At 44.4% G+C, this 131,741-nt stretch overlaps 1 protein-coding gene across 1 annotated transcript; it reads right to left on the reverse strand.

Annotated features, from left to right (window-relative positions):
- Positions 1 to 6,573: 6,573 nt before the first annotated feature.
- KIF26A (kinesin family member 26A) lies at positions 6,574 to 109,086 on the reverse strand. The gene is made up of 15 exons (XM_055817841.1): positions 108,769 to 109,086; positions 108,417 to 108,659; positions 75,441 to 75,941; positions 59,232 to 59,398; positions 39,332 to 39,515; positions 23,915 to 24,124; positions 21,835 to 21,928; positions 21,096 to 21,358; positions 20,660 to 20,843; positions 20,202 to 20,361; positions 18,357 to 18,519; positions 14,403 to 17,793; positions 9,630 to 9,820; positions 8,587 to 8,737; positions 6,574 to 8,038 (listed from the first exon to the last, which is right to left on the reverse strand). Exons 1-15 carry the CDS (start codon positions 108,820 to 108,822, stop codon positions 7,863 to 7,865), a joined length of 6,132 nt encoding a protein of 2,043 aa, XP_055673816.1. The 5' UTR covers positions 108,823 to 109,086; the 3' UTR covers positions 6,574 to 7,862.
- Positions 109,087 to 131,741: the final 22,655 nt, after the last annotated feature.

Raw genomic sequence — 131,741 nt, forward strand, 5'->3', positions numbered from 1 at the left:
GAACATGTAAACCAAGAAAAATAGTTGGTTTCCACATTCAACATTACCTTAGCAGCCTACTGGTTATTTTATAGAGAAAAACCATGCAAATGGTTGCCCTCTTGCTGGAGGTCTTTGGAGTATGGATATGTGGTGCATATGCATTATTCCCGCAGTTGCCTAAAAAGCAATCTTAAAAAATCCTAGCAGTGTGAAGGTCTATCTTTTGAACTTGGATTTAGTAATCATCATAGCTTAATATCTATACCGAACAGTGTAATGCAAGTATTCCACAAAACTGAGCAGTTTAATTTCAATTACAGGCATAGCTCAATGAACTGCAGGCAGGAGAAATTCTGACCCGGTATATATGAAGCAGACTAACAAATGTCTCTGCTGCGCATATCGGTACTGCTGGTCCACTTCTAAACACAACCTCCCTGGCCCCAACACAGCTGAGTGTTTGAGTCCTAGATGGGAACTCCATTCCCAGTTTTTCTACCAGGCAGCTTTTCTTTACCAACCCTTCTCCTGTGCTGCCTCCTCTCCTAGCAGGGACCAGCTCTCCATTGCACAAGACCCAATGGCAAACTGTATTTACAAAATATGTAAATATTTTGATATCTGATAGTAAGAAGAGCTAGAAGAAAAGGTGGGGATACTTTTGACTTGCTCTTTGCTATCTGAGACCAAGCAAGGAATCCAAAGAGACAACAGCAAGAAGAATAGGCAATGCCCTACAGAACACTGGGAAAAGGAGAAACCCATGCATTTGCAAAAGTGTTCCAGAAAATTTCTACATCAAAGCTATACATAGGGGTTTTGCAGATTATTTGCTTGTGAGAGACTGAGCAAAAACAACACCAAAGATATAAAGCAGGGGGAAGGATGTGTCACAGCGCTCTCCAGACTATCAATCTGCAACAAGGTCACTGCCTCATACCAGCACACTTTTCATACCATCCCTCTGCTGCCCTCACCTCATCCAGGGCATGCTTTCTCACCTCTTGCTACCTCAGCTGCTCTCTCTTCATTGGCTCTCAAGCACTTCACTTAACCAGCCACAGCTGCACCTTATCTACATCGGCCAACCCACCGCCCCTGAAGCCAGCTCACAACTGTATATTGTCAATGATAATTAACACAGCTTCATTCTACTACACTTCCCCTTTTTTTTTTCTTTTTTATGTTTTTAACAGTCATTACAACCTTTTTTTCATACAGTCCTCTGTAACTCCTCTACAGGGGGGGGCAGAAGCACACACCTGCTTCTGATTTCTCCACCTCTTTGTGCCTGTCCAGAATGCACAGCTTTTGCAAAGAAGTGCGTGGGCTAGGCACTAGCACTTTCTTCAGTTATGGATGTATTTGTATACATTATTACATTTTCCTCCTTCTGTTTCTCTGCCCAAAAGCTGAAGGGAAAGTTTTGCTTTCCCTTATTTCCTGTCATACAAGTAAATAACATGTTTTCACTTTGAAAACTGAGTAGTTTGAAATTGGCATCCCACTGGAGCCTGTCTGCAGTGTTTCAGCTGCTGCAGCTGAAGGTTTTGCTCCATACTCAGCAAAGGACATTGCAAGAGCGAATTTTTAAGAAAGAGCTCGATTTGGAGGGAAGCACAGTAGTCCACTTTGTCCTTCCCCTTCCTACCCTGTCTGTTTAGGCTAAAAAATCCTGTCTGTACAGCACTTAACCCCATGAGACTGAAGCATTTAGGTACAAATGCAACTCCTTTAAATGGTAATGTACAACAAAATGAGCGGCATCCTTCAAAACAAGCAGCATCTGTAAGTCTGTCTGTGCCAGGTGCTGACAAATGGAGGGTCATTGTTACAGGCACAGGGAAAGGTCTCTGCAAGCCAGTATTTAAAAGTCAGTCTTTCCAGTCAAAGGCCAAACTCTGAAGCGTCTGCTTATTTCTCTATGGCCTGTGCCCTGGAGCGCTGTGCGGGCCTCCCAGAGAGCAGCACAGAAAGACTTCAGAGGTATTTCCCATACAAGGTCAGATCAATTAAAATGTGCTTTAAATACATTCACGTGAGCTGTGTCAGGAGCTCCGCAGCCCTGATTAGATCCCTGACACTCTGAAGGGCAGATCTAAAGCAATCCACTGACCTCGGGTAGGAGAGCCAGATAACAAGGAGGCATGAATCTGCTTTTTCACTACCCTGGGACTGAAGGCTTTTCTCCTTCTGGCCACTTAATATTGCTGTAATACCAGCAATGCCAGGAGTTAACTAATGACCTGGTTCTTCTCCTACTGAATCAACAGCAAAGCTCCACGAACAAGTCTTTCAAAAGTCGGGACAAGCTCTTTCAGCCGCTCCAGCGAGAGCAGGCAGCACAGCGTGCAATGCTGCCTTTCTTTGCCAGACCTGGTAAGAAGCTCCCACAGAAATGTTTACATTAAAGAAACAAATGAAGCAAAACCTTTGCAAAATGAAGCTCTACTGGCTCACACCATGACCTGGGCTGTCCACTTGGAAGATAAATCAGCCAAACAAAAGCTGTCTCAGAGAGACCTCCTTACCACCAGGATTTGAATAAGGTCTGAATCACTATAGAATATATTAATATAGAAGTACAGCAAGTGAATTATGCTACGGATTGTGATGATGCAGTGGAGAGAAGGCAGAAATGTTATTTGTACTTGCTGTAAGAGCATCTCTTTACTGTCCATCCCCCAGTGAAATGTAGCCAAGTGACAGCTGCCCTTCCCCCTAGTTCGGGAGCCACAGGAATATCCAGGAATGACCTGTCTCAAGCTGAATGCAATAGTCAGAAGCAAAAGCCATATAAAAAAGGTAAAACCAGGCCACTGAGGAAGCATGCATCATCACCTGCAGTCCCAGTGTGTGGCTTGCTCTGAAACATTGCCCTCCTTTTGCCACCATGCTCCAGCTGTCCCCCCTCAGCTTGGGAGAGTCTTGGGAAGGAAAACCTTCCCAAGTGGAGTAATGGCCTCCTATATAAGCTGTTGTATGGTTACTGTCGTGCCAAACTCACACCATCACCAGGCAGTTCCCCTGTAGGTCTGATAATAAACCTCTCTGAACATCTACACTGCCAAGACTTATGTCTTATTCCATGTGTACCACAAACAGATTTCTGCAAGTCAGATTCTGCATGAAGCCATGAGATGCTACATACAGGAGCAGCCCGGGAGGCAGTTTCTGCTTTCTAATTTGCGCTTGTGATATCATTGCACATTGACAGAATTATTCTTTCCTTTCTCCCAAATACCACTGATAAGTAAAACATTTTCAGCAGGATCTTCATCTGGTGAAAGTCAGCATAGCTCCATGGAACCACTGCTAAAGCAATTTACACCATCTGAAGCCCTGGAGCAAAAAAAATCCAAGTCAATGGGATATAAGCCAAAATTGGAGTGTTTTGCTGGATACAAACCAGATTTACTTGCTTGCTTAAACAGGTGCCTAAGTGCTCTAGTGAATTGGGGCCCAAATACAGCACCATATTTTATTTGTGTCCACTTCTGCCAGCTTTGACATCTGATACAGAGGTCATCTTATAGCTAACATTTTTGCCTTAAACCCTGCCTATAGCCACAATATAGAACAGCTGCCTGTGGAGTTATGTTCCACACAGAACTTTAAAAATAAAATGCAAGTGACTGGAAAACATGGGTTTATAACTAGAAACAGAATACATGGGTACCTTGAAATAGAAATAAATGAAACACTTTCTGCATGCTGAGAAAAGAACAAATAATCTCACATTGCTATTGCATTCTTTTTTAGTACTATTGTTTCAATACTGCAGTTAACAGTGTCCTAGAAATGCCTTAGCTGGAACTGGTTAGACCAGCAGCACTGTAAGGAAAAAGGTTTTACACATACATTAAATGAGTTTTTGCCTACACACAATCTGATGTCTCTATAGGGAATCTATGTTTGTAATAACTGCATTTCCAAACACTCCTGGCAATGTAGCAATGTCCCCATAGATGTACACTGCTTGGTACATGGGTAGCAACACCACAGCTTACAGGCATGGCTACTGACTCTTCTAGCTCACCCGTCCAACTTGCAAAGTCTGACAAGTGACTTGAAATCCCATCTCCCAGGAATAGTTTCATATATTTGACGATGACCATTGGATGGCAAAATGCAAAAGTAAGCCCAGCATGCAAGGTTCTCCTCACTTTCCTGAGCCCCTGGTCACCAAAGTCCCACTTTCTCGCTGGATTTCTGTTCCAGTCCATACTTCATGTCTCCTGAAAGATGCCTGCCCATGTGACTGAGGCAGTGGGGACCTCTCCCTGCCCGTCACACGCAGGCAAGCTCACCTCTGGCCTCCTGGTTAGTAAAACCTGGTGAGAGGTAGGGCTTGAGGAAAAGGGAATTTATGTCCTGCTTCCCAAAATTTAATCTTTAGGCTTTATGCGGAATCACCATTGCATTGCTTTAAGAAAACACCAGCTGTCAATTCATTTTTTCCTGTTGCTGGGAAATAAGCACGATGTGAGCTGCTTGGTAAACTGGGCCATCAAGGGACCCAGAAAGGGTTGTCGCAGCAAGGAAGAGCTGAGGGATTTCATGGGAAGATCTGCAACCAAGGGAGAAAGAATTCTAGTGTGAATTAGTCCTGCCAAAAGTAACTCAGGCAGTTCTCCAGCACCAGTGGGTTTCTAAAGTTTTATTTGATACCATAACAAACCCAATAAGATCGCGTCTTTAAGTGTGCCATTTAATGGCTATTTTAAACCATTAAATCTCAACAGAAAACTAATGAAACAAAGCATCCAGCTTGAATTTGCAATTATAATTTCTAACCTTATGTAATTAAGCCTTTTTCAAAATAGGCTTGAGTCATAAACTAAGCATGTATTTGTATAAATTTTCACTGGACAGAACTGCAAAAGTAACAAAGAAAAAGAACTATTACAGGCTCTGATGCCTTGATATATGAAAGATAATTTACTGTCCACAACCACCAATGAAGAACAGCACTTGCGTAGGGAAAAATCTGCTATTTCATCCATCTTATTTTGCATCTCAGGTTTGTTTTGTGTCACCAAGCCAGAGGCTAAATGCATTCCATATGCATGCTATTGCCATGTTGACACGGAACTAAGCATCCCTGAAATGTCTCTTTTGCTACTTTGTGGCAAACGTTACCACAGGTAGAAATTAAGGAGAAAGTATCAAAGGATGCAGTCCTGATCAGCAAACACTGTACAACATGCGTATTTAAACAAATTTTCAAGTTTATAAAAATTGGGATGGATCCTTGGCGGCTTGATCATTATTTCAGACTATTATAATTCTGCCAAAGCAGGGGAGAAACAATGAAGACCTCTGAGGAACGGATGAAGTGGCTAACAAATACAGGAAACAAAACTTCTTGTGTCCATTGAAGAGGGGGTTACAGGCTACCTTGAAAAGACTGTGAGCCCAGCCCTGCCATGTCCAGGGCTCAGAGACTACCACAGGTCAACGCGTCTTGCAGCAGCACCATCAAGATGTGCATCTCCAGAGGACAGTGTAATGGCACCAGCACAAAACCTAAAACCACAGTGCAGGGCTCCCCATGGCTATATTCTCCTCTGGCCTCTCATTTGGAGGCTTTTCCCTTAGCTAAGAAATACTTGTCCTCAGCATGCTGCTGCCTTTTTATTTTGGTTGTATTTATCTGTTCCTTGGTCTGAAAAAAACCCACAATGTATTGAATTGCTACATGGTTTTGATTTCATCTTTGGAAGAACTGTGACTTTCTGCACACACACAGAAAGTAAATATAGCAGGAATTTACAACTTAATAAACACATCTGGTATTCCAGGATATCAGCAAGGGGATCCTCTAGCAATTCTAGATGCCACATTCCCCTGCATACAACCTAACACAGTGCCAAATGTCAGTAAGCAAACACACTGCACCCTTTTCCAGGCATAAATCACAGAGAGGTAGGTAAAAGCAGGAGGAAAGAATTTACACCACTCTCACAGGCTGCTCCTGAGGGTTGGAGCTTGGTGCTTAGTTGCCATGCTGTTAGGTCTACGTAAGGAGAGAAAAAGAGGGAGGGGAAAATGTTACATATTACAGGTCATTTGGCCAAATAGCTGGAAAATATTCAAGATGTATCATCAGAAGCACCAGCTTTACATTCAACGTGCCTGGAGTTACTCCAGCCAGGATCGGTGGGAGATGAGGACTAGGCACCGCTGCTGTCTGTCCCGAGAGCAAACCCACCAGCGTCAGACAAATGTAGTCATTTGCTATGATGGACCTACAGGGACCAGGGCTTTAGTTCCTGAAGTTTTCTTGTGGTTTTAGACCCATTTTTAATTGACTTGTTCTCCCTGATGAGACAAAGATGTGAGCCGCAGGTCTTTGTTCTGTAAACTATGAAGTGCCAAGAGAATATAAGTATTATCATTGCTATTTATTTTACCCTTTGGTATTTTGTCTCTCTTTCCCGATTAGTTTATAATGACTAATATCAAAACTCTGTTCCCAGTTATATCTCTTGGGCAAAGAGATAATATAATATGACATTTAATACAGTGTACCATAGGCGTCTTCTCTCTTCCAAACATTAAAGTCGCATACATAGCAAGAAGCAATCATAACAATAGATGTATCTTTTATTCACAGATAAAAACTGAAGCAAGCTGTTATAATACATATTTGTACAAAGGATTTGAAAAAACCATAAAAAGGAAGATGATTAGAAAATATGATTCGTTATGAAATGTGGTATTACATACACTATTAAACCTTTTCAAAAGTATTTGTTTGGCAACAGTTTATCAATAGTTTCCACACTTAAGTGGCCTCCTTCAAAAAAGCACAAATCTCATGCAGCATGTATAAACTTGATCCTGAGGGTTTGCCTTCCTTAGAAAAACTGTAAAAAGATATACTATTTGTCTTAAAAGTTCAAAATGCAAATGCTATATTTATAGTTAAAACTATATAAAAATATGGACCTAACTTAACATTTACAAAAACTTTTTGTTCCTTTTTTTTGTTTTATGGTTTTGGTAATAAACATAATTCTCAATTCCTGCAGTCAGAGAAGAAAAAAGAAAACCAAAACAAACCACAGTGCCCTTTGTAGAATTCCTCACATTAAGTCTACGACTCCAAAAAGACCAGGTCCGTGATAAGTGAGGTTAGTAACCAAGGAAGTAGGTAAGCAGTTAATATATATCTATATAAGTATATATAAAATGGAAAACAAACATTTATTTTGATCTGAAAAAGTAATAATACAAAACCTGAAGGTAAAACAATCATCTCAAAATGCCATAATGCACCTTTTCAATAGATAAATGTTCATAAAAATATCTTGAACCCTAACCAAGAAAACAATTATAATACAATTTTAATTCTGCTACATAAAACAGCTTTTCTGTGAAACAAGAAGGCAAGTTCAGGTATGAAAACATAATTTACTTATTGCTTTTGCTACAATGTTGTTTGTTTTTTTACATATAGTCATAAATACACTATACAGTATAAAATATTTCGTAGGAATACATTTTGTGGTCTGCTTAGGTTTGCTGGCTTTAATTCTAGCACCAAATACAAAAATGAAAATCAAATGAACTTTAAAGGCACTTCCATTGTATGTTTGTTTGTTAATTAACATCTTGGTTTGTAGTACATTTCTTTGCTTCCCTCTGGTAGAAGCAATACTTGATCCTACTTTTATCTTTGTACAGTTCAGGTCACGTTGAGGCACCACATGATTTATGAACATTCCCATCCCTCAGCTGTTTCTTTCTCTTACAACATTCACTGTTGCTTTTTAGTCTTCACCTTTCCTCCTTCACTTCCCAGCTACTTTATCTCTTCACTTCATGTCAGACGATCCAGCTTCACTTCCTTCAGTCCCTTGGAAAACCTCCCTTCAGACCTCCACTTCCCTTACTCCATCTTGCGCATCTGTTATTCCAATATCAAAACACGTCACTATCATGATATGTGACTTGCACAGATTAACACACTGCTCCAGTTCCTCTGTCACTTGTTCCAGTGCCTCCAGGTACTCCTGTGACTCCTTATCGAGATCAGGATCCACTTCAACTGTCAGACAAAAAAAATTAGTGAATAAGAGAAACAGCTTGTAGCAAAACATTATTCTATCACAAGGGAGCCAATAATGTAGAGTACAATTCCATTTCTCTTAAACTAAGAAAATTTTTTCACTTTGTTCAGTAGATGCAAAACTCTACCCTGAGGCTCCAGTTAAGCACAAGCACTCAGTCTGTGAACAAGCCTCATGCCTCAGTTTCCCAGCTGTAACAATTCTTACGAAACATTTTTTTTCCTTCTTTGGAAAGAAGGATAATAAAAAGTTATATAAATATTTAACATTAACAAGTATCACAGCAAGTCTTTGCACTGTTTTGATGTTCTCTTCTGGTTGGTTTGGAGGCCTTTTTTTGTTCACTTCCCACACTACTCAGCACTGAGCAAATCCCATATCACAGAAATATGAATGGAGTCATAGAGTATTTTAGGGCTCAGTTCAGCACAATATCTTAGCAAGTGCTTAATTTTCCAGTAGGACGGCTCACACGCTGAAAATTGGTTACGTGCTGATCACACTGCTGCTTTTACAAAATACTTACAGTCTTCTTTCCACTTATTTGGATCCATCATCAGCCTGCACTTTGTCTCTTCCAACTCTTCCTTCAAAAACTCATGCTTTGCCTTTACTTCTCTGATTCGCTGCTGGCGCCTTTCTAGTATCTTCAGCTTGGTATGGAAATACATCAGACCCTTTTAAGACACAGAATGACCATTTCAGGAATTTGCCTGTTATGAGATGACCTCCAACAGTTTGACACACATTGCTCCCAGCTCATTGCTCAGAGTTAGAAGGTGGGTTGTTTTGTTTGGTTACTGGGTTGGTGGTTTTGGGGGGTTTGAGGTTTTGTAGGGTTTGGGGTTTTTTTTAAATTGAAGTTTACATTAATGGATTCTAAATCTAGAGAAACAGCATGCTACATCACTTGAGCATTTGTTGCACTTCTCTGAATTAGCAAACATCTCTTAATACATTCTGAAGTTACTACTGTTTGTAGAGGAACTTTTTTTCCAGCAGTACAAATGACGAACACAGCCCAATAATAACATTAGAATCATATTTAATCCAAAACCATATGAATTCTTATTTTCTAAAAAGCATTCCTACCTTTTCAACATCCTGGAAAGGCTATTATGAAAGAAATGGGAAAAAGGCATCAGAAGAACATAGAATTCTGGTCTCCAAAATAGAATTAGCTGAAGTGTTTTCCAATTACAAGTAAATTAAACTCAGTGTATCCCTGATTTAATAGAATCTAGTCATTTACATAAAGAGTTAATGACTCTATGGTTGTGGGAGCCTGTAAGGCTTCCTCAGCCAGGCTAAGATTATAAAGTCTTCTCATAATGTATTCATTGGTAACTTCCATTTACACCATCAGTCATGTTAGACACAATTAATTTTAGACAGTAATCATTTTCATTTTCTGTGTTAAGGGTACCCCAACATATGAATTGTAAAATTAATAATTATAGTGTTTTAATTGCAATCAATTTCCTGAACACCATTTCGGCATTCAAGCAAGGACTCTGACTGTATACTGTAATTTAAGTTGTCTACAGTTGTTGTAAAATATGTGCTGACCTCAGTTTCCTCTTGTCTGTGTCGCTGTAATCGTTCCACATCATCAATCTCATAAACTTTAATTTCAAATGGCTCTTTTAAAGTGCCTGGCAAAGGTGGCAGATCAACCCACTGGCCAGTGACACTGGGTTTTCTTCCTAGGGAGGCAGCATCTGGCAATGGAGCAGGAATCAGTCTGCGACGCTGAAGACCTAAGATATAGAAGACAAGTGTTCCTTGAACTCTAAGAGACTAACAAACTGCAGAACGTACTGCAGTGAATTAAAGATACAGGTTATCAGGATACTTAGGAAGAAATGCTTTCCTTGATCTTTTCCTTTTAGTAAAATACCCTCAGGCTGCTAATTGAGTTACTGCCTTGGCAATGTATGTTTCACTTGGTTCATGGATGGAAGTAACAGCAGGTCCTCTCCTAAAGCAGATGTCTGAGCATCAGTTCTTTATTCTCTCCTTGGAAAAATATTTTGCCTGGATTAATTTTTCTTTAGTGGGCCATAACGGTATTCATTATTTTGCAATGCCAATGAGATAGTAAGTAATTTCAAACCAATACCGATAATGGCATACAAATCTGGAAATCTGCTCCTCCAGTTAAAGCCAAACAAGGCTAAGATCCCTCTCATTGTATTACCTCTTTTCGAAGAGCAAACAGTTCCCTCCAGAACCTCTAGCAATGCTTTAAGATGCTAAATACCAGCAGTTTTCAATGACAGTGGGACTGGGAGGTGTTCAGAAGGCAGCAACCAACCAAGCTGCAACTTGAGCCACCTCTAATGTCGAGGTCTATCACCCACCCCATTTGCACCAGCACTCAGAAGCTCAGAGCATGACAAAACTCACCAATTCCTCAACAGGAGGGCTCCCACATTTACAAATACACACCATACTGCCACCTCAATGCATCTCCTAGGACTCAAGTTTCATGAAGCAGAGACTGACTTACGTCCTTCAAAAATGCTGGTACTTGTGTACCCAAGAGTTGGCACTTTGGTGTCCAGCATTTTTTTGCAATTGTAAGCCTCTCTTCATTCTCCAAAAGGCTGACCTTTACACTACATGTGTCAAGGATGAATACATGCACGGAGCTAGTCAGGCAATGTTAATAAGGCTGCAGTCTAATTCCTAAGTAAATAGGAGGGCTAAAGGCCACCAGAAACAAGCTGAAATGTCGCATAGTAGCAGCAAGTATAAGCAGCTTTTGGGTGACTGGTGACAATAAACGTAGTGCCTGATTTCCTCCTCTGAAAACCAACTCTGAAGTACAGAGTCTTACTTCTTCTGGTCTTCTTACAAAAGGGAGCACATCTAACAAACAGACGAGACAGGGCTGCCAAAATAACTTCTGGGATGAAACCTGTACAGAAAAGTTAAGTGCAAGTTAAGGCTGTCAGGTAAGCCCTGTCCCAAACTTCAAAATGAAATGGAGACAAATTCCCAGCAGGTACCCCCCAAAGCAACACACCTCTATAAATACCTGAAGAGTTATATGCTTTACACATCTGCAAAAAAAAACTTCCCTAATTCCTAAATGCATCCTTGCTAATTTCTAAGTAACAAGAACAATCACAATGGAATGTTTTGGAAAGAGGAAGACTTGATTCTACTTCTACAATACTTGTTCATCATTCTCACAATCCCAGCTCATTTAGCCTGAATCACCACTATAGTCTTGCTTGCTGAAATCACCTGCTGCAACTGATCCTGTAACCACATCGATGAACAGAATCCCTCCCAAGAGGACAACAAACAGATGCAGTCAAACACATATACTAAGCACACAAACTTCATACCCTTCCAGTGTAGCAGCCAGGATCAACATTTCTCCAAAGATAAATTTAAAGGATAAGGGAACAAGGTTTCCAGTGACATATACAGGAGTAGAATCTGTCATAAATCCAGGGACTGCATGATTCCAACATAGTTTGAAGCAACATAAGCTACTCCAAGAATTTCTAACACTTATGCAAAGATTACAATATATTTTAAACCAATAATAGGTCTGCACTACCCATTTCTTTTAAGAAGTTTTGACATTTGACACTGTCCCACATGACATCCTTGCCTCTAATCTGGAGAGACATGGGTCTGACAGAGGGACCACTCAGTGGATAAGGAATTAGCTAGGTGGTCACACAAAGAGTTGCAGTCAATGGCTCGATGTCCAAGTGGAGACCAGTGATGAGTGGTGTTCCTCAGGGGTCTGTAATGGGACCAGTGCTGTTTAACATCTTTGTTGGCAACATGGACAGTGGGATTGAGTGCACCCTCAGCAAGTTTGCTGATGACACCAAGCTGTGTGGTGCCATTGACACTCTGGAGGGAAGGGATGCCATCCAGAGGGACCTTGACAGGCTCGAGAGGTGGGCCTGTGTGAATCTCATGAAGTTCAACAAGACCAAGTGCAAGGTCCTGCACCCAAGTCAGGGCAATCCCAAGAACAAATACAGGCTGGGAAAAGAATGGATTGAGAGTGGCCTGGAGGAGAAAGACTTGGGGGTGTTGGTGGTCAAGCAGCTCAACATGACCCAGCAATACGTTCTTGCAGCCCAGAAAGCCAACCACATCCTAGGCTGCATCAAAAAAGGTGTGCCAAGCTCAAGGGAAGTGATTATCTCCCTGTACTCCACTCTTAGAAGAGCCCACTTGAGTACTGCATTCGGCTCTGGGGCCCCCAGCATGAGAAGGACATGGACCTGTTGAAGCAAGTCCAGAGAAGGGCCATGAGGATGGTCAGAGGGCTGAAGCACCTCTCCTATGAAGACAGGTTGAGATAATTGGGGTTGTTCAGCCTGGAGAAGTGAAAGCTCTGAGGAGACCTCACAGCAGCCTTCCAGTACCTAAAGAGGGCCTACAAGAAAGCTGGAGAGGGACTTTTTACAAGGGCATGTGATAGGACAAGTAGGAATGGCTTTAAGATTAAAGAAAGTCAATTTACATTAGATATCAGGAAGAATTTTTTTACTTTGAGACACTGGAACAGGTTAACCAGAGAAGCTGTGGATGCCCCATCCCTGGCAGTGCTCAAGGCCAGGCTGGATGGGGCTTTGAGCAACCTGGTCTAGTGGAAAGCGTCCCTGCCCATGGAAGGGGGTTGGAACTAGGTGATCTTCAAGGTCCCTTCCAACCCAAACTGTTCTATGATACTATGAAATATTTCATGAACTTCCTAAGAAACCTCATTTCATGTATAACACACACTGTCTTGAAGTCTACAGCACTCCAAAAAAGTAATACATAATTTACTGATATACTGCAATTTAAATTGGAAAAAGAAATAGTTCGTCATTTTTAAAGACTTTATAAGCATTTCCTGGGGTAAAAACAAATACAAATCCATCAGTGGGTAATGCCTTCTCAACATGTGTGCATTAAACAGCCGTTAATATTGATTTGTAGGAAAGGTTTAAGAGGTTGATAATGCTATAGAAAGAAGTGCAGCAAATGCTGCACTAAGTTTCCAAAATGATTTATCACCAGCTGAAGAAACTCAGTTGCTTTGACCAGAAAGCACCACGAGATCACCAGTTTCACTCATTTTGTTTTACTGCCAGAATTGAGCATCACAAGTGTCTATAGGGACTGCAGTAATTACTGCTTTCTAACCAAAAGCTCGGATTCAGCGCATTGCTGATATTAGTTCCTACCATGTTCCCGTCAATATGCTTAGGTTGCTGAATGAGGCTGCTGGTCATTAGCTACGTGACACTGATTGCCACTGATGCTTTATGATACTACAGGACTGCACCTAGATCAGTAAAAATGAATACGGTAACAGCAGTCATATGAGCCTGACTTTGAAGGTGGCTACAACTAGCAGCACTTACATGAGCACCGCCTGCAAAAGCAATAAGGAAAGGCACCAGAGAGCAGGGAAGGGGACCTGGCTCCCGTACGCCCATCTCTACAGAGCGTGGTCAGACATGCCTGCCCTGGCGCAGTATGTGAGCCAGAGCCGCCTCTTCTGAGCAGCTCCCACAGTCAGTCTCCTACTGCTTATAGTAGCCACATGTACACACCAAGATGTCTTTATAACAGCACCATTACAGTGTAATACAATAATTTTACAATTAGCTGGCAGCATTAACATAGGAGTCACTGTATCTTACGTACACATCCTGCTGCTCTGCCCCTAAGCCTTATTTTGGGTAATATAACGCACATCAAGCAATCCTCGTTACTTCACAAATACTCTTCTACCTTCCAGGCCCATTCCCTTGTTTCCAAACTACAGTCCCAGCCCATCTCACTGAAATTCCCTCATAGCTGCCTGGCAGCAGAGCTTCTTTCCTCACTGCCCTTCTCTCACTCATCTTCCCTGACACTCACTTGATCCTCACAAAAACTCATCAGTGCCCACCCTGGACTCTCACTCTTCCCAACCCACCCGTAACACCTACTTTGGGCCACACTGGTGCTGCGCCCACTGCTGACCCTGCTGAGGGAGGATGGAACAGCTCCCACCTGCCAGTGGCCATCCGCCATCTCCTCCTTCACAGGGAGGCTGTTGGTGCCCCAGGGCACCCAGCGCCTCTCCTGCCCTCTCTGCTGCAGCATCTGTGTCACACCTGCACCTTTGAAGTAAAATAAATAACAAGTAGCTGCTGTCGCAGCAATACGTGTGCACACACAAGTGCATGCCCCCAGTCGACCTCCATGGTTTGAGCCTCCCCAAAACCTCCCCTCCCTCTGTCACAGACGCCGTGAAAACCCCCATCCTCAGGGACACAGTGGAGCACCAGTGACCACCTGGCCACCTTCCCCTTCATTTCTTACCTGTTGATCGTTTCTTGGGGGACTTGAGGCTCCTCATCCGGCCCGGAGACGACATCCCGCTTTCGCTCATGGAGTCATGTGCCGAAGAGGCACTGCCAGTGGCCTCGCTGTCCCGAATCATGCTCTCATAGCCGCTGCTGCCACCACTGTGGTAAAACAGAGCCGTTCTCCCCATGGCTGGTGGCAGCTCCCCACTTAGGACACTGCTGTTGTCGCTGCCATGCCCGCTGCTGTACCGCTGAGGCCGCCGGGGTGCCGTTATCTTGCTGTATGGAGACGGCAGCACTGGGATCTGTGACTTCTCATCACTGAGGTTAATGCCACTGTCGTTGCCGCTGTCAGAGTCGGTGGAGCCTCGGAAGTTGCCCACCTTGGCAGAGCCCCCTGACACCAGCTCATTCACGCGGCTGTTGGCTGCCCTCATGGCCTGCTTGGTTCCCATGATGGTCCCTCGGCCGGGCTTGCCGCTGACGGGCTGCACGGAGCGGGGGGCCACCTTCCCACCAGGGGCCACACCAGAGCCCTTCCCCACAGGCTGTGCCAGGGACTTCACAGAGGAACTAAGAGACTTTGACCCACTGGTGGAGAGGCCCCGGGTTTTATTCCCATTTGCTTGCACCTTCTGGTTAGCTGTAGGTTTTGCCTGGCTGTTTTTAACAGGCGCAGGGGCAGTGAAGGGTGGTGGTAAACCCACACTGGAGACAACAGGAGGGACCCCCAGCCTGGGGACAGAGCGCCCTGCCCGGCTGTTGCTGGTGCTCCCGTTCTCCCTTGCCATGCTAGCTTTGGATCCAACCGATGTCAGGCTGTCGCACCTCTCCAGGGACATGTGGCTCCCATAACGGTGCACAGCTTCGCTCTTTGATGCTTTCACCTTCAAGCTGGACGTCATCTTGGGCAAAGAGTGGTCGCCCTTCAAGTTCATTTTGCTGCTGGCACTTTCGCTGAAGTAAGACCCAGCTTTCAACCGCAAATCTGCTTCGTCTTCAGCCTTTGGTGTGGCAGCTCTGGCAAAGTCCAGGCCAGAGGCTTTTCCCCCACCATTACCCAGACCAACAGGTTTCTGCTCCAGGCTCGATTTGCGTACGGGAGGTGTTGGAGGTGTTGGCCCGCCTGGCCTGGGCAGCATGGCTGACTTCTGTGGTGTAGTCTTCTTTCCCAGTGATGATTTCAAGCTGCCAGTGGCTAAGGGAACATCTGAATTCCCTCGGGTCACAGACTCCAATAAAGTACTGCTAGCATGCGACACTGGCATCACTCCCAGAGTGGTGGCTCCTCTCTTCAGCTGTGGCATCTTCATCGTAACTTCTGACTTCTTTGCAGCTCCACTAGAGGATTTGCAGGCCATTTCACAACCATCCACAATTCTCTGTGAACAGGCAAGCATAGTCTGCGACTTCGTTGGCCTGGATGCTGTGCCAAAACACTGGGCAGATTTTCCTGACTGCTTCTCAGTACCAAACGCATGAGATTTTGGAGACAGCAGTGAGTCTGCAGGTTTTGCTTCTACCTGATAATCGGTGCGCAACAGCCAGGGATCTTCAAATATACCATGTGGATTCTGCAGCTCTTTATAGCTGAGGACAGTATTATTGTTGATTGGAGACGAGGTAGTTTTTGTTTTCCTAGGAAGACTAGAATGTATTGTTTCTATCACAGGCATATCACGAGAATTACTAAATTTTATTTTTACGGGCTGATCAGTGACACAAAAAGCACTTTTTATCTGAGACGCTTTGGTAGTTTCAGAGGTTTGAGGGCTTTTGATGATGCCTGAGGACAGCTTGCTGGAACTCAAGCTCTCACTCTCCAGTTCAGAGAAGCAAAACCCACTGTCATTCAGAGCGCTTTTCAGGGGGACAGATAAATGACATGAATCCAAGTTGAAGGGTTCCTCAGACTTATTACAGCTGTAAGATGACTGTGCGACAAAACTGTCACTAGACCGGGCTCCATCACTTTCAATTGTACAGATGCTGACTTCACTAAGCCATGAACTGATGGAGGAACGTCTGCTGCTGGTAAAGGGATCCTTAACAAAGGGCACAACAATATCAATATTTACACCAGCAGAAGTCTCCTGTGAGGTATAAGCATCAAACTCATCATTTATGCTGCTGATAATACTGACTGGCCTCGAACCCGATGCAAGGGCCTGAAGGGAGCAGTCGCTGTTAAAGCTAATGATACTGGAAGGCCTTCCATTATCCATAATCCCACTAATGGATAGTTCTTCCACCACAGTGAAAACAAGTTCATCCTCTCCATTCAGCTCAACAGGCTGCTGCAAAGTCACCGTGGTGGTTAGTATGTCCCGATCAAAGCATTTCCCTCTAAACGCTGACCTGAAGCTGTGTACCTCTATCGCACCTGACTGATTCTGGGCATTACTACCAACCAAGAATGTGCTTCCTACAGGGTTTTGCTCAGCTTTGTTTCCCATCTGTTTGCTCATTCCCACAGGAGGAGTCCGAACTGCATTGCTATTTGCATGGCTATTGTCCAGCTCCAAATTCTCAGCTTTGGAGCTTGGCACGTGCTCTTTCTGCTGTGGAGGTGGAGGTGCTGGGCTTGGCAAAGGTTTCTTGACGTACAAGGACTTTTCCTTAATGAAACATTCAGCTGTGGCCTTATTCTGCTCTGGATTCCTTGAAGGGCTACACCTTGAGGACTGCAGGGAATCAGTGATTGTCTCTATCTCTCCCTCCAGTGCTGAGTCTATTATCCTGTTGTCAGCTCTGCTCTGCGGCTTGGAAAGCTCTGTTTTCAAGTGAGGTGTGCTCTTTTCATGACAACTGCCATTGCCACCCCTTGGGGCAACAGCCTGGAAGGGAAGGTTATGTCCTTTTTTGGGAGATGCAGTTTCTTGTGGTTTCTTAAATCCTCCAGAAGGAGAAGATATTTTTTCCTTTATCAGCTTACACTGTGCATTTTCTGTACCTCCAGGGACTGGACTACAATTGGACACGACAGATATTTCTCCACAAGCAAATTTGATGGGTTCCTCACTTCCATCAATGCACTCTAACCTTTCTTGCAATTCAGCAAAAGTGTTGCATTTAAAATGGTCCTTGTCAGAACTCCTACCAATAGCAGAATTGTCTTTACTTCTCTTCTTGTTTAGGGATGGGATTATGGGAACAAACTCTGGAGGACCTTCATTATCTGTCAATTCCCTGTCAGACAAAGCTGCACCATTGGGACCAACATAGATGACAGTATCACAAGACTGTTCACTGCTGGAGGAATAATCAGGATCACTAGATATACTCAGGACAGGAAGGTCAGGGTCAAGGGCAACAGTTCGTGGGTGGAATGGTCGCAAGTGGGGTGGCCTTCGGACATGTCCTTCTTCACATGAACTCTCTCCTCCAGACGAGCTGGATGCATACTGCAAATGATCAATAAGGGAAAATTTCTTGTTATTATTAATTTATATATATATATATATATGCACGTATAATTGACTAAAAGGTGAGGTTCGCTATATACTCTGCGCTTTGTGTGCACTATCACAACTACATCTAGTGGAAAAACGTTAAAAGCATGAATTAAAATAACAAGGTCATGCTACATAGATTTTACTGTATTATGAGTAATATAACAACCACAGCTTTTCAGATAATTTCCATTAAATATTATGTACTGTCTTTCTCCTCAACAGTTTTCTGTCCCTTATTTATTGGTTTTTAATTAATACAAATAGGAGCTTTTGAGATAGTTCCACATATAAGCTAAGAAAGAATACGCATTTGGAACAAAAAGAAGGGAATTTCAGGATTAAGGATTGGGGGCGGGATGATGGCTCAGTGCCAAGCCATTTGTCAGTTCCTCTCCTGAGCTTTTATGCATTTTCTATTACTTCTTACTGCCGAGAAATCCCATGTTCCCCCACCGAGAGGTTAGGAAAACTCATTTTCAAATGAATTAATTTCTGCTTGTTTGTGAACTAACCTTGGATTTCTTCTTTCTCATTCGGTGGATTCGCGATGCAAGCTGAACGGTGGTGAGGGTTTCTGCATAATTGGCTGGGGAGTCAGAAATATGTGCAATCATAGTAGTTCTGCAGTTGATGTTCCCAAGTGATTCCCTCAACAACATTGTCAACTTGTTGTCCCTGTGTAACAAATAAAAACACTAGGATGGTTTAAAGAAATCACAATCTTTTTTTAAGATTTTTACACCACAAGCCATGCTTTCACACTCCTAGGATATATGCATGTGCAGTACATGCAGATAAGAAATATGCTTCTATTATTTGACCACACTTAAAATGTGTCTAAATGTACACATACAAAGATAGCAATATTTTAATTATTTACCTGCCTGTGTATTTGCAGTATAAGTAATTTTATTTGCTACTTAGACAATTGTAAAACAATTGATTGATAACTAGTTTAGTTATCTCGTGTTTAGCTCTTATTATCCAAAAAGCTCATGAGTGCTGTATTTTTAGCTGAGCAGACTTAGTACCCGGATAGCTAAGCTCTGTGAGCTCTGTGCAAACAGTTTTGATAATAACAAAAAAATAAGTCAACAGAAAAGGTAAGAAATCGCTAAACAAATATAACAATGTTAGATAGCAGAACTATATTACCAATGCCACTGCAACTAACCTAGTTTCCATTCTGCCTGCTGTGCTCTGCTCTGACATAGCAAATGGGAAGCAGAATTGCTCTCTGAAGGCTTCCCTGGTGATGTGCATCCTGTGCCATGAGCAGCAAAGCTGACAAGACAGGTGACATTTTGTTCTCCACTGGTCTCCAAGAAATCTTTCTCTAGGACTCCTTGGAGGCTGCTTCCTATCACCCCCCTGAGCTGGCCCAACGTGGGAACTGCCATCATTGTCTACTCACTAAGCTATGGTAGGCAACAAGGTTGAGCATATGCCTTTCCCTGTTTTAACCCATCCATCCTCTACTCTACCCACAAACCTAGCAACTAGCCTGAGGAAATTATCTTTCTGCCTAATACAGAAAGAAAGAACACCTGTTTGAGATGCAGTGCTAGATAAATATGTGAAATGACATGATTGATAACAACAGCACAAAGTCATAATGCAGGAAGACAAGCAGCAATTAAATTTAAGGACTGAAGGCCAAGTTCAGGTAAAGGGTGTTTACAACGTGGCTGTTGTCTTTAAGCTGGGCTCCCCACAGGTGTGTTTGACATAATATTATTGTCAAGTACACTCCACCAAGGGACACACTAAATGTTTGCTTCTTCTAAACAAGTGTGCAACATGGGGGTCTTCTTTTTTTAATTTAAAAGGTGTGTCATTCCAAAAGGCATACAGAAATAACAAGCTTAGATGACCATACTTGATAAACCCTGCAGTATTTTCCAAAATTTCAATACAACTTTTAAATTTGGAAAAGGAGAGAAAATCCTTTGAAATTTTGATGAAATTGTTTACTAATGTCCAGCTGGCTGAGATCAGTTTAAAAGAGGAGACAGAGGGAAAGAAAACATTTTGGCCATTTTCCTCTGCTTTTTTCAAAATCAAACTCTCCCCAGCATTTCACCCCACAAGTATATACCAATGCGCATATAACTTTTGGCCATATAATTAAGAATTTCATGTTACTACGTGACATTTTAAAAGTTGTCTGTATGTATAGATACATACAGACATGTAGATGAATTTGTAACGCAGAAGTGACCTTAAAAGAAGACAGATCCCCTCTGACAGAACTTCCTTTAACTTCATCTTAAGTAAAGAGTAAATTGTTCATGTAATTCATTGCTAAGGTAACACCAGCCACAAATTTAAGACAGTGCAGACAATAATTCACTTACTTATATGGCACATGCTTAGCACCATTAATTAAGGCCAAAATTACATTGCCCAGGGCAGAGAGAGACAGACATAGAGAGCCTCCTCCATCTCGGCTCTTGCTCAGCACTTTTTCACAGCTCCCTAGATCAATGAGATGCAAACGGCTGCGTCCTCCAGACACTAAAACAAAAAGAGGGAAAACAGTTGTACATCACGTTCTTGCATGGACTCAAGCCAAATTTGGTATTCAAAATGTATTCAAATGAGGAAAATAATGAATACAGCATGGGATAATGACTAAATTAAATATTAATGGTAAGGAAAGCAGATATTAGCCACAGCAACCAAAGTTAAAGGTGACTCGACTGGCTTGAGGGTTCACTTCATTTTTTCTTTCAAAGTTTATTGAAAAGTATTGTTGAAACTAAACCAAACCCATGTCATTTAAAAATAAACAATATGGTAAGAAGATTCATACTTCCTCCTTTGCCACTCTTCTCCATGCGATACTGGTATATGTGAAGAGTAAAGAGCATATGTGAATTCCTCCTGTCTTCTTCCTCACATTCAGGTTTGCTGGTACTTCTGGCAGCAATTGCAGCATCAAGGAAAAAGGCAGCTTTCTCTGCTGTTGGGGCCCTTAGCTCACTTTGGTTTTGAAGCTTGAATACAAGCAAGAAAATTACTAATTAGCACAGGGGCAATTTTTTTTATTATTATTTTTTCTGAACTGGCTAAATCTCTAGGGCACTAAAAGAAACAAATATGTACACCATGGGAGAAGGGCTTATAAATTAAAAGTAATAGTTTTTTTTACTGTCTTAAAAGTTGTCGTAATTGTTGTCAGATAAAAGGAAATAAAAAGCAGAAGAAAGTCAGGCTCAGAAAAATCTATGTTGTGATATCCATTATACCTGGGTTCCACATATTGGATCTTCTCTCAGATATACCCCAGGAGACTGGCCGTCCTGAAGGCTGCCAGTGGCTACTTCAGCTAACAAATCCTTAAGGTTTTCATCTTTGCCACTGATCTCCACAGCAGATACTCTAATAGAGAAACGAGTCCCAGTTTTTTCTTTACGTTCATTGATTAATTTGAAGAGCCAAGAAATTGCACAGGGGATGATACCAAGGCTTTGCGTGGAATTATCTTTCCCAATCATAGTAAAAGATTTTCCTAGAATGAAAAGACAAACATGAACTTAATTTAATTTTCTTGTACAAGACAGTCTCTTCATATCACCACTGTACGTTACATGCAATGCCACGTGCTGCACAGATAATGGGAAAGAACATATGCAAAAATGCAAAGTATTTCATTATTAATCCATTACGATTTATTCAATTATTTTTGCAATTTTTGTAACTCAGACCCACAGCAAATTAATGTTAAAAACATCTCTGATCTTCTGATTTTCATCACAATGCACCTATATAAACTTGCTCTTGAATAAGCTAATCTGATGTTACGTTTTACCTTTTCAAATTAAAACTTACAATCACAGTGTAGAAATAAACCATGATAAGTTTGCAAAGCTAATTAAAAATAAATTCTAATCTATTCATATACTCTAGGTTTATTGTTCCAGGAGCTGACAGCATGTAATTACCAGACTGACATAGTAATTAACTGTAACAAATTTGGGAGCTCACCAAGCTTGACATGACCAAAGCAAAATATGCAACCATCTGCACCATTCACAACAGACTGGATTACTTCTGCTACTGTTCCAGAGCATACCTCAGCCTGAAAGAAAGGTTGGAGACAAATGAGTAAAAGAGCATATACTGCTTCGGTTTTTACTATTCTTCTGTAATCAAATGAATGACTCAATATTTTTGAGGCACAATATTCTCCCCATTTTTATGGCATCATTCCTATTATTTTAGTAACTATGCTATCTTAAAAAACAATAAAATATTCTACTACAGCCTAAAATAGTTTTCAGTTCTATTAAACCAATTCTCTTGGAATATTGATTCTATGACTAATGTAGCAAACTGAATGCTATCCAACCAGGCTTCCTGCTGGTATAATAGCTTAGCCAAGGCTATTCAGCAATAGTAGCAACTCCACAGAAATTAAGCTACTCAGGAGTGCTCACAGGAATTAAAAAGACATTCATACTGGAGAAAATGCATTAAGATCCCTGAATAAGACTTCATAGTATCCCATTTCGTTCTTCCAGGGGAAACATCATCATCAATGAAGAGAACTTGCTAAAATATTTAAGTGTACAAAAACCAGTTTATCCATGTCAGTGAAGGTTTCAAATATACAATAAGATGATCTATTAAGTACGGCAGGTGGGGGCAGGGGAGAGGGTTGCTGTAAATATGTAACTAGAGCAAAATGCTAAGGCTCTGTTTGCAGCTGCATGGCAGCAAGCTTTCCTCCAGCAACAACGCCTGTGCAGAAGTGGCTGCGTTGGCCAACAGTCACCCAGAGCCACCACAAACAGGCCACCCAACAGGCCCACCACAAGGACCTGAAAGAGCTTAGCCCAAACCAGGGGTCAACAACTTGGAGGACTGGTGCCAACGGCAGCAGAGAAGCAGACTGTGCACGGCCACCTTGCAGCAGGGATGGCAACACAAGTAAGAAAAAGCCATTTCCAGTTCTGACCAAATGCTGAGCTCACCGTTGCACGTTTCTGCACAAAGATGCCATTTAAGCTTGTGCAGGATCCTAAAAACAGCCTCCTGATGTGGTCACCGTTGCTTTAGATACTGACGTATGGGGGAGACTATTCTCCATTTGTAGTGCTTGGCTAGAACTTGGACCTAATAGATATTTTTGCATCTCTAGTTTGGGACCCAAAATATTAAACAAAATCCTAGGAGAAGATCTGAGGGTGGGATTCTGAATTAGATCTTGTCATGTTTTCTCAGCATTAATATACCATTTTCACCTTGGATGTTTTGTGGTGTACTTCTCACCCTAATTTCTTTCAGCAGTTCAAACTCAAAGTAGTTCTTCATATGCTGCTGAATTTGTTCTTTTTAAAGCTGGTCTAGGATTATTTTTTTCTAAACCAAAGATTCTTCCCAGAAGGATTATCCATGAGTACAAACTCACTGAATATACCGCAGCCCACAGTCCTTTCAGATACCAGACACCTCGTTTCTGTATGAGATTTCATGTCTGGGGCTACTGCTGTACAAATACACCCTTTTTCAGGCGAAAAGAAAGGCATGCACCATCATCAGCACAACCATCAAGATAAAATAATCAGTCAAACACACAGCATAAACAAACTGGAAAAGGTGAGGAAAATAAAAAAGTTCCCTCACAGTTTCAGTTCAGCAATCCCACAGGGTTAGCTGTATCTCTTCTCCTAACAACAGCATTTAGTATAACATTAAGCACATGTTCATTTCCCATTTAAATCAGTGGGGAAGGCCCTTATTTCAGTGACATCAAATGGGTTAAAAACTAACCGGATGGAAAAGTGAAATTCAAATTGGCTGTGTGTCTTTCTCTAACAAGAGAAAATGCAGGAAGATAATTGAGTCTGCAAATCCATCTCCCCAGCTATTCCTTAATTTTACATCTCAACCAAACTGAAAATGTAAGAATTTGCCCACTTGTCTATTCATTACCATGTTTTTTTTCCAGGCATTAAGGCAACTCATTCAAATAAAATTCCCCAGAAACAGAAATAACTCTTCAGGCAACCAAATGCATTGGCCATGAGAAGACTCAGGAGATTTATGCAAGTGACTCCAGTACCTGCGAAGCATCCTGGGGGAAAACCGCATCGAAGGCAAACATCTTTGGGACAGCAACAACACCTCTTCTGTGACCTGCATTGGACGGCCCACTTGCCACTGGATCGTAAAATGTGATTTGCTTTTTTCGCGGGTCCACCTTTAGGAAGGACATGGATTCAGATGTTTCATGTGCTCCTTGAGAGGGACAAATCCTTACCATCACTTTCACCTGCAAGAATTCAGAAGAAAGTGACAACTCGAGTTCCCAGCTACAGATAAATGCATGCAAAGAATTCCTCCCAAACACACTCCCCTTCCCATGACATGTTCATTTGTAATTTTTAGGTGTGTCAGAACAACCGTGGGACAAAACCAGAGCCAGATTTTCCAGCCTGATTTCCACCCTGGGGTCTTCACTGAATCAGCTTTTAAAGGTACACTTCGTCCCTTCAGTTGACTGTGTTCCAGTTTTATCATCTCAATTTATAAATGTCTGATCTGCAGGTATAATCTGCTGTAGGTGTAAAACCCCACCTAAAGAGAAAGAAATTCTAGTCTTCTACCTTTCAATTCTCAATGTGACTGAAAGCACAAGCCAACCCACTGTGAAAATCACTCTGAGTAATGCAAGGCTCAGACAGCTAGTACATTCAAACTGAACTAAATCTAGAAACTTTCAATTCCTTGTTCACATTCTTCTAATAGAAAGGTGCTTCTCTTACAGCTTTCCCAGGCAGGCGCCTTTATGCTGTCATTGCTAGGCTCTTCGGTGGTTAGTTGCAGATTTAATGAGAAAGAAAGGGAGAAAAGCATGTAAAGAAACCGCTCATGAAGTACCTTCCTGTAGCAGCATTGCAAATGCTGATTTCCTACACATGGCATTTTAAGGCAGCATTTTTAGAAAGCTCGGATGTGTTGGCTGTGATTTCCAAAGCAGCTTATGGGAGCCAAGTCACCGGGTCTCAAAAAGGTTCAGCAAAGGCTGCACACCTGGTCTTTCAAGCTTCCTGCAAATCATAGTCTGACTTTGAAAAACTGTTGAAATACAGCCTCACACCCACTTACGACCATTTATCCTTATGAAATGCTCCCAGGTCAGAACCAGGTTTTATACACCTCGCACTGAAGTAAATGACTATTACAGGTGCAACTTCAACTCTGCACTGCCCAGCAGATCAAACCTAAGAGAAAAAGCAATGCTCAGCCAGAGCGACTTTCCACGGCCAGGATGAAATAGTTCAATAACAAGCTGAACAACAGTATTATCTCCTTATCCAACTACCAGGCAAATTTCACAGCACCAGTGTTAACCACCTAGTTTCACTGGGTGAGAAGTCTCCATGGCTGTAATATATCACAGCCAGCACTGCTGGAACAATTTACACCCATACTCCCCAGAGCACCCATCAGGAGCTTCATCTTCTGGAATGCAACTACTAAACCACAAAACTACTACACCTTTTACAGCACTTGCACCTGATTTGGAAGGGAAGTGACAGATAGCAACCCCTCTGCTGCAAATCCACCAGGGGAACCCTCCAAACACAGAGCATGCAGTCACCTGCTGAGTCATCAGCACTTGGCACTGGTGGAGCTGCACCCCAAATCCTCTGGGCCCCTCACTACAAGAAAGACACTGAGGGGCTGGAGCGTGTCCAGAGATGGGCAGCAGAGCTGGGGGAGGGTCTGGAGCACAAGCCTTATGAGGAGTGGCTGAGGGAACTGGGGGGTTTAGCCTGGAGAAAAGGGGGCTAGGGGGGGGGACCTTATCGCTCCCTACAACTACTTGACAGGAGCTTGTAGTGAGGTGGGGGTCAGTCTCTTCTCCCAAGTAACAAGTGAGACAACAAGAGGAAACAGCCTGAAGCTGCGCCAGGGGAGGTTTAGATTGGATATTAGGAAAAATTTCTCCACCAAAAGGATTGTCAAGCACAGGCTGCCCAGGGAAGTGGTAAAATCACCATCCCTGGAGGTATTGAAAAGCTGTGAAAATGCAGTGCTTAGGGACATGGTTTAGTGTTAGACCTGGCAGTGCTGGGTTAACAGTTGGACTTGATGATTTAAGGTCCTTCCCAACCTAAAAAATTCTATACTATGACTCAGGACCACCTCTAGCCCTGAGCGAGATATTGCATGGGGAAGCTGGGTTGGAAAGCATGCAGCTCTGATACAGAATGATTCCCCTTTTCAGTAACTTTGTGTTGCTAAATTTAACCTTAAATCTGCCAGAAAAAAATTTTACTCCTACTTACTATGTTCCAAGAACATTCTGTCATTAAAATAGCATGCATTTACTATGCTGACACATTCTTTGTGTCTTTACAGAAAAAAAAAAAAAAAAAAAAAAAAAAAAGTGCTTTGCAGTCAAGACCCCCATCACTCCTGTATCCAGAGGAGTAATGGCAAAGGAAGAACCAAAGCTGAAAAACTACTTCAGCAAAGCACAACATGGGAAATGCAGACAATGAACAGAGGCCAGAGCAGGCTGAGCCACTCTCTAGGACTACCCTTCATACCAGAGAAGATGAAAAGGTGATGGCATACACACCTGCACCCAGTGGGTGCAACAAAATATAGTGCCCAAGCCAAGATGATCCACAGCAGATAGGTGGGTGCAGCAGTAAGCACCATGCTGAACTGTCCCTGCCTTTGTCAACGGGGGAGGGTGGGTAATTTGAAGATCTCATTTAGGTCCTCAACTGTTTCATTTTTCCAGCTCTTCCTTTCTATGGGGGCTAAGCTGCACACAGGCATCCCTGCACAATTAATCATGCAAGCATCCTCACAGAAAACATTTTGCACAAAATGGCTATAAAAGCTTTTTCACAACAATTTTTCCAAACAAAGAGGTTAAGAAACAACTGACCCCTCCAGTAAACACTGTAGGAGGCTCCACCAAAGGTAGCAGCAAATTCTTCCACCTATTGACTCAAGCAAGTCCCCTGATTTCAACATTTTCCTTTCTTTCCCCTTTCATAGTGATATGAATATGAAAATGCAGTCCCATAAAATAAGCGAAACCTAGAATAAATGAAACAGCTGCTTCAAAAGCAAAGTGCATCAGAGGTGATACACTCAAGGCTGTTTGCCCATAAAAGCTCCATGAAGCCAGCTTTGTGCATTAGCCTGCTAGCTCAACCTTGACATGCTACCAAGGTGCTCAGAAAAATAACCTCCCTCAGGAAAAAAAAAAATCTAAATAAATATATTAAGTACAAATGCCCACTTCAGGGTTGCTTGATTAAAATGAATTTTAAAATATATGCTGTTTTCAAAGCACTTCTCTAAACAGTCCCTTCTGTTCTCTCTTCCACCTATTATTAGATTATAGCAGCCAGAGCCTGGATAAGAGGAAAATTGGTTTGCTCCTGACCTAAAGCAAGTTACCTCCATCAGAGCATTGCTCCCCCTAACACAAAGATGGCTTCACCCCCAGAAAAACCTTGGTGTCAAATCAGCTTTTTGAGACCACGTCTCCGAAGCCGAAAGATACTAAAATAGCTTCCCATAATGCATCAGATCCCAAACTTAACAGGCCTCAAGGATCATCTTCATTTTAACAGTGGAAGTGAGCTTTCAAGACAAGTGGGAGGAGGAGGAGAAAAGCAGCTTGAGGGAGTTCCTCTTTTAGTATTTTGTGCATAAAAGCTGATTTGTGGAGTAGAAAAACACTGATTTCAAATTTTGTTTCTCTGCCCACTGAATCTAGCTCTAAGTGATGCCCACCAGAAACTGTAGGGTTATAACGTGTCCCGTTCATTCATGATGCTGAGCCAGACTCTGACTTTACCCAGAAATGAAGCAGAAATGCTCACGGAAGTACCAACAAGCACAAAGATTACTCAAGCATACGCCTTCGCAACAGCAAAACCTAAGTGCAGGCAGATCCCAAGTGAATGGACAAACTTCTAAGCACATAAAAGAAATGTTTGTTGTAATACTATTTATTCTTTTTACATTTCTTGCCCTTCTGTGTTTCAGAACCAATCTTAAGTGACAGGTTCATATTCTCAGCTCTGAAGTTCATCCCAGTACTCTTCTGGGATGAGTACTGCAGAATAAGCAGCATGCTATAGAGCCAGCGTGGTTCCTGCCTTAAGGATCAACTGAACTGCACCTTCTCCTGGGTCTCTTTATCTAGTACTCAGATAAAAGACATGTTCATCTGTAGAGACAGCAACACGCAGTGCAGGAAATCATCCAGGTACAAGGGGAGTACAAGTGAGTACAAGTGAGGGGAGGATTCAAGAAAACCCAGGAACCCATAAATCTTAAACTTTGGCCTGTAACTAGGTAGCAAAGCAGCAATACCTGCACTGCAGTCTAATGCTTTTCACAGAATCACAGAATGGTCGGGGTGGGAAGGGACCTCTGGACACCATCTAGTCCAACCCCCTGCTAAACCAGGGTCACCTGCAGCGGGTTGCACAGGGTCACATCCAGGCAGGTTCTGAATGTCTCCAGAGAAGGAGACCCCACAGCCTGTCCCAGTGCTCTGTCACTCTCAAAGTAAAGAAGTTCCTCCGCATATTTAGGTGGAACTGCCTGGGTTTCAGTCTGTGCCTGTTGCCCCTTGTCCTGTGACTTGGCACCAGAGAAAAGAGCCCGGCCCCATCCTCTTGGCACCCGCCCTTAAGATACTTGTATGCATTGATAAGGTCCCCTCTCAGTCTTCTCCAGGCTAAACAGCCCCAGCTCCCCCAGACTTTCCTCACAAGGGAGATGCTCCAGTCCCCTCATCATCTGTGTAGCCTCCACTGGATCCCCTCCAGTAGCAGCCTGTTTCTCTTGAACTGGGGAGCCCAGCACTGCACGCAGCACTCCAGGTGGCCTCACCAGGGCAGAGTGGAGGGGGACGATCACCTTCCTCAGACTGCTGGCCACACTCCTCCTCCAGGATCCCATTGGCCTTCTTGGCCACCCTGGCACACTGCTGGTTCATGGGCAACTTGCTGCCCACCAGGACACTGAGGTCCTTCTCCGCAGAGCTGCCTTCCAGCTGCTCAGCCCCAGCCTGTACTGGTGCCTGGGGTTGCTCCTCCCCAAGTGCAGGACCCTACACTTTGTTGAACTTCAGTAGGTTTCTCCCTGCCCAACTCTCTAGGCTGTCCAGGTGTTCACTTATAGAAACAAATTAATAGAATTAAGTGCAATAGCGTTAATTTCAGGCCCATTAAGGATCACACCTCCTGTGGGCAGTTATTCAACAATACAGCCAGCTTTCTGGTGGCCAGTTCCAACTGCAGTGGTACCAGCTTGACTGGTAACAATTGTACAAAGCAAAGAAACACATGATAAGGAATGTCGAGGAGAATGAATGAAGAAATGAAAAAATAAGATAGGTCTGAAAGAATAAGAACAGGTCAGGGTGGGGCAGGGTGGGAACAGAACTAAAAGGATTGGCAATGGGGGCAGGGGGAAAGGGGAAGAAAGAGAAAGACTACAAAAAAAAGGAAAGACAATACAAATATGGCAATTCCAGAAAAGTCATCTCAGGCTCAGGGCATTTCTGCACAGAGTCATTCCCTAGATAGTTTTTCTTCTGCCTAAAATAACTGGAAATGTACTTAAGGAGAACTAGGTTGTCACATCCATCGTGTGATGGGGGTGACCCTTCCTGCTAGAATGGGGGATTTTTAGTAACTCCTTTTTTTCCCCTCTTGTGTATTTCTTCTTCAATGTCACAGAAAGATGTGCAGTAAGAAAAAGCGTTACCAGTGGAAGTTTATCATTATCAAGGATACAAGGATTTGTACATAGCTATTCATACGGACATTGAATATTAGATAGAGGCTCCATTTTAATGAGGCTGTTGATAGAAAAAGAGGATAGGTTTATACTTTAGTTCAAGCTCTGCAAATAGAAGTAAAAGAAACACAAACATCACAATACTTGAACATTATTAACATATTTCACAGTGCCTGAAGACAGCCTAAATCATGCAGTATCTCATTAATTAACTGACTTTAATCTGGTGGGTTTTGTACACTGGGGTTTAACATTCTACTGCTGAGCTCTCCAAATTCATGTTTCTGTGGGAACCAGGAGGTCAGCAGAATTGCTGAAGGAAATCCTACTGAAATCAAAAGTGTTTAGGAAAAGAAGATGGCAAATACATCCTGAATATGCCATTAAAAGATAAAGAATTTTCAAACTAAACAAACAAGCACATAATTTGGAAAAACCCTAGAAATGGGTGGCATAAGGTCAGAGGCCCACCCACCCAGCACAACAATGAGTGTAATTTTAACCTTCACTAGCAAGGCTAGAAGAGAGATTCATAGCAATCAAGGATTTTTTTTTATATATGTATTTTTCAAAAAACTTTGTCTATCAGCCTACAGTGGAAATCACAGAAAAGAAAGCCTAGAGAAGTAAATATCTGCAAGCTAGAATTCATTTGCTTCAGCTGTGTAAGTGGATGGATGCTGAAGCATAAAAACAAAGATCATACCACAGTTTTATGCATGCATAAAGAATTTTAAGGGAGACAAACTCACAAAGGGCAAATATCTGAAAGAAAGGAAAGGAAAAAAAAAAATCTTCTATGTGGAGGACTCTGGGGCTAAACATCTGATGAGACCACTAGAGAACCATATAGTACACTCAAATATCAGTAATTTGTTGGAGTACTGAGCCAAAATTCTAGACCTTCAAGTCTTTGACCCTTATGAAAGTCAAATTTAGATGCATATTTAACAATTCTGACCTAAACACTGAAATATCTCAGAAACTGAGAAGTGTACATCCTGGCTGGTACCAGCCATTCCTCTTTTGGCAGCCCTCCTCCTCCATCACTACTGTAGGCACTGTTTCACACCTAAGGGTCACAAGGAGAGACCTTCTGCCCCAGTGCCATGTGATAGTCACTGTTCCCATGCTGTGACCATTTCCAGTAGTGCCAGCCCCACGTGTCCCCTTTGTGCGGACTCATCATTTCCATGCCTCCCTCCACATACTGAACCAGTTGGAGTTGAGAAGAACAGGACAGAGGAGTCACAGCAACCAAAATAATGGGCTGGCTTGAGGACTGATCATGATGGTGGAGAATATCAAGCATATGTTAGTGCCAGAAAGCAGACTTGGAAAAATCAAGAGACCAAAAAGCCGTGAAACTCAAATTTCAAAGCAATTCTGACAGCAAGACATGAATGTGAGACTGATGGCTAGAGGCCAGCTACAGTTTTGTCTATACAGCCATGTATATTGGCTATGCTGAATCAAATGGAGCCATGGCAAAGCCATGTACCAGTAAACACAAAACTCCCCCAAGACCATTGAGGCATGCATTGTCCCAGAAGAAATCACATCCAAGGCTGAATTTGTAGAGAAAAGAGCCAGTGATAACAGAGAGAATGACACAATCCTACACCATTTTAGACAGAAACAGCCATGAGACTGAGACAGTTAGGTTCACATTGATTATTACCCCATAATCAAAAGAGATGGAAGGGCTATCAACTCTGAGACCAGGGAAAGGGGAAGGACCATCTCACACTTAAAGAACCAGATGATTTGAATTCTGTTCCTAAGACTATCACGAACTTCTACTACATGTTTTAGACAATGAATACAAAAAAATTCTCTCTCTCTCTCTCTATATATATATACACACCCCTCAGAAAGTCAGTCATTCATCTTTCAGAGGAGCAAAGGGTGCCAAATACTCTATAGGGTTTAATTTGAGGCAGACATGTAGACAGAGAAGACTCCGCTAATTCACTAAGTAGCAACTAGACTCCCTGGCTGCTGAGGAAATTAAGACCCTGACCCAGCCAAATATGTTAGCGCAGGCATAACTGTAACATATGGTACCTCCTTTGAAATAAATGAATGTTTGTGTTCATAGTGATGCTTTGTTAGCATTTGATGCTTATATAGTTGTCATGTTTTAAATTAGACAGTATGAGAAGGAAAAAAATAGAAGAAATTAATTAAAAAGCATGTAAAATTTTAAAATACATGTGCTCAAACCTTTTTTACTAAAATAAACTCTGACTTTATCTGTCTGTATTTTGGGAAAGTGCTGGCACTATGCTGGAATCCATTCTAAAAATGCTGGTTATATTCTGTGTTACAGCAGTATCATAATCCCTAAATGAACCAGCAATTTGGTCTTTAGCAGTAAATGTCATTATATCAAATCTGAACAGACACTAAATATTCCCTGGAAACACACATCCTTGACAGGCATCGTGCAGCCAGGACGTTAATTTTGTCCAATGTTCACAAAATGGTGTATTACAGCAGGTTAATTAAATAACTATGTTTAGACATCCACCATTCTGAATTAAGATTTCTCAGCAAGAAATTACAAAGAATTTACATTCAGTTGAATAAAGACCATTTTCCAATGAAATCACTTGTTTTCCAACTACAGTGTAAATCAAATTACAAAAGTCCTAGTTCAGAGCCAATATTTTTCATGGATTTAATTGTAACTGACAGATATATAACCCTTGCTAAATTGGTTTACTGTGGGTAGTTCTTACAAGCCTTTCATATACTGCCACTACCAATGGATGGCAAATTTATATGCAAAATTGCTATGCTAGCATAGACCATCTAGCTCCCCTGGGAGAACCTAAAAAAAAAAAAAATTAAAAAAAAAAATCACTCTGTATTGTACTCTATTAAAGAAGAATTGATTCTCTACTCCCAGAAGACATGAAGAAAACTATTTCATTTTTCAAGGTGAAAACAAAGTAGAAGAATTTATGTACTTTATCTAATTTTGCCACATTTTTGTTTGAGCAGTTCAAGGCATCTCAGCAGGAATGTATGTACCTTGAATGATACAGGACTACATTCATCAATAGAAGAGTACTTCGTGTGATACATGATTTATATCAGAAATAACACTCTAGTCATTAGGAAACAAGCAGCAATAAACATGACAAAATTAAGTACCTATTTGTTATCCGTCATCAAACCATCGTAAGAACTAGTGAATGGGGGACACAGCACACTTAAAACCCTGGACAATCAGTAAATCATATTAGTAGTACCTTAGCTATGGCTTGGTAAAACATAAATGAAAGTAAATGTCTAAAACACATAAATGGAGACCAGTATGTATATACCTGTCCAAGAAACATGTCTGACAATTCAGGTTCTCTTTAAATGCTCCACTTCAATTGTCTCACATAGGAGGATTCTGTCATTCGAACATAAAAAATTGACAGGTTCCTTGGAAGAGACAAGCACTTACAACTGCAACTTTAAGTGATGCCGTATTATAAAGAATGAGCTGAATAGAAACCCAGAAAAAAAAAAAAAAAAACCATTTTGCATGAAAAAGGCTTCCTACTATGCCAAAGAAAAATAGGAAATTAGAATGCTACACAGCAGCCACTGTAAAAAGGATGTCTTTTTTAATACCACAATATGATAAATTATCTTAAGTAGCACATTAATGTCAGAAATTGAGCATAATCTAACTTCTTTCCAGTGACAATATTAAATGGCTTTCAGACGTCTTTCCTACTATTCTGACATTAAATTTAATAACACCCAGCGAGACCACAAAAATGATTCAGTTACAAGAATCATACTATACTGGATCATTTCCTTTTAAGTAGAATTCAGCTAAATTATTTGGACTTTGATGTTTTTGGCACATTCAAGAGAAAGGTATGAAATTTTCTGCGTAACATTTATCAGTAGTGAGCAAAATTCCTTTCAGTATCCAGTTTGCATTGGTAGTGGGATTTTCCTTTGCGCATAAGCTTTCAATTATTGTTGGTTACATGAAACACCGGTCCCAGATAGACCTACAGTTCTAATTTTTTATTCTTTCTTTTTAAAAAAAACCCCAAACTTTCCCCTGCTTGGTATTTCTAATATTGACAAATCCTGCAAGCACCTGTGAGAATGTATAACAGTTTACATTCTCAGTCAAGAAAATTAAGCAAAAGGTTTAATTCAAAGACTTATGTCATAGGACAAGTCCACATAGTCCTACTGAAATTACTGTAAGGGGAAAAATTGGTCTTTGTGAAATGTAAAAGAAATTAGTAGACATTTATTTCCCATCTTCCAAAAAAGTACTTAAAATAATGTGGAATTATAAATAGAAATTGCAAAAGATACATACAGGCTTCCTGCTGTAGTAAGTCTCTAACAGCAAATGTATTCAACTATAAAAGCCATATAGTAATTTCACCACGGCAGAACTGTATGATATGCATGGAGATGATCACGGAAAAATTTAGATCTTGGGCTCAAATAATCAATAACTGAGTTCATCTGCAAGAACTGGCCACCATGATCTTTTCACATTGCTGCCTCCTCCAGCAGTTCTCACAATGCACAGTTACTGCCTTTGCTATAATCATCCAGCTTATGAAGAGCAAACCTTTTCCCTTCCCTGAACGTCCACCGAGCTCACAAGTTCAAGACAAGGTCCCACAACCAGTGATAGGACCTGTCCAATTCTAGACACCACAGAAACACTGAAGACAGTCCTGATGCTGCCTATGCTCAATTCAATCAGTTCTCAGATTCAGCTGTCCCTTCACCCAGTTCAGAGTAACTCATTCATGTGTTTAACTATGAAACCAACGAAAAGGACTCAATGCATGGGGAAGCTCTTCACTGAATTGGTGCTTTGGCCAAAGGGAGTTTCTTTGGTGGGTTAAGCCAATAGTCACGGTAGGGCAGCTTTGAAAACGCATCTCAAATAAGGAAAGTCAAATTCCAAGTACATACAGATGTTAATTTGTTTGGTGAGGTTTTTGGGTTTTTTTCCAAAGGTTTAGGCTTACTGAGGTCCAGGTCTGCACAAGCAGCAAAACAGACACTGCTGCTGCTTCTCCATGCTGGGGTCTTAGGATCCAGCCCTTCCCTCACTTTATTATTTAGAGATTGGTTATTTATTTATTTAGAAATAAATACATGGGGGAGGAGGGGGAGGCTTTACATTTCTTGAGTTGTTAGCATCCTCTATTAAACTTAAATATATTACCTCGAGGAAGAAGGGACAGTAAAGAAAAAAACATCAATTAGTGACTTACATAACCACTACGAGCCTGAAGAGAAGCATTGTTTATATCACATACTGTTAGAGACCCCCTAAAACTAAAGGTACTTAATCTCTTGCCTCCTGAACGGTCAACAAAGCATTTATAATTAGAAGCTCAGGCTCATGATAACAAACCTAATGCTGTAGCTTCCACAATGACTGGTAAAATGGGTTACGGTCACGCCCGATTTCCTTACAGCTTATCGTTTGTGCATGCACAGTTAGAGCTCTTTTTCTTATGTACATTACCTTGTGTTAAGCAGTATGAAAGTTCATCTGCCTCTTTATCCGCCCAGTAACTTCAGTGTCATGACATCTTTTTCCACATCTTCACAGTCAGTTTTACCTTTGGCTGCTCTGAATATGCAGCTTACCACCTCACCCAAACCATTTAGGAAGATACCAAAGAGCACAGATCTCCACAGAATCATAGAAACATGTAGGCTGGGAAGGATCTTTAGGATCATCAGGTCCAACCATTATCCATATAACACCACTAACTTTGCTCCAGTGTGAAATCTGCTCTCTTATTTCCTACCAGTTATTAAACCACTAGAGAATACATGACTGCTTAGGGGTTTTGTAAAAAACCTAGGTCAGGACACTTCTTAAAAGCTTTTCCAAAATCCAAATACAATCTATCAACCAGACCAACCCTATTCAAATGCCTGCTGACTCTTGCACAGAATGCTAATATATATGTTCCACCTGTAAAAGCTGCATCAGCTGATCCCTACTATACCGCATTAAACCCTGCCTGCTAATTTCTATCTTTATTATTGTTTCAACTACTTTGCCTGGTTGCCTGGTCTGATAATCAGCTTTTCAGCACTATACTACTAGATACCCTCTGGAGCCTTTTTTCCATTTTGGCCCCAAAGTGACATTGCATTTTCTACATTCTGTTCCTGTGTCTCTTACAACGTATTGAATACCAGCTAAAAGACAACCTTAAGCATCAGTGGAGGGAAAAAAGTCAAGAATTACTATCACAGGGGAAACACAGGAAGTCACATATTGGTCATTGTAAATGTTTCAGCATGTACTTCGCTCTAAGCTTTTAGCAGGTTCACAAAAGAAATAGGACTACCTAGGACGTGCCATTACAGGTAATTAGTTGTTGCAGTATTCAGGCCTTACTCGATAAATAGCATTTCTGCACAGCTGACATATCAGTCACCTCTTCAGCTTTTCATAAAGGGAGCCACATCGCCCCCATTGAAGTATCTCGGACACTTCAGGGGTTTCCAGCTTGTTACTCTATTTTTCATTCCCACACAACTTATACTCTTTTTAAATTTTATCTCTTCAGTGCCTTCACAGCAATAAAAGGCACATTTCTCTATGGAATCCTGTCCTGCTCTGAAAGAAACCATTTGACAAGACGGGAGTTAAAACTTGTCAAGCCACCTGTGCTCAGAGAAAACACCTCCTCTTGAGGAGAGCAAGGGCTGGTGCTCAGTGGGTCCTTCTCGGCGTAGTAAGGTGAAGTTGGGTGGGAACCGGGCAGCCCCATCAGCACTGCTGCATTCTTTCCAGTACAGCAGAACCCAGCAAGGAACCAGTCCTCCGCATCATAACTAGCTATGAAAGACAAAACAGCAGCAAGCCAGGAGGTGAGGAAGGAAAATGCTGCCCCACCAGCTGCTTAACCCGCTATAACCACACAGTAACAACAGGGTGGGTGAGGGACACTGCTGACCTGGGAACAGCCACACAGACCAAGGGTAGCACCAGCCACAGCTACAGATGCTGCAGTCGGAAAAAGTGACTCCAGAATCCATCACTGATTCTGTCCGTTACATGTACCTTGTACCTCTTACTGCACAGGCTGCAAGAAGGAGCCAAGGAAAAAGATAACCAGGACTGTAAAGTAAAAAATCTGATAGGAGGGACAAGTTAAAGGACCACAGCACATCTGCCAGTGTTTGCCAATTGTTCTCTCAACTGCTATGCTACTTAAAGCAGTGAGGAAGAAAGGTAATTACTTTATTCCCATTATCTTCATAATGAGATACTAGCTGACTAAATCTTGATCAGCAGAAGCTGATGAAGAGGAAATTATAGTGGAGAATGTTACTGTACAGTGGGCTACATGCTACCAAAAGCTACTTTTGTTGCTCAGAGAAGCTGAAACTAAGGACACCTATATAGGACTGACACTTTTTCTCTGACCACAAGTCCTAAGAATTAGGATACATGTCATCTCATTTGTGCTGACTCATAAGTTTTACAGAAAGCTATATTGCTGGAGGTTTGGCGGGGGGGGGGGGGGGGGGGGGGGCGCAAACACTGTAACTTAAAAAGTTGCAAAAAGGGAACGCATTGAGATGTTTAATAGGTATTGAATATTTTAAACTGTGGATCAGAGAAGATACCTAGTGACTTTCTTTTTGAACAGCACTAAAACTAGTAACTAGCACACACAATCACCATTTGGATGGTCCAGGTCTTGTCTAAAAACTAAAACGCTGACTTAATTAGCAGAGAGCTCTTATCCTCACCAGCACAGCACAGGATTCTTCCTAGCTATGGTCAAGCACATGGTGAGAAGGACACTGGAACCCTGGGCCCAAACAAACAGCATCTGCAATAATGTTTTCCACTGACAGCTGAACAACAGAGATATATGAGGCGGCAGCAGCATGTTGACCCATAAAGTCTAGAAATTCTTGGTGTAGTGTGACAGGCAGGAGAGAAATACCACCCCACATTGCCAGCACACTACATCCATAGCCCATGATGGAGGAGAAGCTCGCACAGCTGAGCAGCAGAGATGCTCAGGGTCCTGCCATGCCCCTTGGCATTCTGGTCAAGCTCTTCCCCTTGAAAGCCCTCTACTGTGCTCACTAATGAAGAAAGTAGGTAGACCACATGACCCAAGTCATATAATCTCCTGCCACCTGGGATCATGCACTTGATCTTTATTAGACTTTGTTGATCTGTTTGAAGACACCAGATAAACCATAGCTTTCCACGAGGCCCAAGTCATGCTGTGAGCTCCACTGGCCACCCTCAAAGCATAGGGAAAAGGCTGAATTCTCTTGATTAGACATAGCTGCAAGCACACAAGTGCAATGAGGTACAAAGCAAGTTTGATTAAGCTGGTTTAAGTACAAGGAGATACAGGCACGCTTTCAAGGTCTTCCTAAGGCAAAGCACCTCAGAAATGCCACACTCCCTGTTACTCCTGGTGCCATGGCCAAGCGCTAAGCCTCACGGAGGAGAGGCAGACACAACAAATGGGCTCTGCTAAAACACACACATAGAAAGGGTATTCTTTAGCAAACCCTCCTCCACCTGGGGATCTCTAAATTACTGTGTCAGGTTTGCTGTATTCCCCCATTTAATACTACAACCTCTTTTTTAACATACTGGAAAAACAGAAGAAACCACATTTTCATCTGTGAGTTTCTACCTGCTGAAAATAAGCCAAATTACTCCTTTGCTTTCCATTTAGCACAAACTCACTGACTTAAGAAATACAGAGTATTTGTCTGTGAGCAATGGTGTCAGCTGTAGGTATTTAGGCTGACAATCTCTTTATGTTAATGCTGATTTGTATGGTTACTCAAGGTGTACATTTTAGCTCTCCTGTGCACATTACATACTTCAATTCTATCTTCAAACGCTCATCTCTTGTAACCTAAGTAAATAAGTATTGAGACTCCACTGTGTGAGTGATTAAACAGTTATAAATAATGTTATAAATATGAATAAAGCTCTAAATAATTGGGCTGTATTTTAATTAACTTTAAATAAAATTAGCACAAATTTTACAATTGGAAAGGTGCTGGATTTCCTAAGTTGGAGAGACATCTATTCCTCTCCTACTAGTTCATTTCCATACTCCTGATTTGCAATGACGTGTGAAGCAGAGGGAAACAAAGCCCCCTCAACGTATCTCCTTAAGCTCAGCAGACAGACAGCACCAGCACCAGTGGCTTAGTGTTCTGGTTTCAGTGGGATGGCAAGGAGTGAGCAAGCGGCTGTGTGGTACTTAGTCACTGGCTGAGGTTAAACCATGACATGGAGCCTTGCTGGCAATACAGAGACTACTTCTGCCAGAGGCAAAGTCTGTATGCGCACTGGTTTTGGACCAGTGATATCAAAGGAAATTTTGTCTCCTTAATAGAACAGAGGACAAAACAACCTTTGCCAATGTTGTTGCCACTGTTGTTAACTGGTTTAAAGGAAGCCAACACTCTAGCACCGAATCTGCTCTGAGCACACCAGCTCTTTCCAAATTCAACAGGAGATACCAGCTCTCAGGCACATTTAACTGGATGTGGCACTCTCTGTATCCCAAGACCCTTCTCTTGAGCCTTTTCAACCCTGCTCTAGGCTGACAACTTCCAGCCCTGCTAAAATTCATCTAGAAAACTATTTTAAAAAATCGAAATCTGAAGTTACCTTTCCAATGCCAGGGTTGTCCTTGATTTTGGACACAGCTCTCAGAAGGCATGGTGGTGCTGGGGGAGGACAGAGCTGCAGGATGCCACTAAAGTTAGTAGCATAAATAGAGAAGTCGTGTGTGTGTGGCAGGGGCGGATGGTATTTCTTTCTCTTCGAAGACAGGTTAAGCTTCTGTGCTGCTCTGTATAAAAGTAATAGCAAGAAAGGACAATGTTACTAGGTGTTAATGGGAACCTGGACCAGACAAACAGATGCTCATTGTCATCACTGCCTGCTTAACAAATCAAGTCATTGCATTCTAATCTGATTTCATAAGGACAGACCATCAGGAGAGTAATAGAAGGAAATATGGGTAGAAAAATTACTGGCAGAATATTCAGTTAATTCTCCCCCAACAGAGTTTCAATTATCATCTAACTTCCCCTCTTACCCCCCAACAGCTTGACAGCTGAATCCTGAAATGCTAAAATCTCAGTGATGTAAGAAAAACCTGAAATAATCTTGTCACTGGCAGGACCAGATGGACTTTGCTGGTGATAACATTATGAAAGTGGTTCTTTGTACTCTACAAGTTACTCAAGGCAGAGGATAACACTTCAAGTCAGCTGAGCTCAAGATCCTGTCTTGGTGGCTGCACTGAAAATCCTTATCTAACAGAGAGTTTCCTTCAAGACAGATTGGGTTTTCCTCCTCAATTCCATTCTTTCACATTAAAAGGGAAAGCTATTAAAAAGACATGCTTTAATGTTCTGCATGATAATGATCCTCTTTTGAAATGCAGAATTTCAAAACATAAAAGATGAAGAAAAAGGAAAAATTAAAACATACAATTAAAATTTTAACACTCTTCCTTGTGAATAAGAATAGGAACATAATCAGGTTTTCTGCTGTTCCCCATCAGCAACACCAAAAAGTATAGCAAGAAACAAAACCAGAAACTCGTCTCTATATCAAAACCCATACAGGAAAAAAGTCACCCTGCAGAGTTACGTAGAACAAATACATGTGTTAGAGAGCACATACTGGACAACTGGGGGTTGCAGTGAGGGTGAAATCTCAGCTCTTTCAAAGCCAAGAAAAGCTTTGCCACCTGAATGTGGGATCTGACCCTGAGACTGTCAGTAGATAGCCCACCCTGAGATATGTATTTTAAAAGTATCCAACATGCTATCTTTTAACAGTACTTTGAATGACTGTTAAGCCAGCAAAAATGCAGTGTTACACTACCAGCATCTACGGGCAACCTGAGACCATGCTGCCAATGCCAACAGGTCTTCTGGGGACAAATCAATATTCTGGTCCATGCTTGCAATATAAAGGCTTGTCACTTTGGACAAATCAGTTTACAAATATGTGACAACAAAAAGTCTCTTTATGCAATGGCTACTTCGTATTTTCACTGTGCTTTTCAGCCCAGAGTCTCCAAGTACTTTTCAGTGAGCTCAGACAGGCACTAGCATCTGTGAAGTACTATAAGCAACATGCATATAGAGAAACTAAGGCAGCGCTTTGCTGTCATATCAAATTCAGGTTAAATCTAGACCCCTAATGAGTTGCCACAAATCTAGTCATCAGGTAGCCTCAGGCTGAGTCAGTTTAGTAAGCTGGTCAGAACAGGGAACTCTTTCTTTGCTTGTATCTATGGAAGGTGAGAAGCAAACCTGAATGCTGAGAGCAGGAGGGCTGCACAGTTTCTTCCAGCAGCACTATTGGCTTCAAACAGGTTACAGTCCAAAGAACTGGTTGCTTCTGAGGAGTAAAACTTGGGTCCAGATTAGACAGCTAGTCAGTAAAGGGGCAGGACACTCAATACAGATCTCCAGAGTTCCCAGTCCTATGCTCTATATTCCCAACCTTGTGTGTTAAACTCCTGGACCTTTTTATTTTATCAACTTCTAGAGATGCAGACCTACCGCATGCTTCCTTCTCCCTCGACAAACACTGAAGTATTTACAAAAAGACAAAGACCTGTGTGACGAAAAAATGAGGCTTCAGTTCCAAACTCAGAGGGAGCCAGAAGCCACTCACCGTCTTGCGAGGGACACGTTGGACTTTTGCCTCTCAGGAAAGAAACGGCTTTTGACTCCTGCTGCATCCTGAAACCAGCAGGAACTGCATCCCACAGCAAAACAAAACACTGCAAGTTTGGGTTCAGAGAGAACCTCAGGGGTCTGGTGGCAATGAGAACTGATTTAAGTGCCTAAATCTCAAATCCCCTTGCTAATACCTCATTCAATATGAAAACATATACCTGAAACAGGACACCAGGCAAACAGTTGCACAACTTCACTATGATTGCAGCTGCACATTAAACCATAATGCCTCCTAAACTATACGCAGCTTTATTGTGCAGAAGAGAGTCTCTACCTGTTGGTACTCTCATTGTGGAACTCAAGACAGTCATTACCCTCTGTCTCTAAGTACCAATTAACAATTGTGGTTATTATTTAATCATCTTGTTGATTAATACGAAAGATAATGTTTATTTCCTTGCATACATGCTATGAACCCTTGTTGAAATGATGAAAACTCCTCAAGAGAATGTCTTCAAAGTGCAATCAAGATATACATTAAATCCTGATGAAATAATTATTCCTTCAACAGATCTGGCTGAAGGAGCTCCTCTGGGAAACATACGTGAAAGAGAATGAGATACAAAGGACAAATTTACTCAGGAATCGCACATTCAAATGTCTAATTAAGCACTAACACTCAATGAGTAAATGCACCCAAAAAGGCCAAGCTAAGCAAAGTATACAAACAAATAAACAGAGAATTCAGCCTTTTTAAAGTAGAGCATCTCACAAAATAGCTCAGTAACACAGCTTTGGACTATTTCAAAAAGCAGATCTAAGATAGCAAAGTCATTACTAGTTGTCTTAACTTTCCCACCAAGGCCAAACAACCTTCAAAGTTATTCACTTCCAACAGTATTCACACACTTTCTGCATCTCCACTGCTCAAAGGATGCTAGCTAAAGCAATTAACTGCTATTGTGCTGATAAATCCTTTTCCTATGTGTCTAGAGTGCCATCATTTTACTAAGAAATTTGGCAAAGGGACTGCTGATGTCCATGCAAGATAACAGGAAACTGAAAAAGCAGAGGAACTGGAGTAGGTGTTGTAGAAAATAATCAGTGCTTTGATGGGCAACAGGCCAACAGCACTAATAATGATGTATGTGGTTCACACTTAAAAAGCATCTCTTCTCAGGTAGCAGTGCACAAAGCTTAATTACAACCTCTCTGTGTTTGAATGCAAGAATTACTTTGTCTGACATTAAAATTAGGGTGTTTCTGGAGCTGAAACATCACAGACATCTTGTACCATCAAACAGCTTGTTGGGTTTTGTTTGTTGTTTGGGGTTTTTTTCTGAAAGGGAAAAGTTAAGGATCGAATGCAAAGAATAGGGCAATTTAGGCAAAGGAAAACAGCACTCTCAAACTGTAGACTCTGAATATGAATTCAAGTAGTTGTCATCCTCAGCTCCTACAAAAAGCACAGTCAGTTCTTTAACTACTACAAAAGCCAGCTGGGCAGCAGCCTTCATATGCTTTGCTTGGGCTCCTGTACTGGTCCAGGCAAAGAACACCACAGAAGGGTTCATCAGTCCTTATGCATTTCTTGCAGCACCAACAATGTACCTTGTGGCATCCCAGCCCAGTACTCACCGGGACAAAATATAGGCCAAGCTGGCTGGGACATGGGCCTAACTCAATTCAACAAAATCCAACTTCACAAAACTCATTACTTCAGTAAAACTTGGGAGAGTACATATTTACAGGGAGACATTTCTGAGACACTCGAGTGCTGGATTTTCTGCAGTCCTTATCTAATAACCCATTACGGAATTCACACCTAAGTTTCCAGTTCTTTTTTTCTGCAGAATTCCTTTTCTCAGGGGGGAATTTGTCCCGCAAAGACAGGGGAGGAAAAGCTCTCATAAGCTGGACCCTTTTTGCCTAGCATCTGAAAGACAGAAGTCAGGCTTATATTAATCAGATCACTTTCTGCAGGAGCCTAATTGGGTGCCATGCCTATTTCCTGATTTGCTTCTTTTTCTCAAATTTAATCTTGCACAGGAGGCCCTCACATCTATCTTCAGCACCACAGTGGGCTGTCTGACCTTCTCCAGTATCAACTTCTTTCTCCTTACAGGGAAAAATGATGACCTGTAGGGAATACTATGCAAAAATTAAGTATTACAGTCTTTTCTTTTTCTGGGCATTTTCCAAGCATTTTGTCACAGCTTTGACACAGATGTACGCTTTCTACCTACCTTTGCTTTCCCCATTCAACCTCCACAAGGCATCCTTCTAAAAAACATTCTTGCAAGGGAAACTAGGCTCCATGTACTTATGCCTCTCTTCTAAAGCCTCTCTCTTCTCTTATGCCTTTTCTTCAAACACATGAGAGACACTTGCGTGTATTGGTTTTACCTCCAGCTGTGAGATCTACTGTCTGCATTTTGCTTAACTCTTTCCAACTTTAATAGAAGATGTCTTTTAAGATGCTCTGGAGAGTTCTTTTCTCATGGCTAGGTGTCGTGGTAGAAAATAAAACTAATATATGGCACATGCAGGAGCACTCAAATATCAAATGACAAGGGACAGTCTCTAACCTGCTCTTTCCCACACACAATTTACAGATTACTAGGTTTTCTGCCACGCATGGATGAGACCAGTGAGGAAAACCATGGCCAGATCAATTACATAATGCTCAGCATCTAGGGAGTAAGACTGCACAACAACAGTAGCTACAAACCCTGCCCACTGAAAGAACCATATAATTTTTTTATTTTAAATTCTGCCTATGTAGTTAACATGACATTTCAGATACTCTGATGTACAGCAGGCTGCTTCTAGCTTACACTCGCTGCACACATTCTGCACCTTATAGCTGTGAAAGTAAGCAGCACAATTTAAATGCCTAAAGAACAGTGTTCCTTTCCAGGCATAATTTCTTCATGAAAAAGTACATTTGAAACTTTCATAACTATGCAAAATTATAAAATTTTTGCTTAACATTTTGTGGAATTTATTCAGTTTCAGAAGAAAGACTGCTGTGAAATATACACTGGGACACATACTAGAAATTGAGCAACTGAGGTAGATACAGAGGATTTGACACAGTGGGTTTACGGACAAACCGCCACAAGTCAGAAATAGAGCAGGGAGAAGTCCTGCTTCCTATTATTAAGCTCCAATGACAAAAATAATAAAAGTAAACTTCTGCACATTCATTTCACTATGATTGATTACATATTAACAGTTTCAGTGTTATTAGCCAGCCTTATCTTTCAGATATCATTGCCATTATTCATATTGTGAGAAAGCTTAAGGGCTTCACTGAAAGGGTCAAGGCCAAAGAAGTGTACAGCCCAAGCCTTAAACATCCTGAACTTTGGAGTTTACCCAAGAGGACACTTACTCAAGAGTTTTGGTTTCACCTTGACAGACAACACAGGAGCAATTTTTATCCTGAGTCTGAACCCTCTGCAAAGCTTGCAGACTTCTGGACACAGGTTTACACTGCCGATCACTCTACTCTAAAGCAAGACTTTTCCAAACTCTCCCAGGTCCCAGCCCAACAAAGCATCACTCCTCTGCCACGTAACCAATATTCCAAGCCTTTCCCACTGCAACCCAGCTCCAAAGGAAGCAGTGGGAAAGTCAGTCTGCCATTGTATCTGTAGTTCCAGTTATTGTTTCCTTAATTACTTGTCAATACAGACAACAAATAGACGGATGTCCTACAATACACCCTCCGGTACTCTGTCCAGAGCCTTCCGCAACTCACAGCATAAACTTGGTTGGCATTATTACTTTTATTATTGCTATTACTATTTGATTCATGGTTCTAAAATTAGAGAGGTAGCACAATGAAACAGTGCAATTGCTACAAAAAAATCCCAAGCAAACTTAAAAACAAACAAGGTATCTCTTTCCACTAACAGCATTCCATTTGGAAAATAAAACCTGGTTCAGAAAGAGACATTTTTAAAGAAAAAACTGGGAATGCCTAAATCTGTCATGAAGGTTTGGAAAGGACAGGCATTATGCGTATTTCTACAAGATAAATTTTGTCAAAGGAATCACTTATAAAGCATATGTTAAGTTTTGCGGTTACAGTCTGTTCTTCCCCCTAGAACAAGCTTACTAGGTTCCTGTGATGCATATATAGCTTCATGAGGATATAAAGCCTTTTGTCACATTAGTATCATCGCACAGCTACAGCACCAAACCTTTGTTTGCTTAGCTGTCCCAGCAATTCAGCTGAGAAGCACTGCCAGGAAGAGCAAACAATTAATGTTCCTTATTTTAGTGGTTCAGCTTCCTCAATAAATTATTAGTTCGTCTGGATCACAATGCACAGCCTCAAACAATACAATTTTTATAATGTGTGATGGTAATAAAGTTTCAATAGAAAACCATTATTCTGAAACATTCCAAAATGTCAAATCACATCTAATATTGTGGGGATATTACCAAGCCAACATTACGAGAGAAAGTATCTCCAATACGAGATTACGTTCATGCCTTGCCTCTTACACAGCATAATCCTGCAATTCAGGACTGGACTCCAGCCTCTCACTTGAGTGACCTCTTAATTTTCTCTCACTATCCCTTATTAAAATCAGCAAGGCAGAAATAAAAAAAATCAGCTGTGTTGACATATTAAGAACATCATATGCTCACAGCTGACCAAAGAAGACAGATCCAGAAGGGATTTTAAGGGGTTATCTACACTTTCCCATAGTAGGATGGACTCCACCTAATACATTCCAACATATATTTGTCTAACTTGTTCTTAGAAATCTCCAGTGAAAGCAAGTCCACAGCCTCCCAAGGCAATCAATTCCAGTTTTTAACTAGTCCTACCATTAGAAAATTCACATCTTATGTCTCTCATAAACCTGACTTTCTGGAATTCATGTTGTTTATTTTCCCCTCACCTCCTCAGCAGACATGAGTTACCTGTATGAAGACCACTACAACCCCAATCTTCTCTTTTACAAATTAAAAAGTCCCGATCCTTCCAACTTTTCCTCACAGGTCAAGTTTCTGACAATCCTTGTTGCTCTCCCCCACCTCTATTTAGATCTTCATAAAGTACGGAATCAAGGCTTTGTTCATCAGTGAGCAATGATCAAGACTCACCTGAATTCAGGCAGCATGCAGAAAGACCAGGCAAAGCCACTCTGGGATAAACTCAAAAAGACCTCTGGAAGATGACAAAACCAACCTGCAGGGTACCCCTGACATCAGAAGAGCTTCCTCATGCTGTACAGTCCCAAGAGCTGATCCTTCTCTCAGAAGCAACCAACCAGCGCATCTTCAAGGATTCAAGCAATTTCCATACAGGAATCCCAGAAGGAATTTTCACAGCTCTTCTCCAGATTTAAGAAACACCAAAGGGCAGATCTTCAAGAGCGCTGACTGTTACACTCCAACCATTGTTTCTGCTCTCCCATACCAGCAGTTTTCTGAGGTTGTTGCTACAAAATTATTATGAGTGACATCAGCTCCTTATTCTCTTCAGCTTGCAGATTTCAGACACTTTTCTGGCCAAAGAACATTGCTTCAGCAGTCAGGACCAGTGTTCAGGAACTGACTTTTACATATATATATATCTCAGAATAACAGCTAGTCACTGCAGCTTGCCACATACCATTTCCAGCTCCATTCACTAATGATGTTAAACAAAGCAAGAGCAGATGAACATATTGCTGTACTTCCATACTCGCTGTTTACAATTGTACCATATGACAAACTGCTGAAAACCTGTGTAGGTTAATCTTTATGTAAGCAAGAATGTCAACACCTAATATAGAAATATGTTGGTTCCCGGGCTGCACGCTGTATAGATAGCTGCGTATTGAAAATACAGCTACCTGAACGCCAGAAATATTTTCCTGCTCTGTTTCATGAGCTAACTGAGCTAAGGCAGGCACAACCACATGAATCTAAGCATACTCCTTAGACAAAAAAGTTGGACTTACTTGCCAGAGAGACATAAACTCATTAAACAGTCAGGCTGAGCAAAATAGAATTCTAGCTTCGTTTGTATTCTATCACAAAAAAGTAATAAAGGCATTTTTAAAACTACAAAGTAATGAAATAGAAACAATGGTGCTAACTAGCCCTTCATTATTAAATTAATTACTTAAATAGATCACTTTAAAATTTGCCCTCTGATATCAGCTCCCGGTACACATAAAGAAGCCAGCATCAAAACGATTTACCAGGCAATAAATTGGTTTTGTTACAAAGGATATCACACTCTGTGTTATTCATCAAAAACAATCTGGTATGAAAACAAAAGCATTCTGCTCATTTAGGCTGCTCCAGGGAAGAAATGGGCACGTTTGGGAGTGGAAAGGATGAGAGATAAAATAAAGGACATGGCTAACAAGGGTTCATCTGAAGCACTAGAATTCAGGCAAATATCAGGCAGGAAAGAGGGGGACTGAACAAGGGGGAAATGAGGTATTTTCATGTTCCTGATCACATATAGCACATATGGTAAAGCCTCCTTTACCATAAAAGCTCTGGGGTGGGTTAGGTTTTCAGGTTAACTTCATTTGCCTCAAGACACCAACCCCACAGACGTACCTTTCTCATCACCTCCAGCTCCTTCAGTTCCACATTTCAGTGCACATCTAGAAAATCCACAGAGGATCCATTCCTGCTTCAGCTGGGTTTTATTTCAGATGCTTAGTCAAAGGCTTGACATCTATACTGCCAGGCAAATAACTTCTCAGGGGGGCATTTACTTATTCCTACTGTTAGCAAGTTAAATGGTCACTGACAGCATTAAATGATGTAGTGGGAATCACCCAAGCACAGAAGCTGTATCCCACACAATAAGTATTTTTAAACAGAGGAGAGACACATGGGCTTCTTAAAGCCCAGCATTCCTCTGATTTACTTAACTGACTTTGGTTCGGAAATGACACTTCTCAGAGGTATAACAGGCTGAAATTGCAGCACCATTTAAAATAGCACTTAGCAGGAAAAGGCAAGATGCATGTTCTTCCATCATAGCAGGTAGAGACTTGAGTATTTCTGACCCAAAGAAGGTAACTTCAAATTTCAGCAGAAATAAGCAATTCCTGAAGATATGCTTGAGACACATTATCAAAGAATATTCTGAACCTTGCCCTGAACTCCAACAAACTTCACTAATAACATTTAGATTAGGTTAATTTTATGGTTATTAACTTCCCCTGAGTCATTTCCTTCCAGTAAAGGCTCCACAGGGCACTGCTTCTTAATAAGTGAGCTCCACCACTGAGGACACAAAAAGGCCAACAAAGCAGAAAGCAACCCCAAGAACATCACTCTGTGATGACCAGCAAAGCAGCACTAACTGATGCTGAATGAGGTACTGGCTAAGCTCTTTGAAATGTCCTGCCAAAAGAAACATCTTCTATCCTTCACCAGGAAGGATGAGGGACATTTTAGAAAGCCAAAATTCACTGCTATTTCACAAAGAATTTAAAAGTACCTTCAGAGTAATCCTGCAGTTGATCAAGCACTGCAGCTTTAGTACTGGTGCATTATTTCGGCTTGACATTTCATTTTTGTTACAAATGAGAATGTGGGATGTCTTATTTTGCCATAAGCACAAGCAAGCAAAGCGGTCTAGCTCACTGAAAGTCCATCTGCCCTGCAAACCACATCCTGCACACTGTAAACTGAGTGTTCAAGTGACTGCAAGTCAGCCATGGGAACTAAATATTCAATTAGCTACCAGTCTCATTTTACTATTCTGCCTTCTAAGTCTGTCTGTCTTAACGAAGTACTAAAATAGTTGAGTACATTATTGGGACAGCGTGAAAGTCACTAATAAAGTTGCAAAACAGGTGCAAACTGTCAAATTACATCCCACAGGAAAGTCACCATTATCACTTTACCTATGGAATGCTCCGTTCCCACTGCAGCAAAACCACCAGCGCAGCTGCCACTGCCATCGAGCTGAGGAGCCCCAAATAACGGAGTCAGAGTAAGCACTGGTGTTCATGAGTCCAGGAGCCAAAAAAGCAGGCAGACTGGGAGGGCTGGGGTAGGGGGGGAGGTGGGAGAAGTGCTCCTCTTCACAGGCTAGGAAGGGCAGAAAGAAGGGAAGAAACCAAAAGGAAAAAGAAACTCTGGTAGCTAGAAAACAGTGAGATTCCATATATTTATTGAAAACAGAAAATAAAGAATGGGTCTCATGAAAAGTCCTTAAGGGAGAAAATATTAAGTTCAGGAAAGCAGAAGATCGGAGAGAGAACAAAGTAAGAAGAAAGATCTGCACAAGTCCAGTCAAGATTATTCATAAATACTTCAGACTTTTCCCTAGTTTAAAATCCCTTCCACTGACCACCATTTATCCCCACAAATAAATTCAGACTTGGGTGGCTCTGAAGGCACAGAGTCTTCCCTCCAACATACCTGTAAGCACATCTGTTTTAAATTATTCTGCTTTGCTTTTCCTCCTGGGCATCATGAATGTCTTGAAATACAGAGCTAATCCAAGACCCAACTACTGCAACAGCAGTCTGCACCAAACCACCTAAAGCAGTTCAAAAAGTCACCATGTTTCCTTGCAGGGGCTGCCTCTGGTGCTCCAGAACCTCCTCTATTATTGTCCATCAAGGCACTCAGAGCTTACAAAAAAAAAAAAAAAAAATCACATAATAAAGGCATCTGGTCAGCAGGAAACACTGCAAGTGTTCTTTTGTGCTCCAATTCTGCTTTTGCTATAAAGCTGGAGTAAAGACCTAAAACATCCTCCCTAAAAACTTGACCTCACCCTAAGGTCCTCACATCACTAGATCTGTTTTTTCCCCTCTTTCACCATCTCCTCCTCTCCATGCTTCCTGCCAATCTGTTTGGCATCAGGCTCTCTCCTTTCCTCATTTTGCTACCTGCAGCATAGCCCAACCTGCTACCACGCAACCCCCTGTGACCTGTACTATCCAGGTAAGACTTCTCCTTCCAATCATCTCCCTGACACTGATGTCTTGCATAATCTCTCCTTGGTTCATACCATGATCCCTAACCCTCTCTATACAGGGGAGTTTCATCTTCCAAGGCAATGACTCCTAGATGCCCAGTGCTGCTTCATTTGGTCACCACCACCCTCTCTCAGCCAATTCCCTTTGAGGAGCTCTCAAATCCTCACCAAGGGCTCTCCACCTTGGCTGACCATCCAGTGTCTCCCTTGTCTAATTAATACCCATATCCTGATAACAAATGTATTGTCCTTTTTTCATTCTTTCAGCAGTGCTTGGTGTCCAAAACTCTACCTTCCCTCTCCTCTCAGCCTCTCCAATTTATTTACCTTCTCCCTTTGCTGAGCTACAGCTCTCTGTGTCATCTCTGTTTGCCCCATCAGTCTCACAGTCATCACAGATGAGCTCTTCATAGCAGGGAGCCTGGCTTACCGTATGCTGATAAAGCACTGTGTAAATGTATGATGCAGTATTAGCAATGATACTACTAATGATGTTCTGCTCTTAAACATGCTGTCCTGAGAGTCCTTTCTGTTTCCAAGAACAAAGCCTACTAAATTCAGGCTTATCTTCTAATTTATCTTCCTTACAGGCTAACACGAAACGGGATATACCTAAATCATACACTGTTGTGTTTGTCCTTAATTATAGGCAGTATTATGCTGCCACAGCAACTAGGAAAGCTTAAGCTGCCCTCAGCTGATACAAGATACTGCACAATGCTGCGCACCCTGCCCCATCTCCTGTCCCTGCACAGCACCGTGCTATGCGCAGGTCACATTGGCTCTCCGGGGACAGCTAAGCAACCACATTCCAGCAGCAGTGGCATGGCACCAGCAAGACAAGGCAAGCCCTTTGGTGTCACCCACTCCGTCTCCATTTGCACATCTGCATGAGGGCTTTCTCACTCTCCCTGGCTTCATGCAGAGAAGAAAAGGGGGCTGGGAAGGCATCCCCCTCTCCAGCACCATGCAGTGGTGAGAGCACTGCAGGCACGAGGCTGCTCCAGCCCACTAGATTCAGAGGAGGGATTCATTATAGGGAAAAGGCTAATTATACATTTGGCTCTCCCTGAAACAGCTGGATGCTCCACTTCATCTGCATATATGTAGCTCTCCTCCCAGCTGCTCAGCCACCCTTCCTGACCAGTCTCCAACAGTGACCAAATAGTAGCAAGAGAAAGTGGGGCATTGCGGGGCACTTAGTGAAGAAGGGTTAATGCACCGAGTGGCTGCTGAGTTGCATTAATGCCCCTGAGCCACCACGTCCTTGAAGAGCCCCACAGCTTCTGTGATACTGCTATGACACTGCAAAGTGGGGACAAGCCATGCATGAGTTTTGGATATGTCTGCCAGCAAGGCAGTCGTGGTTGGGAAGAGCTGGTACCCCACTTTCCTACGTAATTAATTCAAATTTACTTCTCCTGCATCACCTCAACACAGAATTTCTTGGGCACGGGTTATGCTTAATAAGGAAGCTCTAAGAAGTGACTCCACTTCTTCGCCTTTGACCTATCATTCACCAAGAATTTACTATGGTTACCTGTAACTATAGCAAGCACTTCTGTTTCAAGCTCACAAACTAGCTTAACTACCACAGGTCAGCACAAAAAGGTCTAACTCAGGATCCAGTGAGTCACACATTTTCTTCACCTTTTCATGAACTACTACTTATTCATAACCCATTTATCCACTTTATGTGTCAAAGAGATTTAAATTGTGCCAGCTCTGCACAAAGCCAGGATACCAGTGCAACCCAGCAGGGTACAGGGCAAAAGTTTACAGCTATTAAATACAGAGAACTGGTGAACTATATTATGAGCTTAGCAGAAATATAATTCTTGCTTTTAACAGGATACAGAATGACAGACAGGTTGAAGTGATTTGGCTAGGAACATCTTAAACATGGCAACTTTAAGAAAATGTATGTTTCAGGGGGTTTGTGCTTTTTTCCCCTGCATTAAATTCTGAAAGTACTGATAGTCATGGAATAATAATCAGGTTTAACAGGTTAGCAGTAATATATGCCTCAAGTGTTCCTAATACATCATAATCTTCTTTCACAGAATTTGCATCACTGTCAAACCAAACTACTGATTTTCAGTTGATGCTTTTAACATGTTTCTATGGTTACTTTCCAAGGTCGCATCACAGAAGCCTGAACAGCAGTTCAAAAAGACAAAAGGCATTTTGCATCCTTCCCCATATTAAATAATTTATGAAAGTTAAGGCATCCTCATGGAAAAAAAATTAATCATAAAAGAATAGGTTCTCAGGTTATTTTCTCAGCAATAGTTTGAAGCACAGTAAAATCAGTATCTCTACAAAAGCCTTCAAGAACTAGACTATTTGACTAATGTTCCATACGGTACAAAATGCTAAGGAACACATCCTAAGTTTAGATCTATATGCACAAGCCAACATGAACTGCATGAATGGACCTTATAGCAGAATATGCAGACATCTAATTTGCTGCTGTCAGCTTCATCTTTTAAATCAGGCACTAGGCATTGTCTTGGAAAGTATTCTAAATCTAAAAAATGCAAAAATAAAACTGAAAAAATGAAGTAAAAAATTATAATGACAGCCTTTATTATTGCCATCATTTTTCATTCAAAGCCACACAGATTTCATCTGTCCCAAAAATGTTACAAATTTTGACTAGCATAATGAAAGCTTGTACACAAAATATCTGAATTCTCTGCCTACCGCTACACTAGATCAGAGTTTATTAGAACTAATTGAAGTGTCTGAGGCTTGGAACAAAAACACATTAGTCATTTAGTGGTTGTGCTAATATTACTATGCCTTTCCTGCAGTTTCATTAGATACAGACTGCTTCAATACCCTAATCATATGCTCAGTCACAGCACAATCAGTACACAGAGTACTGACAAGCTGTCCCACCATGCCTAAAGCTGATAAGGTGTCTGCTCTATGAGTAACCTCAATTATTGACTATATTTTATGGTCAATCTAATGACCAAACGCTTATCAGTGAACCATCAGGTGCCTGTAATAGGATAGTGACCCTTAGTTTATATGTACCATTACTGCTCATTAGTGAATAATTAGATTCTTTAATCCAAAACTCGCAGGCATTAAAATATGATGGAATATCCTGAATCTATGCTTATTTTAACTCTTAAGATGTCCAATTACATTACTCAGAGACTGTATGTTATCTCTTGTTAAGAAAAGCTGCTTGTAAAAAGCATATCACGTGTAATGTTTTATATCATGTCTAAATTGACACAGCTTTCCCAAACATGCAGGGATATGATGAGAGTGGAAAGATAACGGGTGTGATTCACCACCGTGATTCTACAGATGCATTAACTTAAATGGTTTTAATCTGGCAAAGCCCAGCAACACTGCAAATAATTTAGAAACCTGAAAACTAGTGAGTGCATAGGGAGTGCTGTGCTTGGAAGACTAAATCATATAAACAAAAGCAGGGGGATGCAAGGTAAAGTAGCCACAACTATACAGCTCTTTCCCTGCTTCAAAGGCAGCAGTCCCACAGCAGCAAGTGCTGTGACCAAACCCGTTTGAAAAGACGTGAAAACCCAAAGTAAAAGAAAATTAAAATTTAATAAGATGGACTTACTACAGTTTGTCTTCTGCTCAACATTGCTCTGGGTTGCTTGCTTTCATACATATTTTCTTCTGAACAGCTTTTACTCCTCCTAGCTGCCCTGTCACTGCTCAAACCTTCCTTTCAGCTTGTCCCTGTGCACCAAGGCAGCCACCAGTGCTCTCTCACGGAAACACCGTACCCCCACCCAGCAGCACAGGCGGTGCTGCCACCACTGTCACCAACAGGCAGAAATGGCACGTTAATGGTGACGGCTTTGATTTCTCAGGGGCCTCGATTGTCCTCCCAGGGGACTAGTATTTTCTTTTCTGGCAGACAGCCCATTAACCTCTTCCCAAGTGCATGCCCATTCTCCTCCACCTCCTCACTGCCCTTCTCCTGCCTGTTCTTGGAAACACGATTTCCTCTCTTCTCCAGGTGTCTGGGTGACAAAAAACCCAACAGCTTATTACAGCTTTATACCACAATATGCCAATATTTACTTAGTTGCAAGCATAGCCCACAGAAGGGTCCTACAACTATCTCACATATTTTCACTTAGTAATATAAAGTTTGTTCAGGTTCTTCATACAAAAAAAAAAACCACAACTGGAAATAGGTGTAAAGTGGGAGTGCCGAGCAAGGCACGGCTCATGCCACACTAAGGGACAAAGCCCACCTGCATTCTTCTTAAATCTGAAGAACGCAAGATTAAACTTCTCCCCCTGCATTGTAAGGGTAAACCAAGAGCCTCTTCACAGCCGTCCATGCCCATGACCTGCACTTTTTGCTCTGGCTTTCTTACTCTGTCAGTGACCTACTGAGAAGCTGCATTTTCTACTAAATCCTCTGGTCCTTCAGTAACATGACCATTGAGTAATGTCTGGCAATTTGCTTGTGTGACACAGTCAGATGTTAATCAAAGCTTTCCTCCTTCTATGACAGATCAGAGTGAGGAAAAAAGCTTAAAACTGATTTAATTTCTTAATACACTTCTGTCTGCTGTCTCTAACATTTGCCTTTGATTTTTAATATTTAGCACTTTCATGCTAGACACTCTGCATTTCTAGGTAATGAATAAAATACTTCTTTTAAAAAAAGCAGAACATAATTAAGCTTAAAGAAATTAAATACGACATTCAATTGAGAAACAGCTTTGGATGAGTATGTAGATTTGGGCTCCACATGTGCTTAACAAAATCAATGCATTCACTGCAAAGACTATCTTTAAGGTACTCATTTTAACCATGGGTGCTTCTTATCACCAGGTAAATGTCTTGCTGCAGCTCTTAGTTATTATCTTCCAGGTGAGGACATGAACTCTCTATACAGTCTTTTGTGTTTGTGACCTTACAAATACAAAACTATGACTCTCACCAACGAACAAACTGGAGTAAAAAAACCAAACAAACAAAAAAAACTGCACAGACCTCTTCCCTTCCCAGGCACAAGACTGCCCACAAGCAAGAGTCAAATGTTATTTCACCAAATAGAGACTCCAGTTTTAATGTGAAAAAGACATTTGTTTGCTGCCAGGAAACCATGCCACAGCCCAAAAGCTAGTTGTGCTAGGACCTGTACAAACAGTCAATACTATTTCATGAAGAACAAGACTGGAATCCTTTATTCATGTGAAAAATAACTAGTGTTGCTGCTAAGGAAATCACAAATGCAGTTTCCACAAACACCCTATGAAGGCTTTGTCTTCCAGACTAACTAACACTGCACTCCAACACACTCAGTGTTAACATAGAAATAATAATAGCTAAGCAAAAATATGCATCTATGACAAAACAGCCCTTTTCTCAAGCTAAAGTCCCAGCCACAGCTCCTTTTACAAAAAGGGTCTTGTAAAAACATGGAGGTACTCAGTACATTTGGTCAAGCAGAAAGCAATGATTTGAAAAAAAAATATCTGTGTGATTATCAATATATTAATTGCATTTATTCCAGTAAAGAACAAGGAACAAAATGTGCCAGGCTCTGCATAACGTGAGTAACACACCGGGCCTGCTATGAAGTTCAGAATTTCAGTGGCTCAGAAGAGAAACACGGTAGGGAAAGAACCAGCAAACACAATGAATAGGGACTATAGCGTAACACTAGTGCCATCCCTCCTCTTTCATCTCTAGGTGCTTGCTGAGAGAGGATTAGCTGAACAGACAGACAAAGGGCAGAGAAGTGGATGCTGCTGCAAAGGATTCAGGGCAGGGATGACCTCCTTCCTCAGCATCCTTGAGGTTGGATGGTGCAAAGGGAAAGAGGAGACAGGACCGGAAAGGCTGGAGCAAAGCAGCCTGATATCCCGTCAGTACTGAACAAGATCAGCCAAAACTGTTGCTATCCCAATGCTTCTTGTCCCTGGGTAAGCTGCTTCCACCCCAGTTTCTGCCAGTATCTGTCTGTGTCTCATCCTTAAAGAATCCCCCTCTTCCTCTCCCCTCTGCTGAGGGCTGCACGGATCAAGGGTGGGAGGAAGGATCAGCATGGAAACTTTGATCTGTAAGGTCCCAATGTCAGGAAGAGTCGGAAAAGAAGGAGGAGCAGTGGGAGAGGGAGCCTCTCCTGGGGTAAATGCCAATGGTGGTGGAGCAGTCTGGCCAGGACTATAAAATGGTACCTACCCCAGCACCTACTCAATACATTTATGACTGCCAGGGATCAATAATGGATCTGCCTCCCCCAGCCGTTGTGAGATTTTCTGTGTTTCAATTTGTGTTTTTAATCACCGTCATAACTGAACTTGTTTCTTGAATGCCTGCTTTTAGGGAACTCAAGATTCTTAGACAGGCTCTGGAATGCTGAAATACATTTATGAGGAGTGTGATGAAATATTATGAAAATGCTACAAAACTAATTCAGGAAAATTTTATTTCTCACTTAACTCTCTCTACAACAACCACAAAAACCGAAACAAAAGTCCTCAGTGCAAAAAAAATTCAACTAACCCTGTTCTTCAGCTAAAAAAATTGAAGAGAATCAATTTTGAACAGAGGAAACATGGGTTGGGAATAAGCAAAGTACTAATGGGTTTTAAAATGTTTTAGCTAGCACATAGCTGCTAAAGCTATAAAACTCTGATTCACTCAAGGCAAAGACAGATTCATGAGAAGCAATTAGGGCCTGATCCAACATACAATGATGTCATTTTCAGCCTTGCTGCTGACTTCAAGAATCTTTGAATCAAGCCAACAACAATCATTAGTAAGGATCTGTCGCTTTACAGTAAAACCAGAACTGAGTTTTGCTGACCAGTGACAGAAACATCACTGGAAGAAAAGATGTTGGGTCTTATCTCAGATTATTAGGCACTGACTTCTTTCTCTCAGTTCCAAGGAGGGTTTGGTTTTTTTTTTCTGGATTCCCCAGTGAAAGCAACAGTCTTTACACTTGCTTATGACATACAGATTCACGTTGAAATAAACCCAAAGTAGATTAAGCTAAATCGCACTGTTCACACCCACAAAGTGAAATACAGTAATGAAAGCTGCGCTGCTGCCCAGTCTAGGCACTTTGGAGAGGATTCATCTGTCCTTATTTAGGCAACTAAAGAAGAAAAGAGATGTCTGAACTTTTCCCCTTACCTTTCCTTTCTTCTCCTCGCCCACTGATTTTAGACACCTATCTTAAAATGAAACAAATCATCCTCTGCAGGCAACCATTTCTGTGTTGACTTTAAACCTGCGGCACTTTAGCACAGAGACAAACATTAACTCACACACACCACTCTTGGGGCAGCCATTTCCCAGCCTCTTGTGTACAGACAGACTGTAATATGCAGGCATGTAACGATTAACATTTGTTGTACTACACTCTTCAAAAAACAGGGCTTGGGAAGTTGAGCTCCTTTCTGAGGTCAGATTGTAACTCATAGTAAACGTCAATCATAGAATCGTATAGGTCAGAAAAGACCTTTAAGATCAACGAGGCCAGCCATTAACCCAGCACTGCCAAGGCCACCACTAAACACTGTCCCTAAGCACCACATCTACGCATTTTTTAAACACTTCCAGGGATGGTGACTCCACCACATCCTTGGGCAGCCTGTGCCGGTGCTTCACCAGCTTTTTAGTGAAGAAATTCTTCCCAGTATCCAATCTAAACCTCCTCTGGCACAATTTAGGGCTGTTTCCTCTTGTTGTCTCACTTGTTACTTCGGAGAAGAGACCGACCCCCACCTCACTACAACCTCCTGTAAGGTAGCTGTAGAGAGCGGTAAGGTCCCCCCTGAGTCTCCTCTTCTCCAGGCTAAACACCCCCAGTCTCCTCAGTGGCTCCTCGTAAGATTTGTGCTCCAGACCCTTCCCCAGCTCCATTACCTGCCTCTGATCACACTCCAGCACCTCCACATCCCTCCTGTAGTGAGGAGCCCAAAGCTGAACACAGTTATTTAGCTGCAGCCTCACCAGCGCTGAGTACAGGGGGACAATCACTGGCCTAGTCCTGCTGGCCATGCTATTACGGATACAAGCCAGGATGCTATTGGTGCAACACATTTTAAAGATCAAGGAAAAGAAAACAATACAATTGCCATCATTATTACATCACAAGAAGAATCCTCACTCAGTGCATTTGACTTCTATGCCATTCACAGACACGCTTACATTTTTCAATATTGTCTCAAAACATGTTCAGTTCTGAATTAAAAAAGGAGTTTGGAATGCAAGTACAATGCCCTGAATTTTGTTTTTTTAAGTGCCATCTGCTTGACAGCATATTGCATTTAATCAACATTCTAATTATAACAAACATCTCACAAACAAAACTAACATATCGGGGTTTTTGTAAGACCCATGAATGGAAAAAAACAATATTGTTCTGGGCTACTGCTAAAAAAAGAATGTCTTAAACTGCTTCAGCTGCTGCTGCCAACTATGGAAAAGTTTTATTTGCACACAGTAGACATGGTACTGAATAATACCTAGCTTTTTTTTATTTAGATCCGAGTGAAAAAGTCTTGTTACTTCAGCTTCTGCTTCAAGGAAAGCCACAGAATAACAGACTTTCTACAGGTGGAAATGGACGTTAAGGACTAGAGAAAGACCAATACACATTTTCTTGGGTTTTGGTCAATAGAGGTTCCTGCTCAGGTCTCCAAAGAGAGAAATGGGGCCATCACCATCACAAAAAAAAACATTGCATCTCTCCACCCCAGTGGCAGTGGAAAACCACAGTCACAACCAGGTGACCAACTCCACCTCTCAGCAAGAAGCACCACACGCTACATACACCTTCTACCCAAGGCAAGGACTCAACAGAATTTCACAATCTTTGAAGACCCACGAGCAGTTAACAGAAACCAGAAAGGTGAAATACTACCTTATGAAGAACGAAGCCGCAGCTGAGGTACCTGCTGAGACCCCAGCTGGAGCGACCATGCTCTGGGAGGCTCCCGAGCCACCTGCTCCTACGGGGTCGGAGCTGTTCTGCCCTGAGCTGATCTGAACACTGGGACCATCTCGGCCACTCTCTGGTGCCGTTTCTGCCTGGAAACAAAAAAGAAAAACACATGTACAGGTTAACACACTTGCTGAATGGCCATGACAGGGAGAAATCTCATGCAGCATCTCCAAAGAGCACCTTGGCAAGGTGGAAGGGGAAGATCAGCAGCAGCTGAAGGGCTGGACGAGCAGTAGCAGGTCCTGCAACAAGAAGGTAAAAAGCAGGGCTGCAGCAGAGGTGCAGAAACCCACAGAGACCCCTTGTGATGGGTAACGCACAGTTAAATAGTTTGACAGGCACAAAGAAATGAAAAACAATAAGCAGAACCTTTTTGTTTCACAGTGTTATTTGGGAGCTGGCAGAACTGCTTATCTGGTTCAGTTGTAACTGTCAGGAATTATTTCTCTGTGGCACATCATCTACAAAACCGATCTGTTTAAGAGGAACTAGCCAAACAGTCACATTTGTAACATGTTTCCACATGAATACCCCAAGAACTAAAGACATAAAACATTATTTTTAAAAAACATATACACAGCCCTGCTTTTCAGCATTATCTTCACAGCACAAGTGCGCGGCCTTGTTTTTTCTCCTGCAAACCCTTCCAGTGGAAAAACAGGAGCAACCAGAGATGCGTCTTCTCCAGCATAATCCATCTGCAGTATCTGAGACAGACTTTAAAGGGGGCTGATTGCTCTGGGATTTTGCCAAAATATCAGACATCCGTATTGTGAAATTGTGTCCTGTCGATATCTTCATGTTTAGGCCACCAACTCTTTCAGTACCGAGTTCAATTAAGCCCCATCAGTCAAATGCTCACTGACAGTGCTAGGAAGGCCTCTTTTTTGGAAGAACCTGCTCTGTGTCTAGGAGTACTGAAGATTTAATTAAAGATGACACCACAATAAATATTTGTCAGAAGATTTAATTGCTTTGTGTATGATAATATACGATGTTTCTGTCGTTTGAAATACTACTTTGACATTTCCAACTAATTAGCTAAAATAAATTCCAGAAAAGGAGACAGCCTTGTAATGAAGCACAAACACAATTAAGTACTTCCTGGGATGCCACCAAATTTCAAATTTTGTGCTGTCATAGATCATGTTTTACAACTACAGATATGCAGGCATGGTAATAGTGCCTTCTCAGCTACATACACACCCTCAATTTTCTCATACACTGACAACCCAAACAAAGTTTTTCTCATGAGAACTGAGGCAACCCAGTTATTAGGTACCAAGTAAAAGAAAACCCTGCCAACAGACTAGTGCTCAACTGGTGCATGAGAGGCTGTCTGAAGTTTCATCTGGACTCATTCCCATAGGCTGCGTGCTGAATTCCCAGTTCCCAGCAAAGCCAACTTCTTCTGAAGGTCTGGTCTTCAAAGATTAATACTATTATCAGTATTATGGAGTGGCTGCCTAATGCTTTACTATAGACTGCTACACAAAAAAAAAAAAGTACTTTTGTAGAGCTCACCTAAGAGATCTGAGGCTGAGACACAGAAGTATATTCATGCAGATTAACTTAATCCAAGCAAAGCTACTCATGCTGGAAGCCAAACTGGAAACTTTGAATAATCCTCTGCAAAACCTCTCACTTTGCAATACAGAAGTCCCGTGAGATTGGATTTCTCAGCAATATAGGCAGAAAGGCAGAGACCAAGCTCTGCTAGACATCAAGACTGACACAAAGAAAAGGTAAGGCAGGAACATATGCTTAAAAAAGGGAGTCTGTCTATCCCATCCACAATCTACTGACAATGACAGCCAGGAACAAAGATGCTTAGAAAAGGATCAGATCCACTCATGTGGTTCATTGTTTAAAAGCCAGGGATAGAGCAATGAGGACCTTGAGGTGGTCAATAAAGCAGGTACTTGATAATTAATGAATTGAAGCAACGAATGTGTGGCCTTGACCTATACCAGCCAAAGAAAGTATATGGCATAGGGAAAAACATCCAGACTGGGAAAAATCCAATGTAACATTCGAACTTCTGAGTTACATAAACTGACATAAAGCACTAAAAATAAGTGGAGCTTACTATGAATTTAGTAGTTTACAGGCTAAGAAATCTACACCAGAAGCTCTGGAGTCAGTATGTGGGGCTTACAAATTGGCACATCGAGGGGCTGCCATGCACAATGGTGGGTGGCATGATGGCCAGCAAGAGAAGGAAACCCAACCAGCAACTACTGGCAGGCTAACATTAATGTTGGAATACTCCCCTACATTCTGTCAGGAAAACAACCATAACCCCTTGCCACATGTGCTGTTGACTCAGATTAAAAATTAGAGAGTTCAAATTAATTCCCAAGGCATATTTTTCCATTCACTTTCAACAGAGGCTACACTAGACAACAGGACTTTGAAATAAAGAAAATCACATTTAAGCATAATTTTGAAGAAAGAAGGTAGAAGCAGCAAAATTCTTTGTTTTCTAACCAATCATGCTTAAACTAACGCATAATGTATATGGTGGCAAACATGAAAGATAAATAGGAAATCTGTAGAGTTAGCATGAATCTTCAGTGGATTTTACAGCAGCATAAGAGATTTGTAAGAACTGACTGGAAACTGTTAACAGATCAATTCCTGTAAAAGCTACTCACACTTAAAAACATGAGCAATGTATGACATACATTAGTTTTTCACCACTTTTTTTATTCCTATGAGAACTTAGAAGCCTACATTTCTATGAGACAGATGATGTTGGACATACCAGGCATCTAACCTGAAATATCCAAATCAAACCTGGTATTTCAGATACCAGGTGGTTAATATACTTTCCAAACCAACATATCCAAGTTGGATGTCTGTAAATTCCCATTCCTACATTAGACACTTTTGAAAACTTAGCTTTTAATTTCTGAGTATATCTGGAAGTTTTACTCTCAATTCTGTGCATGCATGAAAGGCGGATGAGGGGAAGCCAAGGAGAAGGCGTTGATTCTTGTAAAGGGGGAAAAGATGAAGTAAGGCATGCAAGATACAATCATCAGAAGACTAGTGCAGAAGGCAACCCATATCTTTTTTATTAAGCCTTCAATAACCCAATTAGTATTCTTAAACACAGAGGTAACATTAGTTTTGCTGCATGGTGAGAAGCTGAAAAAGCACAAAATAAATCCTTCCAAGTTTAGGATTCAAGGGCTGCTTGCATGACCCAAAGTGACAGGATTTTCCAGCAGAGCCGTGTTCAGCTCTCCCTGAGACAGTTACATCTCTCAGCTGATGAGGAGGACTCAGGTATGAGGAATTTTGTCAGGTCCAAATCATTTGCCCTGAGGCAGGAAAAAGACAAGTAATGGGACCCTCCTGGGCACCCTGGTTTGTCACACCATGGTTTCAGCTTGTGTTGCTTACAGCTGCTGAAGGGGTATGAGTAAGAAGATAGAGGGGATTAGTTTTTAAACTAAATGCAGGAATTACTTCGTGCACATCCCTCTCTCAACCCATGCTCTTCTGGGGACAGCATGTAGAAATTATAATTCTCTAGAGGAACGGGACCAACTTTGTATAACTTTTTTAAGCACACAAAGTCTGCACAGAGAGAAGACTCCAGTCTGCAGCTGAGAGGGAGCTGTGCTTCACCATTTACTAAATTTTCATAAATCACTCATGATCAAACACAGAAATCACATCCTTGTCACTATAAAGTGTTACTGACTGCACTGCATATTTAAAGTGTCATAGGCCTCTGCATCCAGAGATTAATGTTTGTTTCAATTCTCTTAGAAAAGGTTTGCCAGACAAAAGCCGTTAACCCTCTGAAACCAGCTAATCCTCAAAGGAAGGATTTCCAAAACTGCTTTATAAGACCCCTTTCCTTTACTGTCTCCAAAGCCACATGAAATCTGGGGCCAGTAAGAGCACAGCAAGGACAACACTTGAAAATGTCACACCAGGTGTTTTGCACTTGCAGGAATGACCTACGTCTCCATTCTTCACATCGGTGCCTGCATCACGGACAGGAACGTTTCAGTACTGGGTCCCAGCACCTGTCCTGAGGACATGGGAGCAGAGCTAGACATGCATTTTGGCTGGTAGTATCCACACATGCAGCTAAGTTTGGCAGGGCCACAACAAGCAATGGCAGCATGAGTTGTTCCCAGTTAAGATGGCCAAAGGCTGTGGGAGAGGGCAGGAAGAGACAGAGGTGACCTGACATCCTCAGGTTCTGGAGGTGTGCCGGGCAGAGTAGGGGCACCCCCTGCCTCATCCTCAGTTCCCAGCACAGAGGTTCCCTGCCATGACCAGATGGCAGGAAACTTCTGCCCAGGTTTAAACAAGTCAGACTAGTCCAAAATTACACTGTAGAGAAGCTGGCCATAGACTTCCAGTGTACCAAATTTCCAGGCACACAGTACTCTGTCAGGCCATTACCATCAGAAGGACAATTACATCCCTAACAAGCTCTTTGCAAGTCTGAAGTGCAAAGCTGAAAACTAAGCCATAATGTTTCTAGTTTCCTGAATATTTCTATTCTCTGGACATCGACCTTTGTACAGGGATCAAAAAAAGCCAGACTAGGTGCTGCCACTTTGTCTCTGTTAACACATGCAAAATATATGACTGGTGACAGGCAAGAAAAACATAAGAATATAAAAGTCTAGAGAAAAACAGATCAAACCCAGGATAGTACTGTCATGGTAAAAGAAAATCAGAAGGTTAGATAGAGCTGCAGAAGAAAGTAATCAGATACAGTATCTAAATGTAAGTATCAAGAACAGATTCACAGAAGAGGGAACAGAGAAAATTACACAAACATCAATGGGTCTGACACACTTGTATAATCAGAGACAGGACTCAATACAATTTATTTTATTTCAAAAAATTGGTCCCATAATGAAAGCATTCAATAGGCCTTCAACAAAGAATTGCAGGTGAAACTCTAGCAAGATCAAGCCTGAGGCTGTAATGGGGCTTTCCCCCCTCCCCCCTAAGTTTTTTTACCCCTTTCTGACTAGCAGGCAGACACACAGAATTTTGAGCATTTGCTTTAACTTACTATTTTCTCCTTTCAGGCTAGTACATTACAGCCAATTACATTGTAAAAACTGCTTGATCTAATGATCTTGCGATACATTAAATCTACTGTTTATATATGATAAAACAATAATTTTTCCCCCTAAATGATTCATGCTAAAACTTTTATGACTTACTACCACTAACTGGAACAAACGTGACGTAAATCTCTATCTGGATAATGCTGGTACTGTAAACCCTTCTTTCCCATAGGTGTGGATAAGTCCCACATACGTCTCCTATGTGAAACGTCTCCTCTGGACTGTCTAGCATTACGTAAAGTTAACAGCGCAGTATACACTAGGCTGAAGCGAAACATGTTCTGGATAAACTTTTTACAGCCATTTGACAATGTTTCTGCCAGGGCTCATTATAAAATAACTAGGGCATTTTATAACTACAGTACACTACTGTAGTCATTTTATAACCTGCAGCTGCGGTGTGGTAACAAGAATGCCGAAACCTGTAGTTTCAGACTTTTACATGCATCTCTTGTTCAATGTAAATCAAATACAGAGCATAATATCCCTTCCCCCAAAATAGGTTTTGGGCTACAAGAGTTGCTAATGCCTGGCTTACCACTGATCTCTAAAGATGAAGCAGCAGGAGAAAAATGACAGACCTGTAGAATTAAATAGAAATAGGAGAGCCCATCTGCTGTCATAGATTGGAAAGTAATATGGGAGATCCAAAGACTACCTTGGGGCCCTTGCTTTTTGGATTACTATCTGAATTACTAACACAGGTTAAAGGTTTGGATCTTCACCACCAAAAATTATTAGCAGTCTGTGCTTCAAGCACAGAAAGGACCTCATCCTTCATCTGCAGGGCAAACGCATCCAGTTCTGATGTCCTTGGCAGTACAAGGATGGAGATGCAGCAGCTTGTTCCCCTCTGACCAGAGGCTCTTGATCTCAATCTGACCCAGATCTCTCCTAAACCACACTCCTTGGTCTCTGAGAAATTTACTAAGGTTCTAGACAGGTCTTGGGTAGGCTTCCTTCATCTACAAAATGCCCATTCCTATCTTCAGCCTGCCCATGTTCTCAGGCTGGAAGGTCTCTGCAGCCAGGGCTCTGGTAGCATAAATCTGCCATCAGCTAGCGATGGACCATTTACTTCACATTTCAGCCACTCAGGGCATCGGTATCAAGAGATAGCAACGCACGCTCTTTTATTGTTCCTTCATGGCTATCTGACCATCACAGAGACTTCATCCTCTTACCTGCACATGCAAACCCACCACCTGGGAAGTCAAGAGGACATGAAAAAGGGCTGTCAAGAAGGACATAGATCATGCTGAACATAAACACTCTCAAATTGGGACTTTTCACATGCAGTGGATTTAAAACAGCCAGGCTAGGAGGAATTGTTTCTTCCAGTGCCTCCAGGCAAACATCAGAAAGCGTTGCCCAGAGCCCTCCCCACTGACATGTATTACAATAGTTACAGCCTCCAAAGCCCAAATATATAGCTGTGTACTGCTCTGGGTGTTTATTCAAGTGGGCAAATACACAGTTGAATCCCTGCTTTTTGTCAGAGGCTGATAACGAGCAAGCAAAGGATTTCATTAACAAGCTCATAATAATGCAAATTTCTGTCAGCTTAGGATTGGGTTTCCTACAAGACAAATGCTCTTCCATTAGGACTGACTTCCACAGGCCAGATCTGTCTCCAACAGCAATGAAACACAGGACACATACAGAGCTTTGAATCAGGAAAACTTGTGTCACCTTCCTGACTCCACAACAAAATTCCCTAATGACTTTAGACAACTCAGCTGAAATCTCACAATGCCTTGTTTTAATCTCTATTCAGCAAAATGGAATAACCATATTCCCAAGAATTTCAGGCCTTGTAATTTTAGTATAATCATTATATTGTTATAATGATTGACATATAATGTCAGCAAATAAAGGCAAAGGTGGACAGAGACTGTCATACCTAATTGCTATTTCAATCATCCTTGAACTGCTTATATATTAGATGTAACTACTCTAAAGAGAACATCCCTTGGGATCAATTTGCCTGACAGCTACCACATGCAAGGCACCCATTGACTAGCATCTTGCTTGAAGAGGTACAAGCCCTCATTATCTGAAGGGAAAACTGGGTCTTTAGTACACCCAGATCTAGAGAACAAGATTCAATTACAGGCAAGCTCATGAAGCAGCATTAAATTCACAAACACAGGGACAGCTCTATGTAAGCATTGTTGAAGGACACTGAGGTCCTAAATTAGGGGCAGAGCTGTGCAGATGCTGCTACCTTTTTCTTGTGGTTGTTCCCTGCTGACCTGCTGTTTAGTCCCCGTAAGGGAACTGTGCAACCCAGATGCCCAGTCAGTCATGATTCACCGCAACTAGAGTTAAATCTGCAAGCCTGCAGATTTCCCAAAGCTCTTTCAAGTAGCCAAACGCCATGAGAGTAATGAGGAACTCAAGAGCTTCCCAGATGCGAGTGGGCAAAGAAGTGTCAGGTGAGATTTGACACAGACCACACATTTAGGGAAAAATAACCTAGATGATACCTAAACAATGCTGAACTCAAAACTTACATTTACAGCTTGGAAGATCTAAAGGTCATTGACAGTTCCTCTGAAATCAAGATGTAGCAGCAGCCAAAAAAGTTACCAAGTTCGGGACATGACAAGGCAGGGCACAAAGAACAAGGAGAGCATCCACAGACTGACTGCCAGGTGCAGCCCTAGTCCTGCATCTTAAGACAGGGGTGGGGGAGTAAGGGAAATGACAGAGACAACCAATTAAATGGTCAAGAAGATAGAGCAGCTGCCTCAGAAGCAGAGATGAAAGAGGCTGGGACTCTTGTTTGAAGAGGGGAAGGCTGAGGAGGGCCTGACTGAGGTTTACAAAGTCATGGAGGTGGTGGATAAGCTGAAAGAGAGTGAGTAGTTCTTTGCACTGGGGTAGTGAATTTGTGGAACCTGCTGACACAGAAGGCTCTGGAGGCAGACAGTGTCAGCAGGGTCAAAGAGGGATTAGATAAATTCCTGGACAGCAGGTCCATATAGAGATACTAAAGGGAACAGACAGGGACGTGTCCCTGTCCCCAGCTGTGCATGCTGGGGAGCATGAGCAGACCGCAGAAAGTAGTCAGGCTCCCCAGCTCTCCCAAACCACCATTTCCAGCTCTGCCGCTGGAGATACCCCTGCACTAGATGGACTACAGTTGAGACCCAGTAGCATAGTTCTAAAGTTCTTATCATTGCCATAAAATCTTCTCACTAGAGTCTTTCTTAGCTTAACAGGAGGTTGCACTATTCCCTAGGTCCCCATGAGTACTTCAGAGTCATCAGGAGAGGTTGGTGAGACTAAAAGGGATGTCTACACAGCATCAACCAGCTAAACCCAGACCTTCCTCCCAAGCCAGGCACCACAAGGGCCGCTCTCCCCTTCATCCTTCCACTGCCATCTCCCCCACTACAACAGCTGACTGCCTTGCCCAGCTTTACCAGCGCCACTCTTCAGAAGCAGAAGGGGGTGGTTCTGAATGGCAGATCCATTATCTTTGCCCAAAAACACCAAAAACATAGCAATGGATTCCTGCCTGCGGCACCTTTAACACACTTCCTTCACCTAAATTGTCAGAAAAGAAAAAACTCATCCAGTTTTGAGATAGTGGCAGCTATGCAAACTCAGAGGAATTAACTTAGAAGCATTTGGGCGTGAAACAAAATTATAATAATAGGTCAGCTCTGGAAAATGTCTAACCACGGCATTAAGTTGTATAATAATTTATATGGACTCCCTTCCCTAGAAGTGTTTCACACTTGAATCTTAGAAGTACTACTTTCAGATGCAAAGCAAACCTCTAATTATTGATCCTTTGTTACATTGGGAAATTACCTCATCGTAGTTTTAAAGTTCTATTTATAAGTCTAATAATCTCATCATTGATTAGGGTGACTGTATTCTAATTATAAATCCATTATCTCCTCAACAATGAAATAAAATCAATAATGCACGTAAATGGGAAAAAAGGAATTTAAATGCATACATTAACATCATTTCAAGTAGCGCTATTTTATGCACCATCTCTAACAAAACTGTGTCACATCATTAGCAATAATGTGAAAAATCTTTTTCAATTAACAGAGCTGATTTGATGCTATGTTCAGTAAAGTGGCAATCCATTCCATTAAACACACACATATGAAATGCTTGAGACATCTATGAACTCTATATATACATCATAAATCCTCTCCCAAGTGCTGAAACAAAAAAGTAGATACATTTTCCATCGACGATTTTTAAACCTCCTTTCAGAAGCTACCACCCAGGGCATTTCAGCGATTCTAGTTGCAAGTAACAAAAGCATCAATATTTGCCACAATGCTCAGCCGCTCATGTCACAAAACAACAGGAGATGCTTTCAGCGATACTCACACTGTGCACAGCTTGACTACCTGGAGGCCCATGACCTTAACATGCCATCATTCTAGTATACAGCCTATGGAGCAAATGTTAAATTCAAAGTGCTTTCCAAAAAATGTACAATGTTCAATCCTATTTTACACAAGCAGGACGACTGGGCAATCCACACCTGCATCCAGCTGCACAATTCAGTTCCTTCCATGCGATATAGTATACAGAGACCCCTGCAGAAGACTTTCCACCAGCCTGCACGTGACTAAGGTCTGAGCTCAGCCTGAATTTGCCTGGTTTCCCTGCTACATGAACCTCTGAAACCAAAGGGTGTTATTCAGCTGCAGCCCACTCTTAACAACCATGTAGCCAGTGCAGAGCAATGGTAGCCTCGTAAAAGCACTTCTACACCAGATATAGAGTCTCTCTCAAATGTTGGATGGCAGACACTTCTGAGCTCCAGCCACCTTGTAAGGTGTCTTCTTTGTAAGAAGAACCTTTACACCTTCCTTGTAAGGTGACTTCTAATGTTGGGGTGGCGCGGGATGCATTGATTAACAATCAGTTCACTGGAGAACTCAGCATGGAGCCTATGTACAGTATAAATGGACCAGTGAGAAGCAAAAGAAGCTGAAGGGAACTAAGTGAACAGAAAAGGCCAGCCCTAAGAAACTAGTTCAAAGGCAAGAGTAGAAAATTTAAATATTTGGGGTAAAAAAGGAGGGGGATTTCTTATCTTAGTGTAGCTTATGATACACTTGCTGGATAACAGAATGACCTGTGTGCCAAAGGTAAATCCAGCAGATTATCATTTGCACATAATCTCTAAAGTCTGCTTGTCTTAAATCTAACACCGATGAGTACAGGTGAAGTCTGGGCCAACATTCTTTGTTACTGCTTGTTGACTTCAATTGTCAACAAAGGCGGGTATGGACTTGTTTCCCTGTGAGAGCTGTAGTAACAACTGCTTAGCCTAGAGGGGTGAAGGATCAAAAGAACTGTTTTCAGGTGGTAATTTGAGCCACAAGAGGGTCCGAGTCCTGCAAATAGTTACCTTGTCCCATAACTGTGAAACCAATACCATGGCAGAAGTGTTAAGTGCACAACATATAGAGATGCAATCCACACCCTCACCTAAGAAAAGCTTAATTTCTGTCTTGTAGCCAATACCCTTTCTGTCAACTCTTAACATTTTTTCCTAAATCACTCTGATACCTGGGAATGCATTAAAAAGTAACCTTATTTTCACCTTCAGCATCCTACACGGGCGGCAATCTAGAAAAAGAGAGTGCAAAGACCTTCACAGCTACACAGAATGGAGGGCTACCTTTTTATCTGCATGCCTAAGGCTGAATTCCCAGCTCACACTTTCTGAGCTGGTCTGCTACCTTGCTGCTGGGGCAGGGTCTCGCTGACTCCATACACATGGCACTGGCAGCAGCGTCATCCTCCCACATCACAGCTCTCCCCCTGCATTTGCTAAGGCAATGCAAGGCATCACTGCCCAGCCCAGATGCAACAGTGTCAGGAAACATCCTTTCTGTGGGTTAGTATGAGATGGCATTTAGTAACTTGGATCAAAAGATTTCCTTCAGCTGTTCAGACTGGTTATGGAGAGTGACCAATGCTAACTTTGAAGGTTTGGGGTTTTTTTGCCACCCTCTTTCCTTTACATACTTCCTCTACAAGAGCAGTAACACCAACACCGCTAAAGCTAAAGAGAAACAGAAAAGCCACCATGTAGCCCTGGCCCCACCACCTGTCTGGGGTTTGCTATGGAGTTCTGCAGAATCAAGATGTTATAACTTGGAATCTGAGAAACATCCCAAAGCTCAAAGTCATCCAGATGTCCCACAGACAAGATTTATGGTCAAAGCACTATACTTCAATTATTTTATTACACGCATTTTATTAATAAAAGGTCACTGAGAAAGCTATCAAGAAGGATTTTAAAAATTCTTTTTTAAATGCATTTGTTATTACATTTATCAAAGTAAATCTTGTCATTCTGTTTTCCACAGTCAGCTTTTTATTGCATCTTCCAAGCAAAATATGTCATCCTTGCTATAAACAAAGAGGATTTAAGGAAAGTCAGCAGAGGCTGAACTACCCTCAGATGAATCCGTCTGGTTTACATTATGGCAAGCAGAAGACTTATTCCTAGGAACTACAGGAAAGCTTGAATTGTGACTAAAACAACTCAAGAGAATTTTTACATAAAACAAACACAACTCCTTTAACTTTAGAGTATTTGAACTCATTTACACATACTGCAGGTGAACCCTCCCTCTTTGAACCTCCCTGAACCAGGCCATAAACTTCTACATAACTTTAAATTTGTGAATACTCTCAGGGACATACATTGCACTTTTGATAAATTTACAATTATATATATATACACGTTTTAAGAGCTTCACTTAAGTCACTTCCAATTTTCCAGTGTTCCAACTTTTCCAATTTCCTAATGGTACACTTTTAAATATATTTTTAAAGCAACTTAGAAACTGGTAGAGATTCAAGGAGCCACAATATTTTGCCTTCTAACCAGTACCAATCGTATATATTCAAATTATAAATACAGTGTGGCAAGGATTTCATTTTGCATAAGATGAAAGAAAAAACAATTTGCAAAACAAGCTCTATTTCACTGTGATGTCTTTAGAGCACATGGCATGGCTACTTTACCACTTTTATGCAGTACGTAACACTGCATACTAATGACACAGTCAATTGAAAGCATACAGTAAGACCTCTTTTTCCACAATACATGCAGATACTTTTAACAAGTGTACAAGGTATTTTCAGTGGTTTAAATGTACTACCTTTCAGCCAGACTCCAAGACATCTACGAAGCCTAAACTCTCCTCGCTCCTTTGTTTCTGTGTTAAACTGAGCAGCAATGCTGAGCACTGCTAACATGTTTTTTCATTTGAGTAGTAACCTTATATTCACTTGTCAGGTCACAAATTAAAAACATCAATATAAAACTATTTATTAATTAGAGTTGTCAGTTGTCCCCTACAAACCAGCTGCCTTACCCAGAGTTATACCAGCTCCCTCCCCTCCACAATGCTTGCTGTCTGGTCAGACTACTTATCACTGCTGCTGCTGGTGATTATTTTTTGTAATTTTTCACAACAGGCCACTTGGGTAAAGCAGCTGATTACATCTTCACCTTTTGCACCTTGGTTGCAATCCTAGTCTTCCCCTCCCTGGGCCTTCCTCCAGATCCTTAATTACTGTTCCTCTTCATGGCTCCTGAAGCCCATGGTTATTATTTTGGCTTGAGCAGCACCCACACTATGCTTCGAAGACACATTCCTGTTCAAAAAAATTTATAATCTATATAATGGATTTTCACACTTGAACTCCAAAGATATATTAAAGATTTATGACGTCCTGCACTTCTGACCCCCGACATTCAGCCCAGAAGCGTTTTCACAACGATAAGTGACATTACAAGGTAATATAGGCAAGTTTGAGGAGGGAGACCAGAAGAGCAGAATTCAAGTAATAATTTTTTTTTTTCCTCCACAGACAATTCTACTACTGCCACTATTAAAACTAACCATAAATAAAAAAACATGGATCCTGGAGAACCGTTTGTAGGTACAAGGTCTCCTGAGGTTTGGCAGTCATATGCTGGGGTGTATTTTCATGCCCACAAAGCACTGGGCACACAGCACTCCACGCTGACCGCCCATGCAAGCGTTTGCTCCACATCACCCATTTGGGCTCTGTCAGCACCAGCAGAAAACCACAGGCACCTTCAGCGGACAAAGGCGAGCCAAGACAGACATCCAAGACGAGAAGGACAAAGCACCTCTCAGAGGTGCTTGCTGCTCTCCCACAACTACAAAGGAAGCCGCAGTAATTAGCTTAGAATAAAGACCTGTCTTTTTGGCAGCTAAAAATAGTGAAGATGAACCCCAGCCTTTATCTGTGTCCATCTTTAGAAAATTAACCATACTCACTTCGTATGCATCACGGGTTAAACCACTCGGGTAAGGTGCTGGGGTAACAGCTTCCTGCCAGGGAGTTCAGCACTTGTTTCAAGAACCCTCCTTTGCTAAGGAAACAAGGCAGAAGTACGGATTCCCAGTGAAGCAGGGGTATTTACAGAGTGGACAAAATAACTCAGATCACAACCGAGATTGTAAACTCCCCAGGAAAGGGGCCATCTTTTTCTTCTGCATTTGTGCAGTATCTTGCCTAGGTGGAGGCTGAAGACTCCAAGATGTGGTGACAGTACACATAATAAATAGTATATCCAGTGCTGTCCTTTCTGTGGCAATTCTTGCTCCAGAATTCCTCTAGCCAGACCAGCTTTGCCCCACAAGAAGATGGGAAAGGTTACTAAAGACAGACGTCTCTAAAAGTATGTATATCCCCAGCTCTCTCCTGGCTTAACCTTAAACCTAAACCCTGCCTCCAACTTCAGGAAAGAATAGCCAAAATCATCTCTCTAACAGGGTTTTAAAATAAATAAGGTAAGCAAGCTTTTCTAATAGGAAAGGAAATTCACACTTGACAATCAATAGTAGTCAGGGAATCCCAGCCTTTTCAAAATTGAAAGATGAGGTGAGATGAGTATTGGACAAGAATGTCCTGCAGTGGATGCTATCCTAGGCAAGGGCTATACTAGTTGATTCCTGAAATCCCGGCAATCCTATTTCCTTCGACACCTGTGGTTCCTTGGGGGGAAACGTGTAGGGGAAGCATTTCTGCCTCACCCACCCAAACAGCTTCATCAGACATAAAGCTCTTAATGATACAGAAGGCAGTAGGAGGACTCAGACAGACACAGAAAGCACAATTTAGGAAGAGATGCACAACAGTCTTCAGTAACTACATTTGGGCTTAAATGAATTAAAAGAAAAAGAAGAAAAAAAAAACAAAACACCACACCACAAACCAAAAAAACAAACCCGCAACTGAAGCCTAGCTTCTCTCCCAGAACTGCTTTTAAATCTAAACGGTCCTTGCAAATGACTGGATCACATCCCAGCAGCCCCCAACACTCACAGTCTAACACTGTTTGTCCTTTCATTAAAGGTCACTGTTTTCCAGGCTACTGATTTTCTTTGCACATTTCTAGATCACACTTAAACTCTGTTGCATTATACACATTTTTCCTTCACAGGGGTTAAATGAGGCAACTCAGTTTTATCTTAGAATAATGCAGTGGTTAGGGAAAACCGCATCTATCAGTCAGCACGGTTAAGCAGGAAGAAATCTGGAGCTGCCTGTTAGGGAATTATTTAGGACAAGAATAAAGGTAGGCAAGGAATGAACAGAGAAATGGAAATATTTTTGCTTTCAGAGAGTGAAGGCTTCTTAACCCAATAGCTTTCCCATTTTTTTTCTACATTTCTGTAGAGTATGCAGAGTTTAAAAGATAATTAAAAGGTACATTGGCCAAATTGATCCCTAACGCAACGGAGCTGCATTTCAGAGGAAAGAACTTATAGCAGTAGTTCCTCATAAACCACAAAGAGCTGAAATGGAACAGGTTTTTTCCTCTTTTCTCAATGTAAAATCATCAGTGGAGTTTCACTGGATTTAAATGGGGCCCCCTCAAAGGTGAGATGTATGGGCCTTCACAAATTTCTGTATGGGAGGGAGGAATCAAGTGTCCAAGCCTTTTCTGGAAGGAAACACAACAGCCACCCTGTAAAAGTAACGTTACACAGCAGCACTCTTAAATTATTTCTGATGATCTTGGCGCTGAACCAGCTGATGCTACCAAGCAGTATTAGGTAGTGTTTACATACAACAGCACATAAGGCATAATGTTAAATTTAAACCCATCTAGCACCAATATACCAGATGCAAGATCTGCTACAGTGTCTTTAAGTGAAAACCATGACTTCTATCTGTACAGATTTCATCATCACTTACACTTCCCTGCTCACTACCATGTGAAAACAGCTTAGGAATAAATCTTAGTCAAAACCAGTCACTATATCCTTCTTAGCAGAGTTCCACAGATAGCCACAAATCTGTAATGAACTTGCTTTTAAAGGTAGTGTGCACCTCTATAAAGCTTTTTCATTTCCCACAAGAGCTCTTCAAGTACACACAGAATACAGGAAATCAACATCAATGCTAAAACTCCAAGTGCAATGACATTTACAGGCATGTGGCTCTGAAGCAACCTTTTGAACACCCTCCTTCTCAGCAAACTGTTTTGCAGCACATCTAACCTGCAGATTAATGCTCGCCATCACAGTCTACCCACTGCATCTGCTCAACTGAACGCAGCCTTAGAAGTTCAGCGCTAGACTTAAGGGTCAAGTTCATCTTTGATATAATCCCATGAAGCTCCCAGAGTTTCACATGTGACAAACTTGGCCTTTTATGTTTTTCTAAAGGGGTCACCAGGTATGTGACAGCCAAATAACATCACCTGAATACACAAAGCTAAAATAAGTGCGGAAACATCTGAGGAAAGGCTCTCACCATCTGAGAAAAAGCAAATTCCTTGTGATACCTGACAGAACATCGTTCAAAGCTCTTCTTCAGCTCTTCAGGTCTTGAAACATGGTTCAGAATACCATTAGCTGATCCCCTCTGAGATAGATATGTATACATCTCAAATTTTATCTTTATGTCTGTATATCCACACACATGTAAACAAAACTCAAGCGTATGAATTATCGCTACTTACTAGACAAGCCTGAGGCAGGAAGCTGTTCACCCTGGAGATACTCCACATGCCCTCGAGGTACTGCTGAGCTTGGATGGTGACCGAGCTCAGGGCACCGCTGAGACCACTGGGGGCCACCGTAACTTGAACGCTGGAGTTCGGAAAGCTGCCCGTGCCTTGGGACCATCCAAGTCCCTTCTTTCTCTCTGCCCCAGAAAAGAGACTCGGTGACTTTCCAGGCTGCCTGGCCACCTGCCCAGCAATGAGTGGCAGGTCTCTCTGGGAAGAGACGGTGACCATCCTGGGTACCACGCTGGTCACTGCCCCGGCGCCAGGTGGGAGGTCAGGCGTTTCTGGGTAGCTGGTTTGATTGAGGGTGTGCATCATCTGAATGGCTTCCTGCTTCAGCTGATTCAAGTGAGTGGCACAAGTTTCGCATCTGCTCTCTCCTTCATTCCTGTTTTTCTGTAAATAGTCAGGCACTTGAAGCTTGTCAAAAATTAAAGCTGATAATCGTGGGTCCTAAAGAAGTGGAGAAAGGCAGAAAAACCATAGAGTTAAAAAAATGCAAAAAAAAAAAAAAAAAAACCAAGAAAGGAAAAGACAGAAGTTCTTTGTGATTTGCTCTCTACTCATGGAAATACTTTAAATCTATTCTGCTAACTCTCCTCAGCCTTTTTTTCCCTTCAAATAAATACCCTGAGACTCGCAGGTCACAGCAGACTAAGAAACCATAAGTGAATTCATTTCTACTAGACCCAGCATGAAAATTATCATCAGAATTAAACACTGGAGCTGTGGTGTACTTGATAACTATTCATTCTTCTAATTAACTCTCCTTTGGAGACATCTAACATGCCTGTGTTTCCCATGCTCGGAAACAATGTTAGTTGAGATGCTGAACCTGCAAATACCATAACGTGTTTCAAAGGCATACCACCACCTTAAACCCAGAAAAATTAGTGCGTGACCTGGTAAACATTTTGTTGTCGTCACCCCCAGAAATGATTAATCAAGTGGCATAAAAACCAGTTTACATGGTGCTGCCCACAGCTGGCCCCTCTGCTAGCAGGGACCGTTACTTCTGATCTTTGCAACCCAGATGGTCACAGTATTCCCTTACGCTACAGTTGCTTTGATGAGAAATAGATTTGAGCCTACAGGCATGTGCGAAGGTGTGACAACGTGCAGGCTAAGAAGCCGATTTAAAAGCAACGCCTATATTGTTTCCACAAGGTAATTTCCCTCCCCCACCCCCCCTGCTAGTTCATTTTAAGGCTGCTCAGACGTTTTAAAACCCAGCTACGTGTTTCCAGGTCAGAGATAGAGTTACCTATCTCCTGAAACACTCAAACGCCCTCCCATCCCAAACCTGCTACTGTAAAGATTAGTCAAGAGATTAAATCCAGCCCTGTTGTAAATCTGCTATCAAGACTAATGTCGTGCAGTAAAACTGACCCAACTTCACACGCTCTCACTGAGCTCTCTATAAACAATTAAGGTTTTAATGAAATCACACTGCAGCCAAAGGTTTATTTGTATAATTATTTTAAGTGAAAATATTTAATTTGCTTGTTAATAATGAGGGCACACAAAGCCAGTAAGTCAGCCATCCAGCATATGCCGGGGGTATCCCAAGATCAGTACTCATTTTTAAAAATGTATTACTTCATGCCAAGATGCAATTGCTCTCTCAGAGATGAATGTCCTATTAGAAAACTAACTAATTCTGGTTTTAATTACCACACACATCAATAAAACTCTTTTAAGAAGTCTTGGCACTGGTACTTGGCTTTGCTCATTCTCTTTCAATGCTGCTATTTCCCTTTGCTCTGAATTCAGAAAGTCCTAACGCGCTGCCTAACTTCTGCAGCATGCAGCACAGAATTTATCTCGTTTCCAGCTGCTGGACTATTGCAACAGTCTTTAATCTATCTCACAAGACACAGGACAGTGTTGACAGAAACCACTGTGAGTATATCTAGCATCACGTCATTCTGCAGCCAAAGGCCATTAACAAAAGTTGCTCTTTCCACAATAATCTAAATTATTGTTTACTGACTTAAAAAAAAAAGGCAACACAACTTCTCATGCTAAGCTACCCCTGCTGCTGACTAAACAATAAATGGCATTCACATAAGTGAACCCGTTTACAAAATCAAGTGAAAGACACCGTTCCATTTTTGTCTCTTCTCTTTATTGAGGTTTAGAATCCGGTAAAAACACCTTTGAAGTTGCACCATTTGCTTACCCTTACAGGCAAGAAAATTCCTTCCCTCCAAACCCCCCAGAAGACGATAACACTAAATTAACAGATATTAGTCGGGGAGGGGGGGGGGGGGGGGGGGGAGTAATTAATATTTTAGAAACTTTTTTCTAACCCTTCAGCAGAAAATACTATTGGTTAGACTTAAACATAAACCCTGAGCGCTGCAAGCACTGTTAAGCTTGAGGCAAAACAAAGGTCACGCAGGCTGCCTCCCAAGAAAAACAAACAGCACCAGCTCTGCAGAAACTTTTCCAAGGGAGAGAGCCCTCTGAGTGAGTTCTTGCCCAGGCTGACACACAGCATCGATTCAAACAGCCCCAAAAACCAGCACCTTCCAGCTCCGGGTGCCCCGTCTGCGGCCAGGCACATCCCTGGGTTCATTCCTTTGATCCAAGTTGGGCACACAAGGAAGCACCTGCAGGTCCCAACTGCATGAGCCTCATCTGGCAGCGTTTAAATTGCTATCAAATGTCAAAAGTTTCAAATAAGCAATTAAAGTGAATTACTAGGTGAAACAGGCTTCTCATTTAAGAGAGATGACTTCTTTTGATGTGAAGAAAATTAATGACCCCAATTCTAGCTCCATAAACACAGTTTACAGTGTAAGGCAGATCAGAGTCAGGCCCTTCTTGCAGTTACAAGGAAATCAAGTGGATACCATATTAAAGGAGTGGGGGAAAAAAAAGTAATTTTTTATTTATTTAGAAAATTACAGAGAGCAAACCATATAAGCAGATGGTATGCCAAATTTAAACCTTTTCAAATATTTGGGGGGGGGGGGAGGGGGAAGGGGGAGGGGGAAGCCATCTCATTTCCAGTGCTTGTATTTTGCCAGGCACTTACAAGGAGCATTTTAACCTACTCATCCACCCTCTGCAATCCCCAGTTTGCATCTGTGGCCACCCTCCTCCAGCACCTCACTGAGGGCCCAGCTGTACAGTTAGATTCCTTTTATTTTTCCACTCTGTGCAACCAAAACACCTGGCTAATGGTTGGGCGTGAAGGGCAGAGGAAACAAGTCACCGTTAAAAATGTTAACCGTAACTTACAAGTTAAGCCAGCCCCATTAAAGAGGTTTTATTACCCAGTGACAATGCCCGGTCCCAGGGAGCCCCCGCTTCAGCAGCTCGCACCCTAACAAGGCTGGGGTGGAAGTTACACTCTCATGTTTTACAGAGGGAAGAAATAAAACTTCAGTGACCAAATGTGTTAGGCACACACACAGCAGTGGGGGAAGCAGTTAAAGCCATCCTTGTTACAGCTCCACTGGCACGCAAGCCAGATGAAGGGGGTGTGCAAGTCGCCAGGGGGACTGGCACAAAAATTAAACATACAACATACAAGCCTCTATTCCAAACAATGCTCCAAAACCACTTTAGTCTGCTGTGCTACAAAGATGACTCCTTTAGTCCCCCACAGCATAAACAAACCATGCTGTCTTTGTCACACTTACTTTCCAAATGCTGTTCTTACCTTCTGAGCAAGCAGGATAAACAAAATACTGTGATGCTGTAACAGTCACAGCTTCCCCTCTCACTACAGAAACCAAAACCCTAATTTCAGTCTCAGCTTATTTTCTTTTGCATACAGATTTTAAGTATTCAAACATCACAGACTGTTAGAAAGGTAAAATAAATGGTCCCACTAGGGACAACTGCACCAGAGAGCTCAGCCTTCCCCAGCGAGGTCAAGGCACTGGATAATTATTTGTACTTATATGAGGAAGAATTTTTTGAAACGCCTGAATTTACCACTGTTTTTCAGCAAGCGGTTCTTACAGAAGCAAGCTTGCCAAGTGCTGCTGCGAGGTGAAACACACGCGTGCAAACTGCTCACAGACAGAAGAGCACACGGACATGGCGTGCAAGTCCTCCTGAGCCAAACCGAGCAGGACGGCAAAGTTGGAAAGCCAGGATTTTGTGCTCCCACTAGAACACACAGCAAAAGACCCATTTAGTTCAACACCAGCTGCATTTAGCCTGGAGTTTGCCTTCAGGCTTTATCTCTAAAACCAGGAGTAGGGAGAAGCAGCTCAGATTTGAAAACATCCAACAATATATTACAGAATGAAAGAGAGAGTCATGAATTCCTGCTTCCCCCTCTGATGTAAACCTCAGCTGCTGCTGCCTCCCCATGAAATCAAGCGAGGACCAAGCCAAGTATCAGCTATTCGGGTAACACCAATGTACTGCGTGTGGGGCACACAAACAAAACCCACATCTCACAACTGTAAAATACTACGGCCTGAGACCGTTGCCCCTGAAACTACAGACACACTCAAAGCAACTGGGATGTGGCCAAAGGCAAACATCTCTGAAAAGCCTTGCTACAGCTTACGCACCAAAACCATAGCCAGGTTTTCAAAGCATACAACACCAGATTGTCTTGCTGGAGCTGAACTCCTTTGAAAACCTAAAGCAGATTCTCAGCAATATTGCACTTAAAAAATCAGATTCATTTGAAATTTTAGCTCAGTCTGTGATTTCCCAAGTATTTCAAGCTTGCAGTTAGAGCTTTTGTTTAACAGGGAGTCATAAGAGAGTTTTTCCATTGCAAAAGAGAAACAAAGATAGAAGCATTAAATCTTACCTGCAGCTACTGACTTCCAAGTCCCAAACTAAGCAAGAGGAGAGGATGAAGAAAAGCATCTGGATTCCCACTTAAGTCCCCAAAGTAATACCCACCCATCTGTAACCTAATCCTTTCAGCAAGGAACTATCCACAGTGTGCGAACAAACGATGACGAACAAATGATGAAAAGTCAAATTGCCAACAAGCATCCTCAGTAATTACCTGCAGTTCTGCCTGGCACTAGTTTCTGAAACGTGAGTGTATCTGGAGCAGTATTCTGAATTCAATTAAATTCCTGATACAAAGATAATTAAAAAGAAAGAAGAATCATCCCTGAATGTCACACCAAAATATATACTTGAATATAGACCTAGGTAAACAACATTTTTAAAGGATGCTTTGGGAGAAAGGAATGTACTTTCCCAGTGCAAAAGAATCAATGCTAATGATTTTTTGTCTTAATTGTCTTTCCAGATTTCTGCCGTGATGCTTACAAATGAGTTTTTATCTTACATGACATTGTGAAATACCCACTAATATCTTCTATATTGGCAAATACTTTGAAGGCTGATGCTTGCTTTCAACTACATAGAAGTCATTGTCAGAAAAAGAGAAGAAAAAGAACACACTATACTCAGCCACACCAGAGACTGCTCAAAGTAATGAGGGAAAAAACAGTGCTAATGGTTAACTATTCTTCTTTTTTTTTTTTTTTTTTTTTTAAAGAGAGAAGTTTCCGAGTAGCTGACTATCTCAAGGGAGTGAAAATCTGAACTGTAAGTCTTCAAGTAACCCATGTTGTGAATTCATTCAGTTACCGACCTAATCTTATCAGAATATAAACAATCAAGAAAAAACAAACACACAAAGCTTTCCCAAAGAGAGAATTCATCAGAAGTCCCATCTCCTCAGGGTTAAGGGTATCTGGAACTCGCAGTGTAACTTTGCTGTCCTTGAAAACAGCCCTCTGAATAAGCAGGACAGCAATCCACATTTCCAAAGTGAGCAAAATGTGCATGCATTAGAAAACAAACAGATACATTTTTAAGGCTAAACCCCACCCAGCCTCTCTATGTGAATGTCTCAGTAGCTTTAGGCAGAAGATTAATCTAAGACAAGGGACCATGGTCCTCCTCCCATGCTGTCCCCTAGCTGGGTTTCTTCAAATCTTCAATCCCATTATTCTCTTTCTAACCACAACCTGAGGTAGTGCACACAGCCATATCCCACCGACTACCCAGCTGACACTCAACCCGATTTCTTTTCATCTTTGGCATCCCAAAGAGTTTGAGAAAAAAAAATATCAGAACACTTTTTCTTACTTATTTTATAAGTATACCCCATCTCTTTTAAACGGTGCCCATCCTTCTAACAAAAGTCAAGCGCTACAATAAATCTGCTAAAAAACGCACGACCCCAGACTATAAATGACAGCAGCATGTTTAGTTATTCTGCAGCCTCCACCGAACTCTATTTATTTCCATTTCCTGCCCACTTTAATGTACTTCAGTGGCCCGCAGTAAAGTTAAAGCAATAGGTGTCTGTCATAAAGATGAATAGTGCTATTGGAATGCATAATACAGTGGAAAGAGGAAATGAGAGCAATCTGGTTTATTTACATCTCGGGCTCCCATCAGCACCTCAGCCCACCTCCCAGTGGTTTCAGCCACCTTTCCTGTTATCTTGCTGTATATCCCCTGCAACGACTTGGCTTTTAACCTCGCAGAACCAGAGGGTACAGGCTGATCTCCCAGATTGGTGTTCATGAGCTGGCAGGGTATCGGCGCAAACAGCCGTGCAGCACGTTCAGTGCAAAGAAAACAAAACAAAGGTAGTGGCTGCAATTTAATATAATTAAAGACACAAACAAAACAAAAGACCCCAAAGAGATCTGCTATCACAGTTATATTTAGATCAACACACAGGAACCTGACTACTTCTGAAAAACAGTAATTACTGTATGGCAAAATATTACTTTTAATCTCCCTTCTTTACGACCTAATTAAACAGATATTTTACTTGCATTTGGAAAATGTTTTTCTTAATTTCATTCAATTTTAACATTTGGTGTATTCTATAAACTACACATCCAAACTAGTATGTAATTTTGTGCTTATTTTTAATAGTGTATGACTTCATTTAAAAATTATGACTTTTAATTTGCATGTTTATTGTTGGTTTTAAGTAATCCTTTAATTTTGCCTCTTGGGTCTGTGGCTTACTGTAACTTCACAATGCAAATTCAGTACTGATTTTATTCATATGAAAGCACCGTCCTCCAACACCCATTGTGCCTTTTTTTTCTTTTTTTTTTTTTTTTTAAACCTTCATCAAAGTATCATCATTTTGAACAGCAGCAAGTGTTTGGGGAAATAGCTGCATACACATCATCACACAATAATTTAATGTCTGAGAAGCCTTTCTTTGACTATTACTTTCAGAAACAGCCACTTAGACAAAGTTGTCTTTCAGAAGTTCAGACAAAAACTTTTGATAGAAATTAGACACTTTTATTTAAAAGATAAATAGCTTTCCATCTGTAATTACTTCTTCCTTGAAACCAGAGAGTAAATTTTGGTTAGCCTATGAGCATGGGAAATCAGACTATAGAAACTCCGCCTATTAGGCTGCATAAAAAGTCACAACTCTTTCCTCTTAAAAGCTTATGAGTGCTTATGAAAAGTGTCAGAACAACTACTCAGGAGACCAGTGCTCTCCAATACCCTCATCACACTGAATGCTACCTACTCCACATACAACATGAGTTCAATCAGGCTGCTCATAAGGTAGCTCTGCATTTCATCACAGGGACAAAAAAATCAGAGCACAGCATCACTACACAGAAAACACGCTGCCTTGTCAAAACGCCTCAGAAACATCAAATGTTCATACCATTTTAGGGGAAACAAAAGGCTGTTTCCACTACTACAATTATTTAGGCAGCAGCCCATGTTTTCAGAATGACAAATTGCAATGGTAGCCTTGTGAGATGGACTCCTTCACAGACAAACTCTGGCAGGAGCCCAGCAACCCAGCCCAGGCAGCCCGATGGACTAGGAGTCATGCCCAGCATGAGACCTTCAGCATGTTTAAGTGATCATAACTGTGTATGTCCCAGTAGAACTGTGCCCATTTGTATCAGACAGACCTTTAATGAGAGAGTTCAAGAACGTCTGGACACCAGCCGCAGCAAAAGTGACTCTGGCTTTGAAAAACTGGATAGGAAATAAAGTGCTTGGCGTGCTCAGGACATCTGTATACAAACCCTACAACTGTTTCAGTCCAACCATCTGAATCCAATTAAAAGAACACTCAGCAGCAGAAGTTAGGGAGTGGACACATTTTCCAAATGAACATCATTAGCATAATGTAGATTTAAAATCAACTGTGAAAACCAGTGCTTGGCATTGGATCACACCCTCTTAGTGTCTCTTTCACTTGCTCATTTTATCAATTATTTGTTTGCTAAATGAATACTTGAGGAGGTACAGAAACGATTTAGCTTTCACAACTGAAGGGCTGCCCGTTGTGCACTCCTCTTGCAAGCTGCAAATTGCTGCATACAGTGCACAGTTAGCGCACCAGGCAGCTTGTCTCCAGAAACAAAGTGGATTACCCTTATTCCTCATCTTAATAATGCCTCAGTTTAACTGCTTCACCAAAAACCAGCTTGGCTGAAAAATTTTGGGTTTACATCTGAGTTCAAATGGTACTACAGAGGGTTAGAGTTTCTTCTTTTTCTCCTTGCTTGGACTTAATCAAGAAAATAAAAAAAAATAGGAAGGAAAAAAATCCCCTCTAAGCAGGGGTGAATAGAAAAGGCATGATGAAGCGTATTTCTAACTCCTCAACCACAACCAGGCCACACACTGCCTACAAACTCTGCTGTAGTTCCTTTGCTTACTAGGTGGCACACGTGTGATGCTACCTCCCTCTCCAATCTGTTCATCCCATAGCAGCCCTTTAAAACAGATTATTGGGTGGCTTTTTTGAATACCACTTTTCAGCAGATGAACTTCAGCAAGTATATTCACAAATTTTCTGTCAGCTACCCGTTGGAAAGTGGGGTCCTGGTGCTTCCAGTATCTCTGGGCTTGGATGGAAGTAAGGTCTGTGGCTGTCTCTTGGATTCAGTTAAGATGCTGGAGCACAGAAGTAATTCACCTCATTGTGCTGGCCTCATCTTGCATTAGAAAGAAAAGATAAATACACAGGTCGTAAGGGACGTCTGCAGGTGGGGGACACTGCCCAAAGAATCAAATGATCCTCCTATGGAACCTCTTTAGAGTGAAGTATGATCTCAGCCATATAAACAGCAGATGGAGACAGACCATTTGAGGAGCGTCTATAGAACAAAAAGCAGATTACAAAACAAGAATGTTGTAGGAATTTCAACAGTGTGGTTTATTTAGTTTACAGAAAGAAAACTGAACAAAGTCCTCCAGTATACAAAAAGTAATTACAAAGAGACTGGTGACCAATTACTTTCCATATCCACCTGGGAAAGGAAAGCAAAGACACCTTAAGAAAAATTGTCAAAGCTGAATGAATACTGGAAAATGCTACAGAATGATGTTGAGAAAACTCATTCCTTCATGACAGGTTCTGAAGAGCAAGTAAGAAACATCCATGGGAGCTTGTCCAGAGATAGGCGATGCCATTTCAGTGGAGGAAGCTTACTACTTTTTAAAGATCTGAAGATACTTTTCCAGCCCTATGTTCTTATGATCCTAGTTTTGGAAAGATGAGTAGCGCATATGTAGACAGACTTTGTGTTTGGGTTCAAGTGCCACACACAATGAACGTAGACTTCACAATATTATTCTCCTTAGATGACTATTCAGTAACCTACACTATCTTGCTCACAGCAAGTTTTCCAACTTGCATCATTCTATTAATTCCAGGACTCTTGTACTAGTTGTGACCCTCTGTATCACCTTGAATAATTCTTCTTTTGCCAGTTAGTCACAGCCCATCACCACAATACCCAGAACATTCTTTATCATTAACTTCTCTCTCTCTCTCTCCCACTTTCAATCTACCCTTACACATAAAAAGTACAGAATTGTTACATTTCATTTCCTATGGGTTCAGGGGATAATTTTAGAAATCCAAATGAGATGCCCAAATTAGATGGTGGAAGTCCAACCACTCCTACCTGTACACAGCATTCTGGAAATAAACATAATAATCAAGATTAATTAAGCCCTCAAACAAGAATTGAAAAAAGCAGCACACACACCCTCCAAAAAACACCACCAGAGAGTACTAGCTGCATTACAGTAACTAGCTCCTTGCAAAGGTTCAAAAAACCTCATTGCAAAGCCCATTAAGAAGAGCTGTGAAGGAATGCAAACTAGCCACTCCAGATTACAAATGGAAGACATCTCAGGGCTGCTGATGGTACATTGGAAATATCTGTAACAGAATGGCATGAGAAAGCTTAATCCATAGCCATCGGCAGGCTTATCTGTCCAGATACTTCTAGAGACTCTGCCCTCAACATATTTCACAGCATATACAAGAAAATTTTCTCAGTAAACCTGTTGCTCTTCTGACCCTGAGACATTTCTATCAAGGTCTTCAGATCTATCAGGGTTTTCAGGAGTAAAAAATAATCACAAAAAAAAGGTAAGGTTTCCCCCAGATAGCCACACAAATTACAGATGGACAGAGATATCAAAACCTAAATATACACACTGAAGAGAGAACAATAAAGACTATTTAATTAAAGAGCTCCTGAAAACTTGAAATCATAGAATCATTTAGGTTGGAAAAAATCTTAGGATCATTGAGTCCAACCGTTAACCTAGAACTGCCAAGTCCACCACTAAACTATGTCCCTAAGTGCCAGTGTGTTCTACGGCTATAATTTAGTTACAGACTGCTCCTATTTCAACAGTTTCTTTAGATGAAAAGTTCAGCACCTAGCACCACATCATCATGGACCACAAACTAGTAGCAGTGTTGTACTATGTAGAAACACAGCAAGAACAAGATTAGCAGTAGTAGTAGTAAGATACTCTTGTTGCTGCTTTTCTTGATCCTGTTGGTCTTTAACAGCCACTAACTGAACAGTATTAGACAATCCTTACCTACAAAACAACTTATTTCTAATAGTCCTGTGTCACACCAATCAATTCCTTTGCATGAGAGTACTTTGGCTTCCCCTAAGAACACCACTTTTCGCAAGCTGGCTGCTATCCTTTGATCACACAGTCTTGTAACAAGCCTTTCAATGACTATATTGCATTGTCAACAATAATGTATCCAGCCTTGAACCCTTAAAATACCTGAGTGGGCACCAAAAGGCACTGTACATCTTCTACACAACCTAAATAACAAGAATTGCCTTTGTCAGCCCAGCAAATCGCACTCTTGTGAGCAGGACAAGAGTCCTATGATTAATATCCACCTGTAATCCTTATAGTGGGAAGCCCTGCAGCGATCCTGTGAAACCTGCAAGCCGTGCAACCTCTCCCCATCCACAGGGCTGGTGTAATCAAAGAGAAGAAACTCCCTTTGCCTAAGGTCTCTCTTCTACAAACATAAATCAACGTGGCTATGCCCTCAAGCAGACAAAACCCCACTCCACCCATGCTCAGAGCATCTTGAAAGCCATGTTAATAGGGTTTATAAACTCTGCTACAACACGGGATATAAACATATTAAACACATGGGCAAAGCGAGCTTATATCTGCTTATAACACACATACACGTAGACATGCCCACAGATGGCTGGTGAAAATACCTCTGTAAACTCTTCCAGGCTCCTCACACACACACACACAAAAAAAAAAAACACCTTATCTCCTGAGACACAGAAGTACTCAAATACCTGGCAACAACTTCCAAAACCCTTCAAGCCAGATCCTATTAAAACCAGCAACTAAGAGATGAAAGGCTCTAGCTCATCCTACCAGTCACACTTTCAGGGTTTTTAAACATTTACTGTATCTAACATTGCTTCTATAGAAATTCCACAAACGTAGACAATGCCCAGCATCACAGGATACATTTATGTTTCCATTCAATGGAAGGTACTACATAAAAGGATGCTTTTATTTTAATTTGTGTACTGAGACCTTGGAAAAGAAGCTGCCTCATCACCTGCTGGAAAAAGCCAAGTACAGAGGAGGAAAGAGTTATTTTAAGAAGAGAAATTACAGCCCCAGAGTGAGACCTGGGCCCTAAAGAAATCCATGGTGACATTCACTCCACATGCAAAGTTGGTATTTCCCTCTCTAAGTGTCTCCCCTCTCTTTCCCCCATCCCCATTCCTAACTTCAAATCAGCAATGAGCTTTCACTAACCTGCCTCCCCATTTCATAAAATGCCCAAGAAGTGCATGTTTGTAGTTTCTGGGTGATGAGTTAAGTTACATCTTAGTGTGCAAATTTCCCCTTTCATTTTAAAACAAATTTTTTTGGCAGTAGAAAATGTGTCAAATTTGCAGTCAATCACTAAAAAACTATACACGCCACCCAAGTTGCCTTATTATTATTTTTACAGCTGTAATTAGACATTTAAACCCAGAAAACTCTGGGTAATCATGACTTGGTTACACCCTCATAAAGTCTGACAGCTCATCAAATAGCTCCCATTGTGGACAGTGGCAAAGCAGTTCTACAGATCATTACAGTTAAAGGCCAGTGAAGATAACCCTCTTGTCTGGCCTCCTGCACATCACAGCTCTGCTAATTTCAACCAGAAGAAGTAGTGACCCCGATAGGCTTATTCAATGAATATAGATGCTTTAGTATTTTAAGAAACACTCAGGGGGTTTTGAGCCCACATGTCTTCTGAAGCCATAGTACTTCTGAAAGAATCATGTTTGTAAAGTACAAGGTATATGAATAAAAAACATAAAATCAAACAGAACAGGACAGCACTTGTGATGTAAATCCAGAGATGACACACGCTATTCTTTGCTCCTGTGCCAGTTTATATCATCTGAGCCAGAAACTCCACTCCCAATGGTCAACTTGAGAAATCCAAGTGGTTGATTCCAAGACTCTCAGGACACTGTGTACTGGTAATATTTGATTTACGCTTACAGCTCTAGTCTCAGAGAAACCCATTAGGCAGGATAGACTCAAAGATGAGTGTTTTACTTCACAAGGCTGCTGCTGTAATTCGCAGGGAAAACCCACACAGAAGGCACAGACTACAATGTTATTGCTCCGGCTCCAATCAGGAAATAGTCACTGAAATAACTTAACATCAGCATCTCATGGAAGTCCCTGCGTGAGGAAGTTAGGCAAGATTTATTCAAGACCACAATCTCAGGAGCAATTCATCAGAATCAAAGGTAAGCCAAAAAAGAAATAAATGAAAATGGGGCCAGCTAGAATAACAAAGCGGCACAGCCAAGGCAGCAGCCACATGACAGCCAGAGGCATCTCCAGAGCCATCAGAACAACTGTCCACAGATCTTGCCAATGAGCCAGATGCTGCTGCTGGAAGAAGGCTTGTGTTGATATAAACTCAGATGTGAGATGCTTAACACCAAGAGCAATCAATCTTCATGATTCCCCTGTGGCTGCCAAGCTTCACTATTATGCCACAAAGAGATGAAAACAAACTTCAGAAAACACATGTAGATTCTACATGACATCAGACTCTCCCCGCCCTCCCCTTACTACTCAGAAACAAACCAGCGATTTGGGTGTAGCGATAAATGACCTGATGCCTTTCCTGAGTTAACAACAGAACCAGGAAAGAATATCGTTGGCTAAACAGCTCACTGTGCACACACTGCCAGAAAACCAGTGAATTTACCATACTGTATAGGAAATTCCTATCTTCCACACCAATTAGTGACCCAACAGTGACTGATTTTATAATCCCAAACTTGACTTACAAAATTACTTCCTCTGGGGCCAACTTTCCATTACCCAGCATGTGGAAAACTGCACACAGTCAGTGCACTATGAAAACCAAGGGAAAATAAGTGCTATTTAAACCAAAATTCTACTGTGCCTCCACATTCTTGCTTTCCTAAGGGAGATGCACTTTTGACAGTTACTTCCTTTCCCTGCCCCAACATCCTATCTCCACCACGCACCAGCTGGGCACTCAGTCAAAACAGAAACAACAACAGGAACTAGCAGCTATTCATTACAATAGGATCAAAACATTTCTAGGCACTAGTGCCTCGCCAAGTCACTGTCCTTGAAGACCTTGCTGCAATCCACTTCTTCCCTCCCACTGCAGACACCGTTACTGAAAGTGGCTCCACTTCAGCTTGAAGCACCACACATTAAAAATCACGGCTTTTTAATCAGAAGGCACTTGGTGGCATGCGCTCACACCCCAGAACTGCAGGAGGCAATGAAACTGGGCAGCAAAAAGGTGAGAAAATTAACTGGCCAACAACAAAGGATGGTGTTTGTCCTTTATTTTAATCAAGCTAACATTAGCTCCAGTCTATAAAACCAGAATTGCACTGCACACTAACCACCAGCATAATCACAGAAACAGCGCCACAATATGATTACTGGACAATAATTATATCTTATAAAGAGTTAAAGACAATCAAGTACATGTAATAAAGATTTATATGCAGTTTTCCACTGACCTGGAAACAGCTTCATACACTAATAAGTTAATATTACTGCCAGGAACAAAGCAAACAGTTACATCTACATGACAAAATGTATGAAACACAAGAGCCAGATTTTGGGTCCTTTCGTCAAGGAAGCAATTATTTAATTCCTGGGAAAAGACATTTTCTCTCACTGTACCATCAATACCTAAATGCATTTGCTCATAAAAGACCCAGTCCTGGCTCCATGGCATGATCTGGGTACAAATCTGCAGCACTGCACAAGGCCATGAACCAAGGGTCTGCTTTTCCCACCATGCAGTTGCTTCTGGGCAGTAAGCACGGGGCAACTGGAGACATCCTCAGACAGCATCCACATATCCCTGTTCCATGCACAACAGCACAGACTCTGAAGTGGCTGCTAAGAGAGACTCTGCCTCCCATCACACCTCTCTAGGAAGGCTGGTTCTCCATGGGTGAGCATAACGGGGAGCACCAGGGAGCTGCCCATGCTCTCCATCACAGCTGCTAACCTCTAGCTCCCAGACACAAGTAGTCCCTTGGCTACCAACCTAGTAACTCCCCGCTCCAAGCACCACTGAGAACTGCTGGTCTTTGGTGAGTCATTTGGGCCATACCCTTCCCACCCATTGTCCCTCTTCCCAAATGACAACAGCCATCATCTCTCACAGGTGGACACACAACAACCACCAGCAGCAGCCACCCAAAGATCATAGAGTGGTTTGGAAGGGACCTTTAAAGATCACCTGGTTCCACTCCCCTACCATGGGCAGGGACACCTTCCACTAGACCAGGTTGCTCAAAACCCCATCCAGCCTGGCCTTGAGCACTTCCAGGGATGGAGCATCCACAGCTTCTCTGGGCAGCCTGGGCCAGTGCCTCAATACCCTCACAATAAAAAATGTCTTCTTTGTATCCAATCTAAATTTATCCTCTTTGTTTAAAACCATTACCCCTTGTCCTGTCACTACAGACCTCGGTAAAAAGTCTCTCTCTGTCTTTCTCATAAACTCCCTTAAGTATCGAAGGGCCACAGTAAGATTGCCCCAGAGCCTTCTCCTTTCCAAGCCAAACCACCCCAACCCTCCCAGCCTGTACTGGAAAAGTGCTCCAGCCCTCTGACCATTTTCCACAGCCAATTCAAGCCTTACCCCAGCGTGCTTACAGAGGCAACAAGAGTAAATACTTACACAATGGTCACATCCATGTGTCCAGCTGGGTCTAGGACCCCCTGTCTCAAACTTGCAACTCTAATCACAAATGACACAGGACTTTATACAACAAGCAATTCAGCAGTTCTGCTAGCTATGCTATGGATGCCATAACTGAAAAAGGACATCCCTCTGCAAAGGTACTCTGAGGCTGTTGCTAGATAAAATAGCCAGACTCAGACTGAAACTACCATGTGTAAGGTACACTCCTGAACAGACACAACAGATAGAAGCATTTAATAAACAGATCCATTAACTAGAAAACATCCCTGCAGCAATTAAAACTTTGCAAAGTACTACAATGTACACCTGGTTATTGCTCTGACACCTGCTTAGGTTTTCTGTGTGTCTGTAAGTTGGACCAAAGAGGAAGATAATTGAGTTGATGGACATATCATGAAAAAAATGACAATAAGGTACTGTTAACTGTTCGTGAAAAATGGCACAAAAACTCAAAGCATGTGTACTGTTTGAAATGCTTAAAAGTTACTGCATTTTATAATGAACCATATACAACCAAATGGTGTTTCTCCTATTGCCGAAGAATAATTTTATTCTGAACTAAGGATCCCATCATAAAATGAAAGGAAATTCACAGTCTAAACAATCACAGTTGTGCTGAGCACTTTTTAGGCATATGGCAATTTTATAATGGTCATTGGGGATGAAGAGCTAAAATTCTGTGGCAGACTCTGAATTTAAGACATTTCACATAAAATTACATATCTCAGGAAGCAAATAAATTGTGAAGTGTGCAACCTCATAATGTTACAGCCAATATTCAGCATATGTAAATCTGACTACCTCAAAATACAAATGCCATTTTCAGTACAAGGACCCAATTGCTTTATAAAGGGTCCAAATAAGTAAAAAAAAACACCAACATTTGTCTGAAGGTATCATTAAAAGAAAACAAATATATTGAGGTCTGCCTTAACTTCATATGGTCTGAGTTACCTTGACATTATGCAGCTACAAGATGTGATCCAACATTCCCAAGTAAATGCCCTGATTACTATTGTAAGTCTGTCATTTAAATAGTTCCTTCCTGTTTAAAATTTAGAAAGCCAAAAGCGTTTTTCCCACCACTAAGCATTGTGTAAGACTCCTTTCTCTTCCAGCAAGCTGGCTGAAGATGGATGAGCTTCCAAACTGATATCATTTTTAATTACGCGTTTTTCTCTCATTACTAATTTCCTACACATGTCTCTAATCTTGCAGTGAAATCTCTCAGCACAGTAGGTGTATCCACATACACCACGGTCTAGAAAATTAATACGAGATAATGATCAGGACTGCCATCACAACATAACCTGAAACAAGCAAGATACACTAGAGGTGATACATACTCATTAGACTTCAATCTCAAGTGTTTCTGGAAAGCAGCTGTTAATGGATAGTTTCCCTCCCTCCTATAGCCTGGAGCCAATAACACAGTTATTGGGGTCTGGAAGAAGGAGATGCTCCAGGCAACTTCCCATTTGCACCTTCCACCAGGCAGTTACAAGCTTGTGGTGCCCAATGCACATCCACCCCTTGGCTCCCCTATCCTAAACATCCCACCAAGCAGCGCCGTTCCCATAAGGGAGCCACAATCATCCACTGCTCTACAGAAGACACACAGGTACCCCAGCTCCCTCCTGCTATCAGGGGTCCAACAGCTCCCTCCACCTAGGACTCCTGGTGGAGCTGTCGTCTCCAAAAGCACAGCAGGAGAGCAGAAAGCACTGCCAGCAGGCAGACCCACAAACGGGCAGGAGGGCACGGGGCCACGCGCCAGGAGGGGTCACACAGCCGGCAGCTGCCTGTATCGGATGCTCTTTGGGCAGGCAGGAATCAGGGCTATGGACAGAGCCATCAGCTCAGGTCACCCAAGTGCCAGCCGGGATCTCCCTCATTCCTCAGGCATCTCTCACCACCTGAAAGGCATTGCACAACGAAGCGCATTGCAGCATTCTTTCACCATTAAACCAACACGTCAAGAAAGCAACTTTTAGGGGGAAAAGAAAAAAAAAACAAAACAAAAACAAAACAAAAAAACAACACAGAAGGGCAATTGTCACTAGGCTTTCTCCCGAGCTAAACACATCACACATCAAATTCTTAAGGGAATGATGCTTTCAGCACACCAGCTGCCTTCTCATCAGCTGACACTGCCCAAATAAAAGAGGAAAATCCTAGGAACTATTCAGAGTGTCTGATATTTAAGGACTCAAAGTACAACAAGACAAATCACAAGCACTTAAGTCTATGATTTCTAAAATATGGTCTTAAAATATGTCACAAGTACAACTGTCTACTTACTCAAAGAAAAGGAATCACTGCTGTTTAATGGTCAAAAACATGAAGGGAGAGAGAGATTAGAACATATAGTTGAAGCATACACACCAAACTAATGCACATAAAAACTGGTGCATATATAAGGAACACCAGCAAGAGGGATCTGGTATATATGCTTGCAACTCACTAGTCAGTAATCGCATGCTGAGCAAAATGCATATGCTAAATGGGGTAAGTATATCTAAAAACCTAATGCTAGCTGACTTGCCCTAGGTCCCTGGGGAAGCCTGTAGCACAGGCAGCGTGAGTAAGCTGGAGCTGAGATGTTTCACGGTATTCACACGTGCTGCTAGGGAAGCTGGCTGATGGAAAAAATTATACAATTTCACATTTTCTTCTCAAAAAAGCAGGCAACAGGTTCCTAAAACTGCTACCAATGTTTCATCCTGGTTTTCTGCCTGCTGTCCATCTATTGACCGAGACAAAAACCTTTAAATCTAGCCTTGACTTCCTCAAGAACTTGATGAAGAAGTTTGACCCACAAGAACGCTGGTTCTTCTTGAAAACAAATACTTCTCTTCTACTAAACTTTGTTAATTCAGCACAGGTAAGGAAAAGCAGGGGGATGCCCCCATTTTCTCTTTCCCACAATGTTTAGAAAGGACCGTGAAGGGGACAGGTACAAACCCAAGGCTTCACTGGAGCTTTGCTGTGCACCACCCACCCCCTTGACTGGAACCAGCACCCACATCAGACTCGAGATAACTCAAAGCTGCACAACGCAACCCTCCACCTCAGGTGGGAACTAACTGCCCGCTGAAGTCAAGGCAAGCCTTTCGAGTGACTTCACCAGGTTATGACTGGCCTCCTACTTCTTTTTAATTCTCATTAGCATTTGCTGACAACTCCTTTACAACCAGAGGGACAGGTTCTTTATGAGAAGCTGTTTTGGCTGCCCCAGTTAATGCCTTAATCCACAGACTGAAGCAGGTCCGATTATCTACACGTATCAAAGACAACATTATGCTTCATAAGCTATTTTTCTGCTTCAGTAAGGACTAAGCACGTTTTTATTTCTTACTATGTTTACCCATTACCTCACCGAGCAGCATTATTGTTAGTCTTGCTGAGGCTCCCTTAGAATAGGAACGTATAAAGCAGGATTTCCTCCAGCTCTGCGTACCTACTTACTCCAGAGTCATTAATGACACAGGACTGGATTGAACAAAGACTTAAGATCAAATGAGCATTCAAAACAGCTGGGAGCGAAAATATATCTGCCTGGAACACTGCATCTCCGCTTTGTATTGAAAAAAAAAATTGTGCCAGTGAGGCACAAACTGGCTCTAAAGATCACTTTTACAGGAATGTTTTTGTAAGAAAGATGGAAAAGCTGAACACCTGCATGTGGGACATGTATCCCAGTGGGTTCCAAATTAAGTTTATAGCAGCTTCTACCCAGCAATCTGCAAATCAAGTTGTCCTTTTTACTGGAGATCAGAGGTAACCTCACTGCTATCAAAAGGAACTCTGCAGAAAAGACCCAAGTCCTGCACAAGAACCCTCTGGAAACCCAAACCAACGACATATCATCTTTCATGTGATTACGACTGATAGCTGAAATATCCAAGGGTAGATAACACTGCTCTGCTCTGAGACTTTTAAAATACATCCAACCAATATTTTGAAGAAAACTTATGGATGTACTTAAGTAAGACAAATAGAAGCAATACTGCCCTAGGATTTGTCAAAGTTGATTCTTCAAGTTATTACACCGTTTGGGTGTTGAATAGGGACGTTTATCAGAAAGACTTATTCTCCTGACAGACTGTGCTTCCCAGCAGAGCCAACACTGCACAGCAACACGTGCCCCATACCCATCGCATCGCCCCACAGGGCAGGCACTGAGAGCCCAGCGCTGAACAGCAGCACACCCTTCCCCTTTCTCCCTTCCCTCCCCACCACACCACAGACAGACACACTAACTCTGGGTATGCTTTCAGCAGAAGCTACCCTGTAAGCACATCTCCCCTGAAAATTAACTGGAATTTAGGGAAAAAAAATAGGCAAACAATAAAAATAAAAAACAAGCCAGAAGCTATGGACTGCCCATACAATTACCCTATACAGGGCGAAAGTTGGTAGGACACGGAAGAAATAACCCAAAAGCTACAAGGATTTTGTTTGGGTTCACTTCTTAGCATCCAAAATTACCTTGGCAATCTCTTAAAGACCTCCCTACTGGTGGTATACACAGAGGCAGCCAGCAGGCTGGGAGAAGCACACAAGCAATCTAAGGATGCTTGAGGAGAAACACTACCACTCTGTGTGATGCTATCAGCTCCTGCCTGCCTGAGGGCATTTCCTACCTCTCTACCTACAGAGAGGTTCCCCAGCCATTAAATAAACAGTCTTTGAAGATAACGAAGCTTATTCTAATCTCTTGCTGATGTCAGTCTTGTATTGTACTCAGCTGAGCTAGAAGACTCCTGGGTTAACTAACTCCTCTGCAAGATCAGGATTACCTTAACTCTGCTCTTGCACAGACCTAAAGAATCCTGTTGAAGCACAAAAAGCAGCAGATTGTTCAACAAGAAAAAAAATGTAGATCCACTGCATGAATAATCACAGACATTTTTCAGCTTACTCCTTTAGAAGCAGGTGAACCGCTTCTGTACCATTATGCTCAGTAAGACAACCTTCTGTACCAGACCTTCCACTGCTTCCACAGAAAGCAGAGGTACAGCCTTTAGAAAGGAGGGGATGCCCTGAACTACTTTCCAACACTGGCAAATGAGGTTGTTGCTCCAGTGGCAAGAAGAAAGAAAAATCAGACTGAACCCAGACTAGCAAGAGGAATTTGAATGGAAACTACAAAGAGAAAAACACAGAAAAGTAGACACCTTCCAATGCATTGCTGTCAGAGAACAACGCCTTTGCGTTCTCCCTTGTGTTCGCTTCCCAGGGTCAAGTGTCTATTCTGCATTGCAGCTCTTTAACTACCCGCTTCACACTCCTCGTCGCACCCAATCCTACGAGAGTCAAGCCCTCCCACAGCAATGAAACGCTCAGTGAAGAAACCCGGGCGTGGGTCAGAAAAGCCAGCCCTGCATATAACATATCTTTCATGTCATCAAACAGCTTGGCAATAAGAAGCTGAACCCCAACCAAATTCTTGCAGCACAGATCGGAGTTATTTTGCTCTTGAGCTGTCTGTGCTTAGGGGCAGCCATGACCAGAATAATAAAAGGATATACAGCACAAATGTGAGAAAAGGGGCTCAAGTGAGGGCTGAATATTTGCGCTCAGTTTCAGTCCCAAGGCAAATTTATTTTGGAAAGTCTGAATATTATCAGCCTGGGTTGTTTGCCTCCTGGATAAGCTATGTCTTAGTTATACCAAACAGATCCTGGCACTGTTTACACACACACACAGGTAATTATGTTTCCACTGAACAGAAGAATGAAGAGGATGTGCTAGAAAAAAAAAGCAGACAGAACTATTGATACCTACGCAGAGAGACAGATTTGGAACACAGACATGGACTCAGTTCTGCAGCCTGGCTTCCTCTTCATTTCACCAGTGTAAATCAACCGAAACTACACAGCGCCAACAGGCTTCATTTTCCACCTGTTAACACAGGTTTTCAATTCCACTGTCAATAAAAGAACCACGACGCAAACTGTTTTGAAATGAAAATCCAGCGCCATATGTAACTGGAGACAGAAGCAGAGACACGTACAGCCAGGTTCAGGCTGACTGCAAACACTCTTCTCCAAACCCTGCCACCACTCCCCAAAAGGCTGCTGCCAAAGCCATCACTACTTTCCGCTGCCAAACAGCTCCCAGGGACTCAGTACAGCCATGAGCTGAGGCCAGGGCATTACTACTTGTGATCAACGGGCAAATGCTGACCACAACATCCACCCTTTCCATGCAAACATCAGAGGAACTCATTCACGGTCTGCGTTTCACAAGTACAACCTGCCAGGCTGAGAAACTCTCTCCATCACACGGGTATTTTTTAATCATGTAGCTCTTTGTGGAGGTCTCAGATTTTAAACTTGAATAAAAAGTAACATCACCAGAGGTCAGTCAAGCAGCAGTAAGACTGCACAAGGTGGCAGGTTAAAGCATCTCACATTTATAAGAGTGTAAGTATGAAATTCAGAAAGGGCCCCCAGGGATCCCATTGCAAGACATGAACGTGTAATTAAAAACCATAAATCCATCAAATGAAAAATATGTAAACTTAATACATTAACTCATATATTTTTCTTTCTCAACCACATTTGTCTTACTCTACACTCCTTTGGAGCCTACAAATAAAAAATTAACAATATCAGAAGAAATATTTCTTAATATGTGGAATGCAAATATCAATAATAAATTATTTTTACTTTATTCTTACAGGTAATTGCTGAAGACGTTCTCTCAGCAGACTGCTGAGACTCTGTGCATATTATAAATTACTTCAACTGTATCTCCTCTTTACAAAACCCACAAAAGGACAATATGTTACAGTGTTTCCCTGCCACTCAATCTTCCACACAAAATTACCCTTGTGAGAGCTTGTTGGAGGAATGTCAAATGTATTTGCCTTTCTTTGCAACAAAATCTTCAGAGGGAGACAGCAAAATATCTCACTTCTGTGTTCACAGTTACACAAGCTACACTAACACCTGAACATTTTAACTGGATATTCTGGGTTTAACTTTATATTTAATTACAAGCTACAGGCAAAATAGTTACAGGCCAAATCCTGGCCCATGTTTCACCCACGGCATAGTTTTTAAGACAGCTTAGCTCACAAAAGATCGGCAGCACCTGTGGTTCATATTAAGGCTACGGCACCTCTCCTCAAAGGGGTATCTCAGAGGCAAACCCTCCCTTCCACCCTCTGCTCACCAGCCAGAGCAGCAGCACCAGCATCGCCCAGAAATGACGGTGGCAAAGTCACTTGTGCCTCACCTCCAACCTTCAAAGGCCAAATTTTGTAAAGCAAATTTGTTTCTCTTCACTAATGACCGTTTCCTTGGGGCCAGTGGGCACAGTGCCAGGCAGCGGGACGGGAACACCCCTCCTGCTCATGCGCACCCAGCACCAGGGCAGCACGGGGGGACTACCCGAGATTCAGCTCCATTCCCCTCTGGTGCTGGAGCACTCGTTCTCACAAGTGGAGCTGCCAGGGACTGGCTCATGCAGCTCTCTCCCTACCCTTCCTTCCATCATTTAGACATCAAGCTTCACCTGCTGAACAGAGGCCAGATCTGTCCAACTTTTGCTATTTACTGCAGCTGAAAATCCCTTACTTGTATGAAATAGGCCATGTGGGATGCTCCCAGTCTGGGCTGGTGACTGGTCATCCAGGCCTGGCAGCAACCTTGGCTTCTGGAGCCACTTCCACACCCACATCTACCAAGCATGCAACTGAAGCACAGGGCACATTTATAAGGTTTGCCTCCTGGCCATTTGACCCTCCTGAGAACTGTGCCATTGGTCACCTCATCCTGGCTGCAGCTGGGCAGTAGATACAAGCAGTTGCTTTTACACTCCATAGCAGACAAACTGGCATTAAAGAGAGGGTCTGTCACAACACTGGCATGTTTTGTCCAGGGGCACTCAAAGAGGACCCAACAGCTACCAAGGGAAGAGCTGAAGGCTTCCACCACTCCACACCAAACAGTATGGAGATCCTCTACAGATGACTCAAAAAGTAGTAAAGTAACTGAAACAGGGATGGACAGATTTGTACAAGCCACTTGCTCATCATCGTATTTCTGACAGCTGTTAAGACTGCCACATCCCAGAGAGTTCCCAGAGGCACCCTGCGGTCTGGGGAAGGCAACAGTTCCTGCTGCCCTAATTCGGGATGAGGATTCGATGTGTGCCACCAGCCCAGCTTAGTGCCACTGATCTCAGCCACCTCAGCAGGCTCACCCCCTCCAAAACACTCAGCAGCACCACTCTGCCAAGGGCCACATGATGGACCCTGGGCATAGCTGCCACTTCTGTACTACCAGGAGCCACGTGAGATGCAAAAAGCAGCAGGCAACCACTGCAGGAGAGCTACATGCAAGGTGTAGGAAACCACTGTACTCCGATCCACGAGAACAGCGGCAATGCCAGGAGTAAATACATGCTACAACATACAACACAGTAGAACAACACAAGGCACCAGAAAGAGTACAGAACTAACTGAGTACATCTAACTTCCCAAACGGCTTAAAACACAAAACAAAACGCTGCCCGTTTACAGTATAACCAGCACTGATCAATATATACACACAGACAGAGACACAAACCATGCTGTAACAAATTGCATGTTGTGGTGAAACAGGAAACACATTTTCATGTAATCTTTTGAATGCTGTGAGAACTAGGACTAACGCTTCCCTTTCACAGCTAAATCTGAAAGCCGGTCAATGCCCAGCCGAGCCAGAAGTATCACATTTCAGCTCTGGACAGGCTTCCCACCCCATCCACCGAGCAGTGTAAAATCCCTCAGCAACGTTAGGGGAAGATTTGCTAAAAGCTAAATGAAAATTGATCATTTTTCCACAGCCGTCTGGCATTCCAATCAATTCTGCACAGGTATTGACGTATGGTAATGCTGGCCCGGCCCCAGCCGAAACTCAGAGCCGCCTGCCAAACTCCAGGAAAGCTGATCAAAGACTGATTTTAAAGCCTGACTCAAAAGAAGGGTAACTGTACGCACGTAAGCCTTTTTTTGTGAGCAAGTGCCGAGATTTCGCTGATTCACTGTACCTTAGGGTGATGCATACAACAGTCAGACTCCTGGTGATAAAACGAACATGCAACAGTGGCATTATGCTGCCTAAAACAGGGAGATAGATTCATACCAGTTAAATGTTCTTTCTCTAATACAAAAACATCTTCCAGCTACACCTTAAAACCTCACACAGCTTCAAGGCAAAGAAGTCAGTCCGAAGAACTATACACCAAAAGTTTACAGTCACTTTAACTTACCCTAGAGAAGAATAGGTTACTCCTGCAAAGTGTCACATACCCACCACGCCTCTTGCTTGGAGTAGCTGTTTGAAGCTTTACTCTTGGGTTCCTCTACAAAATTTTCCTTTTTTTCCATTTAAGAATAAAACATGAAAAACCAATAAGTAACACACCTTGGCACAAACTTCTACAGCAGTATGAGGGACTGAAGCCACTGAAGAGCTCCCGATTCACAAGGCCACACCATATTTCCACAAGGCAGCTTTCAAGTTTTATCACAGGGAGACGTGGTGCAGATAAACCCCTTTCAGATAGCATCGGCACAGCACTAGTCCATGCTACCCGAGCAGATCCGATACCTGCTACTTAATCAAGCTCCCCTTCACCTGGACATACACCACAGCACTTTTCAGTCCCCTTCCACAGCTTCGCCACTCCCCTCCTGGTGAACTGGCAGATTTTTAGGACTATCTGTTACTATCTTCACCATTAATCTAAGTCCTTGGCTTTGCTTGCTGCTTTGCTGTTGCAGAGACCCCAGTGGCAGAACCTCCTCCCCGACACCCAACCTAAAAGTTCAGTTGCAGGTCACAGAGTCAGTTGTTTTCTGTGTCCCTGTGTTATATATTCTTCCTTATTATGCATGTTATTATACAGGAGCAGATAGGTCTACTAAGAAGAGACAGTGATGCTCGATGTCATAGAGAGGGTCCCCACCACACAAAAAAATGTAAAAAAATGAAGTTTTTAGTAAAAAGGGACAGAAGATGGAAGCATTTTGTCTCTGCTGGACAAAGGAGAAATTAAACACACTGATATGATGCAGTTTGCCCAAATTCACAAAGTCAGCGACAGATCTAGGGATTTAATTCACGTCTTACATTCCTGCAGTGGGATGCAATTCCTCCTGTTAATAAAGGCAGCAGGAGGCATGGTTCTCCTGAAAGGAAGGCGCAAGTTTCCCCCCATAAGGCACTCATCTGAAGGATTATACAAAATTAGTAGACACTTGCAAAAGAAGTCAGCCTGTTCCTGATCACAAACACAACCAGCAACAGACAAGACTTCCTCCTTCCTAAAGATACTTTCCATTTGGGGATATACTGGACATAAATACAAAATCTATTCCAGTGCTGCGGGTCTGAAGTCAGAGAAGAGAGAAACAAATCCAGGCAAATTACAGTCCATATATTTCCAGTAAATAAAAAAAAAAAAATAAAAAAAAATTAAAAAAAAAAGAAAGAAAAGGCCATACAATACTCCGAGATGGGCAGCTGCCTGCCATACCCAGTGTGAACAACATCCAAATAGATCTAGTTCCTGAAGGTAATTCCATTTTGAGAAAGGCAACAGCACTGTCACAGAAAAATCTTCTATCAGATGAGCACATATTTCCAGATAGAGTCTCCTCCTCTAGCCAGGGTGAAGCAAAATCTCCGCTCACTTTTCACAACAAAATGCTTATCTGTCAGCTGAAAACCCAGGGACTAACTGGCTCTTCGCTGCTTTGGCGTCCTCACTGTGGGAAGGATTCAGACCCACAGAGTACAGTCACAGTGGAGTACCCCAGCAGCAGGAGACCCATGCAGCAACCGTGTACATGGTGGGTGATCCTGCTCCTGGGAAAGAAAAATCTCTTTTTCTTTCAATACAAAAAAAAGGTGGTTTCAGCCATCCCTGCTCCAACACCCTGCAGTGCTGGGTCCACAGAAGCAGCCACTATCTGCTACTGTGGGCTGGGGAAGAGGAGGATGACTGCTGCCTCCTACAACCTCACTGTTAAGAAGTCAGAGGTTGTGATCACTGTAGGTGGAAACTCTTGGCAAAAACAATAAAGCAGCTACTACATATTTCAACAGGTTCAAAGTAACCTCAGATGTTAGGAGCAGATGCTCTTTTCCACCCCCTGGGACTTTGAAATGGTTTATGTGTTTCCTCCCTTTTCCCTAATAGGGCAGGGTGCTGAAGGAATTAGCTGGAGAAAGAGCCAGAGCAATACTAATTATCCTCAGCTACCCAGGAGACCGCAGTACCTTCAGCTAATTGTGCAATCCCTGCTCCCCCCACTTCAGATCCCCCAGTTAGAATGTCTCTTGCCTCCGGCATCTGAACTGCAAGATAATCCCACTCACCTGTATTTTAAAAGGGCATGCTTGAAAATCCTAAATTTCTAAAGCAAACTCATTACAATTAGTTTCTGCTGCGTATCATATAGCATGGGGACTACCGCGCTGACTGAAACAAGGGAACTGCTCATGTCAACACATTTGACACGTTGTTGTCACTAACCCCGTTATTAGACTGCACACGTACCTGAAATCCACATCTGAGCTCATAGCCTGGAGCACTCCACAGCCAAGTCTCTGCAAGAGTCTCTCTCACAAAATTAAATATTAAATGTGCATCTCAAAAAAATGCCCCGTAGTTTTGTATTTATTAACTAAGACATGACTTTTCCACTTAGGCGTTTTTGAAATGTGAAATATAAAACATTTTCAGGCGCATTAAGGGCTTGTGAAGAGCCCTGAAAACTGGATTCCTCTAGAGAGCAATCTGTAAAAGACACAGTTTTCCCACTCCATTTGCCTTATCCACATCAACCCAGTTGCAGAAAGGCCTCCCATGAAAAGAAAAACAGCCCCTCAGGAGCAGAGGATCCCAAACTTACCCAAGACACAGCAGCCTTATCACCAGGACTCTCAAATTCCAGGTGACCATGCCACTCAGTAGAAGAGGCTGACACACGAGGAGAAAACTATGGGCATGGGAAGGGGAAGAAAAATTCCACAAAAAGTCAGGGCTTGCTTCTAAAAGCTTAGACCTATCCCACACGCATCCCAAATGCTGAAAGAAGCCCCCCATGTTCTCTGAACCCCAGCTCTTTCAAGGAAGCATGATGCTGCAGGCCAGTGCTGGGGACACAGAGCCCTTTTCCAGGCTCCTGAACACCCAGTAGTGTGGAGACAGGTACTGGCAGCCAGGGATCATGCAAGCTCGCCTTGCTGATAGTCCTCCTGATACCATGCCGTCAGAGTAGCCAAGGTGGGACTAACAAAGCATCCGTTGGCCCTCATGCAACCAGACCACAGTCCTCAATCCCACGCTTGCCCTGTTGGCCTGGATTTCCAAAGCAGTAAGAAGTCCTGCACTGACCTTCTTTCCATCCTCCTTGCTGCCAGCACTCCTTATCAGCTTTTGAACCTGCCAAATGATCTGAAGCTGAGGTAGAAAGCTCAGAGCAAGTTCCTGCAGCTTCCACAGACTGGCTGTGAGAGAAGCTGGCTAGGACCCACCCGTTCCTGTTCAGCAGAAGCCAGATACCTAAAGCACCAGCTTACCGTCAGCCAAAGAGTATGTGTGCAGCTGCAGAGGTGCTGCCTCTTACTGAGTCACCAGGGACACACCGGGAACAGCTGGGACTAATGCAGAGGGATGGAGACAGCAAAGGAGGTGATCAAAGCATCCATGCTACCAAACCATCTTCCTTAGTTCTGCTCCTCATGGAAACAGGTAGTGGGTATTCAGCACACAGTACAAACCCACAGGAAAGAGCATGCCCTCCCCAAAACTTTGTTCTTCACCTCCCCTTCAGGTGATGCAATCAGCAGCATGTACGGGTGTACCAAGAGACCATCGCTTGGATCAGAAGCGGGTGTGGTGGGAGGTCAGTCCAGCAGCGTTGCACAGCTGAGACGTGTCAGCGCAAACTGTATCTAAAGCCACTGCTATCCTCCCCTTTTTTCTGGAGAAGCTGGGCTTCCTCCAACTCTAGCTGGTGTAACACAAAGTCCTGCCAAGGACACAGCGGGCTAGGACTTGCTTAGTTCCCTCAAATGATTCATGGCTCATTAGCAACCAAAGGCAAGACCTGTCCTGGTCACCAAGACTCCTTGCAGACCAGGGCTGCCAGTGTGCCTCTTTACACCCAACCACAGCTCACCCACTCAACTGGGAATACAGTTTTTTTAGGTACCAGAGGAAAAGCATCATCCACCCCACCAGCAATAAAGAGCCCACATGCGCTCCCTTGTCCTTCAGGCTCCCTGGGAGCTGTTCAGCGGTGTGCCTCATGTAACACAGTGCAAGTAATGCAACAAGGGGGGGGGGAGTATGTGGAAATGGGGATGAAAAGAAGCTCTTAAACACTCGGACAGCCAGAACTTGGCTGAACTCAAGCTACAATACAATACGCGTGTTCCTGCCCCACTTAACGCTGCCTCTGACAGCCACCCACACTTGCAGCAGGTACAATACAAACTGCTCAGATTGGGGGGGCAGGGATGAGGGAGATGGGGGCAAGTGAAATGGGGCATCTGAATCACTGGGCTGGGAGAGACACAATCCTCAAAACCAACCACTTCCAAAGTGAACTTCCTCTGGCCTTGGCCTCCATTCAGTACTGATAAAAAAAATCCTTTTATTCCAGTGTAAGTGGGTACAATTCTCACTTTTCTATAACCAAAATATTTATACCAGTATAAAACCCTAGTTTGGATGTAGCTGTACCAGTGTGCACGTTTCTCATAGCAAGACAGCTTTCTTCCTCTGCTCACAGGGGATTAGCTAAAACCATTTTACAGTAGCCGTAAAATGCCTGCCTGCACTGGAGGGAGCGCAGAGTTCACTTGCGGCGAAGCAGCTGCAGGAGCATGTCTCTCACGTTGGACAGTCCCTGCCTGTCCCTTTCCTTCCTTTTGGAGACATACACCTCTTTAAATGACAGCACGTTTGGGTTTATCAAACAGGGGCATCACACAAATTAATTAATTAGCATTTGTGAAGCACTGTGAAGATTTTAGGTGCTAAGTATTATTATTACTAATTCGATCTACATCCCCATTCAGTCCTCAGCCCCTCCTGTGAAACTGCCAACAGTGATGCCAATTAGCAGTAATTGTTGTGGTGGTTTTGTGACAAGGCTATTTGCCAGCTGGGAGTGAGACACAGACCACCAACTCATTTCCCGTGGATTGCCCCACAGCTGCCAACAGCAACAACTTCCAGGCACAACAACCTGCTCTCCACTCCAGCCAGAACCCCGGTGGCTGGAGATCCTGTATCTCATTACCGGCTCCCCAGGGACCCAGCCTGCAAGGCACATACAAAACTTTTAATTAGGGATAAACCAAGGCACCTTTCTTTTTTTCCTTCCTGCACTAGTTCGGTACGTGACCCAGCCGCTGATGCTGATACTGCAATACCAAAATGCTAATCTGGAATAATTTCAGATTAAGCTTTTGCTCGTTTCCATCCATGCTTGATGGAAATCGCATTTTGATTCACACACAGGCCTCACCGTGGTGGCAAGCTGTAAAGGCAGCAGCAGTAAAAAGAAGGGAATTGACAGCGTAGGGTGCAGTAAATACTTGGGAGAACTGTTAAAAGAGTTTTAACATAAGCAAAGAGGTGTATCTTTTTATCAGCTGTCCACAGAGATTTGGAGGGCTTTAAAGAGACACAAACAACTAACAGTATTCTGTAATCAATGCACATCATCTGAGCACTGAAACTTTAAATTTATTATATATTTTAAATATGTCTAATTGAAAGGACAGCAACACATAAACTGTATGAATCATAGCCCTCTCAAGCAATTAGATTTGTTATCCCCACAGACTCCAAACAGTACCTTGGCTTTTTATTCTAATGTGAATTCAATCCCCTGTCAGCTGTCCCACGCATGAGAACACACCTCCTCTCTTTCATCAGGAAAGATATCAACAGCAGGAAACTAGCCCTTCTTTCATCTCAGAGGCACCCACCCACCTTTCCAAAGGGTTTTCAACCAGGTGTGGAAATCTTTCTGAATCTGCGCTGAAAGATCCCTTAATTATTATGGCAAAGGAGGTAAATCCTTTGAGAGCAGCATGCTCCAAGCAGTAGCCTTCTGGTGTTTACTCACCCAGTACTTGCTTAGTTTGACAGTGCATTAGAAAAGCTTGTAAGAAACTCTTTGGACTTTTATTGCATGGGCATGAAACTCTTACAGAGAGGAGCTGCTTTTCCAGATGTCTTGTTATATGATTAAACAAGAAAGGAGGGGGGGAAGCAGCAAGCTGCCTTTCTGGCACAAACGTAACATTACACAGTGCTCAACCTGCCAGCTTATTGCATCAGATTCCCACTGCAAGGCCAATTCACAGCAGCTGAGTAGCTGAACCCCTGCCTGTTATCTCCCGCTAACCTACTTCACGCTCAGAAGTCAGTAAGTAGGGCTGTTCATTGCATCTTCTTTCCTGAGGAGCTGCTCACTACACCAGGATTACTGGGGGTCTGACCCTGCAATTAGGCTAGAGTTCTCTTAAGCATTAGCAAATGTTTAAAAAAAAAATAATTAAAATCTAACACTACCACATGCTACTCAGTAAGTAAACTCCAGGTACCTGTTACTCTGCAATCAGGTCTGTTGAGGTTCTGACACTGTGATGACTACTATTTTATTACGTTCCTAGGCATGCTTTGAAACCCTGCAGAAAAGGGGGATTAATTTACCCATCATCGAGTGCTTATCAAGGATGTCCCCAGGGACTTGCAGGAAGGAGACCACACAAACAGGCCTTTGCTCACAGGTCTCCTCACCTGAACACCTGGCCAAGGCCCCCGACTCTCCTGCGCTGGCAGCTTGCTTTTCCCATGACAGTGATCCGCTCCCGGATCAGACACTATTCTTTGGGGCAGAGGCGCACCCCAGCAGTGGGAACAGGGGTTCATGTGCTCCTCGCTCCAGCAATCGCACGCGCCTCACCAGGGGAAACCAAACTTCTTCCCACCGTTTGCAGCAATCCAGAAACAAAAGGTCCTGCAGTCCCGAATTCAATGAGATAAGATACAGATACGTGACCTTTTACACCGCAGAAATCAGAGCCCACACCAAACCCAGCAAGTCAACAGAGAGACTCCTGTGGATTTCAAAGGCCTTTGGATCTGGCCTGAAAATGCAGACCTTGCCACACATTCGGACACTGCTCCACAATGCACTTCCAAACAAAACTATATTTAGATTCAATGGGAATTCTGTAGATCATACAGGAACTCTTTGAATGAAAATGAAGGTCAGTAGGGTTTGGCTTCCTCTTCAGACCCTCCCCCCCATTCTTGCAAACATCCCGATAAGCATTGTTTAGAAAACAATATGTTACTTCCAAATGTTATCAAAGACCCAACACACGTTTTGTGTGCCCTGAAACACAATCTCAGGGTCTTCTGTTACATTTTGTCCTGTCAGCTAATCCTCGGGATCTCTTCAGGTGTCTAGGCAAGCCTCTGCATCAAGACTGTATTTTTTTCCACCCATACCACCTTTCAAAAGTTTTGTTTCATGCGCTTTGACTAAAAGAAAAGGGACAAGAGGAATAAAGACATCTAAGATACAAGGAGACACACACGGGAAGGAAAAACTGTGCATACAACTACAGTACATGCAAATAAAGCTGCACACGTGTTAAAGAAAACCTCTGGCGTCCCCACGCTCTTCCTCCATTCACTCCCAGAGATGAAGGGCCACCGTGAAGTCCCAGCTGGAGGAAAATGGCACGGCCCCGGCTTGCCCGAGGGCCACCGGGGCCAGGAAGGCACCGGGGGGGCGCAGCCCAGCACCCGGGGGGGCGCAGCCTCCTCCGGCGCCGCAAACACGAGCGGGTGACTTTCAGCGGCGTTTCACGGGCTCCTCGGGAGGAGAAGCAGAGCCGCTGCCCCGGCAGATTCCCGCAGGAAGGGCAAGGGCAAAGCCCCGCAGCAGCCCCGCGCCCGCAGCCCCGGAGCGGGACGGCCGGGGGCGGCCCCGGGGGGCGGCGCGGGGGCTCGGCCGGCGCTGGGGGCGGCTGGGGCTCGGCCGGGGGCCGTCCAGCACGGAGCCGCGCCGCTCTCGCCCGCTCCTCCTGGAAACTCGCGATTATTTTGCGTTAAACGTTTCTGGCAGCCGGTGGCTGCAGCGGAGGGTGCGCGTCCAGCCGCGCAGTTTCGCTTTTTGATAAAGCCCGGGAGGGGAAACCCTTGAAGTTCGGCAGAACCCTCCGGGCTGGAAGCGCCGGTTCGCCGTCACGCCCCCGTCCTAGACCGCGGGGACGCGCCCCGGCCCCGCGCCCCCTCCCCGCCCGGCGGGCCCGGCGCGGTGCGGGCGCACTTACCGGCGGGGCGTTGGGCGGGCAGCCGCCGGCTAGCCGTGCCGCCTGCCTCCTCAGCTCGGCCAGCTGGGCCTGGCAGCTCCGGCACCAGCCCCCGGCCGCCGCCCGCTCCAGCGGCCGCGGCTCGGCCCCCGCGGCGGCCCCCGCTCCCTCGGGCGGCGGGCGGCTGGCGCAGCGCTCCTCCTGGGCGGCGGGCGGCGGCCTCCTCCGCGGGGAGAGCTCCCGCGCCGCGCTCCCCTCCGCCACCTGCGGAGAGAGCAGAGCTCAGCGGGCAACACCGCTCCCACCCCCGCGGGGGCAACTAGTTAAAAAAAAAAAAAGGGGGGGGGGGGGTGTGGAGTGCGGGACAACTTACCCCCGGCGCCCGGGGCTCCGCTCCCAGCCCCCTCCTGCCGGCGGCCGAGATCATGACAGCGGGGGACGCGCCCCTGCCCCGCGCCCCGCTCCGCTAGTGCGGCCGCAGCGGAGCCCGGCGGCGCTGCCGGCCCGCGGTGCCCATGGCGGGGCGGGGGTCGGGGGTGCCCGCAGTGATCTCGCCGGTCCCCGCCGCCCGGGCTGCCGCGCTAGGTGATGCTGCCTCCCATGCTGAGGAGGGAGTGAAGTTTGGGTTGGGAGAGGGAGGCGGAGTGAGCTCCCCACGGCGGCACGGGGAAGGACCCGGAGCACGGGAGCACGTCGGCAAAAAAAGCTGGAAAAGTGCTCGGAGGGCAGGGGAGGAGGGACTGGGCGGGGGCGGGGGGGGTGGGGTGAGCGGGGCGGGGGAGCCGCGGCCGGGGCGGGCTGGGGTTTGGGTTTAGGTTTGGGGTTGCGGGGGGGTGACAGATGCTATTTCGTAGTGACCCCGCAGGACAGTCCCAAAGCGGCGTGGCTACAGCGCGAAGGCTCCCGCGGCTGCCTCCTTCACACTCCCAAGATCCAAGAAAGGGCCGGGCCGGGGGTGCCGGGTGGGCTGCGCAGCGCGGGGGCGGGAAAGCCGCGCAGGCGGCAGCTGCTGCCGCTTGCGCGGAGCGGGCGCTCTGGGCGCGGAGCAGCTGCAAACGGGGCCCGGGGGCCCGGCAGGGACCCGCTACCGCCGCCCCGTCCCCGCGGCTGGCACTGTCCTGCGCGGGGCTGGGTACGATGCCCCCCCCCACCTCCGCGGGCAGATGCGCGGTGCCGCGGGGCACAGCCCCCCCTACCCCACCCCCGGGGCCGAATCCCCAGCCCCGGCGGGCGCAATGGGATGTTTCCTACATGTGAAAATTGACCTGACAGATGGAGAAATTAACGTTCACGGCTAATTGTCTACTTGGCTGCCGCTCCGGCTCGTATATTTAGCACTTTTCTTTTTAGTTGGTTGGGGGTCCAGCCCAATCGTGTCCCCCCCCGAGAGAGAGGAATATACGCCACTGCCCATCATCACCCCCCGGCTGCCCGGCCCCGTTGCCCCCGCAGCGGGCGGCAGTGGGCAGGGGCCGGGGCGGGACGTGCCCGAGCCCCGCGGGGAGCAGCCCGGCCGCCGCCGCCGTCCCTGTGACCAGAGCGCCACCTGCCGGCGCCGATGCGGGGCTGCAGGCGGGACCCCCGGTCCCACCCGGGACGGAGACGGAGCCGGAGTCGGCACCCCGCGGGGGGAGAAGGGGTCCGCGCCGGGGGGCGGCGGCGGTGGGTTCCCCCCGGCGGTGCCGAACGCGGCTCCTTGACTCTTTCCCCGCCACCGCGCGGGTGGACGCTCGTGGCACTGAACCTGGGTGGGGTCTGCGGGGATGTGAGCAGCCGAGCACAAAGAGTTGGAAAAAACACATTGGAGGGGGGGTGCACCCCCAAGAGGCGCCTTCCCCGGGCCGCTTAAACTTTCCTGGCTCTTCCGAGCACGTGTCTGGGGCGCCCCTCAAATGGGTGCGTGTCCCGGGCGAGCGCGGGGGCCACGGGCGCCCCCGCACCGCGGGCAGGGCCCCTGGGTGCGCGGCGGCCGCTGCCACCCGCCCGCTCGGGCCGCCCACCGGGGGCCCCAGAAAAGTTGGGGTGGGGATGTGGGGAGCCGGGGGGCAGCGCGGGCTGGGGGCTGGGGGCGGCCTGGGCTGGCACAGGGGCACGCACCCGGACGCTGCGCCCCGGCTCCCCGCTCTCGCCTGCTCTGGGCTCTGCGGGTCTCCAGGAATTTGCTCCGAAATTTCCTGGTACTGAATAACGGCTGCGAAACCCCACCGTGCTCCAGCTCCCAGGCTGGACGGGGCGGGGGGGGGGGGGGTGCAGGGTCTGCTCCCCGCCCGGCGCTGGGGCTGCTGGGCTGAACCACCTCCTCTTCTTATCTTCTTATTAAGTAAAAAAAAACCCTCCTGGAAACACCGGGGCTCCGCACCCCGCTCCCCGTTTGAAGCCGGGGGCACACAAGGGGGGGGGGAGGGGGGGGCGGAGGGCAGCGGGCCTGGCAGCGCGGTCCCCCCGCGCCCCTCCGCGCCGCTCCGCGGGGCCTCCAGGACTGTTCGTGGTGCTGAAACCGCCCGGCGCGCCGCCGCCGAGTTGGCCCCGCCAAGTTTGCCACCCCCTTCCCGTGGGACCCGGGCACCAACACACACCCCCCGACCACCTCCCCCGGCCCCCAAGACCCCGGGAGCGGGGCAAGGTCCCCTTACCTTGGCTTTCCTCCGCAGGAGGTGGCTGGTGAAGCCGAAGATGATCTCCGAGTCCAAGCACAAGGCTCCGATCTCCAGGAGGCTGGGGTTTTTCCTCGTGGCGTTGGAGGCATCGGGCGATTTTTGAAAAGCCATAGTTTGGGTTTGGAAATATCCGGCTCCCTAAGCGGAGGCGATGTATTTGTATACACACACACGCGCGCGCACAGGGGAAAAAAAAAAAATAAAGAGGATAAAATAGCAAACACCTCCCACCCGTTAAAAAAGAAAGGGGGGAAATAAAAAAAAAAAGGGGGAAAAAAAGCCAGACGCGGGTGAGTTACTCCGTCATCTGGCAGGATGCGCGCTGCCGGGGTGAGGTAGCCAGCAGCCGGGCAGAGCCACCAGCTCCCTGCCTGTCTCTGCCGCTCTCCGCCGCTCTCCCCCCGCTGTACCCCCCCAGCGCACTTCGCCTGGCGAGCGGGTGCGGGTGCGGGCCCCGCTCAGCGCCCCGCCGGCGCCGCAGCCGGGGCCGCCGCTGCGCTGGGTGCGCGGGGCCGGCAGCGCCCAGCTCCCCCGCCGCCGGCCATCAGCTCGCCGAGCGAGGGGGCTCCCACCGCCCGCTGGCCAGGAGCCCGCACTGCGAGCCTCCTGCCTCCCCCCATCCACTGCTGGGTGGGTTTAGCGGCTGGGTTGGTGGGTTTTTTTCCCTCCTCCTTCTCCTCCTCCTCTGGGGTGAATGCAAGGAGGGAAAAGCTGCCAGTGAAGTGGGTTTAGGAGGGGAAAAAGACACACACACACAAAAAAAAAAAAAGAAAGGGAAACAGAAAAAAAGGGAAGGGAGGAAAAAAGAAAGGGAAAGCCTGAAGGAGCAGAAGTGAAGCACTTTCCGGAAGGGGTCCGGCCTTTCACTCCCCTGAAAAGCTTCCCCCTCGGGTTTTTTCCCCCTGCTGAATTCTGTTCACCGTGGGTGAGGACGGCGGGGAGGGAGCGAGCTCCTCCCCATCGAGGGGCCGAGAACAGGTCCCCGACGGGCGCCCCGGGGAGGGGGCAGCCCTCCCTGCAGGCCGCCTCCGCGGCCGCCCCGCTCCGCGCCACACCGCCGCCCCCACGGACGCGTGTCCCCACGCGTGTCCTGGCCCGGGACACAGCTCTTGGATCGGGGGGCTCCGCCGAGGCGCGGCCCGTCCCGTCGGGGCGGGATGGATCGGGCTCCCCGGCAAAGCCGGGGGGCTCTGGGCAGAGCACTATTCCCTTCCCGCGCACTGTCCCGCGGAACAACCAATTCACCCGCCCAGCAAAGCACGATCCCGCCCCGCAGCGCCCGCAGTGACGGTTCAGCAACCGGCCGCCCCCCCCGCCCCCCCCCCCGGATAGCGGGCACCGCAGGGGAGGCCCCGCTCCCCCCGCCCGCACCGCGCCGGGCAGGGCTGGGCTGGGGTCCTGCCTGCAGCCTAGCCTCGGCCGGGGGGCGCATGTCGGGGGCGGGGGGAGAATGGGAGCAGGGAGGGGTGTGGGAAAAGAGGGATGAGGGAAGGGAAGGGAAGGGAAGGGAAGGGAAGGGAAGGGAAGGGAAGGGAAGGGAAGGGAAGGGAAGGGAAGGGAAGGGAAGGGAAGGGTCTTGTCTCTATGGCTGCAAAAGGACACAACAGCTTATCTTTATTCTGATTTTACGAAGTCTTCTGTTCTGGGCTTCCAGCTAATGGTGAGCCTCTGTGTTAGATGAGGGACATGCGTTAATGGGTGGCTCTATATGATGGAGGTGGAATACAGGTGTCAGAAGCAGGCACAGGAGGGTTGCTGTGAGGAAGGAGAGGAGGATGGGAAGGGTATGATGCTTAAAGCAAAAGTTCAAGGATTTGTTTGGCTCCTTATTGCATCCCTTCTTGATGTAGACATCTCAACTAGAGATGTGCCAATGGTCAGCTGGTCCCTGAACCCACCTGGGAAGGGAGTCTGCAGGGACCCAGCCCCTGTGCCACCTTGCACAGACTCATCCTCTCTCTCTCTCACACACACACTCACCCCTCAACACCCTACCTCGCTGTGCACCACTGTACATACAAAGTCTTCCACCACCCTCCCCTGCACAGGTGGGACATTTCCCTGCCCCAGAAGATTCCCATGCTTGGAAGATGCCACACTACCAAAGGGGTGGGAAGAAGAGTGTGAAAGGGTGGGCACAAGGAAAAGCAATTCAAGCAAAACGGTGGTATGGACATCAACTGTCCAGGTAAAGGGTGCCCCACACAGCCCCAAAGCCCAGGTGCTCAGCATGAGGTAGAACAGCGCCCATCACCAGAGTGCAAAACGTCAAATGTCATTTCCCATGCACTGAAGAAAGAGGCTTGGAAGCATTCAAGGGCAGAGACAGATATGGCCAGGCCAGGGAGGCTTGTTGCCCACTTTGGGGAAGGCCTGAGGCATCTGTCCCCATCCCCCACATCTTCAGCCCAATCCAAGTTTAAGCACTCACACCGTGCTGGTCTGGCCCCAAGGAAAGCTTAGCTTTTCCCTGTCCCCAGGCCACCTCCAGCCCACCAGATTTCCCTTCCCCACCACAGTTTGCCCCTCTTCCCCAGCTCTTGGCAAGGACCCTAGGAAGGGCTGGGTCTAAAATAGGCCCTGAATGTCAGGCAGCGAGGGTCCCTGTGCAACTCCAGCCTCACCCCTAATTCTGGAGAGTCTCGCTTCAATCACCCCTATTAAAGCAAATATCTCCCCACCCCACTGCCCTCAGGTGTCTTGCCGATAAACAAGATGAAGGGAAAGTTATTAGCTTTTATTCACGGTGTCTAAACTAAAGTAAAACATCAGCGGGGTGACTGTACATAATAATAGACTAGATAAAGTCCATTTTTCTTGGGCCCTCTGAAAGCGATCCCCAAGCATTAAAATGGGTCTCTTAATAAATATCTTATCTCCCTGCCACAGAGCCCTGGCTGCAGATAACCAGACAGCCATTACTGTACCTCTGAAATAACCCCATTTCCATCAGGGCCACTTCAAACAGGCTCCTCTTTAAAGACACCCCCCCTCCTCCCCGAGGAGAGGTGTGGGAAGGCTTGAACCTCCCTGGGTAGGGGGGAACTGGCAAGGGGGAGAGGATTTCATCCAAGTCTCCAGGCAGGTTAGGGGAGGACTGCATTGCAATGCATTCCCTTCCATTAGCAACCATGGAGCAAGGTGTTCTCTCCACGAGCCAAAAGCTTAAATCCACCCCCGCTGTGCCCTGCGTTGGGGTGAGCAGTGCTGGGCTCCCACAGCTCTGCTCTCCGGAGCCAGCTCTGCCAGCAGAGAGAAAGTTGGGCAGGGGAACAGGGACACAGCAAGTAGCTGCCATCTGCTTGAGGGAAAAGGCCTTCCCAGTGTGCACAACCCAGGCTTCAAGGTGGTGCTGTACAGGTTGCACTGGACTCCTTTATTAATACACCATACAGGTGATAGCGGATTTATTAAGTATATTGCTGTGATTTCACATTTAATTTACTAAGAATACAATGGTTTGGGCTAGAGGACCCAAGGGAAATCTAGGCAACAGTGAGCAAAAATCCATGAAATTCAATGTAGCACACTAATCATGGAGGCATTATAGTATTAATTGCTATAATGATATACTTCTAATCCTATCTTACACCGCACCACATAATTTCATTGGGTAAGAGAGGAAAGGAATTAAATTTAGTTCAATACAGGCAAGCGTGTAACTTAATAGAGTAGTTTGACTCCTGCACACTCATGGGTTTAGGGCTAATGTCATGCAATGTGGTCCGCAGTGGGGAAGAAGGACAGCACAAGACTTTCCGACGCCCTCACGGAAATCTGGAAGCAATATGGAAAAGTATTAGATTTCTGCTTTTCAAGAGGCAACCCGGCCATATAAAGGATAATTAGAATTCGTTGTAAAGATGATTTATCATGTCTATCATTGTGCTTGAAAAGGCTAGGTCACCCATGAATGCTGATGAAATTTCAAAGATCTACTCCCCAAGGACTTTCCGCATCTGCTGCCCTCTGAGATGGGGAAATAGCCCAGGGCAAGCTTCTCATTAATACCGCAGGAAAATATAAGCATTTTGTCGGACATAACATTTTTCTTCAGTATTATACCTGACACGATCAGACCTTTAAATAACGTGGTAATAGGGCACACTTCAAAGTTCATGTACTTGGTGTCGTGTCCCCCCTCCCTGTCCCCCATCCCCCCTCCCTGTCCCGTCCGTCCGTCCTCTGTCCCCCCCGCCCTGGTTTCAGCTAGGCAGCATCTCTCTCTAACAAGGCAGCGTTTCGACCCGAAGCACACTTTCTCCTGTAACAAATATTGGGTGAAGTGGGCGGAGGTGGTAAAAGTAGCTTTTGATCTTGTTTGTATAATAAACAAAAGGACATCAAAGCGAGGGAAGAGGGGGAGGGAGAGAAAGGAAAGCAGAGCAGGAATAGCCCTAGACACTGGAACACCAAATAGCTCATGAATAGCTAAATAAAACATAATTAGGAAAACACGATAAATTAGTGGTTCTTTAAAGAGATAGCTGGCGGAGCGGGCCGGGGGGGCGGGCACGGCCCCTTTCAAAGCCGGCCCCCAGGGCGACCTGGGCGGGAGACCCCCGCGGGCGAGGCTCGGCGGGACCCCGCGGACACCCCCCAGGGGCGGCTTCCCCGACCCTCGTCCCGCCCCGGGGGGCGGTGGGGCAGCGGCAGCAGGAAGCCCGGGGGGCGCGGGGGGAGGGGGTCCGGACCGGCTCCCTGCGGCGGGGGGCAGGGGAGCTGGTGTCCCCGCGGGGAGCTGCAGGTTTCGGGGCGTTCCCGGGCGCTCCCCACCCCGGGCTGCGGGGGGGCCCTGGGAGCCGCGGGGGCGCCTGTTTGTTTGGGCTTGGTTTGTTTGTTTGCTGTGTGGCCTCTCCTTTATTTTGATCAGGCCCGGTTGCCGGCGCTGGGTTTAATTGATTTGCGGGGCGGGCAGTTAGGACCATCAAGGGAAACTTCAGCCCTTGCAGACTGTGGAGAAAATAACGATCGTATCGGTGAAACCCGACGTGAAAAGCAAACACAGCCTCCCCCAGTCCCCCCCAACCCACCCCCCACCCCTCCCCCGCGCGTGTTCACATGCAGATGGGGATGTGGCCACCCTGCAGACCCAAGGGTGTCGGGGCAAGCTGCAGGGCTGGACCAGCCACCAGGGACACCCCCGGGGTCCGGGGGGGCACCCAGAAAAGCCCCCAGCCCTCTCCCGGTTGCCAGCTGCTGTCTGCAGGTTACCAAAGGGAAGAGGCTGGCTCCACGGTGGCTCTGTGGCCAGGATGCATCTGCACCAGAAGGGCTGGAAAGGACACATGGAGAAGAGTGGCCAGATTCACCCCCCGGGGCAGATTTCCTCTGTCCCCGAGGTGAGCCAGGCTGGCCAACTCCATCCTGCCTCCGGGCAGCTCTCCCTCCAGCTCTGCACTTGGGTGCCTTGTTCCTGCAACACCGTGGCTCTGCCCTCTGCTCACTTCACTGGTGCCTCCTTGCCACCTCTATGGTCATGGGGGATCCAACCCGGCCCACAGGACAGATTTTAACTCCCAGTACAGTAACAGGGCTCCCTGCCATGCCAAGACCATCCCCCACCTGCACTTGGGTCAATTCAGGCCACAGAGTGGGTCTCACTAGTCTGGAGCAAAGCAGAGGCTTAAGCAAGCCCCAGGTCATGACCTGCCTTGTAGGGGAGGGCTGGGTAAATCAACTTGATGCAAGGGTTCTCCTATCACTGCCCAGGCTTGGCAGCTCGGAGCTGATGTCAGGTCTGCTCTGGCTCGGTCCCTTGCCTCTTCGTGACCCGGCCTTCCAAGGGGAGATCGAAAGCCCTCCTGTAAAGAACTGGTGAAGGTCAGGGGAAGGAAAGCCTGACACCACCTAATGAAAGACAGTTGCAGACAATCTTTTGCTCAGTTGTCCGTGTCTGGGAGGCGTGGGGATCTCTGTGTTCAAGCTTTTTAATTTCCATTCTAATTTGCAAGTCATAAAGAGAGGCAGTATGCAGTCCATGCTCTCCTGTTTAATTTCTTGTCACCCTAATCATGCCAGTTTAACCCTCACTCGCTTGCCTAGGTGCTTCTTGCGCTCAGCCCTAGCTGTCATCCCCTCTGTGAAACAGCCTATCCAGACACATTAGTGTCCTGCTTGCACTCTAGATCTGCAGTTATAATACTATTTCAGTGATGTCTGCCCGGATGCATTTGAGCAGCAACAGTCTGTGGGAAGAGCGGCAAAAAAAACCCCAAAACAAACCAAAACCAAAACAAACCTGCCTCCTTCTTAATGTTTGGCTGGGTGCTTTTTCAAGGGAATGCCAGGAGTGAGGGTTACTTTTCCCGAGCTCTTCCCGCTTGCTTAGAACCGTCTTTTCCCTCGGTGCGTGGACACGCAGCCAGGCCCCTCGGACGGCTGTGCAGAGCCGGGGGACGACACAGAGCCCGGTCACCTTCCCGTGCTGCCGGGACCCGGGACCCGGCGGTGCCGGGGCAGGCGGCGGGGCGAGTGGTTCAGCACCCTGGACAGCGGCCCCGCGCCCGGCGCCTCCCCCCGCCCAGCGGCCGCTGCCTCGGCCGGGGAAGGGGGCTCGGGGGATGCAGGGCCAGCCTGCCTCAGCGGGCCCGTGGCACAGATGTTACAAAAAACAAACAAACAACCAGCCTTCTGGCAGCAGCTGGGGGGCTGTGTTTTAGTCTCCTTGTGGCTTTAGCAGAGGGACCCCACGAGCTGCAAGGGAAGGGCGGTGACGGACGTTGTGCACTGCTGTGCTCTCTCCCGTGAAAGGTTTGTTACCGAGCCCACGCAAACAGCGTGAGGAGCAATAAAAATCTCCCGTGCCTTAACCAAGGCAGCAGTCCCGCGCTGCTCATCGCTGCCACGGTCCAAATCTTCACTCTGCTGCAAGGGCGCAAACTGAGATTAACCAAGTGTCCTCCTCTTCCTCCTCCTCATGTTAGCGGACTGACTCCAGTTGGCAGGGAAACCTCCTTGTAGGGCTGCGAGCACCCTGGGCAGCAAACGGGACCTAGGGGACACTGCGGGGGATTGGAGGGGTGCGGGGGGTGGGGCAAGGAAAGAGGGAACAAAACCTGGCTTCTAGCCTTCATCAGATAGCTACCCTGTCTCCCCAGTATGGTGCACATGGAGGGGTTCCGAGGGACACTCTGCTTTGTGACAAAGGACTCGTTTAAAAAGCAAACATCACCTTCTACACAACCATATCTTTACCAAAGGTAAAGTAGCATCACAACAAATAGGAAAATACCCAAGAAGTTGCAGCAGAAAGAATCAGCTTTGCTGGCCACACACAGCAGAAGCGTTGACAGCTTTCGTGACTTGAAAGCATGCCAAGCACAGCCCTGGAAATACAGCCTGCTCCCCTCCCTCGTCCCCCCTACAGAATGTAGATTGTAAGGACCAAAATCAGAAAACGTGCTCCAGAGAGCTCAGCGCGGCCTCTTCTTGTACCTCCCCTCAGCTCATCCAATGCCTTGTCTTACTGCAGAAGCCGCTGGTTTCTTTCCTTCACCACATTGGATCTTGAGTGCCCCAGCCAAAGCCGAGTGCCTTATTAATCCTTTCAGCAAGCAGGAAGACTCCATCTTCTCAATTCAATTTTTAGATACATTTGATTAGAAAGAGAAAACTTGTGTGCCTCAGCTGACATGGGGCAGCTTCATCCCTAAGAGGCAAAGAGCAGGGCAGGTGATTATTTTTCAGCAGCTGAGCGGCAGATTTCAATCGCAGCAACAGGTGGGAACTTTTTAATTGAAAAATACCGGTAACCCCGAACACCGCCCCCCGGAGCCCGAGCCCCAAACCTCCAGCAAACACAAAACGAGCATCTGCCAGCCCCCCGGGCCGCCGCGCCCGCAGAGCGCCCGAGCCGCGGCCGGCGCGGCCGCCTGTGCTGCCCCGCGCCGCCGGCAGGCGGCGCCGCCCGCCGGGAGCCTCCCCGAGCCCCGCAGGGCAGCGCGGAGGGAGCCCTGCGCACAGTGGAGCTCGGGGAAGGAGTCCCAGTGAAACACGTGTCGCAGCGCACAAATGAATCAGCGATCACCCAAGGTCCTTCCTTTCCTTTCCACCCCCCCCTCTCCGCTCTGAGTGAGTGTGCTTTATGAAAGAAGTTTTAAAATCAAGTGGCTAGACCTACTGGCCGTCAACTGGTCGCTGTCTTCTGAAAACCTTATTCAACTTCCATGCTGAAGTTTGGCTGTATATTGCTTATTTTCTGCTCTAGGACAGAAAGGATGAAGGCCTGAACCAGTGTCAGGCAATGACAGCCTGAGAAGGCAAAGGAGAATTAATGCAGTTTTCTGTGAAACAAGGTGGGAAGGGGGTGTGAGAGCATCAGTCTTGCACATGGAAAACATTGCTGGAGCGCCTATGACACAGAGTGATGACAGGTTCTTGCATAATATGGCACTTTAAAACTACAAATGGTTTACTAAACTGGAAAAGCACTCCCTTTGTACCCACTCAGATTCAACATTCTCAAGCTACAAATAGTTTACTGGTACACAAGGCTCCTGTGGGCTTACCCGTGTTCTTGCATTCATATCTCTGGGCCACCCTGAGCCAGCAGGCAACAGACATGGAGGAACTGAAGAGCAGGACCCACTCCAGCTACTGGCAAAGGAAGCAGCTGTCAGACCAGCAGGCAGCTAGACACAGGCAAAAGGACCATGAGCTCCAGTGCCTCTATTCCCACTGCCAGAGCTTTAGAAAGCCAGGCTGGAAGCTACAGACCCTGCTGTGGAAAACAGGAAGACCTCTTCGACTCTCTCACACAAGCACATCTGCCCCCCAACAGCAGGGACACTAAACCAGAATCTCTCCTCCAGTACTTCTCCTTCTAATTGCAGAAGACACCTGGCCCATGCCCTTATTTATATATCAGATTTTGGCTGCGTTGTCTGCATAGCTGAAAAGCCTTCAGCCAGCTCTGCTGAACACGTCAAGCCAAAACAGTCCATCGCATACCAGATGCAAATTGATCGTTCAAACAAAGGAAAAGTTTGTTTCCAGTGAGGGAGGAAAGAATTCAGAAACATCTTCTTCAGAAGACTAAAGCAGTCACTGGGAGAGGCAACCTCCCTGGTTCACTGATTCTGCTAACGAAACCTTAGGAGGGACTTACCTGGAAAAACCACCAGCAGCTTTAAGCAACAAAGGTTACCTTCTCCTCTGATGGTCCTTCTGGCAGGTGGGACTAGACGAAGAGGTCAGAGTGAAACAGGGCTTTGGAAAGGCAGTCAGGAAGAGGATACATGAACATGAAAGGAGACAAGAGGGAAAAGAGAGGGAAACAGAAAGGGTGAGGGAAGGCTAAGAAAAGGCCAAAAAAAAAAAGTAGCATTCCCACAGAGAGGCAGATGCCCCACTGGAAGAGAGATAAAGAGTCAAACTTCATTGAAAAAGACCACAAAGTAAATGAATACCCAAGGCACTCTCTTTTCTGCCCTTTTCCTAACCCATTGATCGTAATCCTTCTCCTTCCCCTATCAGGGTACCTATCCCCTTCTTGCCTTCATTTCAACTCACCTCTTTCATCAAACCCACCAGGAAGCGTGATCTTAGTACAGCAGAATAAACGCATTGGCTGGCTGCCTTCCTAGGGCTGCACCTCACCACACTGATCCTGCAGCAAGACGCCCCATCCACTCACCACCAATCCTGCATTTCTCTACTGCATGAACAGCAAGAGCTCCCAGCTCCTCTGGAAACATGACTGCTCTTATGGCCCCACATTAACCCCACCATTATTTTCACCTCCTTAATAGATCTTGCTCAGTTTCCAGTACAGAGTCAGGAACAACGCCAGTTTCCACAAGACTGCACATACCCACCCCAGACTCACAACCACTCAGAAGTCAAATTCACAGCTACAGGGATGGTGAAAGCAGCAGAAAAATCTTCAGCTATGGTGCTTGAACTTACCTTTGCAATGATGATAGCCTCTGTTTTGTCAACACCAATGACCCAAAAGTCATGATTGAAAGGACCCAAACGAAAGAGCTAAGCCACCAGGCTTACAGCCTAAGCCACTGGGACTTCAATAGCTCTCTACAGCTCAGACACGTTGGGTGACATGGCACATGCTGCCACTAAATGGCATTGGGAGAATGGCACAGCAGCAGATGGTTTGCCATTACAATTATGTCAGCTCATAGCATTACCTTAACTGCCTCAGTTACATTAATGCTGGTATAGCTAAATGTGGCAAAACAGTTACAGGCACAGAGGTCCCAGAGGTGTCTCCTCATGTCTCCGAATGATCCGTCCCAGGACAGAGCAGCTGCTACCAGCAGTAAAGGATATTTCCTGTGCTTCCTTCCTAGCTTTCCTATGCTTGGCCGTGCTGAAAAGTCCGCTCTTAAAGGAGGATGAGCAACAACTTTTTCATTATTACCATTATATTCAGAAAATTTCTAGAGACATTATATAAGAAGTTAACTGCAATCTTAATCTATGCTCTTGGAATTCATGGTACATGGAAAGCTGTTGATAGTTGCTCTCAGTAGGAAGCCACCTGAAGCCAGGTTAGTTATCTCTCTTTCTCTCAAAAACTACAGTTTTACACAAACACATTTTGCATTTGTTTTTATTGATCAATAAATAACAAGTAGTAGCTTCATGGAACCATTTCCACAGGCTGAAATTTCTGTGGTAGAAACACTGTTCACTGATCACCACGGTATCACTAAATTGCACCTGAAGTCACAGCTGTATGGGTTCAGACTGGCACCAGCCCAGGTGTGATGAGTGACAGCAAGTGAACACTGGCAATGCCCACATTCCTGGATGCTGACAGGCTGAAAGGTGCAGTATCTTACATGTTGACTTTCTAGACCACTTACAATTAAGTCTAAATATGGATTCTGGAGCCAAGTTTAGGCTTTGGGGCTATAAAGGCATGACTCTGCAAGACGCTGGCCTCTTCTGGGATATTAGATGTTTAACACACAGTCTGCACAAACATAGAAACCCAGAGCTTATTTTTAAGGTAGTATGGTCACTCTGTTTTTTCTTTAAACCCTTATTACAAAATGGAATGCATAAGAAGAGCCAGGAAAAAAATGTTTTTATTTACTAGGGAAAGAAAAATAGGAGAGGAAGACACGAACAACATTATTATATGTGATGAATCCCCTGTTTATTTTAGAGAGACTGGAAATTGCCTTATTTTTTCAATTGGACCACATGCCTTTGTAAAAGATGTGTTCCACTCCAAACCGTAAATATTCCAGGGACATCCTATTAGCAGTGTTATGCAAGAGAGGGAACTAGCTTATCCCAATGGAAGGCATTCACACCGCCTCCTGACATGCATTTATTCAAGCCTGTCTTCTACACTCCCTCTACAGCAAAGGGGATTCTGTCCAGAAGCCTCACTAGTCCTCTGTCCTCCCCTTGGAGATGTCTGGGAAGATAAGCTCCTCACACATGCCATCTAAAATTAGTGTCATGTGAATATCCTCTTCTGGCCTTATAAACTTGTGAGTCTATGAAAACAATAAACCACTATTCTTTAATTTGACATGAGCACAAAACTGCCTTTTACAATTTTACATCTGAATCTGGTTAAAGAGAGCCTGGGATGCCACCACTTTGACCTTTAGTATTTGGCAATGTGCTGCTGAGGTATGAAGCCAACGGTGGTCCCCAAAGAAACCTGCACAACTAAGTGCCGAGCCCACATCCAGCTGTGTGACCACGGCAGGGCAAGTGTGACCCGATGAGGCAAGTCTACATACAGGCTGCAGTGACAGGGGAACATTCAAGCCAGAATAAAAACCCTGTCAGACTTTCTCCTTCTAATTCTAAATCACCTTTTAGATCCCATCCAGCCATGGGGGAGATTAAGGTGTCCAGGAACATGATCCACAGAAGTCAGCATACTCCACAGGGAACTGCTTATTCCAAGAGGAAAAACTCGGGATTAAGCTCAAGACGCTGCAAAGAGACAGGTTACAGTGCAGAGACACTGCTTGGTACTCCAGATCCTCCCCTGCCTGGAGCCATGTACTTATGAATTCTGCCCACTAGGAACAGAGGCATCAAGGGAACCTCCTTTCAGATCTCTTGCTGCCAGAATTCAAACTGCCCTTCTAAACAGCCCACCAAAAGTAATTTTTCCATGTGCCAGCTGAGCTTCACAAGCCTTCTGACCTGGTAATAAGATAAGCAAAACACAGGTTGGGCCAGACAGCATTTGGGATTGGGAATCACTGGGTTTATCTGAACTGACAAATGCACAGATAATGCAGTTTTAGTATCTTCTGTTTGTTTACTCTGTTCCATCAGCGTACACAAATAACTGGTGTTTTCCTGGGTTTAAGCCCATGCGAAAGAGAAAAGATTTGGCTTTCTGTTTGGATGTCATAATATTAATAGAGAACATCTTTAGAGGCTTATTACAATGCAATATTGCCAATTCCAAGCATTAAGAAAATTAAGGGGGGGTAGGGGAAGAGGACATCATGAATCACTCATCCCCACCCTACAACCAAAATCACGAGAGTAAAAATGGCTGTGATTTCATTTGTTTACCAGTTTCTGAGCATTTGTCTGTTTTCAGATTACTATTTCAAAGCCTTCTGCCACAATGAGAGCTAGGAACTGTCTGTCATAAATGAAGATTCTCAGTTATCCTTACATCACATGAATCCTGAAGCTGGAGCCTTTGGGGGAAAAAAATATCTAGCAAAACAAGTTAACAAGGAACAAAACCAGCTAACAAGGTACTCGGGATGAAAAACACCAGAGCAATTAACGAACCACCAGCACCAAATAGGTTCATAAGGTTGGCTATGCTGCAAGACCCAGAAAAGATGACATTTGTTAGAACAGATTAAAACTGCCTAAAATGAAGAAAGGGCCAATATACTACACTTTGGGTATTAATCCAGCTCAACTATGCACAATGTTCCTGGGAAAAAAAGAACCACACAAAATCCCATACCCAAAAAATAGTTGGGGCTTTTGGTTTGAGGTCAGTTCTCCCAATCCTGACTTCTTACGGAGTCAGGAAAGAAAGCTACCAGCAAAAACAGCTCTATGTAAGACTCATTAAATGTGGTAACTAAACATTATTATAAATTTATTTCATCTTGACACCAAAAACAGCTCTACAGCTGTTTTATGATACTGTGAAGGTTAAACTACTACAGAACAAGTACTCCTGCATGTGGCTACTATAAAAGTGTCACTGAATTATTTCTAATTTTAGTGCCCATTGTTCTAAAAATTGCTTCCCACTGCACTCCAGGAAGCAAGAAAAAAGGTGATTCACATAAATATAGCAGCTAAGGAACAACACAGATATAACCGATGGAGCAGAGCAGCTATGTACAGCGAGATGGTTTGTACTGGACTAAGGCTGCAGGGAGACTCACAAGGGGATTCAAGTCCATAGTCCATAACATATAAGTCTCAGGGCTGATTTAGTAATGCTGCCCCACTTTCTAGAAAATTAAGAGAAACAGGTCCTTTTAGGGTGGAATGAGCCTCACTCACTTCAGCCATCCAATTTAAGATGACGAGGTGAATCACACCTGAGAATGGCCGTTCGTCTGCACTAACCATAAAGGTAGTTCAGGCAACGAGATATTTTGTTTATTTTTTTTCAGATGAATCATATCCAAGTATACAATAAAAGGTAAATTGGCAGAATGCTACTCCAGCTTCAAATGCTGCTACACCCCCACCCCTTGCAACCCAAATTTGTCACAAAAAAGGCGGGAAAGAAACAAGCTCAAACAGTAGATATTTACAAACTTGCTCGACATTCTTGTAGAAATTCATGTTTTCAACAGGCATTTCCTTTACTGGTATTCTCAGATACCAGTAAAAACCATTACCTGAGAGCTGGGCCTGTCTAAGAACATCAAAAAGATGACATGAAGCCATGTAAGCTAAAGGGAGATGCAAATCACTGGTCTCTATCAGACAAAAGCTAGTTAGTGAGATGATTACCAGCACTCATCAGCTATCAGTACAAATTGCTGGATACTATGAACACCTTTAAAACAAAAGTGATGCAAATTATAAAATCACAGGTTATCAGAGAAATTTTTGCCAAAGAAGGGAATAGAAACAAATCAGCTCGCAAAAAAACCTACTGTTATCAGCACAGACTTTGTCACCCCATTTATCTCATGGGGATGCCATTACTGCTGATACGGACAATTAACTGTATTTGGGAAATATGTTTTTCAGAAATTATCTCCATCCTCAGTCCAGAGCACAACATTACTTGCACGGAGAAAGAATTTCAAGACCTGCACTTGAATTGGGGTAAACTGGTATAGCTACGCAGAAATTGAAGACCATACACCAATTTACACAGGCTGAAAAGCATGGCCATTAATTCATGCCTATAGGATTGGAAAGTGCCAGCAGTGGCTGAGCCTCTTCTCCCCCCTAGATCAATAAAGCAAATGGTCACCTCAGGCCTAAGAATTTCTGATGCTCGATGGGGTGGATGTCTGGTCTCTCAGCATGGAAATTATTGTGTGAACAACATTGAGAGCACCATCCCAGAAGCTAAGCATAAACACTCTGTGAATGTTGACTACTGATGTCTAGAAATATTTCTTTTCTTTGTATTAGCTTTTCATAAAATGGCTTTTTATGTTATTTCTGTTATTACTGTTATTTCTAAGGACTTCTACAGATGCAACTACCTATTGTTCAAGTATCTTAAGTATGCCTAGGATGGCCTGATTACAGCACTACTCAACAGCTGAGAAGCACCAATATCTAGACTGCTCCTACACAGAGGGGCACTATTCAGTAGATGACAAAGAAAGAGCAACCTGAAACACACCTTTCTTAATTCAAATGTGAATTTGATTTGAATGCATACTTTACTAGGTGTTGCCACCCCAATCCCTGACCAATCAGCACCGCATCCAATGTATTCATGTGCATACTGAAACTATGAGATGCTGCCAAAGCATTCAGCAGCCTACAGAAAAGGGCGGGGAGAGAGGAATGTGCTTCTGCTTCCTGTTCTTCGGCAGAGCAGATGATGAGAAATGCCTCCTTAGTCAAGGGATTAGTCCAGAACCATAAAGTTTAATCCACCTATGCTTCCAGTCTGGCCATACCACCTTTGCCATTAATTTTTTAAAGGGAGTAAAAAAATAAAAAAATTTAAAAAGTAATTAAATGTTATTATCCAAAGGCCAAGATTCCAGTGATAAGAAACTGAACTATTGTCTGAGATGTTAATAGTAAGAGCTAAAGCCATGCTCTGCAACTGCGGGGCAACGTCTTACTAAGTTTGGCAGAAGAGTCTCCTCCCTTCATCCCCTCAGGCTTTTGCTTAGCTTAGACAATATCACAAGGAAGGGCTGTTTGCCCAGAGGTTTTCACTGCATATTTGTTGGGGACTTTTGTTTGTTTGTTTGTTCATCCACACGGTTTATTGCCAGCTTATGAAAACTACAAGCCTGTCATCAGGAGTTCACCCAGTCTGAGAGAAGAAAAACAATGGTTAGAAGTCAACCTGATTCCATACCTTTAAAGTATCACAGATTAAAACACACGTAAGAGACATTCCAGTAACACTGTGACACTCCCCCAGGTTCAGCCATGGATTATAATGAAACATCAGTTTCTATAAGTAATCAGTAGAGGTTTGTCATGACATAGACAATCCAGTACAAGAACATCAAGATCTTGCCTCGTTGTAAGCAGAACACACACACACACACACCAGTTTTGCTCTTCCAGAATAACTGAAACCATCCCTAAAAAAAACCCCCACAATTCTCTTCTTGCCCTTATCAGACAGGTTTCTTCCAGATTTTTTTTTAGGGCACACTGCACGCAAACACAGGAAAAAACCCAACACTTAGATCACCTTGATCTGTACCAAGAGCAAACAGGATTCCCTGGAAACAGGAGACCCTACTTCGTACAGTTCATGTTCCCACTGAAGCCAGCAGACAGTTTGGATACAGCCACCCGAGAGAATCAGACTTATCAACTGGAGATGGGGCAGGACAGAAAACCACTGGGTCAAATCCCAGCTGGTGTAAATCAGCGTAACTCCACTCAAGTTCACAGGGTTGTACCAATTCAAGCCAGCTGTGGATCTAACCCATGGTGCATTTTGCAAGTCTATTTTCAACTCTTCAGGGCTCTGCTCTGCTGTGTTTAAACATTCACAACACCCACTGAAATTAATGAGAACTGTGTGTGCAGAACACTAGTGTTATTTCTTTTTAAATATTTGGGAGGTGCTCAGAGACTGTGATAATGAGTGCCATATATTAGAACCCAGACAGAATGGTATTGAATCATCAGACCCCTAAGTGGGACAGGTCGTTAATCTTTTCCTTGGGAGAGCATTTCAATTTTTGCCTTGGCAAATGAGGAATCATCATTAATAGATGTGGGGGTTCTACCTTTGCCAAGTCTCAGGCAAAGTGTGTTTTTCCATTTGCCTTGGGCTTGTGTAAGCTTGCCTAAGGAGGCCAGCCTCACAGTTTGAGAAACACTGCTAGCAGCCACCATACCCTCATTCCCAGCTAAATTAAACCCTATTATACTGTAATTAACCTTGCCTAACTTGTTCTGAGTAACAGCAGTAGGTAAAAATCATGCTTTTCCTAGGCTGTCCCCGAGAAGCATTTTTACATATCAGGCTTGCCCACTCTTCAAATGTTTCCAGTTTCTCCTGGAAGCTCTTCTTCTTCTGAAGATCACAGCTCAACTGCAGGGAACTTCACAACTCTTCTTGACTCCAGTGAGGCCAGAATCACCTGCAAATATACTTGTGCACCTCATGTTCATGCCAGATGGCATATTTTTGAAGCAAACAATACCACAGAAGTGATGGTGAGAACGTATTATACACCTTGCTGTCTTTTAAGCTTTAAAAAATATACATAGGCAGGCTCACTAAGTTTCCTCGGTCAAATTTAAAGCAGTAAAACTCCATTTCATGAATTAGTCTGTTGACTGTTTTATTTAGATGCAAGTTCAAAACAAATTAAAAAAAGGAACCTAGTGCATGTCTAGGTCCATCTGATACTTGGGTTAAAGGTGAAAAGAATGAGCACAAAGTAGGAAGAACTTCATTTACAAAGCTACCCTTTTACAAGAAAAATGAACTGTTGGCATAATTGCCATTTCCAGATTTTTCTTCCTCCTCTTTTTAAAACCTCAAAATACTTCAGTTGTATTGTAAGAGATCCAGCATTTTAGCTAAGGTCCATCCGACTTTAAAGTCCACGGACCTTCAAACCAGGCCATGAATGCAACAGTCTTAAAAGCGGACAACCAAGGAAGTCATTCTGATGGAGGTAGGACAGAAAGTCCGGATAATCCTTTAAATGCCTGCAGTAGGTATATACATGGAAAACACTGTATAAGACACCACAGCATAAAGGCTACACCGCCCTAAGTAAAAGGGCACTCAAAGAAAAAAAAAAAAAAGTCCTATCATTGAAAAAAATCTGTGGTATATATTACCAGTGGAGAGGTGGACAGCCTCTGAAGAGCGCAGCTTGGAGGGGCAACGGCAATCTGAATTTTTTTTTTTTTTTTAACCTATGCATCTGAATGTATGGGAAGAATAAAGGAGAGAATAAAGATAAGCAGTAAGCGTAGCAGCCAGCCTCTAACACAGCAGCCCTAGCAGGTCTCACCCTACCTGTTCCTTTCAGGACATTAAACTGCTCGGTTCCCGCAGACCGCGCAAGAACTTGCAGAACTCCCGGCCCTGCCGATGCTCCCCGTGCTCCCCCGCGGAAGCACGGCTCGCCCGCCCCCCGGTGCTGCGGGCCCGGCCGCCGTGCGGCACCACCGGCCCCGGGGCCCCCGCTCCGGCCCCCGGGCTCCCCGCTCCGGCCCCACCGCCCCCGGGCTCCCCGCTCCGGCCGGTCCCTGCGGCCGCGGGCCGGGCCCGCCTCCGCCGCCGGCGCTGCAGGTCTCCGGCGGCGCCGCGGGGAGCTCGCTCGTCCGCCGCTGCCGGCCCGATGCCCGGGCCTCGCTGGTCAAGTGGTCCTAAACATTTCACAATTATGATAGAGAACTGTTGAACTGTTAAGAACCACTGCACCAAGGAGGCTGAGGAGCCGCGGTCCGCGGGGAGAGCGGGGCGGGGGACGCGCTTCCCGCTCGCTCCTGGCCCGGCTTTGGCTCTTCCTTTCGCCTCGGCGGCCGGACCTGGGGACGAGACAAAACACACGGGGCTGGCGGGCGGGCGGCTCCAGCGCCGCGGGAGAGGGAGAGCGCCCGGCCCGCCTGCCCGGCCCTTGCTCGGCGCCGCCACTTACTCATGGCCACCGTCCCGCGAGCATCCCCCTGGCCCGGCGCTGGGGCTGCGAAAGCTTGAAGAGAGCAAGCTTTTTTTTAAAAAAAGAAAAAAAGTCTAAAAAGGAACAAAACAAACAAAAAAATAATAAAAAGCCATTCTCCTCAGGGGACCCGGCTCGGAAGACGCCGGGCCGCCCCGCCGCCCCGCCGGCCACCCCTCTGCCGCGGCTCGGCGTGCGGGGCCCTTTTATACCCGCGCGGTACCGCGGTGGATGAGCCGTCCCCTGCCGCGGCAGCCAGGAATGCAGCCCTCGCCCCTGACACGACCAGTTTTTCCAGGCTGCCTTCGCACTGACGGGGCGGTTTTGTTTCCAGCCATCATCTGGGGCGGCCAAACGTCAGCAGGTAGAAAAGGACAAACCTGTTCCAAGGCGGCGCGTTTCCTCCCGCCCGCCCTCCTGCCCTCCGCCCTGGCACCGGGGGAACCGCTCGGCAGGTTTCGCCGAGGCCGGGGGTGGCTCCGGGAGGTGAGTAAGAGACTCCACCCTGCGCCCTCCTGACAGGAGCGGCCGGGCTGCCTGCCCTCGGCACCCTCCCGGCTCCCCTCGCCTGGCTGCCAGCCTTAAAAAACAAAACAACAAAACATAATAACAACAGCAACAACAACAAAAAAAACCCCCTCCTAAACCGGCGCGTCACGTTCTCTGGGGGATTTCGTTGCCGCTGTGTGAACGCCCGCCTTGGCCCAGGCCTGTCCCTGTCATGGCGCCGCGCCCGGTGAAGGCCGCTGCCCGCCCCGCCGCCCCCCGGGGAAGCCAGAGGTGCAGAGGCCCGGGTTCCTGCCGGCCATCCCCGGCCTCCGGAGCCGGATGTCTCCTCCTTCCCCACCGGCCAGAACCCTCTGAGAGGGGGGCAGCTACCTGCAGGAGGCAAGGGGTAAGAGCCCCCCGGCATCCCTGCGCAGGCCGGCGGCCTTGCTGCCCTGCTCGCCAGGAGGGTGACACAGCATAGCCCTCCCCAGCCTGGAAGCGTTCACTGCTGAATTTACTTTCCTGAGTGCAGGGCTCTTTTTTGGGGGGGGCCCTCAGAAATGGCATGAGAAACCCCCCGCTGTGTGCGGGGGGCTGGGTTCACCCCGTCTTATCCCCCTCTTCCCACAGCCCTGCTGGTGTTTCCCCGGGTGAGGCACCCAAGGAGTCGCTGCTTGGGGAGCACCGTGCCTTTTCGGAGCTCGCCTTTTGCTGCTTGAACGTTCCCAACTTTGAGAAAATCACGCCACCTGGTTTCAGAAGGGCAAGGCTAAGAAACCAGGACTGAGAAACGTGAAGAAGGGCCCGGTGTCAGGCAGCCAACAGAGAGGATGCCCTGATCTTCCAAAAACCAGGCCGCTTGCTCGTTGTCACACTCTTAGCTGTGACTCAGGGGGCAACCCTCTCTGAGCTTGGGCTTCTTCAATTAATTCCTCTCCATTTTACTCTTTTCATCAACAGAATAGCAATGAAACCTAATTCACCAAGGCTTCTGGGCCGTGCTGTTGGGGTGTGCGAAAGGCCTTCACGCCCTGCCGCTCCAGGGTGGTGGTTATGGTGACCTAACAGCAGGATTCCCCTGGTGGCAGCGGGGAGCCTGGTCACTGGTGGTGCCAGGCTGCCTGCGCTGCCTGACCGCAAGCTGCTCTAGCCAGCCAGCCCAGGAGACACCGTTTCAAAAAGATGTGGATGGTAAACCCTGCTCTGCCAGTGACTCAGCCTGCGGCCTCAGCCAAGTCACTTCACCACACCTTGAGAGGGAGAGATAATGCTTACCTACCTCATCTTATGAGGCTTCACTAATGTTTATATAGTGTTTTGAATGTTTAAAGAATGAAGTGCTGCGTATGAATTTTGGTGCTCCAGATCCTATGATCTTTGGCTCTTTAAAAATATACATACAGAAGACTCAAGCCAGTCCCGGAGGAAATGCCCATACAGGTGTCACAGAGCAGCAGGGGAGGGAGAAGCCCTCCAGGAGCTGTTCCAGCATGGCTCAGATGAAAACGTGGTGCTTGCACCAGAAGCAGGAGCAGACAGGTTGCTCCAGGAGCCTATGCAAACCTCATGCTGAGGAAGCTCCCTGGATCTAGGCTGGAGGCGTTTCAGTCCACTTTGGTAAAACCAGCTCCTGCTTTTCTGCTTTGCCCTCTCAGACTCAAACCCAGAAGTAAATTTTGTGTCGTCTTCCAGGTAGCCCAATGCGTAGGGGGGGTTCTGGACCTTATTCTCCCAAAAGGATGTTTTCTTGCCTCGGATAGAGGAGGGCGGCACTATTTGCAAGTTAATTCAAAGGGGACTTCTGTCTTGGCATCAGTGGAAGCAAGGCTTCTGTTTACTCCCTCTAAGAAGAGTAATTTTTTTCACAACACAGTGTCCTAGGTCTCCCACTCCTGCCACTGATGTACACAGCATGC

Source organism: Falco peregrinus, chromosome 1 (genome assembly GCF_023634155.1).
Source record: "Falco peregrinus isolate bFalPer1 chromosome 1, bFalPer1.pri, whole genome shotgun sequence".
Taxonomy (NCBI): Eukaryota; Metazoa; Chordata; class Aves; order Falconiformes; family Falconidae; genus Falco; species Falco peregrinus.

Excerpts from the sequence above, each read along its gene's own strand:
- KIF26A (XM_055817841.1), bottom strand. The coding sequence starts at position 108,822 with ATGATCTCGGCCGCCGGCAGGAGGGGGCTGGGAGCGGAGCCCCGGGCG. Across the intron at positions 18,520-20,201 it reads GCTAAGCATGTGCCATATAA|GGACAACAAGTTGACAATGT; the intron begins GTAAGTGAATTA and ends TTTGTTACACAG. Across the intron at positions 8,738-9,629 it reads ACAGACAAGAGGAAACTGAG|GGTCTGATGTATTTCCATAC; the intron begins GTCAGCACATAT and ends GTGTCTTAAAAG.